Here is a 137,614-nt window from a genome sequence, read left to right on the forward strand (position 1 = left end):
AAACTAAGACTTCGAGTTTATTATGGAGCTAAGTTTGAAGGTGTTTTTTTCCCCAGCGGCTGAGTTCGCTGGTGCCCTGCTTGTTTTGTAAACTATTATAAAAAAATAATTATTTTTTCAGGGAGATGCTGTAAGTTCTCTGCTTTTCATGAATTGCAGCTATCAGAAATGATTATCTTAGTGCCTAAGAGATCTGTCATGTCTGCCCCTTCCCTTAACACTTACAAACATGTATAATGTTGATGAATTTAGATGGTCATTTAAAGGCAAATTGCTTGTCCTACTTTTTCCTTCTTATTGATTGTCATGTAATTAACTGATTCATTTCGTTAATATAATCCAGAGTGTCTGCAACCCACTTAATCAGCAGAGCCTGATCAGAAGACTAGGGTTTAATTAGACTGTGCTAATTGCCCCAATGAAATGATGTTTCCTCTGTCCTGAGCCATTACTTATAGGAGCCAGATTTTTTTTTTCTATTGAGATTTAATTAGGGGCAGAGAGAATAATATTTTGCCTCCTGCCAGAGGAAGGACTTCCGTAAGCAAAGACAAAGCGATTGGGGAGAGCAGTCACACACGGTTAGAGGTGACACAGCCCTTATTAGCTGAGCAATATGATGGTCTGCCCATCCAGTGAGACCAGGTGTGTTTCAGGTTGCGTGGTCCATCCCGTGAGCTCCCAAGCTGGTCCTGGAGCTCACTAGAGCCATACAGGACCTGAGGCAACGTGGTACCATAGTGGGAAGGTCTGGGAAGGACCACGTGCTGCCACAAAAATAATACGAAAACCCTGTTGCCTGTGTCTTATACTCAACCCCTGCCAGCCCCCCTTTAAAGAGAGGAGCTGAAGTGTTTGGGGACTGTGCACACTTCAGAAGATGTTTTCCAAGGGATGCACCTCCACCACCCATCAAGATGGTTTCCTCAAACCCCGGTCTCAGCGTAGAGACCGCCTCTGCTCCCAGCCAGCCTCACTCCTGGCCCTTGGAGGTTGTATAAATCACAAAAATCATACGCAAAGGCCAAACTGTTCTCTGAAGGGAGCCAGCACTTGGTCTCTGCAGAGCTCGGACAGCAGGGAGGGAAGCAATTCCTCTTGCCCTGGAGAAAAACCCATTTGCAGAAAAGTCTTTCTTGGTCATGCAAGCCGATAAGCAAAGATTTTTAAATGTGGTGGAGGGTGCTTGGTAGATTAACTGCTTAGAAAGTAAGTGTGTGTGTGTATATATTATATATTCATATATATTCTTTCAGCTTTCACACCCAGACTGACTATGGTGGGTGCCTCTCTGTAGATCAAAAAAGTGACATGATGGAGGTAGCCATTATAAGAAGATGGGTGCAATCCTATTTATTTCAGTTCTAGTCCTGCAACTGGATTTGCATAAAGGCGTATTTGTACCCATGAGCAGCTCCCTTGAATGCAGCCCCAAAGAATTCCGGTGGCAGTGCTGAGTGAGTGGTGAGGACCCAGCGGGATCGGGGGCTGTCCCCGGTCCATAAGGCTGAGAACTGCCCTTGGATTTGTTCTGCAGCTCTCTGAGTGCTCTGTAAATGTCTGAGCTGGACATGGAAAATTGCAACTGATTGTAAATTTCTTGCAAAAATGGACCTTCAGCAGTGCTAAATCAATTTGTAAAATCAAGCTGAATTTGGGAAGTCATTTCGGCCTCCCCTCGAGAAACGAGGGATGTTTTTGGAAGTGCCAACACAGCTTGACTCTGACGTTTCCTAAAACCAGGCTTTTTAATGTTTGCAGCTTTTGCTGTTGGCTTGCCTGTGCTTATAAAGGTGAACGAGATAAGACTGGCTAATTAGCTTGTAAACAAAATAGAACATTTTGCTTTGCATCACATGAAATATTTTGGGTTGCTGAGTCAGTCTCATGCATGTTTAAAAACATTTTGGCAAAAAAGTTAAATTAGAAGCAAAGGTGGTGCAGGGGGAAAGTACCCCACGGGGACAACCTTCCTCTTGAATGAAGGGCTGGCTCTTGAAAGCAGTCCCATGGAGTGGGAAACGGCTGAAGCACTCAAGTCGCTGATGGTTTTTCTTGGAATGGGGGGGGATATCTCTTTGTAGGTGAGCAATGCTAAACCCAGGTTGGTGGGTGAGCCTGTGCTTCCAGGTACTCTTCAGCCAGTGCCATGAGCCTGAATAGGAATCAGCTGCTTAATATCAAATTAGTGACAGAGACTGTGATTAGACTGCTGGATGTAGCAACAACGTTGAAGGAGAAAGGTCAGGGTTTTGTCTCTGCAGGAGGTTGTTGCATTACCCGGAGGCCACCCCTCTTTCTGCTTCCCCGCTCATCCCGTGTCCTCCTCCTGTCTCTGTGGCACCGGTGCCTTCTCCACCTCACGGCTTTCAAGCCATGGCATGTGGCTCAGCATGGTGCAGAGGTCTTTGCCCTCGAGGGGAGGGCAACTTGATTTCCAACACAGGGCGAGGAGGTATTCAGAGAGGGACGCACCAAACCCGTGAGGAAGGAAGCGGGTGTGCAGCATTTCTGGGGCTCAGAGCTCACTGGAGTAGCAGCTGTGGAGATTTTTCCCTGCTCCTTTTGCCTTTGCTGCTTTAAGGAAATAGGATTTTGTGGGTCTTTTTTTGGTAAATAAACAAGATTAGCAAAGATTTATTTTTTCTCTTCTAACAGTAATAAGGATTAGGTACCACCGGGGCCAAAGGGACAGCAGTCATAAATGAATCAAAAGAAACTGTGAAATCTGGTATGTAATGCGTGATGGCGAAGGGCTCCGAGACCGAAGCGGGCAGCGACTGCCCAGCTGTGCCACCCCGCTGCGAGACACGAGAGTTGTGCCTTCGGGTGTGCTCACCACACAGCGGGGTTCAGGCTGAAGCGGATGCTGTACGGCTACGGCTGCGGTGGAGGGTACCGCCGGGATGGCTGCGTGGGATGTGGGTCAGCCCTGTAGCCACAGCCCTTCGCTGTCGGCCCAGCCGTAAGCGCTCGAGCGCTGTGGCAGCTCAGCAGCCAGACGGCCGGGGGTGGGAAGCGTATCAGCTGCCCGACTCGCATTAGTCTGGGCTCATGACTCAGTTTTCTTTTGGGTGGTATTCGTGCAAATGTGCCAGAAGCAGTGGCAGTGCTGGGATCGTTGCTGCTGAACCTCTGCCTCCATCCAGCGTGCGGTCCGGCTGTGTGTTGAACGGCACCTGACCTCCAGAAAGGAAAAACATTTTTCTCCCTGAAATTAATATTTTTAAAGCACTCAGTGTTTCCTCTCTCAATAAGTGGCTTTGGTGGTAGGGCAGTTGAGCTGTCTCTGACGGTGGTGAAATGGGATCACAGCTCCAGCTGACAGCAACTTGGTATGATCATACTCAGTTTCCCTCTCGTGGTTTGCAAAGGAATTAACTGGAAGGATATTTAACTAATTACCTTCCCAGCTGAATATGGCCAAGCTATGCTGGTACACAGGGGTCTTCATCCTGCAGTCCTGGTCCCTTCAGAGCTTCACCTGAGAAGATCCAGGTGGCACCACTGAATTTTGTTAAAGCTGTAGCTCTGCCCTTCTTATCATGATTACAGATTTTCACCTCTGCTTTTCATTACAGAATGGCTGAAGCTGTTAGACAAGGTCTAAGGTGTCCTTCCATCAGGAGACATTTTCTCACATTATCTCTCCCTCATGCTGTTTTCTGCCTGCTACAAAGGTCACAAGCTCTCTTGGGCAGCACCTGTCCTTATTCCTGCCTGCAAAGAGCTGGATACGAGGCCCCAGTTCCTGCAACGCATTTCTTAAAAGTTTCTGTGGGGAACTGGGGAGGGCCTGTGCTCCACAGCAAAAGGAAGGAGCCCCCCCCAAAAAAGGGGGGCGGGGGGAGTGTAAAAGAAGGGAGATTCCACACATCAGGGCGGTCACTGGAGAGCCACTGCATCCACCAGGGTCTGGGTGGAATAGTGGTCCCACTGAGGTGTGGTGGTGGTTGACACTGAGGGAGTGACATGAGTTCATACCATGGTGGTGACTGGAAAACAAGCTCTGTTTGATTATTTTAGGGGTTTTTTTTACTGTTTTTCTGGCCTAATCCTGTAGAGTCCCTGAGGAAGTTGTCTGGCATCCTCCCTTCTCCCTGCTTCTACTGGAGGGACTCAGCATCCTGCAGAGACTGCAAGGGAAATCACAGGATTATTCCCCATGGTGATTATCCTGTGATCTCTCAGGGCTGTATAAATGGGAACTGATTACAGCTAGAAAAGGAGTAAATTGTGTAATTAGAAAGGGGGAAGAGGGGAGGACTTAACCTCTGCCTGAAGGTACCAGTTTGGAGAGAAGAGTGGAAAACAGAATGCCAAGCGACATCTGCGCTGGGACCAACAGCACCAGAAAGGGCCATCGCTGACCTTGTCCCTGGCTGCTCCTGCTGCCTTGGGGAAGCCCTTCAGTCTTCCCCCCTGGAAAAGAATGAAATATTTCTTTCTGCTCTATTTCTCAGCCAGTTTCTTTGGGAAGAAAGGGGATCTCCCTTGTGCATGTCCACCTTGCCCCAGGCTTGCAGCGTGGTTGGCTTACGAGTGGACTGGCCGTGCTCAGGCGTTAGCATCACCCCAAATTTGGGACTTGTCATGAACGGCTAGAAGAGAAAAGCTGTTGCAGGATGGAGTCCTCAGTGGTTCTGTGTTGGGTGTAAGATGACCAAAATCTTTGTTATTGCTCTACATGGAGCAGGAAAGAGCATTTTACCTCCCCTTCCTCTTAGGGTCTTAGGTCTTCCAGACCTAGCCTGGCCTGAGCCAGAATACATGTCTGTTCCCACTGCAGGCAAAAAAGCATGCAGCAGAATTGCTCTCAAAGCCATGGTGAGGGAGGCTATTAATGCGAATATTATTCATGCCAGGAAAAATAGCCAATTACCTTCCTATAGAACCACTCTCTGCCCAGTGAGCCAGTAATTGCAACATCTAACATTCGCCACCGAGCTCTGAAAGCACTTCAGGAATAAAATACTGACAAATGGATTTGGACTTAAAGACAGGGGAAAAAGTAAAGTTAAGGTACTAGATATTCAGGAGGTGTAAACGGCTGCAGGGAATCTATGCCCACTTACACCTCGCATCCTACAGATGCAAGAATTTGGCTTTGTCTTATATCTACTCTATTGTATGTTCTGTATATGTATGTATAAGATTATATATGTATGTATAACTGTATTAACATCGATGTTTAATAAACTGAATAGAAAAATAGTACGTAACTTGAGGTAGGGATACTGCCAAAGGGGCTTCTTGTGTTTCCTGATGTTTAAGAAGGTCAGCTGTGCAACTGGAAGTGACTGAAGTAAGTTTTTGCATTTAATTTATTTCCCAGGTTTACCAGTGAAACAACCAACAAAGGGGAAATCTATCCTTCCCTTTCTCCTTTTCCTCCTTGGAGGAGGAAGGAAAGACAAAGTCCTTTTAAGAGCTGCAGGGCATTGCACATTGACTCGTTTGCTTTGCTGGACTGCACTGAAGGCTATGTTTCGTTCCCTGCCTGTCCCCAGGTGCTCCACGGACAGTGTCTGGAGATTTGATGAGTTTCCCAAGATCTATTAATGCTGTCAGCTGCTGAGACCTCCTGGAACCCACAGGCGCCGGAGGACGTGCTCCGAGGCCTGGGAGAGGCACATCTTGGTATCGCAAGCTGTGTGGGAATCTCATCATAAGGGTGCCTTTTCTGCCTGCTGATGGAAGAATTAACTGCATGGATCAGAGGACCTGGCTTATTTCAGGGAGCTGTTTGGCGTTTCCCCTGTGTAGCCAGAAGGAGAATTTAGCTTGGGTATCTCCAAAACGCTGTGGGTTTGCAATTTGCAAAAAGTCTGTCCTTTAAATTGCTTGGTGAGCGCCAGCTCTCATTTATCACGTCAGCTGTGATCCATGGAACAGGAACAGCCTTGCTCTTTCCTGAGGACTAGCTCACTCATCTCTTTCAAGGAAAACAAATCGACAGGCAAATTGCTGCCGCTCGAGTTTCCTTTTCACCCTGAACCCCCCCAGACACCCTTTAGGTTGTACCAAAGGGATTGGCTTTTTGTTCTGTGGGTGCACAAACAGACGCTGGTCCATAACCAGGGCTTTAGGGTCAGCCATACTCTGAACAGGTAAGTATGTAAAATAACATAAAATTGTTCAAAAGCGTCGGTCTATTTTGAAACACGACTGTAAAGGGAAGGCACCTCCCTCTCCACAGCTCCCACTCCTCGGTGCCAAGGGCCACCCGCCTGCTTCTGTCACGACACCCCGTAATTTAATTCCCTCTACCAGGAGTCACGACAGCCACGGGGCTCTGCCTTCAGAACCAGCCTCTAACTTGCTTCACTTTAAAGCTCAGGCTCTCGTCCTCCGCACCTCTGCGCGCCCATCTTCCTGACGGCGCCTGATCCGCGGTGCCGGCACTGCACGAGCAGGCCCCGAGGGCCGCCGCCTGCCCCGCTACCGGGGGGCTGCAGGGAGGCCCCTGCCCGTGATCGAGCAACCGGGGCTGGCGGCCCCAGCTGAGGCCCCGTCCCTCCTCGGGCCGCTGACCAGCCCGCCCGTCGGTCTGTCGGTCGGTCGGTCATGTCCCCTCTCCTCCCCCCCTCGGCGGAACCCCGAGCGGATCGATAGGGCTCGGAGCTCGTTTGGCCATGCCTGTTGCCTTGGTGAAGAGGCGGGGCGGAGCCCGCCCAGCGCCTTTCCCGCCTCCAGCCCGGGGCGCGCGAACCGCTGCGCGCGCGGGAGGTTATCGCTCCCCCTCACCCCTTCCCTGTGAGGCGATGGTGAGTGCGGGCCGGGCCGGGCCGGGCTGTGGGGTGCCCCCGGCCCCGCCGTCCCCTCAGTGTTAATGTGTGTGCCCCTCTTCCAGAGAAGGAGCCTGGCCCCCAGCCAGCTGGCCAAGAGGAAGGCGGGCGACGAGGAGGAGGAGGAGGAGGAGGCAGACCGGCATCCCCCGACGGTGAGCGAGGGGCCCCGGGATGTGGCGGCCTCGGCGGGTTGGGGGGACACCCGTGCCCTTCGGTGTCGAGGCCGGCCTCGCCCGGGTGGGGTTAGGGCGGGCTCGGCCCCGTGTGACGCCCGGAGCCTCTCCAGCCGTGGGCCGGGGGATGGGGTGCGGGGTGGCGGCGGACCCGCCGCTGCCCAAGTCAGTCAGTCCCTGGTGCCTGGTCGCAGGTTGTTACCGCCCCCGCCTTCTGGGGAATGAGGGTCAGGTCACCAGTTGGGAGAAAACTCCTGTCTGGGCATCTAGCTGGTGGAAGAACTTCGTTGTGTACAGGTGATGCTTCGTGGTTATGGAAAAAACTATCCCTGGGAGAGCTTCCAAGTGTTTTGTGGGCGGGCTGGTAACTAGGAACAGGTAGATGTTTAAGACAAACCAGATTGTTATGATGCTATGCTTTATGTCATACAGGTCAAAGAATCTCACTTAGTGCTTTCTGTGTCAAATCCCTTTTTCTGTGCCGGCAGGTGGTTAAAACCGTGCCTCAATCTGAAGAGGACTGTGCTAAATCAGGAAACAGATCAATCGCTTGTTTATCTTCATGCCTTGCAATGTGTCTGAAATTTAGGTTTCAGTGTGAGGCCTTTCACCTGCGTAACAACAGATGCTGTGGGAGCCTCTGGGGACTTTCATGTAGTTTGTTCCATGCTATTGACCCTTCCTTTTTTTTCCTTCCGCTTTTTGCAGGGGGTGGGGACAGGACAAATCTTAGCACAGACAAGCCTGCCCTTTCACAGGTTAGCAAGTGGTAGCTGTTTTCTTAACTAGGACAGTATTTTAAACTTCATACAAGTTAAACTTTAGGGCATGGTGACCTTGGTCTCTGCCCTTTGGCAGTGGGGGGTGAATCATGATTGTGTCTGTTTAGAGATACTCAGCTGGCTGGGTGGATTGTCTGTGTGGTTACTGAGCATAACAGTGATGCATCTATCTTCTGGTCTCACCGGATGCCCCTGAGTAGTTTTGTCTTGATTCTGTTTTTCAGACTCGGAAGAGACAGAAGCCTGTCAGTGAGACGGAGAGTGGAGAATGTTACAGGTCACCTTTCCGGAAACCCTTGGCTCAGTTGACCAATAGACCTCACTGCCTGGATAGCAGTCAACATGTAAGTGGGTGTTACTGCTGGCATACCATGGCAGGTGGGTTGCATATGGAGCTCGTTCATCAAGGATGTCCGAATGCCTCCGTGGACTCATGTAATCAGAGGTATTACAGAAGTGCCACACATACACAGAGTCTTTAGGAGACACCTTTTGCGAGCTCCAACCATTTAATGTTGAAGGAGGTGTGGTGGGGGTACTTTCTATAATGGAAACCCTGAATAAGAGAGTTCTCTGGGGTCTAGGTGAAGGACAGTGCGCAGGGATGTGGGTGGCTTTCCACACAGATGGCTCAAGTGCTGTCTGCTTGCCTGGTTCTCTCTGGGTTTCTGCTGCTGGAAACTGGGTGCTGGACTGGCTGGGCGCTCGCTGGTCTGGCGTGGATGTTCCTACAATGGTAACCCAGCTGCTTTACAGGAAATCAATTGCCTGACTGAATTACCAAGGCAGGGGAAAGCAATAGCATTTAAAGAAGTGAATAATGCCAGTGGATTTGGGAAGATGGGAGTTATGAAAAATCAATTTAATGCATTAGAAAACCCAAAGGAAAATAGTTTTGAAAAGCAGAGTTGGTGGGGGGAATTGTGCTGGTTTGTTACTGTCTTCCTTTTGGATATTCTTGAAAACAGTTGGAGTTGAAGCTTGAATAGATTGAATAGAGGGACTCTCAGCACTTGGGAAAATTGAGTTCTCAAAAAATGTCCTGGGCTTGCCTTCTTGAGCAATCTCTGTTTTCAGACTTCTTAAGCATGTTTTCTTTTTGAATTCCTAGGAGGCTTTTATCCGCAGCATTTTGTCCAAACCCTTCAAAGTCCCCATTCCAAATTATAAAGGTAAGATGAGGAGGTTTAAGGATTGTCTGTGTTGACTGACTCGGGTAAAACAGATGATGCTCAGGCCTGTCAAATATATCTGTGGGGATTATTGTTATTTTTTGCACTGATGCGTATGTTCCAGAAATCCTGACTTAATTTTGAAAGAAAAATACTGGCACGTTAGCAAAGTCTTCATATTTCTTCCTAGTGTTTAGTTTGGATAATCCTACATTTCAGAATTGGATTTTGTATTCTTACTGCTATGTATTTGATGTAGTGCCAGAAGATTGTACACCATATCACAAATACAAAAGCAAGATGAATTCCAAGCGATGAAGGTTTACCATCTAAATAATACCCTAATGATACTAACAGACAGAAGGCTGTAGGTGAAAAAGATAGTATGTGCCAGTTTTCTTTCTACTTGGCTTGATGTGTTGAGTCTCAAGGTGATCTTCAAAGCAAAGCAGTATTGAAATTCAAAGCCTCAGCTGGTTTGAATCAGTGAAACACAAGATCTCAGCAACAGACAGACCTGTTCTTGTCCCCTTATTCCCCTTCACCCTCCAGCTGAAAAATTCAAATGCAGATCAATCAGTTTCACTCAAACTTTAGTTATAAAAATATGTCTGTAAGCAGATACTGACTATGAAATGACAAGCCCCAAAAGAGTTTGACAAACTTAGCTTGTGGAAAAGCAGATTTGTCAGGAGGCTAAAACAGAACTGTAACTGGGGAAGCTGCTTTCTGTGACTGTTATCTTCCTCAGGAGATGAGGCTGTTTCATGTGCTCTTTTCTTGGTGTGTACACACTGCTGCCTCAGCTTCTGATACTTGCTTTGCAAGGAGCTTTGGCAAGCAGCAGGCAAATTGACCCTGCTTGACTCTTTCCCAAGTAAAATCAATCCTGGTGGCACAGTTGCCTGAATTTTGATGGGAAAAGGGATTTCTGTGCATGTTCTTTTTATGTTCATCTCCATTCCAAAACTGCAACATCAAAATACAGTACTAGGAAAAGGGACTCATCCTTGGTTTCTGCTTTTCACTGAAATTGGCTCCAAGGCCAAACACCTACTATTGCTCAGCAGAGAGAAGATAATACCCTAGAGTAGGTAATGGCAATATGGTACTAACTATGATACTGTAAAACTTCATCGCTGTTAAAGATCGCTTCCTGACTTTGCATAAAAGACGCAACTCTGGCTAAGTTGGGGCTAGGTAATTCAAAAAGAGGATTTGACTCAGTATATACTATGTATGTGGGAATGTATTTATTGAGCTGCTGAGTTGTACATTTTGGAATCCTGCTTGTCTTTCAAAAAACTAGAACAACCACCTTTGGGTACTAGAAGTAGCTGCGATGCCCAGAGATAGCTGAGGGAGATGCTGTGCCCATTTATGGTTGGATGCCAGTGGCACAGGTCTGGGATGAAGCCGTCAGTCACCGTGCAAGACAGCTTATACTGTTGTGTGCCAGCATATGTGGCATCTGCTGCATCCAGTTGTTCACATTTTGGTGCTCCCAATGTGGTGAGCAGTGCCATTGCTCCATCTTTGCCTCTGCTCCTTCATTGTATTCTTTCCTGTTGCAGAGCTACCTGCTGTGTGCTGGCAGAGTGCTGCCAAACAACTGCCCTGTGTGGGTTTGCTCTCTGCACCAGTTGTGCCTGCATCTCCACTCCAGCACCCAATTAATTCACTGTTCCTAAACTAATCAGACTCTTCTGCAAGGCTACGCTTTCTTCCAGGAAGAAGTTGTTCTTTGAGTTGTGCCTTTGTTTGCTTTCAGGGCCACTGGGCTTGCGTGCACTGGGTATCAAACGGGCAGGGCTGAGGAGTCCACTCCATGACCCTTTTGAGGAAGGAGCTCTGGTTCTGTACGAGCCCCCGCTGCTGAGTGCCCACGACCAGCTGAAAATAGACAAGTGAGTCATCACCTGGCACAAATGCTTCAGCTCTGACCTCCTTGTATGTGTAGGTTTGTGTGCTTTCTTCTCAAATGTGTCTGAGCTGGGGTCTGAACGTCAAGGGAAGTTTGGTTCCAAGTATTCTGCCTCTGAATTGATTCAGGTATGGTAACAATCAAAGAAGAAATGTACCCATGCCAGACTGTTTGTGTTCTTCCACAGGCTGTTTTATCTCCCACTCATCAAAAATTTAAACCTGTTGCAGGGAATGCACACATGGAGAAGCTGCTTAGAAAATCTTACAGCTTAGTCGTTAGTCAGGAAACATCAGCATCTAAGGACAAACAAAGGGAGATGACTGACAGTCAAATGTTAGGCTGCCTAATGTTTTTTATTCTGAAGTAGTTCCTTTTGTGCTGTTGTTATAACTTAAAAGGGCTGTCAGCTGGATCTTTGTGGACAAAGGAGGGGGTTCCTCTCTCCAGTAATGCAGCTACAGTATTGTTATTGAAACAAGAAAATAATAATGACTTTTTAACTGTGTCTCTGAACCACATTCTGCCCTTGTTTTAATCACAGCCCGAATACATGGTTTCACTGATGTTTTAGATTGTAGATCAGGCCCCTGTGACTTCATTCTCAAAACTGAATTAATCCATTTTTCACTTTCTTGTTGGCAGTTGCTTCCCTCATGCCACTGGGGAGTCCTCAGTATAGCAGTGAGATTTAAAAAAAACCTAAACATATGCTGTGCCGAGTTCATTAATCACAGTGTCTTCTTCCTTGACTGCCTCCTGCAGGGACAAAGCACCTGTCCATGTTGTGGTGGATCCTGTCCTCAGCCGTGTTTTACGGCCCCATCAGAGAGAAGTAAGTTTTCCATCAGGACCTGAGGGTATGGCTGGAGGACTTGGTGCTTTTCAAAAAGCTGCAGTTCCTCTGCTGGAATTGTTACCCACCAACTGTGAGGTCTACATAGACCTCACAGACTAACAGTGTGTGACAGCTTAACAGACTCTAGTCTGTTGCAAATGCGAAGTGAAACATTTGTTTTAACCATCCTCTTAGAAGCCTGAATGCTGCAAATATTCTCTGTCCTGTGTTAAGCAATAGGACATGCTGGGAGTATTACAACAGTCCTGTTTGTCCTTAAAAATGTGGAAAGTTACTGCTTTCTTGTGGGTAAGAACTTTCTCTTCTCTTGCCTCTGATCTAGCAGGGTCAGAGCACTCCCAGCCTAAACATGATGCTGCCTAATGCACAGGTGTGTTCTCTGTGGGGTTGTAGGTCAGGTCAGCTGATAGTGGAAACTGGGGAGTTTCTGTGACCATTGTGCACTGGTTGCGCAGGTCTAGGAAAGCACATTGGTTGACGTTTGTGTCACCAATGATACCTTAGGAAAAGACCAGATTCTGCAGGGAGATGGGATCTTGCAGTGTCAGGGCCGAAAGTCCAGCCTTTACTTATATTGAAGTCTGAACATGTAGCTCTGCTGAGTGGAACTCAGTGTAGAAGGTGATGGTATATAGTTGCAATAAATTATGTTGCAGCCCAGTCTTGAGTTGGTCAGGACAGACTGTCCACCACTGTGTTTTGCTGGTCAGCAGGATTAATTGGATCCACAGTCTCTGAGTCAGGAAACACTGAAGCTGTTCTTTCTGGTACTGTGGTTCCCAACACTGTGGAGTAGATTCCTACTTCATTGTGTTTTATTTGGAGGCTACCCTTTGTAGGTGTGAGCTCTCTGTGACCTACGTAGACTTGGAATTCACCAGTGGAGAGTGCTGAAAAACATTTTATGTCGTAAATATGTGCAACATCACAATATCAAAGCAGTGGGCACTAATCTCCAAATATCTAATGTAGGCATCTGGATAGTTTGAAGTTCATCACAGATGCAGTATATTATCATTTAAGCCTAGAGGCAGCACAGATGGAAGCTGTGATTGCTGATCTTGCAGGCTAAGCAGGTCAAGCTGGATGTGTCCCTGTGTGGGAGATCTTCAGATGGCTCCGAGAGCGCTGTAGGCTGCTCCTAGCTTGTACTTTTATCTCAGGTTTGGTACTGAACCTGTGACCCAGTGTGATGCTCATCTCTGGCTACACAGCTGGAGGCACTTTGGTTTTGGGTAAGATACTGCCTGCTGGTGCTTTTGTCAAGTAATGATAGTTATGTTGGTGTCCTATACACACTGTCTTTTTTCACAGCTAGGTGTCTCTGATAAAGCAGTCTCTGTTCTAGTCTAACTAATAAGTCTTTGCCTGCTAAGATTCCTGTGCTGCTTTATTCAGGTGATGCTCCCAGACTGTTGTACAGCTTTGCTCTGTCTTTGTCATGTCTTATGCCCAGTTGCTGGGAGGTTACCCAACTGGAGCCCCAGTGAAAAGCACTCTTTTAGTCAGTAATGTATTTCATAAGTGTTCAACTGGCTTAAGTAAACTTCATTAATCTGTTGTTAAGGGCCTAAGAAAGAAAGAAAAGGACTTGAAAAGTGCAAGAGAAGGTGCTCCATTGACCAGTCCTAAATAGTGGAGCACAGAGGGGTGAATCCGTCCAGGTGTGTTTAGGTTGTGTCCCTCACTCCCTGCTCTGTTGACACAATGCAGGGAGCTTGTACGTTCCCAGGACAGTGCCCCAGTTTTCCCTGACCCTCTATCCTCACATGATAGAAGAACATTTTGCAGAGTCTGTCCCTATTATTTGTCTTGGTGATGTGTCAGAGCCTAATGCAGGGCTTGAGCTCTTCTTCCACCATGTGACATGGGCTATAACCTCAGCCCTGTGCCTTCTCTGAAGCTAAATCCGCTTTGGACCTTGAGTCCCCAGGTGAGTCATTGCACTTCTAGGCAGAAGTGATGAGGGCTGCTGATAGTATTCTGGGAGTTAATCAGGCAGCAGAAACAATTCTGCTCACTCTATGATTCTGTGTTTTTAAAACTACCTAACTGGGTATTGTTAAGATGATTAACCTGTTTGCAGTGATTGATGCAGGTTGGCTGATGGCCTGGGCCTATCTAATGCAGCTAAGGGTAGAAATTTCTGGGAACTCACGTCAGGAAGCTAGTTATAATTGTAAGTTAAAATGTAGTAAGATTTCGTGTATGTTATGAGGTACGTGTTGGCACCAGTAATGTCATTCCAAACTGGATGTGGCTGCATTTTAGCTGTGTCTCAAGTGATTTCCCCCTGTCTCATTAGAACACTGCATGTCCCTAGGGATGTGCTACGCAGATTTGCCGTTGTAGTATCAGTCCTGTGCATTGCGGTAATGCAGCTGTAATGAAGTTGTCATTCTGCTGATGTCCCCATCCTGCTCTGAAAGAACAATTTTTTGGCAGGGAGTGAAATTCCTCTGGGACTGTGTGACAAGCCGGCGGATCCCTGGGAGTCATGGCTGTATCATGGCAGATGAAATGGGCCTGGGCAAAACCCTGCAGTGCATCACACTCATGTGGACACTTCTCCGGCAAAGTCCAGACTGCAAGCCGGAAATTGAGAAAGCCATGGTGGTGTCTCCCTCCAGCCTGGTGAGAAACTGGTACAATGAAGTAGAGAAATGGCTGGGGGGAAGGATCCAGCCGCTGGCCATTGATGGAGGCTCCAAAGAAGAGATTGACCGTAAACTAGGTACAGAAATGTTTGCAAATGGTGCAGTTGGCTGGCTTAGGTCAAAATCTTGCATTGGAAGAAGCCTACAGCAGCTGATGTGAACATCTCTGAGCTGTCATTAGAGCTCTTGGAGACTGATGGAAGTCTCTCCACTAACATGTTTAGATCAGGCCCTTGCATGTTTGGTAATAGTTGATCTTTTGGAATAATCCAAGTCCAGTCATGTGCTTAAGTTAGGGCAGTCCCAGTGCCTCCTCTTTACTCCAGCCAGAAGCCCACTCCAGCCTATGGAAAGGAGTGGGCAGAGGTGGGAGGGTGATAGAAATGGGGACAGTTGTGGAGAAAGGAGCATGGGTACATGTGGGTGGAAAGGATGCTACAGAGTAATTGAAACAGACAGGTTTTCCTAGATTTTTAAGGCAAAAGTTGTGACTACAGAGCTTGAACCCTTTTCTATTAGTCTTCCTCATCCCTCTTTTTTTCCTTTTCCCCCTTTCTTTCTGCAGTTGGCTTTATGAACCAGCGTGGCCTACGAGTGCCTTCACCCATCCTGATCATCTCCTATGAGACCTTCCGACTCCATGCTGAAGCATTACAGAAGGGCAGTGTTGGGCTGGTCATATGTGATGAGGTACAGGGGAATCTTTAAGGAGAATCTGTTCCTGATATTTTCTTGAGATCTGGGCAAAACTGGCTCTGCTTTCTTAAAAGGGGGGAGGGCAGCAGGAAACAAGGTTTAGCTGTGGACAGCACCCTTTCTGGTGTTTGAGAGGCTCTGGGTAACTGGCTTATCCATACTGGGTGAGCCTGAACAGGAGAGGCTGTTTTCAGGAGCTGAGATATGAAGAAAATCCAGGTGGTGGTAACTGTGGCCACTTTGTAGGTCCCTGACAGGGTGGGGGCACCTACCAGGGTCCTCGCAGTGTGAAATATGTAGCAGAAAGGAGATCAACTGCCTGTCTCTGACTCTGAAAGAGGCCTCGCTCTATTGGGATGGTAGCGCCCTGGCTCACTGATCTGGTTTTCATTTGTTCGTGTTTGTCTTTGCTAAAGTGAGAAGTACTTTCTGTTTGGCCTGGCCTCATGTTCTGCCGAGTAATTTTTAACTTGGCTCTGTTTTGAGCAAGAGGTTGGACCGGAGACTCCTGAGGTCTCCCAACCTAAATGATTGTGTGATTCAGCATGCTCTTGTGTGTGGAGTTGGCTGCTGTCAGCCACTTTATCTGGCCACCTTATTCTGTGCTGGGGGATTTTGAAGGGCACTCCTATGGCAGGAGTCTCTTCCGCTCTCTGCTGTCTCCTGCTTGGGGCAGAGGCAGGAGAGCTGGGTGGGAGTTACCTCGTGTACTGCTTGTTCAAGAGGAGGCAGACCTGGCTTTACTCCCTGCTTGCTGACTGCTGGATCTAGCTTTGCCAAGGCTGTGTTGTCAAGCTCTGCTTTCACATGGCTGAAATGGAGTTGTTTTTTCATTTATTGTTCCCTATTTGTGGTTATAGGTGGTGAGAGCCAGAGATGCTCTGAAGGACAAAATAAAACAAATGCCCTCTGCCTCCTTGAAAGGATCAAGCTGGGAGCCTCAGCCACTGGTTGAGGTGTCCTCTGCTGCCAGTTAGAGGGGATTTGATGAATAGCGGTGCCACCTAGTGGTTTGATTTTGTATTTGCTAGAACAGTGCTGAGGAGCTTAAAAAGAGTGAACGTCCTCACAAGTGTAACTCCTATCCACTTTTTATCCACCAAGTCCATGACTGCCACACCTCTTGGTGCCCCTGGGATGGGGCCAGCAGCTAACAATGCTGGGAATGCAGGTCCTTGGCCTTGTGTCTTCTGTATGTTCCCAATAAATACTCAGTTCTGCAGTGGTCTGGCACTTGTGAAAAGCATCTCATCACATATGCTTTATCCTACAGCATAGCACTCAGATACTAATAAAGTTGCTTTTCCCAGGCATCGGAAATGGGGCCTGTATTCAGATTACCCCTGTAAGAGGTGCAGAACCTCTTTTTATTAGTGTGCAAAGGCCTGGCAATCCTGGATATAGGTGGTCTTGAATGGCTTGTGATCTTGAACTTTGGTGATATAATGTTACTGGTCTAGATTTCAGTGCCTAGTGTTGGTAGCTGAAAACATCCCCGTCTTTGAACGGGAAACAGTTCTTATAGTTAGACCATGTCTTGGTTGTTATTTTCATGGTAGGCCCTCTTGCCTGGATGTGACTCGGATGTTCCTGGTCTGGGAAGCTTGTAATGTCATGTTTCCTCGCGTAATGGCTTCAGGTTTCCCACCAGATTCTTGCCTTTGAAAGAAGTCTGTCACAACAGCTGAATACACGTACAACACTTAGTCCACTACCAGGAATGGGAAAAGTGGTGAGATGCCTTGTGGGAGATACAGCCTATCAGTGTTGATGAGGATCTCCAAATTGCTTCCCGTCAGGGCCACTGGCTTTATCAGCTTCATTCCTTTTTTCTTTTTTCAAAGGGCCATAGACTGAAGAACTCTGAAAACCAAACATACCAGGCTCTCAACAGCTTAAATACACCTCGACGAGTCCTTATCTCAGGCACCCCCATTCAGAATGACCTGCTTGAATATTTCAGCCTGGTGCACTTTGTCAATTCAGGCATCCTAGGTAAGAGTTGAATGTGTGAGAGACATGAGGGAGGGGGAAGTTGCTGGCAAGGCCTTTCCTAGTTACCAGTGCCAGCAAAAGCAGCAACCAAGACATTAGTGAGAGAAAAGGTCATGTACAGGTTGGACACTTTCCCTCAGTTTGTATCCAGAAAGTCTAGATGAGGGTCCCGTGTTCTAGAGGCTGTATATCATCAGAGCTCTGTTTCAAGAAGATTGTAATTTAAAGTACACCAGTCTAACAGGTATTTTGGAAGGGGAATTAATTAAGGTAAAATGAATATATGACCCTAAGTATTACATGGCTGATCTTGTGTAGCTATACTGGTCAGCCAAAATGTCCATGTAGGCTAGGAGTTTGTCTACCAATAAGCCCTTGGAGATACTGCAGGAGTTCCTGGGCAGGAAGAGCTAGCTCATAATGGTACTTCCCACAATACTCCCAGGCTATAGCAAATCCAGAAATCTAAGCCAGGAATTATCTCTGTGTAGGAGAGAGGCTCCATGCAGAGGAAGGTTTGACATAACATGTTCTCTGTGTTGAGTACAGAGGCAGCCTGGGAGACAGCTTTTCCCTGCTCTCTCTCCTGTATCCATCTGGCACAGGACATTGAAGTGACTAGTGCAAGGCAGAATGGTGTACCTTGTGGCAGAGTTAGGCAACAAAGCTCGAATTTCTGGCAGTCTGCCATCCCACTTTCAGATAATCTGAGAGAAAGCTGAGGGTGAAGCATTTGGAGTTAAGACTGCTCTTGTTTTTTAAGGCAAAGGAGGCCTGTGAATATGGGGTTAACTTCACCTGAGATAGAAAGAAAAGACTCTGGAGGAGAGATACTGATGAGTGTGAGTTTTCAGGATCAAACACCTTCTATAATTGCTGGTAGCAGACTGAAATATTTGGTCTCTGGCTCTTATGCTCTGCTTATGTCTGCAAGCTCTATTTTCATTTTACAAGTAAAGTAGTCTTTGCATCCTCTCCTGCATCACTGGGTTAGGAGCAGGTCTACTGCTTTCCAGTGTGGAGCAGCTTGGCTTTGTCGAGGTAATTTGTTCTGTCAAGGAATGAAAATAAACCAATCTGTAAGTCATTTCCTTATTGCTGTAACTCGTCACCTGTGTTTGTCTCGGATTGTTTGGCATCCAGTCCAAGCGGCTTCTCATTAATTCTAGTGCATACACAATTCTAGTTAAACACCATCCATCAGGTTCTTAGTCTTACAAGCAGCATTTGGGCCATATTTTTTTCTGTTCAGCTGTTTTGCTCCCAGGATTTCTCAGGGAAAGGATGGGATGGGGTGGTAGATGTTCTACATCTGCTTTTTCCATGTGCTTCAATTTTGGGTAGTTATTACAAGGAGCTGATGTGATTTCCCCTGCCCCCCCTTGTCCTGTACTTTGGGCAAGCCTAGTCTCCCTGTAGTTCCAGTTCGTTCTCTCTGAGATGAGGTTAATACTGTAACTACTGCCAGCAAAGCTGCATGCATGCATGCAGTAGTCATTTTTCCCTCTTTCAGCCTATGACCAGTAATAAGCAAGTGATTACAGATAATTTTGGATCAGGCATACGTAATGCTGCACTGTTGTTTGCAAGGACAAAATCTGAGAGTAAAAGTGTAGCTGGTATGTAAGCAAAAACAGTACATACCTGACTGGACTCAGGTTTAACTAAAATTGTATGACCTTTGGCAGTGCATTGTTGTTGGAGTACAGAACGATTGTCTGTTGTACAGATTTGCCTGCCTTGTTTGAATCTTTCCTGGCTAGAAGGGAAAACAATCACACCGATGGGATGGGTGTTTGTTTTATCTGCTGGGCCCCATGCTTGTGGTGTGATAACTGGGGCTGTGGGGTACTGATCAAAGGTTATTTGGTAGTAGTTGTCACCTTTTCACTTCTGTTTTGTACAGGGACTGCACAGGAATTTAAAAGACATTTTGAAATTCCCATCTTGAAAGGCAGAGACGCGGATGCAAGTGAAGCTGAGCGACACAAAGGAGAAGAGAGGCTTAAAGAGCTGATCAGCATTGTGAACAGGTGAACTTCATCCCTCTTCTTTTTGCAGAGCTTTTGCATAAACCCTTGGTGAACACTCATATCTTTTCAAATTACAGTTGTAGCTGTAATGAATTCTCTTGCCAGTTATGTCTATTCAGCAAGTGACTGTGCAAGTATTTATTGCCTAAGAAATCTACATAGCATGTAGCTTTAGTCTGAAAAATAGCACATTGACGTGGCACAGTTAGCTGCAGTCATCCCCAAGCAAATGTACTCAGATACTGAATCATGATTTGACTCTTATGTTTCTGTTTTCTCCTGGGATCTGAATAGTCAGGCAACATCCTTTTATTTGTGTTAACATAACTACAGTGTAGACTGGGTCATACTTGAGATCCATCCAGGGGTTGGATGTTGAGTGGCAGACAGAAAGAGTATAAGGAATGTCGCTCAGTTCTGCTGTTGATTGCCCAAGTCACAGAAGAGTCCAGCTCACACTGTCATAGCTGTGTTGGATCTGTAGGGGTAATGGGATTAGACTGCTAGTGTCAGAGATGTGACTTTTGATCCCCAAGAAGCACCTCTGTGATGTAAAATACTGTCTTATTTCTCTTTGGTTGATTTTTGGTATTTGTTTAAACCTGGCTTCTTTTCTGTTCATGAATACAACCAATTTACCCGCATCTGCTGGCAATCGCTTGTCTCTCTCTTTAGAACTCTTAGTAGATACTCTTTTGAATTCTTATCATTACTGGTGTCTGTCTTTCTCTCTTTTTTTTTTTTTTTTTTTTTTTTTTAATCTGAGCTTTTGCAACCATCACAAATACAATCCTGCTGTTCATAGTCATGGTAAATCAAATTTCACACTGAGTACAGCTTCTCTATAGAGACAGCCCTGACCTTGACTCCGGGCAGCTTGCAGAAGCCTAAGAGAAAGGAAAGGTTGGGAGAAGAAGAGCATATTCCTTCTTGAGGTGCATTTATTTCTTTTTATAGTTGATGGAAAAGGGGTGTAAAAGCGTGTTCAGGAATGCTTGTGCCTGGCTGTGTTGAGGTCTGTGTCCTTTCCTTTATTGTGCAACAGTCATAATACACAAATAGGGAAGATGAAGTACATAAGTAGTAACAGATGAATTGGTTGAATTTGGTAGCAATTACAAATGAGGCAGTGATGCAAAGATATGTGGAATCATAGGTGTAAGGCTGGAAGGGCCCTGGAGAAGGCATCTAATCCATCTTGCTGTCCCAACGTAGAAGGTGTTAGACCTAAACCATCCCTTACTTAACCCCCACCCAGCACTGAAGACCTTACAAATTCCCCAGGACACCTTTTTCAGGGCATCACTGTCTTTGCAGTTAGAAAATGCTCTTAATGTGTAACATAAATCTTCCTTACCACAGTTTAAGCCTGTTACTTTTCATCCTACTGCTTATGGGTTTGGAGACCAGATTATTTCTTTCTTTAACAGCCTTTGATGGATTTTGGGGCTGTCATATATCCCTGCTGTCTTTCTTCTGTAGGTTGCATAACATCATATTTTCAATGTTTCCTGGCAGAACTGGGTTTCTGCACCTCTTTCTTATTCTGGTTGCTCAGTTCAGCTCTTTTTCTAGTCCATCCCATCTTTTCTACAGTGTGGTAGAACTGCTCCATGGGGCATTTCTATAGCCCCAAAGGATATGCCCTTTGCTGAAATCTTGGGCCAGACAAAGAACCCATCTTGGCTGAGGATGGCTGCTAAGTTATTATGTGGGGAGCTGCCTGCTTGTGCTTTGGGTTATGTCTGTGGTGTGTGGTGATTAAATCCTGTCCTTGTTTACTGTCCATGCCACTGGTCTGTTGTAGCTCATGCTGAGAATGCCATTGGTAGTCTGAGGAAGAGCTGAGTTTCTCTCGTAAGGGACTGGGCTCTGTTAGGTGGAATCATGCCTGATCCTTTCAACTCTCATGAACCAAATTTGGAAGCCTCACAAAGACAGTGGGTTATATTGGGCTCCATAGCATGGGCTGATGGAGCCTCTTAGTGTGGATGGTGGGTGTCTGGCCTTTATCATGTGTTGGACTGTCACAGACTTCTGGAGATAAGGTGTCAGAGGGACTTTCTGTGGAGCTTGTGAGGAATAATAGTGATACAACAGGGTTTTGATGTCATCCAAGCATCTGACCTTAATTTCCCTCCCTGCAGGTGTTTAATCCGAAGAACTTCAGACATCCTGTCCAAATACCTGCCAGTGAAGATCGAGCAGGTGGTCTGCTGCAGGTATCAGAAAGCATGTAATCTGCCTGGGAAACGGGAGGAGCAACAGGAAGGACTGAAAAGTTGCAAAAAGCACTCCAGTGCTTGTGGTGACTGCTTCCCTTTAGGAGTGTGATTGTAGCTGTTGTCAATATGTTGCTTTTCCTCCCGAAGCAGGGGTGGACAAGCTGCAACTGGTGGTTCCGCCAGCCAGCTGGCATGCTCTGGGCAGCTGTGTACAGCAGAGCCCTGGGGCTGTGCAGAGTATCTGCAAGCTTCTCTTCCAGCTCTGGGTTGAGATATCAGTGCTCTACCATCAGCCTTGGAGGCAGTTCTAGGCTGTCCATGCTGTAGCTTTAAAAAAAAAAAAAAAAAAAAAGGAACCCACTGTGTAGATGGAGGACGAAAGACAGGGTTGGTTTGGGGCAGGCTGAGACTGCAAAGCTCTTGTTCTGTTTCAGACTGACACCTCTGCAGGCTGAGCTGTACAAGAACTTCCTGAAGCAAGCCAAGCCAGTGGAAGAGCTGAAGGAGGGCAAAATCAGTGTGTCATCTCTCTCTTCCATCACTTCCTTGAAGAAGCTGTGCAATCGTGAGTAGCTCCACTCATGCAATAGGTTTGGTTTTTGCACTGCTGGTGGGGTTTTTTTGGGTCTCCCTTGTGCACTGCACAGCCTCTGAGCTCTGTTTGTTCTCCAGACCCTGCTCTTATCCATGATAAGTGTGTAGAAGAGGAAGAAGGTTTTATGGGAGTCCTGGACTTGTTCCCTGCCGGCTACAGCACCAAATCTGTGGAGCCCCAGCTTTCAGGTGCTGTGGAACTCAATAGTACAAATGTGCTGCCTAACACAGGCAACCACGAGACTATATTTAGCATCTTATCAAGTCCCCCTCTAAGGACTGGAATTTGGGAACTTCTGCCCTAGCTTTATTCTTTCTTTCTTTTTTTATCCAGGAAAGATGCTGGTTTTGGACTACATCCTTGCTGTTACAAAAAGCACCAGTAATGACAAGGTGGTTTTAGTGTCTAACTACACTCAGACACTGGACCTATTTGAAAAGCTCTGCAGGAGCAGAAGGTTTGTCTTTGGGCTTCATTTATTTAATCTTGAAAGACTGTACTTGCAGCCTACACTGTAAAAGAAACTGGCTATTTTTAAAGTTTCTAACAGCAGGAACTTGTGATCTGTCTTTTACCTCAGATGTTCCTGAATTGGAACTAATGTGGCTTGTGCTTTGGCTACTGGGGTCACTCAGCAGAAAAGCTCTGGCTCTCCGCAAAAGCTCCTAAAGCCCAGGGCCTTGTTACAAGGCTGTTTGTGAAAAGATTTTTCTCTTTCAAGTAGGATGCTCTAAAGGTCTCAGCAGTCTGATTGGAGTAAATGCTGTATATTCTAGGTATTTATATGTTCGGCTGGACGGCACCATGTCCATTAAAAAGAGAGCAAAGATTGTGGAGCGATTCAACAGCCCCTCAGTAAGTAGAACCTGCCACATGTGAGCAGCTCTCCTGCCAGTTCTGAATGCTGTGAGTAAAAGTACAGCTGCCTCTGTAGTTTAATCCAAGCCTGCCTTTTTCCACAGAGCCCTGAGTTTATCTTCATGTTAAGCAGCAAAGCAGGTGGCTGTGGTTTGAATTTAATTGGGGCTAACAGACTGGTTATGTTTGACCCAGACTGGAATCCAGCTAATGATGAGCAGGCCATGGCTCGTGTGTGGCGGGATGGCCAGAAGAAGACATGCTACATCTATCGACTGCTTTCAGTGAGTCCTGCTCCTCTTACCTCCTCAACATGGAATTCTTGGTGCCAACACAAACTGCAGCTGCTGTCATTGGGACCAGAAGGGGAAGAACTCTTCTGTGTCAGTGACCAGAATTGATTGGAACTTAATTGCTTCCTACCCTTAGATGTGTTGCCATGGAAAACCATGAAGGTTCAAGCTGGAGGGTCATTACTGCAGGCCTCTGTTTCTAATGGTGACTGGCTTCTGAGAAATAGAAACAACTGTGGCTTTCCAGATAAGATGCTCCTTTGAAGACATTTAGGCATCAGACTTTAATTTTGTGGGGTGTCTGATGCTGAGGTTGCTGTTTTTCAGTCTGGCTGCAGTTTGTTTTGGTTGGGTGTACATGTACTTAATAAACAGCAAGTACATTCCCAGAATTACAGCAGCTTTTGGAATGGGGCTGCCAGTTAGCAGGTGGGGTAGCTGCTCTGTAAAGGAAAAGCATGAAGGAGACTAGTCTTTTCAGGCTACTGCAACACTTTGTCCACCAGTGCCAGTAGGGATTACTGCTCAGAAATGTCCCCTGTCCGCCCTTGTTCACCTTCACCTCTCATTAGTTCAGACTGTTTTTTTGTTTTGGTTTGGGGTTTTTTTGTAAGCTTGTGTTCCTTGGTCAATTATTATTTTACTTTGACAAAACAGATGTCCTTTGCCCATTTCTTCCTTGTGGTGTTCCTTTTTTTTTTTTTCTCTGACCTGGCTGCACCTGGAAGCAGGGAGCTCCTTTGCTTTTAGAACTAGGAAACCAGTCTGCAAATCATGACTAATCACCCCCCTCCTTTGTATTACATTTATTTACAAAACAGACATTTTGCTTTTAGATTTTTGCCTTAGAAATGTAGCATACTGGGCCTTTCTGCACATCTGTTCTAGAACTAGTCATCTCCCTCCAGACAGCGAGTGTGATTGATCCATGTGTGGGTGAACCAGCAAATACTGCTGATGCTCGTGTCACCCAGGGCTAGCCTTTGTTGCTGTTTTTTGGGAGAGGTTGTGTTTGGTTTTCTTTTTTTTTTTTTTTTTGTCAGGGAGTGGCCGAAGCTGCTCAGCTGCTTTCCCTTCCTCCCTGTCAGCACAACTGGGTGCAGTGTGCGAGCTCCAGCCACAAGTGGCAGCTCCACCTCTTCCTCATCCATATCTCAGTTGGATTCTCTCCTGTAGCCACGGTGAAGGACAAAAGAAGCAGAGTTGGCTTATATCAGCAGCCAAATAGGATGTTGTTGGAGTGCAGCTAGTAAAACTTGCCTGTCATCCGTACTGGTCTGGCAAGGCACTAAATGGTCCTGACAGCTTACTGCTGTTTGATCTGGGACCTTTTCCCAATGTAGTGCTCCTTTAACACTAGTGTCCCAACTATGCTTTATCTCTGACTCTCTCTTCTGTAGACTGGGACCATAGAGGAGAAGATATTCCAACGCCAGACCCACAAGAAGGCCCTCAGCAGTTGTGTGGTGGATGAAGAGCAGGATGTAGAAAGGCACTTCTCACTTGGGGAGCTGAAGGAGCTCTTCACATTGAATGAGACCACCACCAGTGACACACATGACAAGTGAGTATACTGAATGACTAATGGATGGAGTCAGCAAAAAACCCCCACCCCTCCACAGTTTGGTCTACTGTTTCAGGGGTTCCTCAGGCAGCAGGAGGAAACTCAGAGAGAGAGAGAGAGGGCCTCAAGTGTCTCTGCCTCTGAAGCTGTTAACCACCCAGAGATGAGCACTTTGTTGTCTTACAAAAGCTGTGCTGGCTGGACAAGTGAGCCATGTATCTTGATGCTGCCTGTGTTTGGAGGCTATGAAATACTGCAGCTTATGAAAAGAGAGAAATTGATCAGAGCTGTTCAAATTAGTGGAGCCCAACTTGGTCCTTCCTTGCCACTCTCCTCCTGGTGGTCTGTGATCTCCAAATGCTGAGCTGCTTCCACTGCCGGGGCTACTGCATCTGCTAAGAATTTATGAGGCCAACCCAAGTGCTGTTCTGGGGACTAAAAGAATCCTCTTCTCCATTGTCTGCCCTTCTCCCCCACCCCTGCAACTTGTGGCATTGTAGCCACCAGAAAGAGGACAGGGAGTGCAGGAAAATGTTTCACTGTGAAAGTTAAGACTCTTAGTTCAGGCAAGAAGTGAAGAGGATTAGTTTTAAGCTGACTCAAAGCTTAGGTCTGTGTAGGTATCTTGTCTGCATGGCAACAAGCTTTGCTGGCAGGGCTGCTGCTGCTCTTTGTCTCCTTATGCGGCAGCTCGGTAGGGCATCTCCAGAACAGTCTGAGCATAACCTGGTGGCTGTGGTGGGAGTCAGGATGGAGCAGTTTGGAGCATGGTGTGCTGTCTTGAAGTCGGGAAGCCTGATGCAGTGCTAAGAATGTGTTAGCAGTAGGGGTGTTCGCTCGAGATCTGCTCTAAGCAACATCCCTCACCTTTCAAGGGAAACTCCTCCTGAACTTCCTCTGGGTCCTGCTGGACCATTCCCACAGGGCTAAACAGTGGGGGGAGTGCCATTAGAAACAGAACCCCAGGGTTTCCAAAATGTGAGTCATTCCTTATCTGTCACACATGCCAGAAGGTGGTTGTGTGTTTAAATGAAACGTGGTAGTAATTAATCCTGTCTGAAAATCCAGTTGTCAGTGTTGCAGTTGAAGAGGTGTTAATCCAAATGTTACTGGGCTGCATTTTTTAAACAACCCATATGCTAAAGAAGTGGAGGAACCTTGCATTGCCCTTATGCTGGCTCTGTTCCAGGATCAAGTGTCGTCGCTGTGTGAATGGCCACCAGGTACGGCCCCCTCCTGAAGGGTCCGACTGTACCTCTGACCTCTCCCAGTGGAACCACTGTGCCGATAAGCGGGGGCTGCAAGACTCCGTACTGAAGGCTGCGTGGGATGCTGCTGTCACCTTCACCTTTCATCATCACTCCCATGAGGAGCAGCGAGGGATTCCCTAACAAACAGGTTACTGTCCCCTGTGGGGGCAAGGGCAGACTGCTGTGGCAGTCCACCCCACTTTAATCGCTTTCAAGGAAGGGGACAGTTGGTAGCAGTACATGATGGGTGGTTGTGTGGCTGTGGAATGGTTTCCGAGAGGCTGGAAGGCCCCTAGCACTGGTCAGTCTACTGCAACAGCAAGGAGTCCACGGCTTTTTCTCTGCTGTTGTATTGTGTACCTGAAAAACAGCCCTTTGGGAACTGGGAATAACTGGACCTTGTGCGCTTGATCAGATTCAGCACTGGTTCTTGTGCTGTTCGTGTCTGTACCTTCTACTCAGCCAAGTTTTTCTTCAGGTTTAAGTTAAGCCTGCAGTTTTATAGCACTAGATGTGCACAATCGTGTTTTTTTCCTTGACAGCTCTGGCTAACAGCTGCAGATCAGAAACTTGCAGGATCCATTTCTGTTGTGAAATGTGAACCTTGCTGATTACTTGGGAACAAGAGGATTTGTACAACGGAAAAAAGTTTCAGCTTGTATGAACATCTGGCCTGAAAGATCATGCAGGCAGTAGGAAATCAGGCTCTATTAAGGTAACTCCATTTTTAAAACCACTTGCTTTGTTATGGGCAGGATCCCCAGATCTAGCAGAGTGTTTTAATTAGATCACATTACAAGCCAATAATAAAATTCACACTTTGGCACATTATGGGTCTTTATAATAAAAATATAATTAAAATGTTACAAAAGAACAAACTATTCAAAACCTCTGTAAAATGACTGCAGACATCGGAGAGGACCAACATGATTGCAAATAAACAGCAGGCTACTTGGTACATAAAGAATTTTTTTTTTTAATAAAGTAAAATTTTCCAAAGGTAAAAGGTCAAGACTGGGGCCTCTTTTAGCTTGTTTTCTACTGCCTTTAAGCAGAGGGAGGAGTTCATATTTCACAGAATGGTTGAAGTCAAGGTCATATTGTCCAATGCCCCTGCTCAAAAGCAAGGTCACCTACAGCTGGTTGCCAAGGACCACAGCAAGATGGCTTTTGAGTCTCCCCAACGATGGAGATAGATAGTTATTGATGAGAAATTGGCTGTAACAACACCCAGTGAAATAACTGCTTGTCCAGACATCTGCAGGAATTTGGTATCTGTCCCACTTAAAATATTCAAACTAAGAAGATGGTAGAGTTAAATCACCTGCAAATACAGATGTTGACCCACAGGGTCTTGTGTGTCACTTCACTGTGGTACCCCTTCTTCAAATGAATAGAAAATTGACAAGGCCAACTGTATACTGCTTGAACCAGAGGAAGAGAACTCCACCTGGGCTATGAAGTAAGTCTTATTGGCCAGGGACCGAACTGCTTAGTTCAAGCTGATGGGTTTGCTCCTGGGTCCATCACATGACACTGATGTAGTCAGCAAAGGCCTGGGAGGAGTCCCACGAGTCATTGACCACACTGCAGACAGCTTTGAGACGCCGAAGTGCTTCTTGAGCTGTTTCAGCATCCTGGTCCAGCCAATTCTGGAAGAGGCGGAGGTGCGTGAATTGAATCTGTCCCCCTCTCTGCTGGATGTGGCCTTCCAGCTTCTTTGTGAACTCCAGGAGCCCATCAGGTTTGATGCAATTTGAGCTTTCCAGGGAAAGACAGACAAAAAAAAAAAAGTCATTAAGAGTCTAGGCTATAATTTGAGCAGTTTAAATTACTGTTCCTTCTACTAACTGCCAGTGCAGGTACTTGAGGATGTTTCAATGCAAAGTACAACTTTCTTCAGCAAAGTGTGAGTGGTCCTTCAGTTGTGATGAAAAACAAAACTGAAGCACAGTAATATGAAGGGCCAGAAGCTTTTTAAAACTAAGGTGGTAACCACCACCAAGTTAAACTCATTTTCCTGCCCTCCTTACTACTGACTTAAGTAGACCTAGCTGTAGCCTTACACTGTTGCTGGCTGTAAGCTGCTGGCTAAGTAGTGCCAGGAGCACTTCAGTCTCATAGCAGCTGTCAACTGCCTGGACCAAGGGGCCTGGCCCACCCTACAGGTCCCAGTGCAAGCCTCAGCAGCAAGTGATCATTTATCTCTTCCTTCTGAGAAAATCAGGAGAGCATGTGTCAGGCGCTGGTGTTTCTAGAAGATTAAAAGGTCATTTTACCTGCATAGATGTGCAAATAAATAGGAAGTTGCATGCTGGACTTAATTTTGTGAGAGGCACAGTAACAATCAGGATTCAAGGCTGCTGAAGGAGTGGCCATGATTAAATAAATTGTCAAGCCTATGCCCTCTCAGCAACTGAGCCATTATGATGTAAAGCTGGGGAGGGGGGAATCAACCAAAACAGTCAGTATTGCAGAAATGCCACCCTCCATGTGCTTCGTGAAGGTTACTGCCTATCTTTATGGCCATTCAGGCTCAAGACGAGAGCAGCAATTCAGGTTGAAGACCAAAGACGATGAAAGGAATGCAGAGGCATTCACAGGATCTGACAGGGGCAATGACAGCATTCTCTCCCTATTCCAGGGCAGTGGGAACAGAGCCATTCACACTGAGGCCTAAGAATAAATGTACATGGGAACGTTAGTTCTAACCTACAGCACAGGAAGGGCTTGAAGCAGCCTCCCAAGTGAGCAGAAAACCAAAGCTGCTTTTAAGATGGAGCTTGACTCATTTATAAAAGGGACAGTAAGATGCCTCAGAGATGCTGGAGGTCCCTGAGCTTGTATGTGCTCATTGCAGCATTTCTCTAAGCTTTGCCTGGGCACATGTTCCCTTGAGGAAGGAACAAAACCATGCTTAGGCTTCTCCTGCTGTCTGAGCCCAGTTCAGCTCTGGCCCTCCCAAAACAAGAAATTCAGTGTGAGCAGCAGAATACCTGACATCCAGCTGGCAAAGAGAGGAGGAGGAATCTTCAGAGAAAATATCTGCAAGGGCAACCAGCCTGTGATTCCCTAAGAGGGGAGAAATGCAGGTGTTAAGACAGTTCCCAGTTTGTATCTAATTATTTAAATGGCCACATGGCTGGGATAATAGTGCAGAAAGGAGGCTGTAAGCCTGTGCATGCAGCACAAAGGGCTCATCTCTGCACCCTCTGTTTGTCCCCCTTTAGTGGCTTAAAGCAGTTCACCCTGCTGAGCACAGTGTTCAAGGCAATGGAAACATTTGCTGATAGGGCAGTTTGTTTCACTAGAAAAATCCTGGTTTTGTTTGAGACGTCAATATGCAGCTTTGTTTTAAAAATGGCCAATAGCACATGGTTAAACTCAAAACCTCAGAAATTAAGTGTATTTCAGGTGATCCCAAGCTTTCCCATTTCATCTCATTAAAAGAACAAAACCCAGTATTCTGGATTTGCCTGAAGTTCATTTCTCAGACATTCCTGCTTGGCCTGTGATCCAAAAAGCCTATCATTTCTGTAAATTCAGTTCCACTTCTTTGACACAAACCCTTCCTTTACTTATCCCCATCCCTCAAGTGGCTGCCAACAGCTTTTAAGGCATAAAATCCCCAATCTTGGACAAAATCTGTGCCTCTGGACGAGAGGCAGTGCATCTGCTGCTGGATCTGTTCCTGTTAAAGAGTCTGAAGCAGATCAGTGTTCAGTCAAATCTGGAGTCCCACTGATACTTGCTTTTGCTGCAGAGAAAAGCAACTGTAATGCCCATGCAGCACCTGGGCTCTTGGTATATTGCTGAATGTAACTGAAATTCTGCCTTTAAAAAATGAACTCAGCGCTCCTTATTTTGTGAGCTAAATTCACTCTGTTCATGCACATGTTAAGTTCAGCACGGAGGTCACCAGCTAGCAACAGTCGTTAACTCCTACCCTGAAGTTATCTCCAAGAGAACTGGTCTAAGGTCAAGGCCCCATAGCAACATCCACTGTACGCACCAAGGCGATTCCCAGGCAGTTTAAGGCTCTTCAAAGATGAATTTCTTTTCACTGTATTGATTATTTCTGACAAAAACTCAGTAGTAGAGCTTTCAAACAGCCGGCAGAAGGAAAACGTGATTTCTACAGAAGAAATGCATTGACAGTACGTGTTAGTACTCCCTGCGTGCTTCATTATTCCATAATTACATCCTGCAGACAGCTCCAGCCCCTAATCCATATGCAAGAACAAAGCCTCCCCAGCAGTGGGTTGCATACAACAGCACTGCCGCTCTGTCACAGGAAGAGAGCAGAGATCACACCCAGGGAAGTGGCTTTGCCAGCTGACCCAGTTAAAGGCTGATGTGCTCTGCAGGTTAAAAATCTTTGTGTTATAGCCAAGACTATGGACTCTTCTCTGCAGCATACACCAGCTGTGCAGCTGCTCCTTTCTCTGCCCTGCTGGCACAAAGAACCAGACACGTTCCCACTCTGTCAACAGCTACAAATCTGCTTCAGGGACAGTGACATTTGGCTAAACCTTACACATCTGAAGATCACCTCTTAAATGTCAGCCAGCCAAAAGCAGCCACCTGCAGCATCTTTCCAAGCAAGAGCACCCAGGAGATTGCTGTACCTTGCAGGACGGGATCCTGAAGCAAAAGCAGAACTTCTTTCTGGTGCTCAGCCAGGTTCACATCATGAAAGCTCAGTTTCTTCAAATTTGGATTACACTCTGAAAGCAAAACAAGTTTTCAGGTAAAGTACTGTATGTCCTTGGGATAAAAAGACCCTGACCCAACCACTAGCTAACACCGAGAAACTGCGTTGGACTGTGGATATTTTGTGCTGGATTGTGGGTAATTAAAAATGAACAATCCTGCTGTGTAGGATCACTCACACGCTCAGCACAGAAAAGTGGGATGGCTGATAGCCATTTCCTTTTCTCAGGAGACTTCAAGGATGTCCACACTGAAGAAACGGACCCACCTAAGCTGGCTTCGTACTAAAGGATGGAAGATCACAGCAAGGAAGCCACTCTGTGTGTCACAGTGATGCTGAGTACCTTTGAGCGCCTCCAAAAGGAGCCCAAGCTCCTGAGAACCGGGCAGCGTGGCGCTGTCAAGGGACAGCTGCTGGAGGGACTTTGACGCCTTGAGCACTGGCAGCAGGAACGTGGTGTGCAGAGGTTCCCTGGGGAATCGGATCTCCAGCTGCTCCAGGCAGCTCTCTTAAGGGAAGAAAAACAAACAACAATGAAAGAGCTTGGTCTGGAGTGCCCATCTTCAAAGTAGCTAGGTCCTACAGCAAGCAAGAAGTCTGCATGCCTGACAGAACTATCATTTAGGTTGGTAGAAAGTGCCTTATGCAACATGCCCTGCCCCACAGAGCTCTACAACTCAGACCTATGGTAATGTGAATCACTTCAGGCTCATTTCAGGACTCCTGCCAGACCACAGGGCCAGCGATTTCTACGGCATTCTGGCAGTGGAACAACGCTTGAGAAGAGGTCACCCTTTATGCACAAACCACTCAGTGTCTTCCCAGAGCACAGCTCTTCACCGACCCCACTCCTTACTCACTCAGGCTTTGCTTACTGGTTTTCTGGTCATTCAAGGGCTAATAAGGCTGACGAGAGACCTGTGAGCTGAGAATATGCTGCTATAGCTCCCAGACTGTAATCCAGAGGCTTGGGCAGTGCTTTGCCATCACCTGTGGTATTGTGATGATCAAGAGATGCTTTCCCTCCGCTTAAGGGTCTGTCTAAGGCTTAGAGCCTCACAGTCTATAGGATGGTCAAAGCAGAAGCTCCCAACCAATTTACAGATCTGGTGGGATACGCTCCCCACAGGCTGCATGGACAGTCACTGCTAGCAGGTTATGACTGGCCCTGTACAAAGCTGATGTTGCAGCAGGCTGGCATACAGCAGTAAAATGTTTTGTCCGAGACTCAGGCTCCACAGAGCACGTCACAGACTGGAAACAACAAACCAACACCATCTAAATCAGAAAGGTGAGGCTGTAATTGCTTAATTACACATCACTGTGACAGTGTAGAGTTCAAATCTGTGTGCCAAGCTCTTACAGTTTTATCTGCCTGCCACATCCTGGTCATCATTCAGAATAATGATTCCTACCTGGGATTTCTACCTCACTGCAGCTTGGATTCCCCTCTGGCCTGTTCCCCTCCAGCTGGTTTTTGAGGTCGAAGCTGACTGAGAGCGTGTGGAGCTGGGGAAAGGCGCTCAGGATGCAGCGAACAAGCTCCATGCAAGGCATGTGGGAGAAGACGTCGCTCACACGCACCACGCGGAGGTGGCAGTCCGAGTGGCGGGAGAGGGCCCGGAGCCCAGAGAGGATGCAGAAGATGTTAGCACCCAGGCCTGGAACAGCATTTGTACAGAAAGGTGTTAGCTGTGCCTGTACAGACACCAGCGCACACGCAGCTGGAGCTGCACCAACGGCCAAGCAACCTAAGGCAAAGGCTAAACTCACAGATTGCTTTATCCACATGTTCTTAAGCTAGACTGTGTATACGGGAGAGGGAGATCTGGCTCTTCCCTTCGCCCTCTCTGGATGGCATTTAAGCGCAAGGCCAGGGGCTGTTCTGGGGCAGAAGGGCCCCATTCTCTCCCTCAAACAAGTCCTCACGCTCATTAAACATCTCTACCGATGCCATTCTCAGGATTGGGTACCAATACTTTTACAATGCCCATTCCAGTAAAAATAAAATCAGGGTAAACCTGAGCAATAAGTCAGACCATTAGACCAAGGCTGGAAGGAAGCAACCTGTTGACACCACTAACCGTTGTAAGACAGAACCAAGTTTTCTAAAGATACCCAGGAGCTCAGCAGGTTACTCAGAGTCCGACACGTCTCCCCAGTCAAAGGAATGGAGAACAATTCCAGCGTGGACACGCTTCGGAAGCGGTGAGCAGCTTTCAGAGAAAAGATGCCAGCAGATCCTCCTCTTTTCTTACAGCCAGCATGGCCAGTGCACGGAGATCCTGGGGAGGAACTAGTCCAGTTCTCAGCATTTTCTTCCTCTGTGGTGCTGTTTTTGTCAAGTAACCCCGAATTATCCTCTCTAGCAACAGTAAAAACAAAATCATACAGGTCTTCTGTGTCAGCATATGGTCCCCTGCTTCGTCTGAGGCAGCGACGTTTCTTCCCCACTGCAGATTTCAGCCGTCTGCGTGTCTTTCGAAGAACAGGGTAACGGGACAGCTGGTCTGAGACGCAACGAGGAGAAGATCTTCCCTGACTGCTGGTGTGGTCACAGGGCACCTTGCTGCTTGCCTCCTCACATGACTGGTTTTGCAGAGGAGGACTTCTTGGTCTGGAGAGGAGAGAGTTCAGGCAAGTGTCAGCCCCGTATCCATTCACCTCCGCATCAGCCTCCTCCGGGGCCCTGGGGGATCCCTTCTGGTTCTCACCATCGCTCCACTTCCTCTCATCATAACGGCCCCTCTCTGCTCGCTCTTGTGCTGACTCCTGGCTTTGGGCTTTGTCCTCCTCTCTGCAAAGGCCACACGGGCCGCTGTGATACGCGAGGGCGTTTCCCGAGCGCCAAAACCCAGCACTCATGCTCAAAATGAGAACGAGAAGAACTGTGTCGGGAACAGGCCAGGAATACATGGACACTTGGCTGACGGAGCCATGGTGAATCAGCCGGTGAAGAAGTAAAACCAGTGAACGCCTGATGGACTGGTCGGAGGAGAGGAGGTGCTGGAACTTCAGGATCCGCAGGGAGCCAGCCAGGTTTTCGAGCACTTTCTGGTTGTGCTCAGCGGTGAGCTCCACCGCGCCCTGCAGCATGTTGCAGAGGGTAAGCTGAGAAACGTGCGGGGAGCTGTGGAGCAGCGGTGAAAAGTGATGGTCGTTGAGACGCCAGTCAGAGGAAACATCCAAGACACCATGAAGAACATTTGAGAAGAATGTTTCAAGGAACTTCTTCCTCCAACAGGTTATATTCTGCAATTAAACAACAGGGCCGTATTAACAAAAAAGTCAGCCATGATTTTTCTCATTCTTTTTAAGTTAAATTATTGCTAAATGCTAACCTGGCAAATGTAGCATCCAAAAAAAACCTACTGCTAGCACAACTGAGACTACCTTTCTAGTTCTCAACATCCTTCCTCAGTGTATTTGTTGAAAAACTGAGCTACTCCCATTGCTCTCTCTTCATCCTGCTTCTGGCTTCATTTAAACATATTCAGTGGTTTGAAACTAAGCCACATTTTTGCCTATTAAAAACCACATCATCAGGAATCTTCTTCCAGAGCGTCTCTTTATAAGCTGTGATTAAGTTGTCTGTTAATGATTCTTTTGCAATGCTGAATCAATGGATCTGCTTCAGTTTTCCTACGTAAACCCATTCTTCCAAACTCACTGTCTCCTGTATTTTTCTAGTGTTTTCTAAGACATCAGCACATTTTTTTGGCAGCATAGGTGTAAGCATGACATAAGATACTGTTTTTATCCTCCCTTTTCCCCAAAATTACATCTCTAAAGGCAGGATTTATTCTTTCGGCAAACTCACTGTTGTGAGATGGTGTGGCTGTGCAGTACAGTTGCTTTTATGAATCCCGTTTCCCCAAATAATTGTACTACCGGGGTCACGCCTTGGTCCGGAGCTCTATGAACGCTTATAAGCAAGTGCCAGCAACCGCTCGGAGGCAGCCAGTGGCACCGGCAGGCTTAGAAACCGAAACCTCGCGGAAAATGGCAGAAAAGGGGCGCCTGCGTTGTGCCCCTTCTCCCACCGGCAGCGTCCCCTCACCTCCGAGTTGGGCGGCCTGGTTTTCATCACATCGTCCCACAGCTTGCGCCAGATGGGCTGCGTTGAGAGGCCTGGTGGGGAAAAAAAAAAAATCAACCGGGCGCTTTCACCCCTTCTCCCCGTCAGAGCGCCCTGCCCCGGAGCTCGCAGGGGCGCGGGGCAGACCCAGACCCCTGCAGCGCAAGGAGGGTGCTTTGCGGCGAGGAGAAGGAAGACCGCTGCCTCGTAAGGGACGCCGGTTAAAAACCGGCAGGTTTTGTCGGTCCTCAAAAGGAGCAAAGGTACAGCAGGGCTCGCACCCCGGTGTGAGCCCTGCCTGGGCGCGGGATGGGGCTCAAGGTTTTGGACGCAGAGGGGTGTCCAAGCTCTGGGGGTGCCGTGTCCACCCCCCCCCTCCCCAGTAGAGGGGTTCACCCCTCCAGCCCTTCGCCCCTCCAGCCCTTCACCCCTCCAGCCTGGGGCTCCCATTTCCAGCCTGGAGGGGTTTGTCCCCCCCAGCTGAGGGTTCCTCTCTCCAGCCAGGGGTCCCTCCGGTGTGGGGCTCATCTCTCCAGGTCGGGGGCGGGGGGCATCCCCCCCAGTATGTGTGTGTGTGCGTGAGGGGGGGAGGTTGCCCACCCCATCAGTTGCGGGGGTCCCGTCCCTCCCGGCCGGGGGTACCCCCAAGGGTCCGTCGCCGTGCCCGCCGGTGTCACCTGCTCTCCGGGCGGCGCCCTCGGCCCGCTCGAGGCGGAAGACGGTGAGAAGCGGCAGGAGCCCCCGCAGGAGGTGCCCGGGCAGCGCTGCGGAGAGCCAGAGGGAGACGGCGGCAGGGTGCGGGCAGGCCCCAGGCCCCGCGCCCCGCCGCCCCGCGCCGCCCGCGCCTTACCCCAGACGTCCCGCTCCAGGGCCCCCATGCTGCGGCTCACCGCCGCCGCGCTCAGCGCGAACAGGCTGCGCGGCCCCTCCGCCGCCATCGCCCCCTTCACCGCCGCCGCCGCCGCGCCGCCATCTTGGGAAGGGACGCGACCCCTCCCTCCCTCCCTCCCGCGCGCCACTGCTGCCGCCGCCGCCATCTTGGGAGGCGGAGGGAGCGGGCGGCCATGTTGGGGAGGTCGCGTGGAGCGGCGTCCCCTTCCCGCGCGGGGCCGGAGAGGCCGGCAGCGGCAGCCAGGCCGAGCCGGCTCCGAGGTTGCGATCCCCAGGAAGAAGGGCAAAAAGAAGGCAGAGAACGGGGAGGTAGCCATCTTGAGACGGTCACGGCCGCCTTGTTTGGAAGGGAGGTGTCTAGGCCTTGAAGCACCACCCTCCGGGGGAGGCGGTCCCAACGCGCTGCGGGCGCGTTTCCGCTTCCGGGGTGGACAGCGGCCCTTCCGGCGGGTGACCCTGCGGAGTCCTTCTGGGCGGCGGGAGCGGAGGGATGGGGCTGCGCGACAGCGTCGTCCACGCCGGCGAGCCCGAGGTGAGCCGGGCCGCAGCCCCGCGGGACGCGGGCGAGCGGGCCGCCGGTCGGTGGGTTAACGGCTGTGCTTTCTTTTTTTTCCCCAGGAGGAGGAGGAGGAGGAAGAGCTGGTGGTAAGACGGCGAGCGGGACTGGGGCAGGGCCTGTGCCGCCCCTGCCCGGGGAGCTGGCGGGCCTCGGTGGCGGCGGGGGAGGCCCGTAGCCTCTGCGGCCACCCGCGGCTCCCAGGGGTAGATGCCCGGTGCCTTTCAGCGGCGACAAGGAAAATGGCAGGGGCTTGGACCCCCGTCGCCGCTCTGTGCTGGCGATCCAGAGCTTAGCGGGGAGGCAGCTTGAATCCGGGCTTCGATGTGGGAGGATGGATCTCTCTTAAAGCGATGGGTCTTGGGGCGGGGGGAACGGCGTTTCGGGGTCTCCCCGTTCTCACCGCAGCCCCGCATCTGCAGGATCCTTTAACCACGATCCGGGAGCACTGCGAGCAGACGGAGAAATGCGTGAAGGCGCGGGAGCGGCTGGAGCTGTGTGACGCGCGGGTGTCCTCCAGGTCCCAGACAGAAGAGCAGTGCACAGAGGAGCTTTTTGACTTCCTGCACGCCAGGGACCACTGTGTAAGTGCAGCACCCGTGGATGCAACCTGCCTGCTGGTGCTGGGAGCAGAGCTGCCTTTAGCTGCGCTTCTGAGAGTGCAGACAGCTCACGTAGCTGTTCAGTCACAGTGAGCTCGGAAGAACTGCGAGCCTTGATGCTTTTTCTTGCTAAATGTTTGGTTCCTCCTTGTTACAACAGTTCCAGCTGGAATTCGGTAGGTTATTAAAGAATGAAATAAGTCAAACGCATTGTTTCTGCCCTGCAAATGACACTCTGCTCTCTTAGTGTTGTATTTGCCCTTTTAAAGTTAAACCTTCTTAACCTGAGCTGAAACTTTGTAAGAAATCTCAGCTTGTTAGTTTTCTTGAGTGACTTGTTGCAAGGCGATGAGAAGAGCGGAGGGCTGTGGGGCCGTGTGCGTTAGTGGCCCAGAAAACCAAGAGGCGGCTGGTAACACCCTGCTGATTTCCAGCCCTAAACTATGAGCTACTGAGTGCTTTGTCTCTTCTTTTCAGGTTGCTCACAAACTCTTTAAGAACCTGAAGTGAAGGCGGGCGTGATTGTCCATCTGCTTCCACAGCGCGTGCTGGCGGTTTCTGGACTCACAGAACTGCTTCCCGCCTGTTCATTCTCCACGCCAAGTGTAAACGAAACGGCTTCCTGGCAGCGACTGAGCGTCAGTGTGTCGCTGCGGCTGTTTTCGTGGAAGATGTGCAGCTACGCAACAAAAGTGTTGATGTTCTGTAATTTTCCATATTAAACATTCAGAGTTCCCATGGAAATACCCTCAGTTTATTTACTAGTTCTTGCACTGGGTTATGATGAAATTAGTGGGTATCAGAGCCCAGTTTGGGGGGGGGGGAACTTTTCCTCACTTGTGGGAATGTCCTTTCTGTGCAGCGACTGGAGCCCAATCCCATAGGTCAGAATTTGTCAGGTGGAGCCACAAAGATTCTTTCCAAGCCCCACAAGACCGATATTGTTTGTGCAGTGAGTTCTGACTCAAACTAAAGGGAGTGACCCTTTTCTAGGAGAGAAGTCTGTCAGTCCGTCCGTCTGTCCCCCTTGAGAGAGGACCGTCAGCTCTCCCTCACTGTCACCTACTGCTGCCAGAAGGCCTCCCGGCCGCGGTCAGCTTCGAGTCCTTGCCGCCGGTGGGCAGGGGACGGTTCTGCCTGCCCAGACCCCGAACGGTCACCGGGGGGAACGAAATCCCCCCGGGGTGGGTCACCAGCCCCTTCTGCTGCCCCGGTGCAGCCCAGCGGGCGGGTCAGGGTCACGCTCTGCCCGTTTTTCTTCCCGGTAGGATGTTTTAGGAGCAGGGCGGGGAGCGGTGCCGGTCCCGCCCCGGAAGGCGGCGGCGGAGCGGGGATGATGGCGGCGCTGGGGGCGGGCGGCGGGCGGGCGGCGGCAGCGCTGCTGCTGCGGCGGCGGGGGCCGGCGGGGCTGGGAGCGGGGCCGCGCCGGTACCGCTACAAGGAGAAGTGGGTGAGCGTGAGCCGGAGCCGGTCCCTGCCCTGCGGCCGCCCGTCCCCGCCGCGGGGGCTGCCCGGGACACCCGAACCCCCCCCCCCCCCCCCGCCAAGCTCCTCCACTGCACTGCGTCGCACCCCCTCTTTTCTCCCCGCTAACCCTTTTTGCACCCCTCTGATCTCCCCGTTTCACTCCCTTGCGCCTCTCGTTGCACCCTATAGCATCCCATTACGCCCCCGTTACACCACTCTGTACCCAGCCGTTCCCCAAATTGCGTGCCCGCCCCGTGCCCCCAGCTCCATTCAGCCATTCCCGGTCCTGAACCCCCCCCCACGGGACCACCAGCCCCTTGGGTGTCGGGGGCACAGTCGCTTTCTGGGGCTGCAGAAAAGGCCCCGGGGACTTTGGCAGCACAGAACCCGGCGCTGGATTCTCCTGGAAAAACGTTGAGGCTGGGGAGGGGACACTGGGATGTCGAGGTATTTTGTCGTTTAACATCTCTGATACCAATTTTTTTCCCCCAAGGCTGCCACGGCCCCCCGCATCCCGCCCACGCGGCTGGCCCTGCACCACTTCGATGTGAACTACAGCCTGCAGCTGAAGGACCTGTGGCCCTCTGTCCGCGCCAGCCTGCTCTGCGAGCAGAAGTACGGTGCCCTCCTCAACAACTTCTCTCCTGTCGACCACGTCACCCAAGAGCTGGAGCTGCTGAATGCCACCGATTTTGTTTCCGAAGCCCCCAAAAAGGCACTGCGATCGCAGCGGGGTGCAGCTGCAGAGGAAGCGGGGAGAGGGGAAAGCAGGTCCCAGGAGGGGTCTGGCGAGGGCAGGACAGCGATGCAGGCAGAGACGATGACACAGGCAGAGACGTCACCACCGCTTCGACCCTCCATCCGCTCCAACATCAAGTGTTACACCTTCCCCAGGGGCGACATCACGCGCTTTCGCCCTGCACGGTGAGACATCCCTGGGACAGACCGCCCGCTGTCATTGCCAGCCTCGGGGGCTGCATGTGTGTGAGCACCTGTTGCTTCTGTACGTCCCCATCCTCACTTCCAACTGCTGATTTCTTTTCCCCTTGCACGTTTGCTTTTTTTTACACAAACTGGTGATTTCCAGGCCGGATGCTCTGGGGCTCCTCGACTATTATCTCATGGACGCGGCATCTCTCCTGCCCGTCCTGGCGCTCAACGTGCAGCCGGATGACTTTGTCCTCGACCTTTGTGCGGCTCCGGGTGGCAAGACTCTGGCTCTGCTGCAGACTGGGATTTGTGGTAAGTGGAGGTGGGTGTTCCTTGTCCCCGTGCGTAAAAGAGGGCTGAAAGAGTGTGCTGTGCCCATTAATGTCTGACCGTTAATCATTTCTGGTTAGAAGAGTTGGGAATCAGGTGTGTTTTTGCAAGAGTGACATTCCCAGTGTGCCTGTTTTGTCCTTTCAGGGCATCTGGCAGCCAACGACGTCTCCATTTCCCGGACAAAGAGGCTGTACCAGATTCTCCATAGCTATGTTCCCAAAGTAATCAGGGAGACCGTGAGTGTCACGTCCTGCGACGGAAGGGACTGGGGGCAGCTGCAAGGCAGCACTTTCCATAAGGTAGGTGATTGGGAACCGGTGAAGATAAACCCATCTAGTTCACTTTCCTCCTGTTTCAGAGGAAGAGAGCAGCTTATCCTACAGTATAATCGTGTAGTCTTAAATGTGGAGAAAGAGAGAAGACTAAGCCACATACGGAGTAGTATTTCCTCCTGCTCTACCCTTCCTGCAGGATCTGGTGCATATGGGCATCCGGAGTTGTATCTTCATTTACCTGTGTAATACCCCTTAAAAGTCCTGTGCTGATCCATCACTTAGAAGGGGCTAAATGTGAAGATTAGATAATTCTTTTTTCTCAGCCGTGTCCAGCCACGGGAGCTGGGTTTGTTACTCCGGGAGGCGTCACTGCAGGAGCTCTGGCCGTGCGTGGTTGCAGCCATAGGTGCTGCAGTAACGCCTACCAGGAAGACGCACAGGGTAGAAACGTTAAATGGGGACATGTGTGAAAGCGTGATGCTATCCGCCATTTCTGTGTCTGTTTGCACATTCCCGAAACGCAAAAGCAGCCAGACGAGTTACAGTTCAGTGCGGGTGCACGCCTGCGCTCGGGCAGCATCAGCTAGGCGAGGTACCGAGAGCTGCTTGGTGCGTGGCAAGGGTGGAGGAGTTGGGCAAGGGGCAGGTTGCATGAGGAGACTCGCTGAGCTTGACCTGGGCCCAGGACTGACGCAGGACCTTTGCTGCTGCAGGTCCTGGTGGATGTGCCCTGCACGACGGACAGGCACTCTGTCATGGAGGAGGAGAACAACATCTTCCACAAGAGGCGAACGAAGGAGCGTCAGATGTTGCCCATGCTGCAGCTGCAGCTGCTGATGTGAGTGAGCTCGATGCTGTGTTTTGGTGTCATTTGTGTTACGGTAGCAGCTCTCCGTGGCCAGCACCAAAACCTCTTCTTACTTTACGTGTCCCTGACTGGGAAATGTGGAAACCACATGTAGTTTTCTGGACTGGCAATAGTTGAACACATCAAATCGTAGTAAGTGTAAGAAGGTGCCAATGTTCTCGGTCAGATCAAATGTCCTTACTGTCCCCAGCAGTAGCCACAGGAGGTAGGGAGGACAGTCTCAGGAACAGGATGGGTATAGTGTTGTCCTTTTGTGTGATGATCTCCCCGGTCCTGGCGGTGGAGGATTCCTGAGTGTCCACATCTCCCAGCACATGGGAGGACATGGCGCTTCGTCACCCCATTTCACTGGGAAGGCTGGATGGGCTGGCTGCGAGCTGGGGCAATAAGGAAACAGATTAGACAGTCCCATGGCAGCGCTTGAACTGCAAGAGCCTGTTCCCCTGTACGTACTCGTATCCCATTCCCTTGGAGGTGAGTGCAGGATTACTCCTTCCAGCTGCTCTCCAGTAACGTCTCTCCCACGTTAAGTACTTTATCAGTCTGAGCGCTTATTTGACCCATATTGCCCTGGTCTAAAACAGTCCTCAAGCTGCAGTGACACAGGGAGACTGCTGAGCCTGTGGAGTTCAAGATTTGTCTCTCACCTCCTGAGTTACGTGCTGGCTTCCCAGTTTTGGTGGGTGGGAATGCTGGTGTGTCACGCAGTCCTCTTCTTCCCGTGACAGTGTGTGTGTTTAACTTGCCTGCAGGGCTGGGATCCTCGCTACCAAGCCGGGAGGAGAGGTGGTGTATTCTACGTGCTCCCTCTCCCCGCTGCAGAATGAGTACGTGATCGAGAGAGCAGTAGAAATTGCAGAAACCCAGTTTAACATCAGTATCCATGTTGAGGACTTGAGCCACTTTCGGACACTCTTCCAGGACACGTTTTCCTTCTTCTTGGATTGCCGACTGGGGGAGCTTGTTCTGCCTCACCTCACAGCCAACTTTGGACCTATGTATTTCTGCAAATTACGTCGGATGTAGAAGGGTTGACAGACTGTGTCTGTTGGCTGTCAGGAAATACCCCAAATTTCCAGGGAAAGCAAACTAACTGCTTTATATTTATTTTTCTTTTTAAAATGTCCCAAAGGAAGCCTGCTTTTTTTTACGGCAGACATAGAGAATAAATGAGAAGGACCTGCTGTGGAGTCTCCTGAATATTTATCTGTTTGAGACTGAGGTGTTTAATCTAGGAAGGAGAGAGAGGTCTTATCAGAGGGAGCAATTTATCCATCCGTCTCAGGATGGGGTAAATGGCCCTGTGTGGATGCTGCTCTCTCCCTCCCATCTGACTGCTTTGATCCTACGTGAGCAGGTTTGGGTTAACGAACACCATCTGGGGATCTCAGCCTTTCTGTCCCAGATCTCACCATCTGCATAATTGAGTTGCATCTGTCTCTGCTTATCTCCTACCTTCAGAAAGAGCAGCCTGACATCCTGAAATAAGAGGTTCCTAAGAATGCCCCTGCTGTGAGGTTGGAAACGTGCTTGCGATGCTCGAGCTCTGGTGGTGGAAAGAGCTTGGTGCTGTGGAAAGGCCGGTGGCTGTTGCCCTCCCTCACGGACAGGAAAGCTGTGGTTGAGAGGGAAGGTGTGAACACTCCCATGCTGGGTGCCGTTTAATGTCCAGTGGGAAGGTGGTTGTATGATTTTGAGCAGTGACTGTGCATTCATATAATCATAGCCATCAGTAAAGCATTACTGGAGTTCATGATGAGTTGCTTAACAGCTATATTTTTATTTTTGTGAGCAAAATACAGTGATGGGGAGGGTAGACATGGCTGTATTCCTTACAGGGCAGCCCATTGTTACATCCATATGAAGTTACTCCAGTGCCAGCAAGAAAATACTATTGAGCTTTTGTAATCCTTTTCTCTCAGCATCACCCTGCTGCTTCTGCAAGAGGGCAGCATAGATGAAAATGAGGGTGAACCCCCATCCATGTCCATACTTCCAGGAAGGTGCAGTTCATAGATTTAGCATCATTTGAACCCAGCTTAAGCCAATGCTGCCCTCTGCGTGGCATCTTGGTTCCTTACAGGATCTGTGCTTATTGGCAAGGAGGAGGGTCAGGAAATGGCTTTTCCTTCCTCCTTCCCTCCTCGCTGTAATCTCTGCACTGCCAGTTGCAAAAGAGAAGTCGTGCAGCGCTGTCCGTTTCGCCTTGCCTCTGGCCCTGCGAGCGTGGGACTGCGGAGGCTATGCCGCTCTCTTCTCGCGGCCGAGGGTCTCCACCTCCTTCATGAACCGGAGGCACAGCTCCTCCCGCCACGGCAAGGCCACGCACTGCACGGCCACGGGCAGCCCCACGGCTCCTGCCACGGCCTGCAGCGGGGGCATAAAAGTGGTGAGGGGTTACCTGGGGGGGGCTCAGACCTCCAGCAGCTTTTGGAAACTTGGTTTAGGCACGTGGCTCGTCCCAGAGAGTGGGGAAGTTGGAGGCTGAGCCCTGCCGTTCAAGCGGCGTTAGCGTGCTGGGGCAGAGGGAAGGCTCTTGCTGTTCTCGTGATAGAAATGGTTGCCAAATCTTGGGCAGCGTGTTTAAACACACACCCTTCCAGCCCGCTCTGCTTGGAGCTGTCTTGCAGCCAGATCCCTTTTCCTTCAGCATCCTCATTCCTGATCCATGCTCCGCTGACAGCCTGGGCCTGGTGAAGGCATCATGGAGCAGGAGGAAAGTAGAGTGCTGTGCTGTGGGCTGTGGCTGTCACAAAAACCTACTCAAAGAAGCCTTGCTGCATGGCTCCTTTCTGATTTCAGCCTATAATCCAGCCTGGGGGTGCACCCCCAGTCCCCCCAAAGCTTAGTGACTTATGTTTTTTTGGGGCTTGGGAGAAAAGGGATTTGCAAGGCGTATATAAAGAAGAGGTGATTTTTTTGCACTGTGCCCGTATTGCTGGAGACATTTAGGAGCCCCTGATTTCAGTGAAACTATTACTTGAACATGCATCAGCAGTGTCTGCTCCACCACTTTCCATGTTGCATACCTGTTTCAGCGTCCGGTCCCAGGGGTCATCACAGTATCCTTGGTAAAGCTTTAGCTCTTCCTCATCAGCTTCTGTCACTGTGCTGACGGGCACAACCCCAGCGGGGAAGTTCAAGACGTTGTACAGCATCGTGGAGGAGATGGCAGCTGAGAGAAGCACAAGAGAGAACGCAGGTAGTCACAGCCTCCCGTCTTCCTTCAAACTTGCACATTACATGTTCACTGAAGCCCCTGAGAACCAGCTGCTGCTGGGAGGAGAGATTGCACAGGGCTGGCTATCTGCAGGTCCAAGTTCTACTGCAAGAAACAACTGCCACCAGATCACTTCATCCATGTGTCTGTCTCAGTCTGCTCAGGTAGCCTTATGCTAGTTATTTTTCCTTCCTAATGCCCATAAAATGCTTAGGTGGGTGGTGAAGCTCCACGGTAGTGGCTGTTTCTATCCAGTCTCAACCACTGTGGTCCTCTGCCCTCCCGGGAAGGTCCCGGACTCACTTACTGAGGAGTTTCCCGGCGTATCCCGTGGTGAAGGCAGGCCCCAGGACAGGGCACAGCACAACGTCCAGCCGGAGTTCCCTCCACCGGGCGATGAACTCGGTGCGGTACGCCTTGGGGAGGAGAGGGGAGATGACATGGAGGCCACATCCATGCCTGGAGCATCTCGGCTTCTCCGGGGTATGCACCAGGCTCTGGCATGGCCAAGGAGGCAGCAGCAGGCAGCCGTGCTTGAGGGAAGAGGCAGGGGAGTGTGTGTCTGCCTCCACAGCACGTGGCCAGGAATTGGAAAGGTCCCTCTTTAGCCATCCCCACTCCCAGGACAGCCTTCGTTGTGCTGGGACCGTCGAACGTGGGCATTTGGGCATGAGCACTGTGGGCAACTGGTAAAGTCCTGGCTGGGTTGAGCCAAAAGCCCACCTACCCCATTTCTATGTCTCTTTTGTGCCTTTTCCTCTATCTTGTCTCTTCCCCAGCACGCCTTGCAGAACCCCTTTCCTAACTGATGACCCTCCGACCTGGCACTTGCCATAAAGCCTCGACTTGTAGCATGATGCCAGAGAGAAAAGTCCTCAAAACATACCTCTATTTCATGGTGATGATTCCACATCTCCTTCACTGACCTGCAAGTGGAAATCATAGCAACATTTTTAAGCTTTAAGAGGAGGAGGAATTGCTTAAGTAATTCTCCAGATTGATAAGCCCTGGTGATTTTAGCAATTTCTTAAAACAATACATCTTTCACAATTTGGCCAAAGGTTCCTTTGGTATTTGGCCAAGCAATTAAGCAACAAATGTCTGGAAGTGGTAGAGAAAAGATTTCTCTTGTGAGCCTGGATTTCGTACTCATCTCCACTGTCCTGGTTTCAGCTGGGATAAGAGTTAATTGTCTTCCTGGTAGCTGGTATAGTGCTGTGTTTTTGACTTAGGTATGAGAAGAACGTTGATAACACAATGATGTTTTCAGTTGTTGCTAAGTAATGTTTAGTCTAAAGTCAAGGATTTTTCAGCTTCTGATGTCCTGCCAGCAAGAAGGCTGGAGGGGCACAAGAAGCTGGGAGGGGACACAGCCAGGGCAGCTGACCCAAACTGGCCAAAGGGGTATTCCATACCGTGTGATGTCACGCCCAGTATATAAACTGGGGGGAGTGGGGGGGGGGGGATCACCGCTCGGGGACTAACTGGGTGTTGGGTCGGTGGGTAGTGAGCAATTGCATTGTGCATCACTTGGATATTCCAATCTTTTTATTATTGTCATTTTATTAGTGTTATCATGATTAGTTTCTTCTTTTCTGTTCTATTAAACCGTTCTTATCTCAACCCACGAGTTCTACTTTTTTTTTCCTATTCTCTCCTCTATCCCGCTGGGTGTGGGGGGAAGTGAGTGAGCAGCTGTGTGGTGCTTAGCTGCTGGCTGGGGTTAAACCACGACACCACCACAGGCTTCCTGTATGACCTTATCCATCCAATTCCCTCAATCCTTTCAGGATAACACCAGGGGCAGTGCAACACTGAGGAGGTGTGTTCCTAAAGGCTGAAGCCATGTCCAGGATGGAGAGACAGCCCCTGCAGAGAGCAGGTCAGAACCTGTTGTGAGTCCAGTCCCTCCCCACCATGGACACTTAGAGGACCATTCATTTACATGGACATCCCTGGGGACGATGCCTTCTTACCTCATTCCGCCTAAGGCGCTCAGATAGTCAGCCAGGCGGGGAAACTGGAAAGGCAAGAGGTTCTTGTTAGGGACATGACACAGGGGTGCAGTAGTTTGTGCCATCCTGGGAAACCCCCGGTCCTATCCTGCCTCCATCCCTGGGGATGCTGCAGTGAGGGTGAAAGATAATGATTAAAAACGCTCCTCATGGTTCTGAATTTACTTTGCTTTCAACTTCTGGTTGTTGGTACCCAATGTGTTTCTTACAGCCCAATATTTCCTGCTCACAGAGGAATGCACTGACTTGAACCAAGTCACCTTTCATCATTTTTGATAAATCAAACATTTTTTAGCTTGGCATCTCACAGAAATAAGACCTCTACAAGCACTTTGATCGCCTCTCACTCACTGCTGCCTTTTTGATCCTGTCAGCTGAGAACAACCCAACCGGAGAGGCAGAGAAAATGGAGGATGGAGGAAAGAAGCCCTACAGAAGGATGCTCAGCTGGTGAAAGAGCTACAGTGAGGGCCAGCCCTTAGTAATCACTAGCAGTCCCCATGAAGTTGTGACCTTGGGGAGGCCTCCAACATGGGGATAGAGCTTCAACCTGGAGTCCTTCTGCTGCAGTAATCCCAATGCATGAATTGGTAGGCAAGTGGGCACTGCTAGGTCTAGCATTTGAAGAAACGCTTGCAGTGGGCTCTGCATTAATCTTTTAGAGCTCTTGGCTGGTCCTTCTCATTTCCCTTTGCACTGGATAAATCCCAGCAGGGATCTAGAAAAGACCTTCCAAAATGGTAGCATGTGCCTTGGCCTGAAATCCCAGTGTTTCTAGTTAAAGGTGTCCCTCAATACCATCACGCTTTCAAGCATCTCAAGGCCTTGGTGAGCCTGAGGCCTCTGCTTTGAGCCCGAGGCCAGGGACTCACCAGAGGTTTAAGAATCAGAGCCAGCAGCTTCTTCCCCAGCCTCGGGATCTTGCAGGAATTCACCTGTGATTTCAAGCTTGGATCTACAATACCTCCTGTGCTGAGAGATAACAAGAGGAGGGCATCATGCCAGAGAAGCTGTTTGCCCTTCCCAGAAACCTGAGTGTCTCCCGTTTGGAGATGGGCTCGTTTTGCCCATGCGTTGTGCTCCCGGGCGAGGGGATGGAGGTGTTTTACACCGCTGCTGCCCGCGGGCTCCTACTTACAACAAGTCCAACCAAGCACGGCCTCCGTCAGCAAAAAATGTCTTCAAAAACAGTTCAGTCATGACATAGTGGATCCGTGGTGGAGAAAAGGGCACCAGCTGCACCAGAACACAAGATTATGTGGCAGCCTGTGGATGTGAATTATTTCCAAGGCTTGACTGTGGATACACTTCAAAGGCAGAGCAGCACCTCCCCGGGCTCCACACGCCAGCAGAGGTCCCGGTTCAACACTTTACCAGCCCAGGCATCTCCCCATGGGATCATGCCTCCCTGATGGCTGTTTGGCTCAGCTCTGAGATCTCTCCAGAGCTGTTGCCTCCTGCATCCCGCTCCAGGCAGCCACAGAGCCAGAAACCGCACTAGTTTCCTGCCTGTCCCAGCAGAATCAACGCCTGCTCAGACACGGACTCGCTTTGCTATGAAGAGCATCACTAGCATGTTTCCACAGGGAGAGAAAGGTGTTTCGCATCCCATGTCCCACGGTCCTTTTCTCTCAGCGGTCCAGGAAGGACAGTAGTCTCCATGGACATCGGGGAGAAAGGAGAAAAACACCTCTCAGAGCCCTGCTGGGGAACAACAGACCTAGAAAACGCCGGGGCAGCCTTCCAGAGTCAAATGCAGCACTCCATGGATGCTGCTCTCTGGTGCGGACCACAGCCACCAGATCAGAGATGGATTCGTTACACCCCTGGCCCCTTGAAGGTACAAACTTGCTAATTGCTAGCACTGTTCCCCCATGAGATGCACTGCTACCTCAGGAAGGCGTGTGTCTGCATTGTGTACGTGGCTGTAGTAACTGAATAGTAACTGAATCCCGTATCTCTGGTAGGTCATTTATCCCCCAGCGGGGCTTGGGGGCTATGTCTGGTTTCTGAAGGGTGATTTCAGCAGTGAGGAGCAAAGCTGGGGACACTTTGGGGAGAAGAGCGCAGGGTGGTTGTGCTCACCTGGTGCCCAGCTGCCTGCAGAGCCTCCCGCGTTTCCCGCACCGCTCGCCGCGCGCAGGGGGGCAGTGGGAAGTAGCCGTCGGTGTCGTAGTACCCGACCCGCAGGCGAGCAGAGCTGGAGTACACCTGCAGCAAAGAGCCACCGGTTAAGCATTTCCAACCCTGCCGGGAGTAGGACCGCCCCCACGCTGAAGCCCACCGCAGGAGGGGACAAAAGGTCCAGATGTTAGGGAGTAAGTAGTTTTGTGGTTTGCTGCTTATAGTTTCCATAGGTTACCCTTTCCAAAAGTCTGCCCTGGCCTTTTTCTCCAGCCTCCCCTTCGTCTCTCCCTTCAAGACCTGTAGATTCAACCATTGCTACAAAGGGTGGAGGTGGAAAAATCTGAAGTTCGTCTGCTGCAGAGGGAAAGGAAATGCCCTCAGTCAAGAGATTTGCTGCAGGAGTTTTTGATCCTGTCTCATCTTTTGCTTTTTGCTCCTAGTGTTGCCTTCCTCCTCACCCTTTGCTGGGGTCTCTCAGTCTGATAAGCTATACGCCAGCTGAGAAGGCAGAAAGGATAACTACTTATTAATCTATTTTTTTCTAGTAATTATGAATTGTGCCCTGAAAGAGAGCTAGCAAGTTATGGAAACTGGTACTGTAAAGATACCTGGACCCTTAAAGAATGCATAGGTTGAGCGTGCAGCACCCTCAAAAGAACCAGGGCTTGCTGAATTAAGGACTCACGTCCTCATCGAAGGGCATGGGGGGCACGGTGGGGTCCAGCTGGAACATCTCCTGACAGAGCAGCGCCTTCATGCACAGGGCCAGGCTGTCCACATCTCTCGCCATCGGCCCCAGCACCCAAGGAACTGGAGTGGGACAAGAGCAAACATCCACGTTAAGCAAATGGGTGCACCAAAACACTGGTCCACCCCTCTGCATGGCCACGTTGGCTGCAAGGGATGGTCAGGCAATGAGGTGGAATGTTTCAGATGTACTCCAGGCGGATCTTGGTTGTCTCAGGCTTTCCTCAGGCCTAGAGGAGGACATAGGACTCTTCACAGCATACAGAGAAAAGCAATTAAAAATTCATGTACCTGCCAGGATCCCACTGACTGAGCCACTCACTCCAGACAGACTGTGAGAAAAGAAAAAGAAGTATATTGTCATTTCAGTAATGGTGAGATATTCCCGATACATTTGAATAGCATAGTGTCTTCACATAGGGTCTTCAGTTCAGGAGCCAAACCAGAAGAAAATTATTAAAAGTATTTGATTTGAGTTATGTGAAACAGAAAATTTTGGTCAAAATGAAAAAAAAACCTAAACCCCCACAAATCTTAATTTTTGTTTAACCAAAAATGTTCCATTTTGGCATTATTTAACCACTTCAGACCCTTTTTCCTTTTAACTCCAGGCCAGATTTACAATGAAAACATGGCCATTTCCCCACAAAACCTAACAATGCTGCTTCCTGAGAGAGGTTTTGAGCAAAGCAAGCCAGCCTTTAAGAAACTTCCCCCCCCCCCCAAGCACTCACTGCGTACCTTGCCCCTTGTGCTGAGTTTGACAATTAGCAGCCTTCTTGCAGGGTGGGAAGGGCAGACCCCAGCACCCACCTGAGCCTTTCGGCCGTGGGTTTGAGCCCGCAGAGCCCGCAGAAGCTGGATGGCAGGCGGATGCTGCCACCGACGTCCGAACCGATGCCCAGGATGGAGCCTCCCCCTGCGATCAGAGCTCCCTCCCCTCCCGAGGAGCCCCCAGGGCTCTTCTGGTGGTTGAGAGGGTTCAAGGTCTGGCCGAAGATGGGATTGCTGCAGTCGTAGCTGGGGAAAAGAAAACCAGCAAGCGGGCTGTCAGGAACAGCCTAATGCTGTTGGCTCTCCCTTGCAGTGAGCTTATGTGGCGTAGCCAACCCCATACTTTCATCCCCTAAATCCCTTGGGACATGGCTCATTCCCATGAGCTTTCACTCTCCCTCCCATACACAAGTGCACTTGATTTCTCTTTTCTCATGGTAGGTTTTTTTCCTCTTAATCTTGTCTGAAAGCTATTATCAGTTGAACTGAGATTGTTGGCAGCTGATGGAAGAGGGACTTGTCCAGGCAACATCTCAGGAGGCAGGAAGGAGCCTGTCCCGGGACCTACAGGCTGGGTTTAACTTCAGGAGCACAACCAGAGGGAAGATTTCTAATGATGTATATTACTTGAAGAGGGATTGCGGCACGTTGGTCATTGCAAATGGGATGGCCCCTTGACTCTTCAAAACCTTGACTAGGACGCTGTCCTCCTGCACCGGAGTGTCCAGGCATTGCACAAGCCCACAGGTTGACAGGTGACCCTGCAGAGAGGAGAAGTGACAACGGACATGGTCAGCGCAGTTCCTCGGCAGTTTTGGAAGGATGATCTGGTGTCCCCTTCGGGGGGGGGGGGAAGGGGGGGGGTTGGAGGCAGGGGGCTACTAACCCAATCCCTTGCAAGCCCTTGCATGAAGGGCCAAAGACTCCCTCTCCTTCCATCTTTGGCAGAGGGTTGCCAAGCACTCACATGGTTCAGGCTTCTCCTGAAGCTGTCCTTGCTCTTTCCCATGCTATTTCTCTCCCCTGACCCAGATGCAACTCCATAGGTGCGCTAGCTGAGGATCAAACCCAGTGTCCTGCTGTCCAAGTGAAGCCACCAGTGGATGTTCAGGAAGGGAATATACATCCCAAGCAAATACAGCGTGATCCTTTTTCAGTTAGCCTTGGTGTCTGGGGCTTGCTTTGGGCTTAGAGCCCTCTTAACTGTGTTGGTAAGTCAACATGGAGGAGACTGCCTAACAAATTCAGCTCAGGATTGTGTGGCCAATCCTCATTAGTGCTTGTCTGTGAGGGGGTCCCTGGTGTGCCTCATGCACAGGCTCCTTCCTAAGGGGTACAGTGGCCAGGCTACAGCACAACACGAATTCGAGGTTAATGGTTCCTGCTACTAATGACTTTCTAGAAGCTGAGCCATGTTCTTACCCGTGATACTGCAAACCTCTGAGTAGAAGCCTGAGTTATGGCCCAAACAACCATGTAGCCCAGCCTGTGCTGTCTCACATATCAGAGAAGAAATCATTTGGGTGTATAACTATTCACCCCTTGGTTTTTTGCTGATGGAGGCTCCTAACTGCCAGGGTTGCAGCTCCAACGAGATGTGGGGCCACAGCCTCAGACCCAGCCAGGCTTCCCATGGTGTAAGCAGGGAGGGATCAGGCCCCTTCCCCATTCTCTGTGTCCCACCACTTCACCACCCAGCCCAGCTCACGATGCGACACTTCATGGGCGCAAAGGGAAGCACCTTGTGGCTGATGTGATCCTTGATGCTGACAGGGATGCCATAGAGCAGCCCTTTCTCCTTCTGCCGTTGTATTTCCTGGAGCTGCTCCTCACACTCTGGGATAAAATGTCGCAAGCAGTTTGTCTGCTGGGTCACTTCCAGGGCCTTTGCCGAACACATGGAGGAATAGGTATTAGTTAAGAACAGCATCACTACACAGCTGCATTTGGTAGCTACCTGGATCTTCAAAGCAAGGGCTAGTGGCTTGGCATGAATGGTAACTCCCTCCCCAGAGCATCCCAGCTCAAGCCATCTCAAAGGACTGTCCAGTGATGGGTCTGACCCAGGAGATGGAGACATCCTTGCCTTTTCATATCTTTCTCTTGATATCTGCTATATTAAAGACTTGCCGTAATCACCAGCTCCAACAAGTCTTCTCAGCCACCAGCCCACACACCACGGCATGGAGAACACAAATGATTTGCCCATCACACTGCAGACAGGCACTCACCTTCTCTAAGTAGGTGTAGAGGACAGTCCTGGGGGACAGAGACCCTTCCCGCAGTTTCTCAGTGAGTTCCAGCAGGGACAGGGACAGGATGGCATCTGTCTGGACACTGGGGACCTGCAAGGGAAAGATGAAGTGGATGCCAGGACAGCAGCTTCAGTTACCCTTTGGCTCAGAGGGTATTTAAGTTTTGCCAACATTATCAACAGAGCTTGCTGAAAAGGTGGACCCTGCATGTGGGTGTTCAGACATTGAGCTGCTGAATGTTTCATCCTGAATTTGGATGTCACAAACATGATGCAAACACAGGAGCCCAGCTATATCTGAAGGTGTAGAAGAGCTTCATGCCTCCAGTGCAGCAGAGGGCAAGGCAATGCCTCACATCAGAGCCTTCCTCCTGGCACTGTGGGACTTACCCACTGACCAAGAGTTAATCTCAGCTAAGCAAACACCAGCCTGGGCAGAAGGTACCAAAGTCCTTGCACACAAGTCTGAGGCTGGTCCTTTACCTCTCAGAATGGGTACAGGCAGTATGAGTCAGCCCGGTCTGAAGACAAACATCTAATAGCTCAAGCCCAGCAAACTGCAAAGTCAGTAGGGACTCACAGGTGGGTAAGGTCTACTCAGGTGAAGACGACTGGCATTTTTCAGTGCCACCAGCTTTTTTTTAAGGTTTTATATCGTATTTATAGATATATATATATATTTAGGAAAAAAGGTTGTAAAAATATGTACCACTTGTACCTGGTATGCTTTATCTCCAGGTACGTTACCTGTGTAAACATGAGCTGGTTTCACCAGTACCTACTCGGAAGCAAATGGAGTAGGAAGGAAAGGTGGTTAGAAATCAGTGTTGCAGTAGGAATTCAGGGCCACATCCATGCTGGTTGGGTGCCTGCCTCATTCATTCCCATGTTGTGTCCTGGTTGCTCCCAGGGGACGCCGAATGCCCTGTGCTTCATTAGTGTTAAGTTAGTTAGGCCAAGCATCTTCTGGGCAGCCTGCTGGGCCGGGAGATCTCACTTGCTGGGAATCCTAGTGAAAGATCTTTTGAAGACTCTCCAAGAGCCATCCAGAAGCCAGGTTTTAGAGACAAAGATATAGGGGTATGGACAGACGTGTAGCATTAGGAAGAGGAAGAAGCTTTCTTGCTTCTACCCATAGAGGCAAAAGACATTTCTAGATCCTGAAAGAACTGGGTTTTGGATCAATTAAGGTCCAGTGCTTCATCACCTGTGCTGTCCAAAACATCTTCCCAGTGAGAAATTCACATCTTCCTGGCTGTAGACTCCCACCGCACCTCATCCAGCTTGAGGAGAGCAGTGATCTCCCTTCCTCCCAAGGCAGCCTTTCCTCTTGTTGAGGGCTGCTGGCACATCTCCCCTGCACTCCTCGTTATAAAAGCTATGGAGGCATGAGCTGGAAGGAGGAGCTGAAGAACAACATCAGCAGACACCCCAGCGGGACTCAGACCCCCCAGAAGGACGGGTTACCTGCTCCCTGAACTGCTGGACAGCCTTTGCCATTTTCTTCACACCCTCATCCCGGGTCCTCCGAACCTCTTCCATTTTCTTCTGGATCTGCCTTTTGCCCAGCCATTTCCAGACCACCACAGCTGCTGCCGAGCTGCCGAGCAGGGCAAGGGCGGCAGAAGGATCCACCTCCCTCTCTGGAAGGAGCTGTCTCAGCTGTTGCTGGATCATAACGTGGCCTTCTGGTCTCCAGGGATGGAGTGAGAAAGAAAAGCAAGGCAGGAGCAGGAGACCTTCCCTGCCTCCCCAGACCTGTCCCTCCTCCCAGCACCGCTGCCTCGGGTCAGCAAATAGTTTGTAAGTCCAAAGCTGACCACTGCAAAGCTGCCTTCAGTGGAGCGTGCAGTGGAGAATGATTGACCGTGAAATGGAAAAGGTGAAGTGTGGCCAGTGAACCTTGGGGTGTCGAGTTTATAGGGGCTTTCTGGACTGCGGGAAGTTCTCCGCTGGGGAGGAAGGGCTGCGGGATCAGCTGAACAAAAGAAGCAAGGAAATGGCTGCTCTCCTATTTCCTGTGTCGCCTGAGAAGGCAACGGGAGAAGGGGAAAAAACAGCTTGAAATCACAAGACTTCCCTGCACGGGGATGGGAAATGGCATGATGAGAAGATGCATAGCTGTGGGGTACCCACTCGCTCACCAAATCCCTTAGCCTATGCCGCTCCCATGGTGGCCAGAGGCTGTTTCAGGCGGCCTGTGGGATAGGGCTCAGCCCTGCCGTGACGCCTGCGTGCGCCAGAAGGAGAGGCTGTTCCACCCCATGACTGAGCACGCTGGTATTGCCTTAGGAGTGGAAAATCCCACAGGGTTGCAGGCCAGAAGCAAACTATTTCCAACAAACATTGGGACAGCTAGTATCGGAGGTCTTTCCAGCACAGATGCCTCTCACTACAACCACGCACCGAGCTGAAGGCGACAACCCAGCCAACATCAGCCCCAAAAGAAACACCACGGTCTGCCTGTGATCTTCTCTGCTCGTTTTGGATGGGGGGATCCTCCTATGGGTCCCACCTTGAAAAAGGTTTTGGGGCAGCTAGATTGTACATTACAAAACTTTGCAAGGTTGCAGTTGACGGCCAGAGGCCCAGAACCTGATCCTGCTGCAACAGAGTGTGGAACTGGATATGGAAAGGAAGGTGAAGAGCCTGCTCCCATCAGGGCTAGGTAGTCCTCTAATGTGTGATTTTCATCCATTGTCACATCCATTCTTAGCAGTTATTAGAGCTCACTGTTGTTTTTTGTAACAATTTGTGTCACTAGGCAACGTTCTTCTCCTTGTTCTTAACTAGGGAAATTTATGAAGGACTCTGAAAATTGGTTTTGGCATCCTCTAAGAAACAGTCTGGAGCTGGCAGCAATTAGCTGCATGGTAACAAATGAAGCTGGCCTTTTACTGTGTTCCCTTTCAGTGGCACCCTTGCTCGGAGGATGCTCCCCAGCTAAGGCGCCGCCGGCTTTATGAGAGCAGCGGCACGGGGACATGCCTGCAGCCCCTCCAGCTCCCGCTCCTGCCCCACGGTGCTGGCTGCAGCAGGTGCCTCTGGAAGGTGCGTGTGACCAGGGTCAGCACGCAGCGATACCCAGCCGTCTCCCAGCCTCCAGGAATCCGTGCAGGGGCTTCCCGAGGCAGAGGTGGGCTCTTTGCCAACGTGACAGCAACATAACCTCTACGATGGGCTGAGCGGACGTGGGAGGTTTTTTCCCTGTGCTGGGAAGTGTCAGGGCATTGGCTTCCCACATCCGCCTGTGCACTGAGACATGTGCTCCCATCCTGCCCTTTAGACACTTAGCAAATGTTTAACGGAGCCAGAGCCAGCTGTGTCCGGACCGACTTGGCGTTTCAAAGGGCAGATTTATCAGCAGGTGCGGCTGCTTCTCCGGATGGCCGGATGCTGCTGAGGAAGCCCCTTTCCCTGTCAATGGGTGAGCATCTCCACCTCCTTCGTGAACCAGAGGCATGGCTACTCCTGCCACGGCAAGGCCGCACGCTGCACGGCTATGGGCAGCCCCACGGCTCCCTGCAGCGGGGACACGGGCAGGGGGTGTGACTGGAGGGAGTGAGGGTTGAATCCACCCTCAGGACCGGGAGGGTTTCAAAATCCAAGCTTGTTTTGCACCCTCCAAGTAGATCTGCTGAGGTACTCCGAGAGCCATAGGAAATTAAAGAGTGCCTGCCAGGAAGGGGAGCAGCTACACAGGGGCAGACGGGTTGGGTCAAAGTGGGGGGCTTTGAGTGCCCCACACCTAAGCAAAGGGGAGCAAAGGATGCTTGGGGGAAAAATCTGCCAAGAAAGAGACCACTGTCCCCATGGGGAAGCTGAGGCAAGGGAAGCAAATGGTGTCCCAAGTCAAATCTCAAGTCCATAGCAGAGGATACAGACCCTTCACTCCTCCACATTGCACTGGTGCGCGCTAAACAGCCAAGGCCAAGTGCAACGTTTTTACAATGTTTTTCTCACCTGAATCTATCCAGGTCCAAGGTCAAACTCAACTCCTTCGCTTTGCACCATCACAGAAAAAAGGCAGACCAACTCAGACAGTCCACTCCTGTCCCCAGCAAGAGCTGCACTGTCTTTGCTTGCAAAAGCAAACCTGCACTGACTTACTGTCATTCACACTCCATGCAACACCTTCAGCTCTCAAGCAGGCTGGGTTCTGACAGAAATTTTCTATAACTAAACTGTCTACACTCTAAATTGGTAATAATTACTTTTAAGTCAGCTTTGACTCCATTTGGATTAAAATGACAAAGAATAAATCCTGACAGTTGTATCTCATCTTCATGTTTTTGGAACCAAACACTCGGATGCGGTTTTTCAAAACAATTTACAAAATTAGGTATGTTAACTACGCTGCTCTGAAAGAATTTTAAGGACATTTCACAAAACGCTGAAATCACAGTGAAATGGGCTGGTCCCCTCTGGAGAAGTTGTTCCAGTTGGCTCAGAAGGCTGAATAAATATTTTCTGGGAGGTCTCCAGTTTCTGACTCATTTCTGGAATATCTGTTGGAAGCATGAGACTTTCCTCAATTCCAGTCCAACTTCACCAACACTCACAGAACATAACAACTGGTAAGAAACTTGCCACTACTTAATCTGCACCTTTCCAACAACCAAGAACATCAGTTGAGAGGTGAGTGTCTGTTTCTATCAACCATTTTTTTTGTGTGACTCAGCCAGGACCCTGTTGGCTCTCCCTGAATAAACTGGAATAGGATGGGGAGAGAAACCTCCCATACCGATCCTCACACCTCTGACAGCGGGGCTGCTTTCTCTCCTGACCATCCCTACATCTTTCCCACTTTCGTGGGTATTGTGCTATTTTCCTTGGGCGTTTTCATAGCCAAGTGGGTTGTATGGATCCTACTTACAACTTCTCCAGCAAAGTAGAGCCACCACCAGCAAAGATGCTGCAGAAAGCTGTTCCAGGAGCATTCCTACTTCTTCCGTCATGCCTGGTGCCTTGCACAGGTCTGTTCTCACCGAGCGACAGCAGAGACTTCAGCGCCTTGTTGGTGAAAGACTGGGATGTTCCCAGCTGCCCCATCGCTGGGCACAAAGCTTACAGCAGGTAGTTGGTCTTTTCACTGGTGTCATCACAGGCAAGCAGTGGGGAAGCCAGGTGATTTGAGTGCCAAGTAGGAGAACAGTAACAGAAAAAAAAAAAAAAAAAAAAAAAAAAAGAGCAGGTGAGACCATGCTTGGAAAGATGAGGACCTGTGCAGCTAACAGCTGTTTCAGAGTGAAAGATGTACCAACCCTAATTCTTGCTTTTCTGTGTTTCAAGGGTGAGCCTTGCTCTGTATGTCAAGGTGTTTCATTTCACCTATTTTTTTAAACATTTGCTTACAGCTAGTTCAACTACCTTCTCCCCTGAAAGTTGTTTTAAATGAATGTCTGGGATCCTGGGGATGTTCGTGTCTCTAATGCCCTCTGCCACTTTCTGTTACACCAGGGAGCTCTGTTTGCTTTGGGTACTGTAGGAGGCCAACTGACCTGTCCTAACAACTCATGTTCTGCTGATATCAGTTCTTCTAGGAGTTTTATTTGCACCTGATGTTGTGACTACGCAAAGTCTAACCTGCAAACTAAAGAAAAAACCCTGCAAAATAAAGTAAAACCAAGTAAAAAAGCTGGATTGTCCGATGACTCAATCTCTCAACCTTGCTCGGTTACTTATCTGGCTGTAGAATGAAATAGTTATTGGACTCCTTTGGTCCAGCATTAACTCTCATTCCTTTCTTTTGTTTTTTTGACTCAGTTTAACAAAGAAGGACAATTTGGACAGAGATGAGATTTTTGCTGACTGTTTTTAAACAGCATTAATTGCCAGTTTATTGAAACCGTGGTTCACAGTCTGTAGGTCGCTATCTACTTTGCTTTGTGCATCAGGTAGAAGGTGGCTGGATAAAGGAATTTAAAGTCATCATAGTGAAGGCAGGTTCCCAGAAATCACACATTTCTCTTCATGCTGTGGGCAAGTGTCTCCACCTCCTTCATGAAGCGAAGGCACAGGTCCTCCTGCCGTGGCAAAGCCACGCATTGGATGGCGACCTGCAGCCCTGCAGCTCCTTCCACAGCCTGCACAAATTAAGCATGGTGCTGAGTCAGAGCACCAGAGCACCTGGGGAGGCACAAGAGGGAACGCTGCCTTTTGACATTATAGGAAAAGAAGACAAAGGAAGACGTGCAAGGGGACAGTTGTCGGGCTGATATACACCAGCCTAGCTGCACCACAGGCAGGGTAGTAACAAGGTGTATGCAAACTGCATTACTAAACAAGCTCCCACTCTCATCGGGAGATGTAGACAAGCCTTGGGACAATGTGCCAGAGGTGTTACTCTGCCAGTCATAACCTTCTGCTAAGAGTTAAGCTCTTTCCATGCTGACGTCTTTCAGCCTCTTATGCCAAGGGTCTCTGTAGTGCCCTTGGTAATGCTTCAGTTCTTCCTCAGCTCTTGTGGCTGTGCTGACTGGCACCACCCCGGCAGGGAAGTTTATGACATTGTATAAATTGGTATAGGAGGTTGCAGCTGGAAAAGATCACACAAAGCATGCAAAATGGCAAAATTTAGTGTGCGGGGCCAGCAATGACTTTTGGATGACAACTTGGGTTGCAGGAATTGTAGACTGGAGTTGCAGGACCTAAAAAGACCTTGGAGAGGTTTGAGGGCCACATAGCTGCTGAGACCAGAGACACATGCCTTCACCTGTCAGTCAGGTGGAGGTTAGATCTGCTCTGGGAGAGACAGATACAGGTATTTGATCTGATTCAGAGTCTGCATCTATGTTTCCCATACCCCAGGGAAAAATCCCAGCTATCTTTTCAAGATATTCCAGATGTCCAGTTCTGTAACATCATCTTGGGGATTTTGGATCCCAAAGGGCCATTGCTAGAGAGATGGAGGACCCTGACTGTTTGCTGGAAGCTATAAAAAAATTGCCTTTTTCTGCAAGTCATGGGCAATGAGCCTTTCTGCTATTTGCAAAGTCTTGGGAAATGTAAGATGGCCACATTCAGAAGACCCTGGCCTTGTACTAAGGTCTACCTCCCCTCTCACAACTATCCTCACAGCCACCCTCTGCTGCAAGAGTAGTTCTTGGGCTTTCTACAGGACAGACAATGCAGGGGAAACTCACCCATGAATGACTGGGACAGATGTGCCACTAATTGCTGTCCCATAATAATCCAAACACCTACAGATGAGGTGGGAGCATGAGAAGACCCACCCAGAGGAGACCTCTCCTTTGCTTTCTTCCCCAGAGGGAAGACCAAGCACCACACATGGTTTGGGGAATGTCCAAGAGACCAAAATATCTTGCTCCAGCTCTGCCCACAAACACCACCATGGATGCATCCAGAGACACCTCAATGGAGATCACCAGATAGCTTCCCAGCATAGCCATGGTTAAAGACTGGCCCCAGCGCAGGACAAAGAATCACTTCCAGCCTTAGCTTCCTCCATTTAGCAATGAATTCAGTGCGGTAAACCTAGAAGGCAAGAGAGGAGATGACAAACAATGTCTGTTGGACAGCAGTGGCGGATGAATGCCTACAGCATGGGAAAAGGAGGAAAAAAACCTTCCTGGATACAACTGAGAAATCAAATAAAATCTGAGCTGTGCTTTGAAAGAGCCAATGAATTTTGTTCTTCCACCCTTAGGTTTCTTGTCAGAATACCATGTGCTGCCCAGACCTAGACATTAATGCTACGTAGGCATTTCAGAGTTGATTTCTTCAAGTATTAACCCAGTCCTGCTTATGAACAGTTTTGCCTTTGAATTTTTTTGAATGGAGATCGGTAATAGTTTGAAGAGTTATGTCTAGCTGACTAAAATGTCAAATTTATTAAAAGCTTTGGTTATTTTGGTAGAAGAATCTAGAAGACGTGAGTTCAAAATATTTCCATGAAACCTTCTTTCATTCTGCATCAGGATACAGGTAATAAAAAGCAGCAGCAAGAGACAGCTAGGTGAGCCCGAGGTCTTCCCCCCACAATAGAGGAGGCACAGCTTCAGGGTTGTACTGTAGATCCAAGAGAGTTCTAGATTTGCAGTCTGGTTTACCACAGCTTTGCTGAACATCAGGCAACGAATGAATCCATCCTCAAAGAGCTGGTCCACTTTGTCTTAGTAAATAGACATGGGTGGACCACAGTATGGCTGCTTCTGCCCCTGATTGCAGGGGCACATTTGTCCCATGGTCCAGCCCCTGTTCCGCACAACTCTCTCACTCCCAAGTTTTCTGTACAAATCCAAGTTTTCTTCCACATCTCTCACAAAAGCCACAGCCACGAGGCTATTTTTTAGTCTGACCTCAATTTCCATCTGCAGTCTGAGATCCTTCCTGCTGAAAGTTCAACAAATGAAATGGGTTTCCAGGAAATACAGTCAGTGTAGCTAACCTGATTGTTTTTCTGAGAGAAAAGCTGGTCACTAGCCAAAAGTTTTGAATCAGCTCTTGTTTGCAGTAGATGAAAAAATGTTAATATGGTTTCACTGAAGAAAAACAATTCAAAATATCTCTGAGGCCAACAAACCTTTTTAAGAGTTTTCTTTTGGGTTGCTTTTTTTTGCGGGGGGGGGGGGGGGGGAGGAATCTGTTTTCACCTAAAAAAAAAACCCCAAACCCATTTCCTTCCAAACACTCCTATCAGCCCACTGAGCAGCCAGGTTTGTAGGAGTTTTTCCTCTGCCCTATAATCTGTCAGACCTGCTGCAAGTGAGCATGCACATCTGTTGTGAATGAGTGGTTTGGGCTGCTTAAAGAATCACTGTAAAGGGTATTAGCAAAAGTGATTTAATAGGAGTTTATAAAAAGTGCAACTTCACAAAGTTCAATGGCAAGGTTCACTCTATTACTTAATACATGGATGAAGCGTACAAAGGAAAATCAAGTTAAAATCAAACTAGATGATTTATACAGAGCACAAAGACGCAAAAGGGTCAGGGACACCCTCCAGCTGAGTCATGCAGTTCAGAGAAGACCCCCTTGCTTTCTGAACTCCTGGTGGAGCTTAGGGGCAGCTAGGTCCAATCTTCATCTCAGACTTGGGCAACTGTTTATGTCTAACGGAAGGAATACAAAGAATAAGGAAGACCTTCCCGTTGAGTCATGAGGTTCAGAGAAGACCCCCTTGCTTTCTAAACTGCTGATGGAGCTTAGGTGTGGCTGGATCCACTCCTAGTCCCAGACTTAGTCAACGGTTTATGTTTTAAGGGAGTATATGTGTGTAGGAGCAGTCTAAGGTTCATTCACAGTTTAAGGCAAATCACAAGATTTAGCAACACTTAATCATTGACTAATTTAACATTTACAAAGTGATTCAATAGAATTTACTACAATCACAACAGTGACTTAATTATAGATTCTAAATGGCAATATTTGTACTATACTTGTTATCGGATACCTAGGTCAATTCACACACGCACGCATGCAGACACAAAGAGACAGATAGATAGATAGATATATATATATAAACAGAGGTATACCTGTTAAAAATTCCCCTTGAGTTCAGTGAAATATTCACATCAAATGTCTTGGCATTTCTCAGTGGGCGAAGGGTTGAGCCTCAAGGAGTGAAGGGTATCAGCCCAGGTCCCGTTGTCAGCTTTTGGCGACAGTCCTCTGATTTTTTCACAAGCTGGAGAGTTCACGAGCTCTGAGAGGCGCCCCATTCAGAGGGAGATGCTCGTTGCAGCCCGCTGCGGTCCAGGGGAGCTCAAAGGGCCTCACTTAGGACCGCTGTTTATAGGTTTGCAAGATGATTGGCTTTGGTCAGTGTATTTCCATTCTGGCCATAATTCTTGTCAGGTAATTCTGGCACCCTCCAAGGTGGGCCATGATCCAGGCAGCAGGATTTTCAGGTACGGTTAGGGAGTGCCTAATCATCCTAACTCACTGTACTGTAGCCAGGATAAGAAAGCACCACATTGTCCCAACTCACTGCACAAGAACACAATGTTGGCAGGTCCTGACATCGCAACGTGGCTGAGGGGTGGGGTGGGGGGTGCTGCACCACCACAACGCCCGTCGAGTGACTGGCACTGGTGGAAGCTGCGTGGTGCAGGCTAGGGGCATGTTTCTTCTCGGGAAGGGTTGCGAGGGTGTCCCAGGGAACGCAGATCCTGCCTTGCGGGAGGACACCGAAACAGCTCAGCTTCTTCAGCCTTGCAGAACACCAGCTGAAAGGGGATACAATTTCTCTCTATAAATAGATCAAGGACAGGGGAGGCAGTGGAAAATACCAGAGGGGAGAGGTGTTATTTAAGCTCAAGGACAGGAATAAAATGAGGATAAACTGGAAGTGAATGAACGGCACAGGAAATATGAAGGTTTCCAACCATCAGAGCAGGGAGGAGAGGAGCTGGCCAATAAAAACAAATGCAAGCATGAAATTCAACTGGTTTTAAAGAGGAATCTGATCAGTTTGTGGGCAGCACTGGTCTCAGTTGTCCAGGAGAATGCTTCCTGTCCTATGCTCCTGATCCCAAATGAGTTCATTTGAAATCAACCTAAGCCAAACAGTTACAACCACAATTTTTGACTCCTAAGGCCTCTGCTTGATAGTTCAAGCATGGTCTTGGCTCATAACAATAGCATCTAGTGACTGACATGAAGGATTTGCACCAAGAGACAGAAGGAAGAAAAAACAAAGCCTCATTTTTAGTGGCTGTTCTTATGCTATTTCTGCTTAGAAAATGCAAAGGATAATATTTCTTCCCTATCTTCCAGTAAGTAGAGACCGCCACATGAACATGTATTACCTTGAGTCCTTAGCACTTCTCGCAAAGCTTGACTTTCAAAGAAAAGCCTAGCTGCTTTATTTCCACATGATCCATTTCCAACTCCGAATACATCACAGAGCTCAAAGCAATTGCTTAGAAACTTTAGGAATCTCTCACTATATTTAGTAAGGAAAAAAAAAAAAAAAAAAAATCACATTACCGCCACTGCTCCATGCTGATCGCAGAGGTTTTTTGCAGACCTGGAAAGGTGGCAGAATTAATCAGCTTTGGGACTGTGGCAACAGAAAACAATTAACAAAATGCACAGACAGCCCATTGTTGTGGAAACAGCATGACCCTTCTGGGAACAAGTCATAATATCACCCAGCTGAGTCCACTGGGTTCACACGTGCTTACAGGTACATCAAAAGAACTTATGTTAAAAGCATGGCACCATGTCTAGGTGCCAGAGCACCTAGACAAAGATCATGGCAGGCTTCTAAATTCATTTTCTCCCAGCTTGGTGTGTCTCTGTCTCTCTTGGAGGGGCAGGTACTTCACACCACACCGTACCTGCATGTGGAGACCTGTCCATTAACTTGGCACGTGATGCTCTGGGTACCAGAATCCACCTGATGGGGGAAGTAGCCCATATCTCTCTGTTCAGATCTCCATGGAGATATCCTAGCCCTGCCATGATGAGGATTCTTGAGTTCTTAAAATAATCTCTGGCTGCATAGCCCTGGTGGTGCTAAACCCAGGTGGTGCTTAGGCATCACATACTCATCTGGCTCAGCCTCTCCTGCATAGCCCCGTGACAGCGGTTTGCACAGTGAGCTGGCACCTACCTGCAAGAACCGGTGGACACATCTGTGTGCATCCCCTTTCTCTAGAGCTACTTCAGTGCATCTGACGCCACTCCACAGAGAACACTGGGATCCCAAGCGATCTGTGGGTACTTTCAGAGGGAAGAGAAAAACTTAAGATTAGTCAAGAAGAACGCAGCTGAAATAGCTGGCTACCATGTGATTGCATTTTGGGCACACTTCTTGTCCTAGCAGAGGTGGCTCTGAAGAACAGGTATGGTTTCCAGTGAAGTAGTTTTACTCCCACATTAATTTATATATTTAATCACAACAACCCATGCCAGTAAGGCTCTAGACCACACTGCTAGCCCTGGAGAGCATCTTCTGGATGCGGGAATGCTGTTTAGACCCTTGCCACTCTCTTGGAGCTCATTGCTGGATGAGCTGTATGGCTCATGGGTTCCTGAGAACGAATCGTATTTCAACCTCCCCATGCAAAACTCCCAAAAAAGGCTGTCAGAACCACTTGATAAGTTCAGCCTGGGTTTAGGGACTAAGTGTATTTAAGTGTATTTCACTATTAAGCCCATCAGGCACTTAACATGAAGCAGCAAAGCACTCCCAGCGGGGAGCAGCCTACCTCCCTGCACACGGAAACTTCCCCACCTTGCAGATTTCCTATAACACAGACAAGACATGTCTACACATTTACTATGGGTTTCAAAATAATAGCCAAGGTCCTTTTCACCGGAGCAGGAAGCCTGTAAGTATTGAACTGGGATTTCAGGTTAGGATCCATGATGTCTCCTTTAAAATCCCTCTGGTGAACAGTTCATCTGCCACATAATCAGTCTTGGGTGGTGCAACGGGGACAAGCTGCAAGAAAACCATCCCTGTTCAAGAGGCAACAAAGATGAATGATGCACAGAGCCCTTTGTGAACCTCTCTGCCTCACTAGTGCGGTGAGTGGGAAGTGGTGAGAAGCTTAGGCCCTCCTTGCTGCTGTAGGACAGCAAGACCCCATTTTCAAAGGAATCTGGGTTAGCAGCATGTGCCCACTGTCCTTTCCCATCTCCAAGGCATCAACACAAGTTGTGACCTGGCACAGGCTCCACTCCTCCAGACGTTAGAGAGGAATTTTTAGAGGCTTCAAAACACCAAGTATTTTTAATAAATTTGCATCATTGGAACAGCTCCCATATAGAAATCCCCATTGGTGGAACCACAGAATAATTTAGGCTAGAAGAGGTCCCTGGGGGCTCAACTGCTCCAACCTCCTTCCCACTTACCCACCAAGAAATCTGTAAACTGCATTTAACAGCTGAGGAATCATGGAAACTATCATGAGTTTGATATTTATGGGAACACCAAATATGATGGAAAAAACACTGCTTTAGAAAAGGAGAGACTTGGAGATATCTGAAGGCGATTCTCCTGTTTGCTAGGCCAGGAATATAAGCAAGATCACTTCAGTTTGGGAAACAAACTGTTGCATTTGCCTTCCTCTTCATGATACTTGCAGCAGGGAGGGATGGTCCCTGTTTTATGGGCAGCAAAAGTGGAGACGGGAAATGACTTGTCCAAACTCTGTAAGGAGCAGGATAACAGCTCCAGGCAACCACAGACATGAAAACCCACCAAATGCCCTGCATCCTGGAGAAGGTTTCTTTTCTGCTGGATGGCCCATTTCATGCTGGGCGACAGCTGAAAGAAGTGGTCTTCTTCATAATACCCAGTCCAAAATGGCTTTGAACTGGTGTAAACCAGTGAGATGAGGAGCCATCACTTGCATGCGTAAGACGTACAAAATTGGACCATTCCCAGGGCTCAGGGAGGCAGCAACTGAGGTCTCCTGGGTTGGAGAAATGATGGGAGCAATAGGGCTGGTGGAAAGCAGTGTTGTCCAGAAGATAGGTTGGCAGCAGTGGTCCTTGGTATGGTCTTTCTGACACCACCTTCTGCCATGTGAACGTGTCCCAGCTTTGAGATAGCAGGTGTGATAGTACTTGTACAGACCACGTGCCTGGGATGCCTGGCTACAGGCAGAGTTCAGGGGCTGTTCCTCTAGGGTAAGCAACTGGTCTATATTGTCTGGGTGTCAGGGACAACTGGAGGTTCCTTGGATCCTAGGGCCTGAGCCAGAAAGACATGATCAGATGGTAGAAGCAAAGAGCTAATGGCAAAAGGGCAATAATTTCTTAGGTCAGTGACTGTTAAATCAGGCTCTGTAATTATAGGTGTGAGGGGTGAATTCTTCTGATCAGGAGAAATCAGCTCCTTTAGGGACTGGGCCAGGATGGAGCCAACAAGCTTGTTCTGGATGTCGCTGGGAAGGGAAGGGGTCAGCATCCAGCAGCTCTCATCAAGGCAAGGCAAGAGGGGCCTGACAACCCTGCTGCGCGGCTGCTTCTGGTGGTTGCTCTTGCTGGCTGCCCTCTGTTCAGAACGACACTTGCTTCCCTGGGTCCTTCACTGTCTTGAGACATGAAACCAGATAAGAATCTCCCAAGATCTTGCTGGGCAAATGGAGACATGGGATTGCCTTTGAGCTTCACCTCCTCATCAAAGGAGGGGGGGTGGGCAGGGCATGGTGGGATCCAGCCAGAACATCTCCTCACGGAGCAGCGCATGCAGAAGGCCAGGCTGTCCGTGTCTCTCGCCATCGGCTCCAGCATCCCTGTCACTGCAAGCATGAAGGTCCTATCACTGCAGGCAGATGGGCTGGTGCTGTCTCATAGTTACTGGTAGGGACCCAGCATGGAAGAGTTTCAGTCAGGCCAGGGAAGAGGAATGGGGAACTAGCGTAATGTGCAAGAAGTGACCAAGGAGGTCCAGCAGGGACAATCTGTAAGTCTCAGAGCAGAGGTGACCTAACGAGGCTGACCTTCTGGGCCAGGCTTCTTCAGGCACAAGGCCTGCTCAAGAGGAGCGAGGACTGCAGCCCTCCTGCCAACAGCAATACCGCTTGGCAGCAGCTGAAGCCAGCACAGTCTCCTGGAAGCATCTCCAGTGAAACACCCCAGGCCTTTGGGATGCGCATCTCACATTTCTCACTGCTACACATTGCAGTGCCTGAACGGGTATTGCTTCAGTTCTGCTCAGATTCAGCTAACACCTACCACCATCCAGAACAGAATAAATGGTGCAAAAAGGTAATAGCACAAGGCAGGCCCTGGTCTAATAGATCACTGGTTTTGACTGGCCATGAGACACATAATTGAGCAAGCACATTTGCTGGCATTTCAGCAGCAGGAGGAGATGTGAGAAGCAAATGTTTGTCAGTAATAACATGTCATCTGGATGGATTTACCTGATTTCATTCCTATGGTAGGAGAAACCACACCCAGTTTGCTAGGAACATAATGGGAGAAGCAGATTAGCAGCAGCTCTCGCTGTAAGGCAGGTCACCATGCTGAGTTGCAGCCTTCCCATTTGCCCCCAGCCAACATCTAGGAGGGCAAAAAGTCCTGCAAAGATTTGACCCTTTCTAGGCTAGGAAGAATTCCATGGTCTGTAAGCTGCTAGGGGCTAGGGACAGTTTTTATCATCTCCTTTCCCTGGTGCATCTAATTCCTTATCCATGAGCAAACCACCTCTGATAAACAGAAAACTCTTACAAGCAAAGCAAGGGCTGGAAAACATCTGAAAAGGAGATGATCCTGTAGTATTTGCTTTCAGCTTCCTGGCCAGGGCTATTAAAAATTAAACAAGTCTTTGCTGTATTAACAGATGGTGGGCATCACATGTCATTAATAGAGCCCTTAGCCCTAGCTGACACAAGGAAACAGGCAGGTTAGGGTGCTAACTTAAGCCTGGAGGAAACCATGGACGTTATTGCGAAGTTTGATGCACTGTGGAGGACGCTTTACAGCCACCACGGCGAGTGGAAGAAGACAGATGCTGGGATGTACCTGATCCTGTTGCCTGTGGGTTTGAGCCCACACAGCCTGCAGAAGCTGGATGGCAGGCAGATGCTGCCAACTACATCCCACCCGATGGCCAGGATGGAGCCTCCCACTGCGATCAGAGCTCCCTCCCCTCCCAAGAAGCCTCCGGGGCTCTTCTGGTGGTTGAGAGGGTTCAGCATCTGCCAAAGATGAGGTTGCTGCAGTCATAGTTGGGGAGAAGATCAGCAGGTGAGTGAGGTACTTCTGTCTGCAAACCATAAATACAGGGCACAGAGCATCTGTGCAGGGATAAGTATGGAATTAATCCCAGCAGGTAGAATCAGCATGAAGTAGATTTGTTGGGACAGCTGAATTTAGGGAGAAAGAGGCATCAAATATAAAAGAAATAATTTCAGATTGAAATGAGGAGGCAATTAACTCAATGTGCATGGTTAGCTTGGACAAAGGTGGGAGTTTGTGCATGCGGGCCCACCCTCTCTCAGATAGCAAGAGTCACATGTCATAGCATTTTCATGAAGATGAACACGCGATTACTTTATCATCATCTGTTGGATGTTGCTTTTAATGAAGGGGATTGCCCCCTGGATTTTTGGAACCTGGATGGTGACACTGTCTTTCTTCCTTCACTTGGCCGAGAAACTTCACCATCACTCCAGAGGAGATGTGGCCCTTGGGGATGGGAAGCAAAGCTCTTTAGGTACCAGGAAAGATGCTGTTTGGAGCAGGTTTGATGGTCCCACAATATTTGGTCCATCTTGGCCTCTTCCCAGCCTCAGGCCAAGAGACAGGGGAATTAGGGATGTACCCTGCAGTTAATGTGATCCTCGATGCTAATAGGAATGCCATAAGAGCAGCCCCTTCTTCTTCAGTTTCTGGAGCTTATCATCACAGCCATGAATGAAGTCTATCATGCAGTTCACCTCCCGAGTCACCTCCAAAGCCTCTCCAGAACAGAGAAGACAGATAAATGATGAGAAGGAAGGAAACAGTATTTAAATTGAGTTTTCAAGCTGAAAATTCAATCTCCTCAAACCTCCAGCATTCATTATTCAGACCTTACCTATAAACTTTAGATGTTTCTTGCTGGGATAGTTTTCTGCCCTGGATCTCCGTCCTACATATTTGCCCATAAACCACCATTCAGACATCACAGTATTGACAAATTGTAATCCCCAGCGTTGCCGGTTCTTTCAGCAAATGACCTGTTTTTATATTTGAAAGTCCCCACTGCAGAAGAGTCCTGCAGCATCTATCCCACGCTGGAAGTATCACTCACTTTGCCTGTGTAGGAGCAGAGGACAATTCCTGGGGACAGGGACCCCTCCTTCAGCTTCTCCACCAGCTCCACCATCATCAGCGAGAAGATGTGCAGTCTGAGTGCCTGCATTCTGCAAAGGGTAGGAAATTGGGTACAGAGGGAAGAAAAAGACAGAAAAGGCTGGTGTTGAGGCTGCAAATACCCAGTTTTAATATCTGCCCAGGAATGACCTAGAATGGAGAATTTTAGGAAACATTCCCTGTGGAAATGCAGACCTCCCACATAGCACTGCGTGTACTGGAATGGGGAATTTGCTGAGTCTTAGTTCATAAAAACAGATCCAAAACAGGCAGAAAACTGCTTCTTGACTGGGGAGTTGCATGAACCTGTAAGAGAGGTTTGACCTGTCTCTGTTTACTCTCCTGCGGGCCTTCACCCTCCTTCTAACTCATAGGCATTGTGTTGAATAGCAGTTCAACCAGCTAAAGTTTTACAGAATTTATCATTAACGTGGGGGAAAAAAATGTGTAGGCTGTTTGCAAACTCCTCCCCCAAAAAAGAATAGCAGTAGGTATTTATTATGGATTTAAGACAAATCCCAAATCCAAGGACCTGACCTCCTAAAATCCAGGTGCTTCTTTACTTGGGCATGGGCAGGAAGAAATGGCTTTTGGTCATCGATGTGCAGATGTTGGTGGGACATGAGGCCCTCCCCATACTTTGAGGATGATGGGGCAGGGAGGTCCCTCTGGAGGGGCAGAGGTAAGGAGGATGGGAGAGGAAAGGCTTCACAGTAGGGACAGATGAGGAGAAAAGGGCATAGGGACGTCTGGGGTGGTGATCCAATTCAGTAGGTCCCCAACTCCGATCCATCTTTCATCCTCAGGATTCCCTCAACAGGTCTGTATTAAGAAATACTTCCTTTACAGTCTTTATAGGAGTCTTTTTTGTGATAATGGAGGGTGGTGACCCTCAGAAAAATTGGTGATGATCCAAAACATGCACACGCCCTAACCACCATTCAAAGAGGGATTGATCAGCACTCCCCCATTTCTTTGGTTACCCAAAATACAATCCCTTCTTCCCACACTCACTTTCCCCCCAAATTACCTCTTGCTTAAACCTGTGAGCTGCCTTCTCCATTTGCTCCAGGGACACATCCCGTTTCCTCCTCGCCTCCTCCATCTTCTGCTGGATCTGCCTATGTCCCAGCCATTTCAGTAGTACAACGGCTGCAGCTGAACTGCAGAGCAGAGCTGAGAGGGTGCAAGGGCCTCCCAGTGATGGATCTATGACCTGCCACAGTCAATCTTGGGTTATGATTTCTCTCTCAGTCCTTCCTGGTTTGGTCCAGATATGGACACCTGGGTCTCCCACCTTCTCCTAAGGAGGGCTAATGAATGCAAACTATGCGATTGCCTGCTGTGCAAGATCAGCTCTGAAGCAGAGTCACATTAACAAACTCCAAGAGTGGACTTTTTAGACCATGGACTTTGCAAGGGTCTGCCTGCTGGAGAAGCGTTGTGGGTTGGGCTGCAAAACAGTGCGCTCAGCTCACACTGGGTTTGGGGGGGTGTCCCCCAAGGCTGTGTCTCCCCAAGCCACTGGCTGCTGCTGTACCTGGCTACGCACAGGGGACAGAGCTGATTAACAAAGCTGAAAGTCTGCAAAACCCAGATCGGGCTATCCCTACTATACCCATGTCTAATAATTAATTAGCACTTAAGCCTATTAACTAGAGGTGCTCAGCCATCATCTCTGTCCCTCAGGCAGCAGCACGTGCAGCCCTCTGAGCCTGGGACAACGTTGCTGTTTGTTCTGGGGAACCTGGTGCAGGGGGTGAAATTGCACCTATTGGAGAAGAGGGAGCTCAGGAGAACCAAGAGTATGAAGGTGCAAGAAGGACACAGTGACTCTGGAGAGGCGGTGTGGAAGGAGCTATCTGAAGATGCCCTCAAGGAGCATGACTGCTCTGTGTCATTTTCAAGCCAAGCCCTTTTGAAAAGTATTTTGGCAACCCAAATCAGGGGGTGAGCACTTTTGGGAAATCCTCTCTGAGGGACCCAGTATCCTATCTGCTCTCCAGTTTCTAAGCCATCTTCCAGCCAGCACAAGGCAAAGGAGCTGAACTATGCAGCCTTGCCAGCCCCAGGAGCTGCCCCTTGCCACGGGTGCTCCCCACCCATGAGACTGTCCCCAAGAGTACAGAAAGGAAGGGCTGCAAAATCAAACTTCTCTCAAATGTCAAGGGTCTGCAAACCTACAGGGAAGGAACAGGAGATGTCTCTGACAATTCATTGCCAAGATGCAAGGCAGCATTGCCATATCTGGAGAGATGCTGGCTCTGCTCCAAGAAGTCGGGTAGCAGAGCTTGTAAGGAGGCTGCAACCAGGGTAATCATTGCTCTCTGGTGGAGGCGTCTTGTTTGGGGACCAAAAGCCAGTGACCGTGCTGCTATCGTGTTACCTTGCCCGTTACAGACACGTCCCGCGGGATTATTCCTGTGGCAGCAGGGAGGGAGCTTGGGGAAGAAGCAAGACCTTGTAGAGAAATTAGCTGCTGACTGGAAAGGCAAGGAGGATCCTCCCTGTTCAGCCAGGACAGAGAGCAAAAAGAGCCAAACAACTCAATGTGGATGTCACCAACCTCTCCCCACCGACTGTGAGGATGTGGTCTTCATTGCCCCATCCTAGCCTTAAGCTTCAGTGCTGCCATTCACACGGACCTCCCTCTGTCCAGGCTGGGCTGGAAGCAGCCTGCAGCTGGCCCTTTTTGGCAACCACAAGTCCCCAAAGCCACACAGCAGCTTTGGCCCTGCCTGGTGCACTGTCCCGTGGCAGTGGGCACGGCTCGCTGAAGGTCCTCGCTCAGGTCTTCCAGTGAAGTTCAGGTCCACTGGTGTCTCTGTAGTTTGGAGTCCTGCACCTTGCCCAGCTCCATGCCAGGGAGAAAGCAGTTAAATTAACAGAGCAATGCAGTGCTTGGCTCTCGCGGAGTGACAAGCTCCTCCAGGCTTGAATTTTAAAATGCAAACAGATAAACCCTGTCCAGCATTTTCTGTGTGGGCAGGGAGCACCTGCAACTGGTGAAACCCCCCACCCAAGCTCTTCTGTGGCTTGGCTTTACATAGCATTCAGTCCTGGAATGTCTGGAGCTCCCTCCCTCCTTTTTTCAAAGCCTGCTGATAAAGAATCAGGGTCCTGGGGGCTGCTTTCTCCTAGGCTGGGAAAAACCTCTCTGCCCAGCCCTTGAAAAGACCCCATGCTTTTGCATAACTCTGGTTTAGACAACAATAATACATTAAAAAACCCAAACTTAAATCCTGCCAGAGCTTTGTTACAATCCACTTGTGACATTGCTGCATTGGGAAAAATGCTTTTGCATTGCGATATCTCTTTCTGGAACACCCTTAACCTACCGGGAGCAGCCGGGGCTGCCAATCCCGGTGTCAGCAGCTGCCAGCGGCCGTGAACCCCCCCTGGAAAACCTGGCATGGCCCCCTCTGCCAAACAGGAGGAGAGGGTGTGCAGGGCAGGCTGTCCAGCTGGCCGTCTGGCCCTGGCACGCTGCTTTATACATGCAATACCGTGAGCTGAAGCACTTTGCATCTCTGCTCTGGGGAAAGCAGGAGGAGATGTCTGAATGAGATGGGAGTTAACGATCACTCCAGATTTCCCCTCCACGGCGTGCAGGGTGCCAGCAGCCCTGTGCTGTGTGGAGCCGTCCAGCTCCCTCCCTGCTTGCCAGAGCCTGCAGGCAGGCTCAGCTTTGACCTTGGATTGCTGGTCTGTGGCAGGGAGAAGACTGGATTTCATCCTCAGGGAGCTGACAATGGAGGGGAAAATCCCTTTTCCTACAGCACTCCAAGCAGGAATCTGAACGTCTTGGACGAAACCAGTCCCATGGCTCAGTTTCCCCATTTGTAAGAGAAAGATCATGTTCTTGCACTTCCCTTGGGGGTGTTGAAAGGGTTATTAAAATCCACCCCAAACCCCCACACAAACACAGACCTGAAACAACAGACTTTCTGATAACAAAAAATACTGTATTAGGACAATGATTGGAAGTGCTCCACCACTGCGGAGCTCACCTCGCTTTCCCCTTGCACCCCAAAGCCAGCAGCCAGACCAGCCATCACCGCATCCTCGTGGAGGGGAACACGAGTCCTGCAGGCGAGTCAGACCAAAGGATGGCCTGTGCCGATGTTAGCTGGGATCCTGCTCCGGGCAAACGCGCAGGACTCAGACGAACCTGTTTTTCTTCAAGACGAGGGTCTCCACCTCCTTCATGAACCGGAGGCACAGCTCCTCCTGCCACGGCAAGGCCACGCACTGCACGGCCACGGGCAGCCCCACGCTGCCGCGAAAAGCCTGTGGCACAAACAGAGGGGGAGAGGGCAGGGGGGTGTCCAGGGGAAGGGATGGGGACGCTCGCGCCCCTGGAGAACCTGGTGCCACTCACCTTCGCCAGGGTCCGGTCCCACCAGTCCCGAAAGTACCCCTGGTAGCCCTTCAGCTCCTCCTCATCCTCATCCGTCACCATCGTGACGGGGACCACGCCGACAGGGAAGTCCAAGGCGTTGTAGAGCACCGTGTAGCTGACCGCCACTGGGGGAGAGGGGGAGCTCACAGCACCAGCCCGCAGCAGGGAAAGCCTTCGCCCCCCTCCGCATAAGCAAGCTTCCAGCTAACGGGGCGCTTGCACTGGGAATTCAAGGGCTGCGGGATGGAAACCTGCCCCTCGGGTCCCACACGCACCGGGGGGGTTTGTCCTGGGTGTACCCCACGGGCTGGGGCTGCAGCTGCCCCAAGAGCCGAGCTCTTCCCACCGCTGGCCAGTGCCGTGGGGCTGTGAGGGGAGGAGGAGGAATGCTTCTCATTGACACTGGTGGAGTGCCACAGCAGGGGCACGCTGGAGGCAAAGGTGTCCCCCCACCGCTGGCAGTCCTACCTGAGAGCTTCCCAGGGTAGCCGATGCCGAAAGCTGGACCCAGCATGGGACAAAGCATGACATCCAGATTCAGCTTTTTCCACTGGGCAATGAACTGGTGGCAAAACTCCTGAGGAGGAAACGCACTAGTGGTCAGTGGGATGGATGTACTGTCCCATGGCTGCTGGCTGATGCTCTCCTTGGGTGCCCAGCCAGGCTCTCGACCCTTCCCCAGGAGCAGCCATCAGGCTACATCAGGCCTGATCCCGCTAAAACCCAGCAACCCTTGGCTGCTTGGTCAACAGCCCTCCCAGTGTACGAAGCACCCTCCCCTCTGCTAAAACTGGAGGTGGGGAAAGATTGAGTGTGGGGGCACATGGCAACCTGGAAAAGGGGCACGGGTCTTGAGGAAACCAGAATGGAAATAGAGGCAAGTCTGCTGCAGCTGATGGCCTACATTTTCAAGTGTAGGAGTGAAAAATTCAGGTCTGATTCAGGATCATGAATGCGTCTACATATCATCCTAATCTTTAAATGTGTTGAGAACTTGCACATCCAAGTGAGATCTGTTGAAGAGTGATGTATGTTCCTACCCCACATCACCAGTGACTTGATCATCTAACTCTGGCGGGTACTGAATCTACCTCTTCCCAAAGAGAAATAAAACAAAAATTATCTAACCCTAAATTGCAATACTTTACCTCAATTTCATGATGAAGACTCCAGACTTCATCCACTGTGCTGAAAAAGGAAACAAAACCAAAGAAAGGCATCAAGAGCTCATGCAAAGAGCAGCTTTAGGGGCAGAGAAGATGGACACAGGTTAGATGCAGCCAAGGGAAGAGAGGACTTTGGCAAAGTCTTGGCTTTCCTCTGAAGGGCTGGGGGTCTTATTTCTGCTTCTGCCCATGATGGAGGGATGAAGACTAAAGGCAGATTGGTGCAGTGCTGCTTTGGCCTGACAAGTGCCCAGCCCTGTTACTGCTGCTGTGCTCAGGAGGTGGAAGCCCAGGCACAATTCCTCAAAGGCCAGGCTGTGTGAGGTGGACTGACCCTTTGATGGGGGGACAGACGTACTGCCTTGGAGGCACAGCACAAAATACAACCTTTCTGCTATGGGATTGGAGTCCTTTCTCACCACTAACTGCCCAACACTGATATCACAGCAAGGAAGAGCAAGCCTCCTTCCCTGTGCATTAACTTTCCCTCTGTCTTACAGGGTGCCTACCTCATGGTATGACAGATGCATTAACCAGTGCTGAAGGCAACATTATATTTCATTCCCACAAGCTTCATCCAGTTCCTAAGCAAGAGGCTGTGAACCCTTGCTCTCATTCCCACCCTCAGTACTAGAACAGTTTGCCAAACCCTGCAGGGTTATGGTGTTGACATAAACTGCTCTGTTTGCTCCCACCCTTGTGTTTTCTGCCTTGTGTTTGCTCAGATGCATGCAGCTGGGGCAGTATCCCTAATGTAGCAAACACTGCTGCCCTCCAAAAGAGAAACCCAGATCTTCACACATTTGCTCAGGCTCAGATTTACTCACTTTGCTGTCATACTTCTTACGATATTTGAAAATCGAGGCACCTGAGAAGTAAAAAAAAAAAAAAAAAAAAAAAGGAAAATAATCTACATTAATCCCAGCCCTGTCCTCCAAGACAGCTCCATCACAAATACAAGCTGTTGACTCAGTGCTCAGGAAGGACTCGTGGGTTCTCCCCAAAGTGGGGAGAGGAGGAACAGAAATAGCATCACTCCAGCTTGGAGATGTGTCTAAGCACAGCCAGGAAGCAATGCCTAGAGACTTCTCTATGATGAAGACTTACTGCAATGGGAGACAAGTTCTTCACCACCTACTGCTTAACTCCATCTATGCTAGAAAGAAATGGACCTTACGAAGGGTTTGGCAATCCAGGAGAGGACAGTTTTTAGCCAGTTTGGTGACTTCGCCAACCAGAAGAACAGCCCCACACTTTTGTCCAGCTCCCCTTTGCTGAAAGAGAAAAGGGGGTTTGGCTGAGCAGTGTCGGGAAGCAATCACAGTAGATCAGCTTTCAGAAGGCCAACCCCTCTGAACAGCATATCTAAGTGACAAAAAGAGGTTTGCTCCATTCCTCTGGGCTCCTCTGATTCTCACAGTATTTATAGGATATCAGCACCCAGTTTCCTTTCATCTGTCAAGACTGGTAACAATCCCAAAGAAAGCCAAGGTTCAGCTGAATTGCTTGATGGTAAGCTTCCCAGTAAATCCCAGTGCATATTAGCCACTATCTATATCCAGTAGATCTGCTACCTGTATCTGGACGCTAGCCAGACCCCAGGGAGGATTTTCATAGAAAGGTGCTGATCCCATCAAACTGTTCCAGGCTATACTTACAATTTCTTGAGAAGGGAGGTGCCCCCATCTGCAAATATTCCCCCGAAGCAGAAGTTAAAGACCACGTAGTCCACATTTGTGAGTTCGAAGGGCACCAGCTGGAAGGAAAATGGAAGAGGAGTCAGTGGCACAAGCAAGCTGTGTGGGAGAAGCCATTGAGGGCTCTCAGTGGGCTGAGCTGGGCTGAGGATTTCCCGAGAAGCCCTCAGGAAAGCCTCCAGCATCTGAGGCCATGAGGGCCTCTCCATCCCATCCATCCTTCCCTGAAAACACCATTTTCCCTTTGAGCAACAAACAGATGAGTCAAGAGATACAGGATGGGCTTGGCCCCCTGAAGTCCAAGCAGGCACAAAGGTCCCTCCAAAACTGGCAGTGGGTGACAGAGAGCATGAGTCTCTGCTTCCCACTTCACTCCCAGTTCTTTTGCAAGGGTACAGGGGAGGTGTGCAGCCACGACCGTGCCTCACGCACAGGAGATGGCTCGCTGAAATGGCAAAGAGGATGAAGGAGACAACCTCTGCTCAGCACCCCAGAAACCTGAGACCCTAGGAACAGGTCTGGGTCAATATGGGACTGCTTGGCTATAAAAGATCTGCCATCTGCAACTACCTATCTATTTTCTCCTTAGGTTCTTGTTTCCAGATACAAAAACAGGAGGTGGCTTTCCATGCAACATGCAGTAGATCTGTGGAACTGCTTGCCAAAGGATATGATACAGAAGAGGTAAAATTTGCTTGAGAATAGACTAAACAAGTACTTGGACAACAGCTCGTCACAGCCACTGAAGAGAGGTGGTCCATCAGGCTCAGGAAACACGCTGACCTGACAGTAATCATACACCATCACGACTGTAAGCTCCCTCCGGGCACTGCCTCAGGACCCTGGTTGTACAGCACCCAGCACAATGTGGATCTCAGCCAGGGTGTGAGGAAATGCACCCACACTACAGACAAGTCATACTGCAGTGTGTCTACTCCCCAGCATGTGTTATGGATTGGGGTGGGCTCCCTTTTGTGTTCACCAGCACCTAAACAGCACTGAGACCCTGCCAAGAGGGGAAATCAAGTTGCAATATAAAGAATTTATCTTTTCCAGAAGCAGCTATCTACTTTCATCAAATCTGTGGCAAGCCGAGTGGATTCCAGGCCCCCTTTCCTTGCCAAATTTGCTTGATGTTCACCCAAGGGTCCCAAAGACACGGTAGGAAGGAAGAATAGACGCAGCATGACTATCGGGTTCACGCAACATCCTACCGTGTGGCCAGCATCCTCCAACAGCTCCTTCGTCTCCCGAACGGCACGTCTCATGGCAGGGCTTGGCATGGTGAAGAAATCGGTTTCATAGTAGCCTATGCGGAGGGGCTGCGTGCTGGAGTACACCTGCAGAGCAAGGGAGAGTGCCAGCGGGAAGGATGTCAGCAGCGTCAGGAGCCGTCAGTACACCCACGCCGCAGGGGGAGTCTGGAAAACAGCACTTCTCTCGCCCACGTGCCCACCCACAGGTCCCGGAGGGCTCCCGTGAGCCACTGGTGTTTTCAGCCTGAGCAATGGCAGCTCTTCTCAGAGACCTTCGCCCCCTTTGAGGTCCTTTACCTCTTCATTGAAGGGAAGGGGGGGCACTGTGCTGTCCAGGCTGAACATGTCCTCGCACAGGAGTGCCCGCATGCACAGTGCCAGGCTCTCCACGTCTTTTGCCATCGGCCCCACTGCTGTGACCACTGGAAGAGACCAGAAGACAGAATTCATGGCTAGGGGTCTTTCAAGGGCATGTCCTGCAAAAGCAGGACCTCTTGGCATCGTTTTGACTTAGTCTAGTCTTGGCAACAGTTCCTCTTTGAGAATTGGGCTGGGGATGCCTACAGGTGTCTTCCCATCAGCAGGCCCATCATTATGGACCCAGACTTGTTATCCATCAATATGTGCCCTGATGTCTCCATTTCTTGATTTACAAGATTAAACAAAAAGTTTTGTTGATCACAACACAAGGACAGCTTAAGACACACCCTTTGACTGCTAATCACACCTCCCATGAAGCCGTGGCAGACAACACAGCAACCTGGGGGTTACAGGGTGTGTTGAGGTTTACGTGTTACACAAACTGCTCCCCTCGGCTCACGCATATTCCAGTTTTTCAGGAATCACAGTATGGGAGTGGCTCTGTGAAAAAGTCCCTGAAAGGGAACCTGCTTCTCTCTCTGAACGTGTTGGAGAAGGTCCCCCATAACCAGCTGAGGGTCCTTCTCACCCCTGCCCTACTGCCCTCCCTGGGGGACAACCATCAATTCCTACCTGCCTTCTGCCCAAGGACACCACAAGTTATTCCTTTTTTACTGTGAAGAAAAGAGACACACAAAATACAGCAGCTGAGTAGTTTTCATTGAAGGGAAAAGCTTTAAGCAGTAGCAAGTGGTAATGAAAACACTGCCCTCCCTTTGCAGATGCAGAGGTTGGCAGAAGGGCCAAGGGGAAGCCCAAGAGAGATGCTACGCCAGAATGGTTTATGCCCTGTCAGTCAGGAACAGCCACCCCCTTAGCATGCAGGTGGAGAGGTTTCCCCATCTCTCTTCTGGGGGAAACAACGCTTCCCTCCATACAGGCCCCAGAAAATGTCCGGGCAGGAGGGAGAAACAAGCCCTTTGCAGTTCCTCCCAAGTTTCCCCTTGCCCACAGCAGTAGGAGCATCCCGGCACAGCGGTCGGTAGGGTGGTGGGTGAGTCTCACCAGAGACATCACTGCATTACTTGCAGTACCTGAGTCTGTTCCCGGTGGGTTTGAGTGTACAGATCCCACAGAAGGCAGCGGGGAAACGCAGGCTCCCTCCTACATCTGTCCCAAAGCCCAAGATGGATCCACCTCCTCCAACAAGTGCCCCTTCTCCACCAGAGGAGCCTCCAGGGGTTCTGGTGTAGAGCAGAGGGTTGAACGTCTGACCAAAGATTAAGTTCTTGCAGTCATAGCTAAAGAGAGAGAGGGAGATTGCAAATGAGAAGAATGTAGATACCTGCTGATGTGGACCCCAGTCACTACAAAAAGACCTTCAGAAGGTAATCAGATAATTCACTAGTTGTCACATTGACATCACTTGGTCCGAGGGAGCTTCCCAAAGCTCCCATGAAGACCATCAGCCTTTTCACGGTGGTCCCATGTCCTGGATTCACTGCCAGCTAATTTCAGTGTCATCAAGCCTTCCCCAGGCAGACCCTCTGGCAGCACAAATACATCAAGCCTCCTGGAAAGCCTCCCCGTTCAGGTAGTCCTGAGTGCCACAGGACATCCAAAGCAGCCCACCTGCAGCAGGTCCAGGCCCCTCCATGCTGGGGGGACATTGCTGAGCCCCTGCTTGGGAACAGGCCAAATGCCAACTGCAGCAATATTTGAATGTCGGAGTCCCCCAGGAACTGGTGCAAAATCCGATAATCTCTGGGGCAACCTCTTTCTGTGGCTTTTTTTTTTTTTTTTTTAAACATGGTCAGTCATTGCCGTGTCACCTTAAGGAAGGCATTTCATATGGCTTGGGCAATAGTCATGCACGGAGGAGCTTTGCCAGAGTTCACTTGTCGGTACACAGAGACAGCAGCAGGGTGGCTGTCTGACAGAGCGCACCTGACCTCGCACCATATCAATGACATCAAGCATGCTCTTGCCAGATACAGCAGGAGGTTTGGGGACAGGATAATTTAAGGTCATTAGCTTAACTAGCTAATGAGCTTCCCCTGCCATGGATATGTGTTTGCACTGTATAGTTAACAGCACCATGCCTAAGGGGTTAATAAAAAAAAAAAAAAGTGATTTAAAAACACCCAGCACAGGAAAGAAGGGCAGCGATTTCTCTCCTCTTCTCCTTTTTTTCCATTTGGAACTAGAGTTAATTTTCATCCTTAGTGTAAATGTCCTTACTTTTTAAAGTAAAACTTCAAGACACTAAGAATGGGGACCAGGTGTTGTTATTTAAAAAGAAGTGGGAAATGAGAATTAGACTTGATAGAAACCCTCACTTGGGACGAGGGAGGGAGGACTGCTGCCACACCGAGGAAATGGAGCACCCACCTACCTGATGAGGGACACAGGAACGTTGGTTTTGACAAACGGAATTGCCCCCTGTCTCCTGAGCACCTGCACCACCACGCTGTCCTCTGCTGCGGGTTTATTGAGGTTTTTTATAAACCCTAACGTGGAATCATGACCCTGGGAACACAAGACAACGAGGTTTCCAAATGGAGGATGGAAATTCCCCCTACCCCTGTGTTTTTATATATTTTTATATATATAAGCACGTGCATGCACCTCCAACAACCCATCCATCACCCACACATCGCATAGTATATTGGTAGTAAATCTGACCAGCCTTCTCCATTGGCTTATATGGGAGATGGGCAGCAAACCCCATCACCTGCCAGGGCAGGCCATCCCACATCAGCTATGACAAAGTCAAGCCAGATGCTGAAGTCAAACCTCCCCCTGCCACGAAAGTTCAAACCACAGGGATGTCAGGACACCCACAGTATCACGCTGGCAGTACCTGGCAGTCGATGGAGTCTTTGATGCTGACAGGCACCCCATAGAGCAAACCCAGCTTCCCCGTCCGCTTCGCTTTCCGGAGCTGGGTCTCGCTTTCCTGCAGATACTCCGTGATGCAGTTGGTTTCTGTGGCGATTTGGAGGGCCTCGGGGAAAGCAGGCAAAGCCCACAGGTGAGACACGGCTTGCAGTGTTGCACAACGGCCTTCTGTTTTGCAAGGAACACCTGCCTCTTCTCCCTTTTCCACCTCCCCATCTGGACAACCGGTATCGGGGCAGCCCTTTCTGTTCCTTTCCAAGACGTTTTCATGCCAAACTCCAAAATATTGTCTGGACACAGGGGGGCCATAGCACCAGCTGGTGCGTGATGAAGAGAGGCACTTAGGCCAGCAGAATACCAAAGGCTATTCTCTTGATTGAGCTTCTGGGGTGGCATAAAATGATAACCCCAAAGTGGGAACCCAGGAGGCAATCAGGGCATTATGGCAAAATGCCCTGAGAATGAAAGCGGACACCGAGCATTTGAGGTTTACCAATGCATTTGGAGGTAGAGGGGAGACAACAGCAGCACTCTGCGACTTCCCTATAGCTACACCTGCCCCTGGGAAGGTATGGGCCCCCCTAGGATGGTATGGGGTCTCCAGATGCTGAGCTTGCTGCTCTCTTTTGCTCCAAACCAAGCTGAGAGCCACGGCAGCCAGATGCCCAGCTCTCCCTTCGCTCACAGAAAAGCACAGATGGGCCCAGCACTAACCAGCAAGCAATGACAGCTCATCAGCACTTGAACCTTGTGCTGGGTTTCTCCCCCAAAAAAGCCAGCCCCACTGTGGGTGAGATGCTGCCCCGCCACCCTTGCTCCTCACCTTGCCCACGTAGGCATAGAAGACATGCTCCAGAGGGAGGGAGCCATCCCGGAGTTTCTTGGAGAGCTCCGGCAAAGGCAGAGAGAGGATGGAAATCATGTTCACGGAAGGATGCTACGGAAAAGGTTGAACAGGCAATGACACACCTCTGCCCCAGCTGCTGGGCTCCTCCTGTCCCCTTGGTGCCCACTGTAACCCATCCAAAAAATATCTGCCATTTAGTGGCCAAATGCAATATCTGCCTCAAGACTGCAATCCTGCTCCTACCCGATACCAGTGAGCATGGCGTGAAACCAGCAGGGCCAGCAGTAATCCAGGCTTTCTAAAGCCTTTTCTTCCTGGCCAGACCGGTCTCACCAAGCACCTGCTGCTTAAGACAAAGCCTTTCACGCAGCCTTGTTCAGACAGGTCTTGGCCAGGCCTGGGGGAACTGCTCGGTGCAATGTTCTCTGCTGAATTACAGTGGGAATTGGCGGCACGGTTATAGACATCACTCCAGCAAGAAACGAAAGCGGACCCGGCACCAGCTCTTCTCCTGGCATCGCCAAGATATCCCACAGGGAAGCAGGCAAACCAGGGAGCCCCTTGGCTGACAGCAGACAGGGCATTTTTGGGTCAGCAGAGATTTCCTCGCCACCTACTGAATACCACGAAAAAAGCGTGAAACCTCATCCTCCAAGCTGGACTCTGAACCCAAGCGAGTCCGCTCCAAGTCCAGGTCAGGCAGTCTGACGGGATCACGGGGTGCACGGTGCCGCCGAGCCGGATTTCTGGGCACCGCGCCCCGGCACCGGCGGCTTCGCGTCCCATCCCTGCGGGCAGCGTCCTCGGGCAGCGCGGCTGCACTTCGGCCTCTGCTGACAACGCGCTGCCTCTCGCCTTTTCCGACCGCCTGCTCGGCAGCCGGGCTGAGCCTCCTACCGCGGCGGAAGAGGCCGGGAAGCTTTCAGACGAGGGGCCGGGATTTTTCCTCTTCTCGCCGCCGGTGACTGTTTGCTGGCGCCTGCGCCGCTGCCCGTTATCCCCCGCTGCACCGGCTGCCCCAGGAAGCGTTTCCTCCCCACCCTGCTACAGAGGGGATCGCTGCATTGCCGGGGGGGGGGGGGGGGGGGTGTGTGTGCACGCACACGTAGATTTAGGAAGGGAAAAAAAGAAAACGAAATCCCCGCAGCTCCGTATTAGGAGCTGGAATGCCGTCTCGCAACCGGGCAAGCTCTGCGGGCGCAGCCTTGCAGGGAGACCCCCCCCCCCCCCCCCCCAGCCCGCAGGGAGGGCTGCACGACCGCTGTCCCCGGGGCTATATGCTAAGGGGAAGGGGCCGGGGTGAGGAGCCACCGCCTGGGCGGACGGAGGCGGCTTGCCCATCCGCAGCCTCTCCCCGCCCCGGTGGGTGAAGGAGGGGAGAAGCGCGGCTTATTGCACCCACCTGCTCCCGAAAGCACCGCACAGCCATCTCCATCTGCACCAAGCTCCGCTCCTGCCTCTGCCGAGCCTCCTTCACCTTCTTCCAGAGCCCCCTTCGCCACCGCCATCGCAGCAGCAGCAGCAGGAGGCTGGCGGCCGAGCAGCAGAGCAGGGCGGGCAGGGGGACCCGCATGGCGGGGCTGGCTGAACGACCGACAGACACAGACAGACAGACAGACCGGCCGGCCGGGCGCCCCGCTGCCTCCCGCTGCCTCCCCGCTCCCGGCCGGGTCCAAGGGCACCCGCTCGCCGATGGGGAGGTGGGGAAGAGGGAGGCAAAACCTGGGGAGGATTCCCGAGCGGGAGGGGGTTGGGTTCAGCTGGAAAAGGATTTCACCGGCTTGCTGCTTTGCGAGCAGCTGCACGGGTGGGGAGGAGGAGATTTGGGAGCAGGAAAGGCTCCTGGATGGAAACTCACCCCTCCCTCTGCTGGGTGGTCTCCCTCTGATAAGGTTTATTTATTTTGCCGTCCCCCACCTGAGGCTTTGATCTCCCGAAATTTTTCAGCCTCTCTGGGGATAGTCTTGGCTAGGAGCATCAAGGAAGCGGCGGGGGGGGGAGTCCCAACGATACCCGGCTCCTTTGCGTTTCCTGACCGAGCAGCTGTGTGGGAAAAAGAAACAATAAATGTCCCAGCCTGTGCCCAGTAGAGTCCACTTCATCACTGGCAGAGCATGGGCGTGCCTGTGCTTTGCTAAGTGCTGCAACTTCCAACATAGAAACCTGGCGTCCCTGCTCAGGCAGCGGAGTGTTTGCTGTGGCCTTGCTCTCACTTCCGAGGGAAACTCCAAAATAATCTGTCAGCAGCCCAACGTGAGGTCTGTCCTTAAAAAACCTTCACCACTTGCAAAAGTTCATCAGCAAATGTTTCAAGCTATCCAGTTTAGATGCTGCCCATAAGTTTGTGGAAAACCTGTTGGGCAGGGTTTGGGATGTCTTCTCCTTCCCCCTGCGTCCCAGCAAGATGAGCTGTGCCTAAGGCACCCCCGGGCAGATGCTGAGCTAGAAAATGCGATGGACTTACTTACCCCAGATCTGATTTTACTGGTGTTATTGCTCAGGCCGCTGGCTTTACTTCAACCTTCAAGCCATCAGAGCTATTCTGGCAGCACCCGAGCGGCTTGTGCCAGAGCCTGGCTCCTCTAGAGGGAAATGCTGTGCTGTACGTACACAGCGTCCTGGGACTGAGACTGTGTTTGCTGGAGGGTGTTGAAGCCTCGGAAATATTCAGCCCACAATGAACTTGTGGCCTACGGCTTCTTGCTGTGTATTTGAGGATGAGCTCCCTGTTATCTGGGTCAAGGAAATTACATGCAAGAACGGCCCTTTTTTCCCCACCATTTTGTTGTTTTTTTTTTTTCCTCCCCCCCTACCTTTCAGACTGTGGGGCTCAGAGGATTATACAGTAATGCGAGCTTCCAAGGGCACTGCAGTCCCATGCATGCAGACTATTCAGGGCACAAGAAACTGCAAGGGGACAGGGTTGGTGGGGGTGCCCTTGCCGTGAGCCAGGAGGCTGGAATCAGCTCAAGGTTGGTGAGAGCTGATGCTGTGATCCCAATCTCCTCCTTCCTTCTTTCTCATGCTGGAGGCTTCACGCTCTCCTCAGCTGCACTGATCTCACCCCATGGCAGCACAATGCCAAAATAGGGCTGTTTCCCTGCAGGCTGTAAAACCAGGCGCACCTGAAGTCTTTTAACAAGAGAACAAGAAAGGTGGTGAACTTGGAGAAACAGAAGTTAAAAACTAGTTCTGGTGGAAGACAAAATTACTTCTCCAACCCTCTTCCCCCTAGTTTAAACCCTGGTTAAAACCTCTCATGCAGGAACAATTTTCAACTTCTGCAATTCAGCTTGTCAAAGGGAAGAAAAAAAAATACAAGCTTTATGGCTGGAGCACCTGTGCCTCCAGGAGCTGCTGCCAGAAACCCCCTTCTCCTCTCTCCCAGGCGAGTGTATGGGGGTGAATCAATGGGGTTGAGGATCAGGCAGGACAGTGGCAAGATTTGGATCTCTGCTGGGGCCGGTCAGCTCCAGGAAGCTAAGCCAGGGCATGGGAAACCCCAAAATGCAGCGGGTCTCTGCTGTGACCCAGCTGCCAGCAGAGATGGGACAAGGCAGAGGATGGGGGTCTCCAGCATAGGTGGGTGGTGGCTGGGGACACCCCATCCAGCAGGATGTGCCTGGGACAACCTAAGAGGGGTAAAATGGGTCTGGCCTTGCTCCCCGCGGGCTGGGGTGGGGGGCTAACTGCTGGCTTGTGGGGCAAGTGATGCCCCGATGTCCTCTTGGGACACTGGTGTGTCCTTGCCAGATGAGGAAGTGGAGCTTTTCTGCTGTTACGTCCGTAGGGCTGCTCATACGCTGCAGCAAAGGGAGCTTGAATCCTGGGGTGCTGGGAACGAGGACGGATCCTGCCCCTGCACCTCCTCCACTGCCTGGCAGGGCTGGAGCCTGCGGCTAAGGGAGGGAGAAAGGATCATCTGGATCCATTGCCCACACCCCTCCCTGTGTCCACAGAGCTGTGGCTGGGTGGGTACCACCACACCCCAGAGATGCTGTAACCCTGTGGTTACCAAAGGAGGGGCAGAAAGGCGTCATCTTCTTCTAACTGTGACACATCACACACGATCAGCTGGACTGGATCAGGCTGAAGGACCGGCTAACCCCTGTTCATCTGACACCAGAGCAGACGCCAAGAGCATGGCAAACACACAGCAATGTTTTCCTTAATGCTGTCTCCTGGCACCCAGAGGGCTGTGGCTTCCCAAGCCAGATGTTAGGTTTCAGTGACTAATAGCTGTGTGCTCATACAGATATTTCTGCTGTGAAGGAATCTGATTCTGGCACTCATGGCATCCTGCAGAAGCGACATCCACAGTTTATCTACGTACTATAGGAAAGCGACATCTCCTGTTTGCTGCACTCAGCTGATTTTATTTGCTGCCCCTTATTTCAGAAGAGGCAATAAGAAATTCTTTGCTGTTCACCCAGGAATTTATACACTTCTGTTCTTCCATGACACCCTACTGCTTTTAGACCGTTTCCCAGAGGTTAACAGCTTGCCCCTGCCACCAGCTGCTAGTCGCCTCCTTCCCGGGGTTTGGCCCTCTGAAAGAAGATCCAAGCTTCATTTACAACAGCCAACGGTCCCTCTTGCTAAATTTCTTCTCTCCTTGTAGGTTCCCAACACTCGAGTGGGATTCGTCAACATGATCCGCAAGAAGGTGAAGCAGCTCCTCTCAGAGCTGGAGTTTAACCCCTGCAAGAAAGTTGTCCAGCAGCTCAGGCAAGAGGTAGTGTCACGCGGGAGTGATTCCTTTTGCCCCTGCAAGAAAATTGCATGTCTCAACCAAGTTGTTCACTCAGTGACACGTTTGTTATTCACTCTGTAGTCACCGCTGCCCGTAGAAGATGCTTGTCCTCCTCACTGATTGTGCTCCAGTGGGAGGACTGGTTCCTCCCAAATCTGCTTCAAGCTGGAGTACCTGAGTTACTGTAAGCAGATTGAACGCACGGTTTGTGCCAGCTTTGTGGACTCTGTTGTGAAGCAGATTAGGGAATGCTCCCCTATTTTCTCCACCAGGAGAGCGGAGGAGGAGCTGACCTGGAAGAGGACCATGACTTGCATGTGCAACTTGCACTTGCACAAGCTCTCTTGTTCCTTGTGTACCTCGCAGCTATCGCATGGCAGCTTGACGGAGAGTAAGGGAAAGTTGAAGAGGTCACAGCAGTGGGGTCCCCAGAATGGGGAGGACCCTTTGGAAGATCCCTAAGATTGCTGAAGACACCTTAAGCAAGTAGTTTCAGGCTTTGAAAACCTCATTTCTATACAAATGGGGGAGCAGGGACTCATTTCTAGTAGTGCATGTGTTACAGCATCTTAAATCCAAACAGCTTTGCATTTCATGTGAACATTAAAAAATAAGAAATTTTAAAAAAGAGAGAGAAAGAAAATTTAAGTGGCTAAAATTATTCCTGTAGTTGTTTTTTTACACAGCTGAATGAAGATAATTGTATTGGCAATTGTGAGTGATTACAGTATTATCTGCCATCAAAAAAGTTATTTTTTTGAATGCTAAAGAAATTAATGATACATAAAACTGTGCTTAGATTGAGTGCATTCATCAGCAGAAATGCCTCATGCTGGCACTGCTACACTGTAATTACTTCAGCCGTTCAGAGGAAGAGAGCAGGAGATAGGGGGCTATTGTGGATACCGCCAAAGATTTACATACATTTACACGCTGAGCTGCTCTGGTGCTCAGAGAGGGGGGAGCAGAGCCAGAGCAGCAAAGCTGCTGAGGGGGGGGGGACGAGTTTTGCCCCTTTTTCTTTATTGTGCATTACAGAGCAAAGAATGAGGGGTCATCTCTGTGTTTAAAACTTTACAGGGTGAAGCCAGTATGGAGAAGATGGTTAAATGCTCCTCAGAATAGCAAGTGATGAGCCTAGGCTTTACAGGATGCTGCCTCATGGTGTGTTGAATTGATAAAACCATTCCTGGGGTCACAGGCAGTGATTGCCCAGCCCTGGGAGACTGATGGGTTTGCTGGGAACCGTAGAGGTGGTGTCCCCAAGAGACATCTGCTCGTACCCTGCGCTTCAAGCGAGCCCATCGTGCTGCCACATCAGTGAGGCTGGGAGCACGGGTACATCTCAGCAGGGATGGGGTGAGGAGATCTAGAAGAAATGCTCCCCAGCTTGCTCCATACCTTGTGGCCCTTCAGCAAGGAGATATTGGGGGGTGGTTTTTTACAGACTGGGGCAGTGCAGGAAAGGCTGTTGCAAAGGTTGTGAGCAATCTGTGCAGAGCAGCAGGATGCTTACCATGATGCAAAGGATTTGGAGGGACTTTTAAAAGAAGGGTGATGGGCCGAAGCCCCTTTATGGAGCCCCCGGACGCCCTCCAGTGATGGACCCATGCCCCGCTCAAGCAGGGAATCATAAAACCTTCCACGATCTCCATCTTCTTGTGCATAGCTGCCTTCTGAGCTGTATCGTGAGCTAAATTAATAAAGAAAGAGGAGCACAGCCCCTTTCCAGCCCATGGGGGAGCACCGGGCCAGGCCCCGTGTGCGTCTCCAGCTGCTCCCACAGAACATCGCTGCTGGATGCGCTTGGCCTTTCGGGTGTGAGCCACCAGAGAGCAGGATTGAGCTGCTGGCCTGGCAGGAATCTCCTTCTCGGAGGCTTTTGCGCCCTAAACCCCTGCACTGTATACCCTGTACTTGCAAGGAGTGTTGAACGAAGCAGAAAGCCCTTTTCTGGCTCTTTGGGTGATGGGACAGCCCGAGCTTTTGTGGGGAGCAGTGCTTTGATTTCAGACGGTTTAAAGTGCTCTTATAAAATGAGGGGAGATTTGCTGTTGGTCCATCTGGGCCGGGTTGGTTTTGCTAAGGAGGATGGCCCAGCAGGGCTTGATTCTGCAAACCGTCAGTGCTCAAGAGACCCGAAGCTCTGCTGCTGCCGCGATTTGTTGCGGTGGCCAGGACCATGCACCTTCAGCTGAGCAAAGGCACCTCCACCTTCTCTAACTGCATATCGCAGAGAAGGGGAAACAATATTATTTGTGTCTGAAGCCCCACAGGCCAAGTTTTGAGGCTAACAGGGGCAGCTCCAAGTTTAATCCTGACGGTCTTCATCCAAAGTGATGTTATTCGATAGCTTGGGATCAAGATTTAAGTGGGGTCCTGAGTCATAACAGGGGCCTGAGCCCTTGTGCGTCTCTGATGTGACTGGGCTGAATCCAGACCTCCTTGGCCACTGGTAATGTGGTTTACCTTGCTTGGAAAAAAGCACACAAACCCTGCTTTTCTTTTTTTTTTTTTTTTTTTTTTGAGAGAGAGAGCGAGCCCTGTTTTCTGAACAGGCCAGGAGAGGGAGACAGACAGCCAGTTACTGCATGGCCCAAATTTCCAGCTCTCCCTATTTGCTGTGGGATGGGAGCAAACACACTTAAATATACACACTGACTTTCCCAGAGAGAAGGTTTGCTCTGTGCAGGCCCCCGCGTGACCCGCAATTTACATTTACACATGCAGGATGGGCATCGGGCGGGAGGGGAAACTGAGGCACAGAGCAGGCCCATGCCTTGGTGGAACCGGTTGGTGGCATCCTTCTTCTTGAGGACTTCCTGGGGCCTACTGCAGGCTGTGATTGCGCTGTGTCAGTCGGTGTAAACATCCCTGTGATCTGGAGTGGGTCCGCCAGGAGGGCTATGGGAGGCCATTTTAGCATCATCGCAGATGTCACCGCGTAGGGTCACACAACTCACACAACACCGATATACCTCCTGCCCCGTCCACGCCGAGTGTCTGTGCAGCATCTTGCACAACCAGCAGCTGGTCCCTGGTTCAGACCCCCCCCGATGGAGAAGCGCTGGGGACCCCCACCTGTGGGCAAGCTGTCGTTGGCGAGCTCACCCCAGCATTGTGGAGGTACGAGGGGCATGAAAGTGCACAGGCGGTGGCGGGGGGGCCCTCCCCTCCCTCCCCTCCCTCCCTCCTGTATGTCATCTTCCCGGAGCGATCGGAAAGCTGCAAAGCATCACGGCCCGTGCTCGCAGCAAACAAGTCGATGGATTGATCGGTCCCTCCCGCCGCCCATGTTTTCCCTCCCCCTCTCATCTCTCCTGGGCCAGCACTACCGAAGGACTGGTGAGATCACCCCTGTGTTGAAAAGAAATAAATAAATAACCAAATAAAAATGCTGACGTGGAGAAGTCAATCAGCTTTGTGTGGCCTTGTAATATCTCATTTTATCCGCGCCACGCTTTATTAAATTCTCATAAACCTGTCAATGAGGACAGATACCATTTCAGTTTACCCCATTAGTTCTACACAATGACATCGGGGGAGAGGAAGACGGGGAGGTGGGGGGGAGGCACTCGGCGCGGAGAAAAGAGGAATGAATTTAAAGAAAGAAAAAAAGAGAAAACCAGAGCCAAACTCGGCTTCGTGACAATAATGTAATAACATCGGCGACCAGGGAAAGTAATTGAATTAAGTGGCTTTTGTTAATGGTTTTAAGATTTAGAAATGTAAATAACAGTTAGGACTCTTTAATGGGACTCTGGTTTTAGGTAACTGCAGCCCTGAGAATGAGAAATGCTTTGCTGCTTAATATGATGTCAGATAGTTTTGTTACTCCTCCGGTTTCATGCCTGCAAAGCATATTTTGCAGTTTTAAAGCCGGGTGTGTTTATCATCTTTCCTTTCTAACTTCAGATGGAGCTTAATTCGGGAGTATTTGCATGAACCCTTCTTAGCCAGTCCCTATCACTTATTTGCACCGCCAGGAATAAAGTATTATTTCTCCCGAGCTGCTTTGGAGAACTTCCTGACTGCAGGGTTACTCTGCTCTGAAGCCTCCTGTCTATTTACATGTTCATTAAAGGCAGGCGGCAGCGGGTGCTCTCTGCGGCAGGGCCGGACTCGGCTCCCGGGAGTAACGCCGTTGGGAGCAGTGATGTTACACCGGGCTTAGGCCAGTGGGGATGGGGAATCCAGCCGACAGGTAGGATGAGCCAGGCGATTTAGAAATGACTTTCATGGGAACTCGTTCTGCTTAAAATATTATTGGATTTTCATTTAGGAACCTATCAAAGTGCAAGAATAAAGTCTGAGCTGCCTAACCCACATAGGTCTAAACAAACAGGCCTCCCTTCTGCTCTGCGATCTGACGGCTCGCGGATTGGAAAGGGTCCTTCGTTAAGGCACGGGCTGAGTCTCAGGGAAACCCACTGTGCCAGGCAGAATAGGGGGCTTTGCATTTATTCGGGCTGAAAATCTCCCCCGTTGCAGGGTGAAGGCGGATGCCTGCCCTGGCGCTCCCCAGACTGTGCCGCGGGGATGATGTCTTCCCCGCTTGTCCCCTTAACTCTGCCCGCCGCTGTGTGGGCAGCAGCCGCACAGGCACCTGCAGCTCCTCTCCTTCAGTGCAAGGAGGCAAAAGCTCTCCGACGGCTTTTGCTCCAGCCCAAAAGCAAGTGAGCAGCTCTGCATACACTGGGTCGCTCTAACACCTCCCGGGGGGAGCTGCCGTCTGGTTTGCTTCACCCGTAACCTGCGGTGATCTCTGCTATTGAATGGCTTCAGCTCCGCCTGTGTGGCTGGAGAGCCTGCCTCATGGCTGCAAGCTCTGCTTTCCATCCAGTGGGATCTCAGGACACTACACAGCCTCAAAAGCCTTCCCCCATCATCTTCATAAGCCTTCCCCCATCACCTTCATAAACCTTCTCCCATCACCTTCATAAACCTTCTCCCATCATCTTCATAAGCCTTCCCCCATCACCTTCATAAACCTTCTCCCATCACCTTCATAAGCCTTCCTCCATCACATTCAAAACCTTTCTCCCATCATTTTCATAAGCCTTCCCCCATCACCTTCATAGGCTTGGCTGGAAAGAGAGCCTAAAAGTCCCAAGCCCAAGCTAAACCTGACCCAGCTCACGTGGACAAAGGAGAGAGTTGTCAGATTGTGAATGCAAAAATAAACGGTTCAAGTTACACATTTCCCCCAGGGGGTTTCTTAAGTAGATTGTTTGCAAAAAAAAAAAGAAATAGTTCAGTTCCTCCTGGAGAATTTGAGAAGAGGTTTCTCACTGCTGTCCATTTGCTGTATTGCTGTACTTTAAGTGAAACTGGGGTAGAACAGAGGAGTTTGTTTCTTCCCTTATGTAAAAATAAAATAACAACGAGAATAATATTGCAATTAAAACAACAAATCTTTCAATATTCTCCCTGCATGAGAAAAGAAAACCCAACCACCCTATTAATGATCAAATTCTTAAAAACAGCCCCTGACTTAGCAATTTCCCTCTGACAGGTCGCTTTTTTCTGACCATGCCGCCGTGGCACTGACCGTGGCAGAGGGAGAGGCAGCTGCAGGCTGGGCTCCTGCCCTGGGCTCTCCTGTGGGTGCTGCAGCATCCTGTGGGGTGCTGGGTCCCAGCACAGCCCCTTTCCCGGGGAGGTTGTAATGCAAACAGGATCGGTGGCTTTCCCTCCTCTGCAAACAAGACGGGGACAGATGATTGGAAATTTGGGGACTCGGTGTTTTCTGTGCTTCACCGTTTCCCAGCAGAGGTGGGCTGCAGGCTCAGCACCTGCCTCTCTTCCACTGGGTCCCAGTGGGATCCCACTGGGATGCTGCTGTGTCCTCGAGCAGGACTACAGATTTTTTCTCCCTAAGCCAGATTCCTGCTGTCCTGTGTCCGTCCAGGCAACAAGTGACCTGCGTCGGAGAAGAAGAGCCGGGGACCTGGGAGAGGGCCCATGTCCCCCTCTGCCTCCGGCAACGTGAGGGGCCACCCTGGCTCCCTGCTTGGAGGGAAGGGACAGCTTCCACTGTAGTCCATGAGTCCATGGCCCTGCTCTGCAAGTCAGGGAGCTCAGCAATGCAGCAAGATAGCAGCTGGAAAGAGATTTACACAGCCCCATAGACAGGTAAGAACTGTTTAATGCTTGGAGAGCCATTAAATAATTTGCCGTGATAAGACCCAGGCGATGCTATTTTCTGCAGATAAAAAGCAGGTTATTTTTCATTAGCTGCAAAAAGGCTGTTGGTGGCGGTGAAACTTGCCACTGGGTCTGTAGCTCGACACAGCACGAGCAGATACAAGCAATATCCTAAAAATAATTGAAATCCACTGAGGGCTGTGTTGAACTGCTTTTTTTAAGTGCATCAGGTGAAACAACAAAGGGATGGGGTGACCCTGATTCAGGAAACGGTGCTGATGGATGGGGAGGCACATATGCATTGAATGGGAGATGCGAGCATGCTGGAGCCGCTCCCAATCTGCCAAAACTGCGTGTGGGCAGGAGCCTGGCTCTGGCTGCAGCATTTTGTCCAATCAAGAATGAATTGCAGGTTTTTTAGTAAGACCATCCTGGGATTGTCTTCACTGACAAGCTCCCAGCTCAGCCAGGAACCTGTTAGAAGCAGACAAGAGAAGAACAGCACTATGAGCCACAGAAATCAGACTCCAGACGATTTACATGGAGCATGAGGAGCACCAGAAGGACAGCCAGCCCAGAAAATGAGATTATAAACTATCATCCCCTGTTACATGCTGGGACGTGGCTACAGGGTGGCCCTCTGCCATCACTCGGGGAGGCAGCCGTGGTCTAGTGGTGAAAGCAGAAGGCTTTCGTCTCCTCTGATTGGAAAATCCCCCATCCTGAGGAGCATCTGAGAATACATTTGGTTTCTGCCTTCCCTCCTGCAGCCCTTTCCTGACCTGTGTGCAGTGCCTGACACCTTTAGAGGCCACAGGAACATCCTAACTGGTCACTGCTGCGTCTTGCTGTCCCCATGCCATGGTCTGAAGATGTTTGCGAAGTCAATGCAGGAGTGGCAGTCTGGTGGACTGAGATGGTGGAAGAGAAGAAGCCCTTCCTCCAACTGGCCAGGTCCTATGGAGTGTAGAGCCTAAGGTGGACCCACTCCTGCAGTTGAGCTAACAGCTCTGGGGCTGGTGGTATCTGCAGGGCATCGCTCTGAAGTAGTTTAAACATTGCCTCTTTTGGGGAAAGGAGAGGAGACAAGAACCTGGAAAGAGGGTACAGGAACCCTGATGTGGATGCACCAAGCTGTCTAAACTGATTTAGGGTTCAGGCAAGGCCAGTGTTGCATCTGAGCCAAGAAAATCCAAAATAGCCCATCTGCTCACCTAAGTGTGAAACCTGCTGGTAGAGGCTTGGACGTTTAAAGTTCTTCACCTCTGCGATGTGAACTGATAGGAGGGGAAAAGAAGCACTAAAAGGAGTCCTCAGAAGAGTCAGAGCCTGGTGCTTAATCTGCGCTGGCATGGAGGTGGTTAATAAGATAATCTCTGGGCCCTGTAACACAAAGAGAAAGTGAGTTTTCTGATCCATAAAGGATCAGTCTGCAGGAAGCCCCATCAGATTCCTCAGCGTGAAATTACACCACAGCAGGGGGGTACAGTCCTGCTACTGTACAACATTAAAGAGATGAATTAGGAGTTGACATTCATGTGCTTAATATGCCTATTCCTGGCATTATCCCACAAGGACCAGTCACCGCCAAGGACTTACGGTCACCGGGTCTAGGAAGGTATTTAGGGTTGCTCATTTGCCTGCTTCCAGAGCCAGGCTATCTGGCTTCCCCATCTAATCTCTCAGCATTAGGAGCAGGGGGGAGCGCAGCCCAGCTCTTCTATCTCGCAGCAATCTGGACCGGTGAATAAACAACCGGGTGCACCCTTGTTGTTCGAATAAATCACAACGATCCTCTAGACTGGTGAGTGTTGCACGAGGGAAAAAACATGATGCACATAAAATCATGACTTGGTCCTCAAGAGGCTGAGAAAGGGGGAGAGAGCCAACCCTGAAAGTATGTCTCTCGGATAGTTGCTGCTAACAAAAAATAAATATTTACTGGAAAGGAAGGCCTCAGCAGATCTATATTAGAAATTATTTGAACTGGGTTAGCCTCTCCAGTGTTAAACTCATTGGAGGTGTGCCTTGGACAAACGTGGGCACTCCGAGCTACTTTACTGAACAGGCTTTGCCAAGAAGCCAGAGCCTTTCCAAGCCCAGGTCTGGGCTGTGCGAAAATTCCCGCCTGTTTGAACTCTGAGCCAGGGCAGAGTGCTTTTGGTTTGCTTTTCATCCATGAAAAAATTTTTTGAGAACAAAATTTTAGGGGGAGGGGAGAATCTGCTCCAAATTCTGGAAGAAATAAAAAGGAAAATGTTGGCTATGAGGCCAAATAGTTCTCTTTTTAAGCTGATCATTTTCCAAGAGAAAATCCAAATTTTTTTCAGAAAGTAGCTGTCCTGCAGGAAATTCCTGATTTCACGGGTGTGCCGCACTTCTGGCAAGAGCACTTGTGATCAGACTGATTGAAAAGCTGTTTAATTGGAACTGTTTTAAGAACAAACTAAAATTTGGCAAGGTTAATGGGGGGAAGCATGGACAGGCCCAGGAGAAATAAATGAGAAGCAGAGTGCTCCCAGAAGCTGATTTTGCAATGGTCTGGCATGGAGAAAGGACGAGAGCCTCCCCGGCACGAGGACGTCCTTGTGGTTGTGATCACATTGTGCGGCACATGGGCGCTTTGCAGCCCACAAATCCCGCTCCTCCGACTCTCCTCTTCAACTGTTTTCCCTGGGGAAAGGGGAGCGGGAATATGGTGGGATCCTGGGACTCATCCAGACATGGAAGTGGTGCTCAGTCTGAACATACTGAGCATGACCATGCAGGATCAGTCCTGAACCTGGTCATACAAAAGCATCTCTTGTGTTGGACTCAGTGGATGCCCAAATTTGTAACCCATTTCTACAGCATTTTGAATACAGACACATTCTTGCCTGCCCTGCTTGAGAAGGGATATAGCAGAGAGCTCGCTAGACAAATTCATGGAAAAAAGGTGAATTGGGCCTCTAAGACACAAAGCTGTGGTATCGATCTGGGGACTGTACCACCATGCCCCTTTTCTGGCTTGTCCTGCTCCCTGTTGAGCTCATGGTAACCCATGGGGGTGGAGATGAGGATTTCTACAGGCTCTTTTTCCCTTAAGCACAGACTTTGTGGGAATATTTTTCTACTTAAATGTAAATCAGAGCTAACATTGGCATGAGTGAAATCAAATAACAATTTATACCCAGATATCTTTACTCTTTTCCATGTGATGGAAGTTTTGGTGCTGGGCTCATACATCCTGACATCAAGCCAGGCATGGAGGTGCTTCTTGGACATATTGAGCAGTCTCTGGTGAATGCAGTTGCCATCAGGTAAGCAACAAATAGAGTTAATGGTTGAGGTAGCTGAATACCCCATCTCTATGGATAGGATGTGCTCCCCCCAGTTGTTTTCTCTGCCTAGAGGCACCGTCTAGGCAAGTGATGTGTGGTCACCACCCCATCTCCTAAATCTTCAACAAACTAGTCCTCAAGTCCAAATAAACACTTTCAGGATGCAACCAGAAAGGAGATTTGGATGCTGAAAACTGCCCAACATTTTGGTTGTCCCATTGTCCAGACAAGGTAGACAGAAAGTTTTCCCAAACCCACTCTGTTGATTTAAAATAAATCCCAAGAAAAACATCCCTAAGTAAACCAATGTGTGGAGGCTGAAGGAGCACTTTCACACCTGAATGATAAATCCCCATTCTTCAAGAGAGTGACAATTTTTTTTTAGTGTGCTTGGCTTTTGTCTCCTATGAAATTAGAAGTCTCCCACTGAGGGTTGGGTTTCATGTCTGGGTCACAGTTTCTACAGAAAGGAATTTTCATTATGGTCTTGGAAACACTTAAGCCTCCCTGTGCAACTGATCTAGCTGAGCTTTTCATAACCAGCAGGACCATGGATGCCATCAGCAATCAGGGGTGAAATCTCAAGCAATCCGAGAAGGAGATATGAGCCTTAGGATGAGACAGGATCTCATAGTGAGATTAACATGGGCTGTGAGGGTAATTAACCACAGTAACTGTTTGCTGAAGGTGTGGTGGGGGTTTTCTCCTTGTTGGCAGACTTTAGACTGGAGGATGGATTCCCTGTTTCAAGGGGGAGTTAATTCACCAAAGCCCTTTGCCTTGTGATGTGCAGGGTGACAGACTAGATTATGAAGCTGGAACAGAGGTTGGGGACCAGTGTAGCAATAGTTGAGTCCTCAGGCCACACAAAGTGTGAGAAGTAAATAACTATTCCCAACATATCAAATGACGTGGGAGAGTGTATCCCAAAGAGGTATGAGACCTAGGAACTCCTCACAGGCCATAAAACCCCAGACATACTCTGATCAGCAAAATTCAAAGAATATATTTCTAAGCCTGGGTCTTGCCCTGTTTCCTGAGGACATGGTGAAGGGACTAGTTCCTGCACTATAACAGCACTTTATGTAGTTAAAGCAGGCATATATCTGAAACTCCATTTGCTTTTCTCTCTCCAGGTTACACAACATCAGTAGTCTTCATTTTTCTTTCTGGATGCTGTTTTCCAGTTATTATTTTTCTCTGGACTCTCTCCAGCTAACACACATCTTTCTTGAAGTGGTGCTCAAAACCAGACATGTTTTTCCATCTCAGGTCTAACCAGAGATGCGTAGAGAGAAGATGCATCCCCATGTCCTGTGAGCTCTATCAGGGTTGTCAATGGTTGTAAAAGTACCTCATGGGTATCGTAGGACTTAAATCAAGCAGTTACACCAAAAATCTGTGACAGCAGTTGTGTAGGCTGAAAATGGCACACTCTTTTGTGATTTTTTCCCTCTTGTTGAATGTGATGAAAATGTGGAATGTGCCTTGTCCCCCCACGCAGCTTTCTCTGCATAGGCGAGATGCCCAAACCTCAAAATTAGTAAAAAGAAAGCAAAGTAACTGTTGTAAGGTGGACCTCTTCATCAGTGTGCTTCAAAGGTTTTCTGCATTGAATAAAACAAGTTTTGACATACAATTGCAAGAGAAAAGAGCTGTAAAGACGCTACCATAGCTCATACCCTGATAATGGGTGATGATCCATTGCAATCCAGCTGGGCTCTTGAGGTTTGGGGTAAGTCTGACGAGCTGTGAATCTAGAGCATCAATGAACATACAAGGATATTCAGCCTCCTTTAACAAACAGGAAAACTGGAACCAAGAATGTGAAGCCTTTTCTCCAAACCACATGTAATGGGGCAGTGGAGACAACAGCAGCGAGACAGGCATCTTTGACTTGCTCAAGGTCAAGGCTGCCCTGTTTCTTAACTGAAAGTTAATCATTTAGCATGGGTGGTGGGAGCTCTATTTTTAGTTCTCTCTATTCTTTTATAGCTGATCAGATTTTCACCTCCTAGAAGCTGCTACACACTCTCACAGTGCCCTTTTTGCAATGGCTTTTTTTCAGAATAAAACTGCTTTTTAAACATTTGGCAACTGAGGAGCATGCTTGGGTGGTGCTGGGGCATCTCTGGGCTCTGCAGACCCACCTCCTGTCTGGAGCAATGATGTTGCCAGCACCAGGTCAGGCTGGCCTTGGCTGTGTTTACCCAAGTTTTTAAATTCTCCAGGGATGGAGACCCCCCACCTCTGGTGTCCTGTCCCGGGGCTGTACCACCGTCGCTGTCAGGAATTCCTAATGTTCAGTCCAAATCTCCCAAGCTGCAAGTGGTGGCTTTTGTCCGTTGTCATACCATCGTCTTATACAAGAAAAGTCTGGCTCCATCATCTTTGTGCCCTTCTTGGAGCAGCTGTCAGCTGCAGCCGCTAGAAAGGGCTAGGAAGAAAGTGTTGATGGAGCTAGTGTGAACGCAACTGTGAACCAGAGCCAGCGTGAAAGATGGTGATCCTGGGAGAGTTAGCAAGGGGATGCTTTTGCTGTGCTAGGGATACCTTAGCTCTCTCAATTATCTGCACTCTCCTTAATGACCCAATTTTCTGTGCCTTGTTGTAAGGCAGTTCCTCTTGAATCACAGTATTTAGAGCAATAATTTGGGTTGGAAGGGGTCTTTGGAGGACATCTGGTCCATACCTTGCCTTGGTCATGCTAGACAGCATGCGAAGTTGGGGTTGGTAGGAGCTCATCCTTCTTCATCAGCTGTACAGTAAGCAGAAGGCAGGTCCCTGGTTTCTAGACGACTGAAGTGAGACAGGATGGAGAGACTGGCTTTGTCCTCAGTCCCACCTTTTCCTCAGCCCCGAAGGTGTAGCACATGGTGCTGTTTTAATTACACAGCAGAGGAAGCTCACAGTTGTGTGACAAATATGAATGCTTCTCATGGGCTCAGCTGGAGGCTCCTTCCATGCAGGAGTTGGTAACCTATGTTGGGAAGCTCTTCAGGGCAGACCATGGGATTTATGTGTCTCCGAGTGCTGAAGACTCCTGCTTCTGATGGGAATTACTGGGAGCTTCCAAATTATGTTCACTCATTTAATTTCTACAGCAGATTTCTTGCGTGCTGCTAGGCAAGTCCCTTGGTGTCTCATCGTTTCTGCTTCCTACCAGGAAAATGTCCTCTCCTTCTCCCACCTCCATCTTCACCGTTTAGGTGATGCACCTCTCTGAGGAAAGGGTTACAAAGATGTGTATTAGCTGGAGGGAATCCAGAGAAAAATGAGAATAACTAGAAAATACACAACAGCTATGTACAGCGCTTTGCACCGCCGGGCTCTCATCCTCCTGAGGAAAAAAAAAGCCTCAAGCAGGATAAAAAATAAATACTAAAAATAGCATGCTGCTGAGCAGGTTTGTGGGGCCGCTCTGCGGAGAGCCAGCGAGGCAGCCCTTAGGAATGCAAGCAGAAAAGGACGCAGGGCAAGGGGAGAGACAGCCCTTTCCACCGGCCCCCACCTGCCCCTCTTTCCCCCACTGTGTGAACCTACTGTAGATTTCTTGAATTTCCCTTTGATGTTTATCTCCCCCCAGTAATTCTATTTGGGGGATTTGCTAAAGCGACGGTTAGAAGAATACAGCCTGGAATAGGGCGGCCGAAGGGCGAAAGAATGTTAGAAACAGGATTAAGATCATATTCTACAAGCGGTTGTCAGCCACTGAATAGGGCTAAAGTTTCTTATCGGGCCGGGGTGCCAGAATGCCTTTGGATTCTTCTCCCCTCTTTCCCTCCCCTCCGCACAGGGCTTTCAGTGTGGCAGGGAAAGCATAATCATCGCCCTGAATGGGGAGGTGGGCTCCTGCAAGCTTCGCCCCACGGTGCGGAGGCTGGGAGAGGGGGTCAGGGGATTGCTGCGGGTGTCGTGGGCAGGCAGCCCAGTTGCTTGGGAAAAATTAAAAAAAAAAGGCAATGGTGGTTAATGCTGAAGTGGCTGGAGGATTTTAAGGCGCAAACCTCTATATTAAGAGGACAGGATTCCCTTTTGAATGTCCCAAGCTCAGTTTCTTGATTTTTTTTTAATTTTTTTTTTTTTTTTTTTTTTGCATGGGATTCCATGGCTTTCACTAGGCATTTTAGTTGTTGTTTTTTCTTTTTCTCCTTCTTTTTTTTAGGTGGGATTGGCATCCTGGTGGGAACTTAATTGGAAATATTTGGGGCTTGCTTCTGAATGTTCCAGATGATAGGAAACAGAAGTTCCAGAAAAGTAGAAGTATTTGGAAATAAGGAGCGAAGAAAAAGAAAGTGTGTTTTGAAAACAAACAGAGGCAAAAAATGCTTGGGAAAGAGAATAAATTTTGGAAACTTTTGAAGCTACTTTCATATAAAACAAAAATACAAACACACTGACCTTGCCTGGGCAAAGGAATCAAGTAGTATTAAATTCCCCTGTGTGCTCATTTCAGAAGGCTAAAGGGTATACAGGCTTTTCATGTTTCCACCTGTAAGATGCTTTTGTCTTCTTTACAGGTTAGGACCTTATAATAGAGAAGATTTTGAAGGGGTCAGTGTCCTCATCTTTCCCAATCTGCGACACAACAGATGGACCCATGTGAGTCCTCTCAGATGTGTATGTTCCAGTAGGAAAGAAGTGTTTCTAGTAAGATGTTCAGATTCATTTAGGGAAATCTGGGTTTCGTTTGACTAACGTATTTAGACTATGTAGGCGTGGAATGTTTTTCACTTGTTCTGCACAAAGCAGACAGAAATCTTGCCATCATTTCTGGTTTGTGTTGGAAAAGGAAGTCTTGCAGGTAATATCATTTCTGGGCTGATCAACATAGCTGGGGAAAGGAACAAATTAGCTTTCTGGATCATGACTACATGTAGCTACTCTATAATGAGGGATTGCATTTCTCTGTAGCCCTTGCCTGATTTAAAGTATCAGGGAAATCTTTGTCAAGAGACCCGTTGATGAGCAAGAGCTCAGCAGAAGCAGTAGAAATCTAGCAAGAGGAACTATTTCCCCAGAATTTTCAATATTTGGGGAGTGAGGGGGGGTGAAAGCCAAAGGGGGTAAAACCCAGCTCCTGGAGGACTGTGAATATGAAAGCATCTCTGCTTTTAAATGAGCTTCTCCCTTGTGGTTTACAGAAATTTGACAGCCGAATACTGAAGTCAGAGAGTCCTTTATCTACATGACAAAATCTCATTAATTATTTTAGGGACTTGAGAGTAACTTCCTTGATGCTTTTGGTTGGCAATACTGTGAAACTTGAGTGAAATGGGGACTGAATGACATTACCATGTCCAAAAGCAATGAGGTTGAGGGAAGTTAAATAGCCAACACAAAATGATGTAAAATAAATTAGATTTTTTAAATTCTTCCGTTTTTCATAGTCCTTAACAAATAATGCTTTCAAGTCAAACTACAAGGCTACGTTCTGTAGTTCTTATTGATTTCAGTTGGAACTTTGCCTAAATAAAATGTGTCAGCTTTTTTTTGACTCTTTAAATCCATCATTCCTTGCTATTACTCCTAGACTTTGTCACGTCGCTCCCTGCTACAATCAGCCGTTGTTGCATGAGTGCAATCTACTTGTACGCCCTAAGAGCTCCTGCCCCCAGAGGCTGACAAACTGCTGTATTTCACACTTAGAACTCACACTTGCAGTAGTCCTCAGTAATGGAAAGTACCGGAATATGAAAAATCGCTCCTCGTGCAAGGCGAGTGCAAGGAGACAGGGTTACGGGAGCAGAAAGGAGCATCACAAGGGCTGTTTGGGCAAAAGATGCTCTGTGGTTCAACGTCCACATGTATCGCTCACATATTCCTTCTCCCATTCTGCTCCTGGGTCAGTGTTTTTTATGTAACTCAAAGGTTTATACAAATGAAAACATGATGAATAGATTATGCTGGTTAAAGACAGTGTTGTTAGCTTCCTCTCGCATTTGGGGACTCAGAGCACCTTCAAAGCCATGTCAAGAAATTGCAGTAACTCCATCGAGGTGAGCCAGGGTAGGGAATCACCTTAATGCTCCTTCCCCAGCAAACTGCTCCCCAAGGACGTGCCCGAGGGCAGCGAGCCTGCTCCTTCCCTTTGGTTTGCATTTGCCTGTGGTTGTACCAGCTTTTCCTGAACACCCACTGCCGAGTGTAACTGGGAGATGTTGGGGACAGCTTTCTGAGGAATTTGCCAGGAGAGCCGACACAACTTTTGGAAGCCAATTGAATGCAAAGCAGGATTAGACCTGGCTCCTTAATACTCATAACCCCCATGTTGCAGCAATGCCTCCACCTTGTGCAGGGCAGCTTCATGTCCAGTCCCACCCTGAGACTTAAGCAGATAAAGCGATATCAAGCATTTATTCCATAAGACCTAATAATCTGTGTCATCTGTTTGGCCCTTTTAATTGCCTTTCTTTTTTTAACCAAGGTTGAGATATCATAAAACAAGGGATGGTACCTTTGGAAGAGGAGAAACCTCTTCAAGAATCACTTGGAGATGGGCAGTTACTCCAAATCTATAAAACAGAAGAAGGTCAGTGAGAAATTTGCTTCTACCTCATAAATTTATGATGCAACTGTCTGCCATTAGCTCCTGGTTGGTTTGGCACTGCCAGTATGGAGCAAAGTGCTCTTCATTGCATCGCTCAAAGTCACTGCTAGATTCATCCAAGTAGAAACCCAAATACTGATTTTTTTCCCCATGATGCTGGCCTGTACCGTGGCCTTCCAGGCTAAGGCTGGTGAGCTCGGTGGTGGCTACCAGCGGCAGCAAACAGCTCGCCAGCACTGGGTGACAGTCAGGGTGACAGCTGGGAGCCTGCGAAGGGGACAGGCAACTCTAAACACATGCTTAAACACGGCGCTATTTGCCCAATAATCAGTAACATCGAGAGGGCGACATTAAACAAAATAATAAATTGTGTGCTGGGCTTCAAATTGGATCCCTTTTTTTATTTGATTTTGCTAGGATTTATTCCATTTGACAAACCATGCTGTTTAGAATACAATAGTGGCATAATCACAGCCCGGGGCCCTCATTCTTCAAGATAATGGGATACTTATTCATCTAAGGCAGGTACAAGTCTGTCCTTGGCTTTCATTTTACAAGATTACTTGTATTTCTGTCTCGTTTGCAATAGGTGATATCTGTCAGAAAGCAATTTTCACCCAATTTGGGGTTCTTAATATTTTGTCTTTAAACTCCTTTGTTGTTGATTTTTCCTTCCCCCCACCGCTTGACACGCATTTGGCAAGCAACCTGCAGACAAGCTGCTTTTTTTTCCCTTTTTAAACAAATAAATAAATAAATAGCATCCCTGGCCCTGTTTACATAGCTTGACAATTTATTAGTTAAGCGTGACAGCACAGGAATTTTTCAATGTACAAGACGTCCTGGCTGGTGTGTGTTCCACTTCATCCTCAAGAAAAAGAGAGTCTGCGCTCGCTTTTGTTCAGCCTGACAGTCTGAAAGTTCAGCAGATAGGAGCCCCTTGTCCCCCCAGAGATGATCCAAAAAGCGGTGTTTTAAAGGCCAACTGGAAGGGCTGAGCTGAGGTCCCGATTCAGGCTTCGAGGGCTTAACTTCAACATTTTTTTCAAGTAAAGGTGAATGAAAAGCAGGGTAATTTTTTTGCAGGAGTGCAGTGATTTTTTCAGGTAATGTTGGGAAATGAAAAGAAAAAAAAATTAGTCCACTAGCAAGGTTCTGCTTAGTGCTAAAAAGAAACATTTGTTTTTCCATTTAAAGATGAAGTGAAATGGGGAAAAACCTGTGATAAACTGTTTGGACCTAAAAAGCATTTAGATAAAATTTTAGCTATTTGGGATTTCAGCCCTTCCAGATTCCTTACGTGAAAAGCTCTTCTCATTTCCCTGCTTTCCCATTTCCCCTTGCTTACCCCTGCAGCCCTCTCTGCTGCTTTTGGGTATCCCAGGTTAATTTGCCCTTGAATTTCGATTCTGAAAATGCAACAGCTCCATCTCAGTTGATGCTTTTCTTTTCTTTCCCCTCTTCCCCTTCATCCTTGCTGAAAGCTGCAGGAACGTGGGTAGGTGTGAAGCCCCCTCCCAGCCCCGATTCTTGTGCTGAGACCTGATGGAGTCGTGACACATTCCTGCAGGTCACACAGCCCTGCAGACATCCTGGGAGGTGGAGGGACTTAAAAATGCAGGTGGAAGCAAAGCAAACAAACAAAATTGGGGAAATGGGGCTGAAATCAAAAGCACATCTCTCGTCTCTCTTTGTTTAAGCCGGTTAGAGGAGCTCTGTGCAAAGAGGAATTACTCTGAGGCGACTCAGACACCTTTCTTTTCTCTGTGGGTGTCTCTGAAAGCAAAACTAATTCACTTCTTTTGCTCCATCAGGTCTGCTCTCCATTGTTCCTCACTAATGTAATTTTTTTTTGTCTTACTTCAGAAACATTCCTGCCTGAGTAATCGTCTCCAGCACGGAGAGCGAGGAAAGGAAATTAAGACGTTAGGGAGGGTTTGAGACATCTCTCATGTTTCAGAGTGGATCAGAAGGCTTTTTTTTCCTTTAAGGTGCCTGTTACGGGGAGGTGAGGCAAACATGTTGGATGGCTTAGCTGGCTGGAGAGGGCTGGGGTGGAGTGGGGCTGGTCTTCAGGAAGCGGTGATGCTTCTCTCTTCTTTTGACACAGCAATGAATATGTCCTTAATTCCACATGCGGGTCCGTCTACAGCAGATAATCTCTCAGGGGAAGAGTTTCATCTTTGGTGGTCTCCACAGGGCAATCACAAGAACTTTTTACTAGATGGTTCCCAATTTTACTTGGGGAAGGGAGGAGGCTGGACTACGGGAGGTGTCAGATGAGATCTTTTTTTGGAGACATGAGGCAAAACTGAAGCTGACAGATAACTTTTGAGTAGTTTTTTTGCCTTCAACAACCGCAAGCTGAAGGGAGCTGAGCCACTTCCACCGGGCGAGTGATTTATCTTGTTATAGGAAAGTTCATTTTTTAACCAAAGAATGAGACTGTACACATGAAAATCCATCAGCAAAGGATTTTCCAGGGATACACAGTGGATTTCAGTTTTTCCCATGTGTTTCCCAGTGCAGCTGTGGAGACCTGCATGGAGATTTTGAGCCAGCTTCAGAACTGCTTTGTTTTTCTCTGCTCCTTTTCATGGCATCCTTGGAGACATGGTCTCCTGTCCCCAACAGCCACCCTGGTCACGGCCACCAAACTGCTGAGATGGACCACTTGGCTTAACTCACAGAGCCTTTGTGGTGCTTGTGACCTATTAATTGACTCCATAAGAAAGAAATAATGGGGAAATTAGCATAAACATTGCACTTGAGATCGAACAGTGCTTGCAGCTGCCTTTGCAGTAAGGGGTGGTGTAAAGTTTACTGTGCAAAAATGATAGCTCCAAAGTCAGTCTGGGAGTAGCAGGTGCCTCACCTGAGCTTCCTGATGGTGATGTGACTCCATGGGCCACCCCATGGGCATCTTTTCATAGGGAAGAAATCCTCCAGTCAGATCCCATCCCCATGTCCAATACCATGTAACTTTTAGCCTCCCAATGTCCTGTGGAAAGGAGTTCCCCCAACTAATGATGCACACTGTAAATGGGACATCCTTGGTTTTCTTTGCAGTTGATGGAGTGACCTTGGGTTTGTTCATTCAGCTGGGTCTAGTCAGGTAAGCCTAGTGTAGGTGAGATGCAGTCCTACCACTTCTGCACTTGGACACTGTCCTGCAAAAGGCAAAGGATCGGCTGCAGTCTGACAGTGGGGAGGCTGGGCTTCATCCCACCGGGAAGTCACGCTTGCCTGGGAATGCTGGACTGACTGTACCTGGCGGTGGGAGAGACCAGAGGAACGGAGCTGAAGAATTTCCCAGGGCTGAGCAAAAAGCCAACCTTCATCCAAAAAGGGCTTACAAATCCTGAAGACACCAAGTAAAATGTAAGCAAAAGTCTCAAGTGATATTTGGGCAAAAGTTGCAGATATTTAAGTCACTTAGGCATTATTAATATTTGCTTTGTCAAAGGAGAGATAGGTTTCTCTGACATGTGCCTTGCAGCAGGTTAAAATAAAAGACCAGCATGGTCCCTTCTGGACTTGCAGCTCCTGAAAACAGCGCCAGCCCCAGTGTGTAATAGGATCTTCACTGCTATTCCGGGGCTTGAATAACATTATGGTGACTTTGCATAGATTTTTGCCCTTAATGCAAATAGGGAAATGATTTTCTAATCGGGTAAGATAAGGCTGAAACATGATAGATAGAGTTGGTCTTGTTAATGAAATACAAAGAAGTAGCCTGTAGCTCCACAAACTATTCTTTAAAATAATGCAATGTTAAAAAAAAATTAGTTTCTCTGGCTAACAGTGATGTGAGAAAGCCTTGATGCAAATCTTTGTAATGAGTGCATTTCGATGAGCATTTGAAAAATATATATGTATTTATTTGCATTGATATGTTTATATGGCTTTACATATCAACTTAGTCAGGAAAAATTGAATAAAATGTCTCAGGTCTGGGAAATGAGAAGAGATTATGAAAAGCAGATTTAATATAGCACCGTTTTTTGATGTTTGTGGCACATTTCATCATATTGCCAGAGACACCCAATTACACAGCTTGCAGAGTAATCAGCAAATGGGGGATCCGAAGGAGAATATTAACTGTGGTCTTTTTTTTCCCCTTCCTCCTCCTCCTTCTTTAGCAAATATTATGTTATGCTTTATGGAAATGGATCAAAATGCCACATGTGCATTTAATACTGAGCTCTGGAGCTCTTTCAAATCTTATTTTTCCCCTCACATTGTATTTTTCTGGAACAAACCTCCTGATAACTTTAGGACATGGTCTTTAAAGCCAAAAACATCACCTTAAACTTCCTGCAAGTTTGGGTTCCAGTTTTAGCAGGTGGTTGACTTTACCTCATTGACCTTGTGTGAGGGGGAAAATCAGGTCTTATTGTGAATTGCAGATAACCACGTGCAAGGACGTGATCATAGGTCATCCGATCATTTCCTCTTGGTGGAGGCAGGAATTGTCCAAGCTATTTGGTGGCCTTGAAGGTCACAGACACTCCTTACCCACAGGGTTTTTAATATTCAAAGCAAACCTGTTACTGCAGTGAAAAAGGAGATCTAGTGATTAATATTCCCCTTATTGTGGAAAAAAATAGCAATGGTTGCATTGTAGGACAATTGTGGCTGGCTGATATTTTGGCTGCATGTGATCAAACAGTCCTCGAAGGCACTGACTGAACCGGGTCAAAAAAACTGGAACAAAAAGTATTGCAGGCAGGGGTGTTCCCAGGCTCTGCCCATATTCCCACTGTTCCTGCCTCTCCGCTTGGTTTAAGAGAAAGTCACTTTTCTTGAGAATGTCAGAAAAGTTATTAATCATTATTACAAATGCACTCACTTTTCCTTCTTGATGACTTTTCCCCTACTGTGTTGTTTCCTCTGCAATGTTTCTACAGTTGAGAAAAGAAACTAGGAAGTTATATTGGTGGGGGATGACATTCTGAAATTGAGTAATTTGATTCTTTTTTAAGAGCTTCATTATCAGACGACTTCAGGAAAATCTTAATAAATTCAGAAAAATATTTTTTTCTTACCAGCTTCATCAGGCAGCAAATTAGGCCTGTAGCCAAGATGGAAAGCCCTTGACATCACTAGGAACTTCTTGCCCAAAGAGAAGTTTCGCCATCTAGGTAATGCTCAAACCAACCCTGAGGGAGCAGCACGGTAGAGCAACAAGCTTCACTGCCATCTTCTTGAGCACAGCCCACCACGGCTAGACCTAGACAAGGGGACAGGTCTTCCACCAAAAGAACAGAAACATGCCCCAAATTGCATGAAAACCCAATCATTTGAGAATGGTCCAATTTATCCTGCACCGCTGTCTTTAAAGACAAACTCTCTAGTCAGGTCTTTCCCATCATCCCCTCATCAGACATGACTTTGTCTCCTGGCTTGTGCTGGAAGATGATGAGAGAGCAGACCCCTTGTGCTTGCCTTGCATGAGGTGCTGCAGCAATTGTTTCGGTGTCAAAGGCACAAAAAGCAGCCAAAGGGGGCTTTTCACCTCCCACCCCAGCTGGAGACAGTGACCCCAACAGCAAGAAGCTGATGTTCTGCACCTTTTTCTTGTGCAGACTTTTCTGTGTGGTCCCAGCCTCCCCCAGCTGAGAGGCAATGGCACTCGCCACCGTGGGCAGGGACGCGGTGGGGCCAGGCAGGGGAGCATGGGTTTCGGTGTGGGCACCGTTACCTGACCCACACTCCGTGTCCAGGTTTTCTGCACTAGAAAATGCCTCGCAGCCCACCAGTGACACGACTCAGGTACGAAACAGGTGAGCCCACTTGCATTTACACCCCTGCCGATCGGCTCAGGTAGTTGTTAATGAAGGATTCGCAAAATAAATTTTCCTTGATTTTTTTTTTTCTTTTTTATTAGCGGAGTATGAAAACAGGCAATAATTTTACAGAAAGCAGGACTGGCACAATTGGTACATAGCATCATGCTGCAGCTTTTTGGAAATGAATATAAACTCTTTTTTTTTTTCTTCTTTTACCTACCAGAATAAATAAATATGATACACATTTGAGTTCCTCGATAGTGAATTCTAAAGCACAAGGTCTTACACTACAGCTCAATTTTACAGCGATCTGTACAGTATATTACTTTGATTTCCTTTTTGTTGTTTAAAAGCCTTTGTTCCTTTGCAAGATAGGTTTGACACACAAACACGGTTACACTTTGGGGCTAACTGTACGCCTTGGGTCAGAAGCTGGGAAAAAAATATAAATTGATTGCCTCCTGGCATGAGAAAATAAACCAAAAAGTTATTTTCCATTGCACAGACACGTCTGAAGTTCTGCTGTATGAGATGGCCCTGCTCAATTGCCAGGGCAGTTAGAAAAGGCTTTGGCCATTTGTAGGGCACCAGATGCACTATGTAACTTGCTATGGGTTTAACGTGTGTCTTTCTTAGAGAGCTTTTGCAGAGGGCTTTTAGCTTGAGGCCCAGACTATTAAAAAAAAATAATTGTATGTTTTTGTTAGTATATGACAAATCTTATATTCTTTACAAATTAATTTGGGGGCTAAATTTTGTCCTTAGCTGTGGCCTTGCTCCGCTGAAATCGGTGCAATTATTCCACTATGGCATCACAGCAGCGATGAGGGTCTTACTTTACATAGTGTCTGGGTCTTACTTTACAAGTCACAGCAGGTTCCTCTGAAACCAGTAAGACTACATGACCTGGGACATGTCCTGAACTTTGTACAAGGTCCTGAGGCCATGCTCAACGTTGGCGTTAATGAGAGCCTTCATTAATGAGAGACACCTGTACACAGAGGAGGTGACGTTAGCATCTCAGCTTTTGCATCTTTTCCCCAGGCAGCCTGAGAAAGCAGGGGACAACACGGATGCTGCTATCTGTGCAGCTGGGAACGAAACAGCGCATCTGCAAAGTCCGTGGAAAACAGAGGACGTTAATCATTACTGGGCTGTTTTGTAACATGGTGGGAAAGTTGCACACACACATCAGAGCAGGGGATTTTCTTGTTTGTTTGATCTTGCTTTGCTGGAAATTTGTTTGTTTGGGTTTTGGTTTTTTTGTTGTTTATTGTACCAACCTTTTCTTATCCCTCTGCTATGGATTTGGATTGAGAGCAGACCTACTCAGAGAAATAGCTTATTTTCACTCGATAGAAAACACAGGAGATGTATTGTGTTGCTCTGGAACAGATCGTAAAAAATCAGCAAGGGGCACATGGAGGGGTAAGGAGGGAGGAAAAGAAAAATCAACACAGCTTGTAAAAACCAGCAGGAAAGTTCTGTAATTGACTTTTTTCAAGCTTAATTGAGTTATGTTTCATAGCTACTGTAATTAAACTAATAGAATACGTTGGATTTGAATTTGCATTTCCTTTCTACAGAGGTTTATTTAATCCTTTACGTATGAACTCTTCAGAAGTGTCCTTAAACTTCTCAAAATTGTCGTGTCAATGGAAGTACCACACATGGCACACAGGGACAGAAATAGCTCCAGTTCCCTCTTCTGTGTCCACTCACTGTGGTGTTTCTTCAGCAAAGATGAGCATCTCTTTGACTGGCTGCGGTGGCAACAGAAACCTAGAGCTGGTTAAATTTCTTCACATGGTGAAATACCTAAATGAGAAATGAGATGTGAGGGGATCTGCTTGTTGATGGTTATTTTCGTGGATAGGAGTGTTTTTGTGTTTCCTACATGGCAGATGATGATTTTTGGTGGGGGAAATACAGGCAAAACTTCTCTCTCTCTGTATTCCCATATTCACCATCAAGGATATTTCCACTTGTTAGCCAAAAAGAAAAAAGAACCAAAAAGGGAAAAAAGACATTCCCTTTCTGCCTCCCAGCATCGTTACTGGATCTTTTCTCACTGGTAGTATTTAGTATTTCTCCTGCACTGTTTAAATATCTCCTTTATTTTATTAATACTTAGCAGACTTGTCTTGCAGCGTAAAAGAAATTTAAACTGCAAACTCTTACCCTGAATATTGTGACCTGTTTTCTCCTGGGCCCTGATCCTGCAAGGACCATAGCTAAAACCTTTAAAAATTCAGTAAGTAGGGTTTGGAGCCACAGCTGGTTCACCAAGGAGAGGCAACGTAAGCAAAGCCATAGGAAGGGAAAAGAACAGCAGAAGAAATCTCCAGGTACAAAACCTGTTTCAAAATAGAAATTTGGGAGATTTTTTTCCCAGTCTCTCCACCACTGTTTTTAAAGGACTGGGCGTATCCTTTTCCCAGCCTCGGTGCCACGCTGTGCATTTATTTGGCATTCCTTTCATGCATTAAAAAAATCAACTGGATCACCTGCATTACAAAACTCAAAATGTTGCTTCTCTTTTTACATTTATCTCTCTGCGGCTAAAACTGTACCAGGGATGCCCTGCCCCAGCACCAGGTTGGCGTAGCACCCAGAGAAGATAGATAGCTTTTTTTTTCCCCATAATAGTTTTTCTGTCTGATGAGGCAGGATCTCCAGGTTACACTCCAGGCATTTTATGCCTGTGGTGGAAGAATCTGTGTTATATCCAACTGCAATGTTTGTTAAAACACATCAGATGTCTCCTGGACAGTGAGGGGAGGGGAACCTCATTCCATTTTGTTTCTGAGACTCCACCAACAACCTCATTTTCCTAAATAGCTGGGGCTGGTGGAAGGAAAGGGAACAAGCAGACCTCACATCACAAATCAGGGGAGATGTGCAGTAGTTCTTCCCACCTGAAAGAATGTTCAGGTTTGTAAAGTTCAAAGAGGAATGATGCAGAATGACTCCCTTCAGTCTTCCCACTACATACATAGGCTTGGATTGGATGGGGAGTTCTCCCTGTGGTTTTTTGTTTGTTTGGTTGGTTTTTTTTGTCAGAAAAAGCCCAAAAGCCCAGAGGCATTAAAACAATATGCAGGACAGTCAGTTTTGACAGATAATTCATTATTAAACTTTTGCAAGTTGGGAGCCTAAATTCTTGCTTTTTTGCATTTCCAAATCAATTTTGGCTTTATGTGTCAACTTACTCCCATCATGGGTGTTTAACTTTGACCTTAAGAAGATAAACCCCAAACTTGCCATAAAATACTTCAGGGGCTCATATATATTTAAGGCAATATATTTTTTCTTTTGTTTATTTTTAAATTTTAGCTATTTTTATCCTGATTCAGAACGGGAGAAATAATCTCCACGTAAGAAATGTTCGCATGCTCTAGTCCAGGACCAGCTGCACCAGGTCAGCTTCTGTACCACACAGAGGCAGATGAGGATGATACTGAACAGACATCCCTAGGGACTGATGGAGATCCTGATCTCTCCTCTCCCAATTTGCTTTCTGAGCTGTGCTGGCCTCGTCCTGATGTCCGTGGTTTTAATGGCGTGCTAGATGCTCCGTCTGGGAAGTTCCCCGTAGCCGCTCCAAGCCTGCTGTGAGGATGTCAGCGATACCACAGGGCACGAAGGGGTCAGGCACCAGGGTCGGTCGAGACGTGTGAAGACGGTGAATGTTAAAATGAATTTTTGCACCAAGGCACGGGGAAGAGTTTCCCTCCGTGGCTCAGTGGGGAAGGTCTCGTCTCCCTCCAGAGGATCACGGCAAATCTAGTGCTGGCTCAAGCAAGCTTATCTCCTGCGCTCCCTGTCCCCGCCTTGCAGAAGCAGGGCATAAATCCACGTGTTTTGACCTTCCTGTGGCGGATGCTGTGGTATCCATCGTGACCTACGGGAAGGCTCTATCTGCCCTGATGCGAGCTGACATCGCCCATTCCAGCCCCGTGGTACCCGGGCAGAGAAGAGATGCCCGTCTTACCTGGGATGGGACAAGAGTGAATACGACCCTCTGTTCTCTGCCTGAAACACTCACTGACATGAGTTGCAGTTTCATGGGCATCTTTTATGACTTAAAGAAGAGTTGAAGTCCAGATCTGGTCTCACTGCCAATTACCACCCTTGTTTGCTTCATCAGGTCAGTCTACGCTGGCACCAGGGAACAACATCAGAAGGGGCGTTAATTAAATTCACAGTTGCTCTGCTCTGGCAAAGAAACTCCATATCCTACAAATGCACTGATCTTAGTGTGAGGCATTAAAAATAAAGATTAATATAGCTTTTTGAGGAAGGAAGAGGAGAAAAATTAAAGCTTTGTCCTGGTGTCGCTGGTTTGGGTGACAGGCTACAAAAAATGGAAGCTGGGACTTTCAAAGGATCTTTTTGGAGACAGTAAATGTTCTTTGGTGGTTTTAATTTAATCAAACTCCTTTGAAAGCGGCAGCCAAAAATCTGCTTCCTATGAATACCTTTGTTTTTGGCAATGTGGAGAATTCTGACGGTCACAGGGGCTGATTTGACAAAGTCAGGAGAACTAAAGCAGGAGAGAAAACCCCCAAACTGAAGTGTTTGGCACAACAGAAACATTTAAGGAAGATGCTCCGTTTTCCTTGGAAGCTGGTGCAGTTGATGAGCTGCCCCCTCCGGAGGTCCGCTCTTGCTATAACTTTATGAGGGATAACACACCATTTTCCATCAAACTTGGCTATTCTTACGTCTCTATTTGCAGGAGCTGTTAGATGCTTTTTCAAGAGGCATTAGCAGAGTTGAAAACACTCTTTCCCCCCATGTTTAAAGAGGTAATTTGACCCCTGGTTTCTGCCCCGGTATGAAGCAAGGTGGGAGCGAGTGGGGCCACAGGCTATGGATCTACACTTCATGGTTAAATCAAGTATGGACCAGCTGATCATCTGCAGTGAATTAGCACAGATCTGCCCTGTGTGTTAGTGGCAGACCCGGCTGACAACCTTGGGATTCAAACATAGCACCTGCCACAGAGTCAGTCTGGATTTTTTGGTCCTAGGCAATATTAGAGATTAGATCTGGATATCATCCATCCCTAATGCTCAGGATAACAGCAGTGGGTTCAAAGGATTTATTTGGTTTGGCAAAAAAACCCCGTGGTTTGAGTTGGCAGAAACATTTCTTCTCAACAAGGAAAACCACCCTAGGCTGAATGATGGGTCATTCCAATGAAACGAGGCTGAAACTGTTCCCTGAAATAATTTTGAAGCTGGTGAATTTTGGTTACTTGCAAAGCCTGCATTTTTGGCAAGTTCATCTATGCCCCCTCAGCTCCAGCAAATACAAAGAGACTATAAAGCCCCTGCTTATCACCTGCTTTGCCTCCAGCATTTCAGCATTTTTCATTTGTTACATTTTCGCTTGCTAACCAGTTTCTGAAGCTGCAGGGCTTGAGGGTAGAATTTGGTGATCAGAGCTTTTTTCTAGACACAGCTTGCATTAATCAAGTTTTTGTCAAAGAACCATATAATTCATGGTGTATGAACACACCAGGAGTTCATACAAAGTTTTTATTATTCTCTATTGTCAAAGTTAGACCAAAATGCTCTCCAAAAAGAAAACCCCATAATTTGTAAATAGAGGAGTTTACACTTCACTGAAGATCAAAGAGGAAACAATCTAGATCAAAAATAATCCTGTGAATTTGGCTTTCATTTTTCTCCCCAGCCAGCAGCATTAGGCGAATATTTTGTCCTCTGTCTTTGAACAAGTGCTATTAAAAAGTAAACGAAAAATGCTTGCCTTATAGGAAGTGCTTAAACAGGAAATTCACCTTCACGTCATTTCCCAGCTGTTTATAAAATTAGCTTTAGCAGAGAAGGGGGAAGTGGAGCAGTGAAGTGCACAATCGTTTCTCTTCGTCATAAACACCTTTAGGATGCTGACCCACGAAGAGCAACTAGCTACAAGCTGAGGTCAGGAGGATGGCTGATTTGTAACTTGGATACTAGCTACTAAAATTGAGAAGGAAGGGGGTATAAAAGCAAAAGAGGTCACAGTTCTGTAACACTGACAGTAACACACAGGTGATGGGTGCTGTCAACATTATAAACTATATACAAGACGAAGCAGGACTCTTTCTTTTCCCAAAGAACGCAACAACAACAAAAAAAGATGTATATAACACAGTTGGCACATTATCGCGGGGATGAGGAAAGGGGGCTTCTCCTGAACGTTACAGGCTTAACTCATGGCAGTCCAGAGGACAGTTCATCTGTCTAAACACACATCCTCTCCCCCTTCCTCCTTAAATATTTAGTGAAGACGAGGCCAGTAGCAATGTCTGATGCAATCTCGGTGCTAATAAGACGTTAATAAATGCAAAGTTTTCCCTGAAAGGGAGCACCTTACTCCAGGAAGAGATGAGGGTGGGTGGGCGTTCAAGGAGTGACATGTCTAGTGCCAACCTCTGGTGCATCTTCTCATGGGCAATGCTAGCTCGTCTGGCAGTCAGTTGGGTAGGGTGTCAAGCCCAAGGGATGCCGCATGCTGCTTTGCCCGGAGCCTTAGGTTCTCAATACTCGTCGTTTTACTGTTCAGGCTTGGAAGGGAGCTGGAGGCCTGCAGGATGGGTGAGGACCAGACCTGCTGAGCGTGGGAGAGCGACTGGTAATACGACTGACAGTGCAGAGAGCTCAGCGGCGCCATGTTGACGTTCATGCCCAAGTAGGGCATGGCAGACGGTGTCCCCATTTCGAAGGAGGAGTAATGGACCAAGTTGTTGGTGGCAGCCATGTGCTGGCGGAATTGCTCCTGCAGGCGGAAGAGGCTCAGGGGTGAGGAGGAGTAGGAGTGAGTCTGAGCCAGGCCACTGCTGGATGAAGGCGTCACAGTTGCGCTGATTGGGGACTCTGTAGCAGGAGAGAAAAGGGGATGGGGTTTATTTCTACAGGCTGGATGCAGGTGCTGATCCACACCCCAGTAGGGTTTGGACTGCAGCACGGGCTTCTCTCTTGCATCAGGAGGGCAAACGAGAGGGGTTGTGTTAGCTCAGGAGAGCTAAACCTGTCTGTTCCTTACTTAGCACCTTACAGCGTAGAAATGGGGCTGACCTCTTTGCTGTGACTTTCCTGCTGCCACTGGGCACTGTTCTCCCCAAGCTCTAACCTGAGCAGAAGGTATTTGCTCTTTCTGTGCTCCTGCTACAATAGACATCATGCCCTCTGTGGGTCCCGTTTAGTGCCGGGGGACAAGAAGACAAATCTGGGCAGCCTACGTGCAAGCACCCATGCCCACAGGGAATAAGGGACTATACCCAACCACTAGCATCCCCCTTGGAAATGCCAGCTCCTGACACCAACCCCCATCAACATGCTGCCCCTCACCTGCTTTTGGGCTCGCTCTCTTGCAGTTCAAAACCTTGCTGTCCACACCAGGGCTCTTGTCCACTTTAGCCTCGTCCAAGGTGCTCTTAAACTCCTCCTCTCTGTCGGTCTGGTCCTCGGGCGCTGACTCGCTGGCCGACTGCTCTGACAGGGTTAGGTTGAGGTCTGCGCCCACCTCGCTTGGGAGACTCTGGACTTTCTCGGTGTCCGGGGTGGTGGCCTGGGTCTCCAGCACGGGCGGCTCCGTCTTCCCCTCGCTGTGGCTCCCTTCACAGTCCTTCTGCTTCTGCAGCTGCTCCTTCTGCAGGCTACGCTGTTTCTTCCGGAATTTGGCTCTCCGGTTCTTGAACCAAACCTTCAAGGTCACAAACAGCAAGGGGGAAAACTGTTGAGAATCCTGCTTAGTGCCAAATTCTGCATCATTCAGCCTGGGAACTTCAAGGGAACCCCAAGCAATGAAGTACTGCAAGCCCACTGTGTCCAAATGTTTTCAGTGCTTCTACCAATAGCACAACAAATATATTTTTAAAAATTTCCAGCCTTCTTGTTGATTCTTTAAGCCATTCCACTGGCATTGTTTTTTTGGTTTTTTTGTTGGTTTTTTTTTTTTTCTAAATTGGTCAGGCAGTTTCATCCAACCAGAATGGCTTATAGCTGAGTCTGATGACATTACACTGGTTTACAGGACAGTGCTCTTTTAGTTTCTAAAACCATTCGGATATAAGTGTACCAAAACTATGATGACAACACTCAAAATAAGTCATTAGAGGCATAGGCTGTTATCTGGGAACTGAATTTAAGGGAGGAGAAGAGAATCCGTATTTTTTTAACCTAAATCAGTAGAGATGGATTGGAAGAAATATATTTGCAAACCTTGTTAGTGGTGTTTGGCTAGTTAGATGACAAAACAAAAATTTTGAAGATCAAAATGTCTTGACATTTATATAAAAGAATTATTTTTTTCTACTACTTATCCACTTCACATTGAAGAACATGCTATTTTGTCTTTTAAGGCCCAGCAATGCAAGAACCTCCCCACCAGCAGGTTATGAAGCATGTTGCACTAGTTGAAACTGAAAGAACCCAAAACACCAAAACCAAACCTTGGCCTGAGATGTTACAAATATTGACACTAGTGGAAAAGAGCAGCTGGAATTACTTGGGTTTCTGCTCTTCTGAGAAAGCCAGAAAAGCCTTACAAATAAATAAATAAGTAGACTTCTGTTAATGTTTCTAAAATTTCCCCCAGAGAAATGTGAAAGAACAAATGAAAACCAGTGTACGCTTCAGACAATCCTAAATTTAAAAAATGTGCATGTGGATTAAGAATTTCTTTAGCAGATGTGTGACTTCAGATGATTTTATTCCGACCCCGCCTTTGACAATTTTACTGCCCCCAAATCTTTGATTACACTGGAAGAATCTTGAAAGGTCAAGGGAGCTGTCAACCCTCTTGGAACCCCACTACATTCTTTTAAACATCCCCACTCACAAACCCACAAAATATCAGTACCTGGACTCTGGCTTCAGGTAGGTTTGTGCACATAGCCAGCCGCTCTCTCATCACCACATCTGGGTAGTGAGTCTTCTGGAAGGTCTTCTCCAGCGCCTCCAGCTGTTGGGCGGTGAAGGCTGTGCGACTTCGCCTTTGTTTGCGGTGCTGGGATCCATAACGTGCCTCCAAAATGATGTCTTGAAATGTACAGCCGTTGGAAGACAAGAAAAGTGGCCAATTTAATTATTGGAATTTGTATGCTGACAGTTGAATAAAGCACTTGGTAACACCAGACGAACCTACAAAAAGTTTTTTTCATGGCTCTAGATCTAATAAAACACATACACACATTTTCCTGGTTAATTGAGGTGTCCAAGGAGATAAAACCTCTGAGTAGAAAGCCTGTTCTGAGGAGGGAACATCTTTCTATGACAGCTGTGGAAACTGTTGAGACTCCACTGCTAAATTTGGTTGAAATAAGCCAATCTGCTTCAACGTCAGTGGGGTAGGACATGCAGATGCCCAGACCCAACATGGCATAAGCCTCTTTCATTAAGAAACTCAGTTAAAAGCAAGGTGAGGAGATTCACCCTTGTAATAAGGAGAGCGGCCCAACATTATGTGTCGTTCTCCTTGAAGCCAAAGGCAGAGCTTCAGTAGGCTTCAACGCTGCCATGATGTGCTGCCCTGATCGGTGGGAAGAGTCTGTGCAGCTCGAACACAGCTGCCTCTAGCTCATTTTGTCGGCTGCAGCTGTACTGGAAGACATGCATCTTCCCAGAAACCAGGCTGAGCTGGCTCTTCTTTAGTGTCTCGTATGTAGTTCTCTCTAGTCTTCAAGGCATGATATTGGAGTGCTGTTCTGGGCCCCAGTTCAGGGAAGCACTTAAGCTCGTGTGCTTATGTGTGTTTAGCTTGAAACCCTGTGCTTTACTGAGCATGGGCTCTCTCCAGCATCTGGGGTGGAAACACCAGCCAGGACCATGTCCAGACCCACTGAGTGCAAGCCCAGAGCTCATGTGCTGAGCTCTTCTCAGTAGAGGAGCTGCTCACAAGGCCTGACTTTGCAAACTGTGCTTGCAAAATTAAGAGCAGAGAAGAAATTCAGACTGGGGAAAATCTGAGGCCAACAGTAAAGGGCTTATTATTTTACCAGAGGCGTTATTATTGCACAACAGTTAGTGGGAGTAGAAAGATCTTAAATCAATGAAAATTAGTTACTTTAAAATGAAAAAAAAAAAAAAAAAACAACACCAACCCTTATTATGCAAGCTGGGACATGCTGTGCTACAGCATTGGAATGAAATAGTCTGGCAAGAGGTTTGCTCTCAAAGAGGAAATGCAGAAAGAGCAGTGTCTGGTATCATTTTTAATTCAGTTAAGAATGTGACTTCCAGTAGAAGGGAGGAATGAACACACTAGAAAACAACAGGGAGAAAAGTCGGCATTATCAGTGCATGGAGCCAGATGAAGGCTCTTGCTCCTGTTTATTTGTGCTTTTGTCACGAGCATCGTGGAATGAATCTAAACAATAAAACAAAACCTGCTGTCAGGCCAGCCCCAGAACCACACAGCCAGGTTCCAAATACATTGGCTAATGAGCGTAGCAAATCAGCTTTGCACTGCTCAAACATTCCTCTTCCAAACTTCCAGCTGTTTCATTCTAGGTCAGCATTTTCAGCACCTTTCTGGGTGATTGCCAAAGCCATGTGGTTTTGGCAACCTGGAAGAGACGTGATCAGGCTAAAGGTCTTTGGCCAAATACAATATAGTGTTGGTTGCATACAAGAGACTTTTGTGTTCGAGGTATCGGAGCTCCTCGGGGAGTTAAAATGCTGGTAATAGCTGCCACTTTGGAGGCAAAGAGACCGTCCTTGATGCATTCAGACACAGCTCACAGTGCCGCCGGGCGAGGAGAAGGGATGTTCTGGGACAAGAAATAGAAGCTACCCCAAAATGTTTTACAAAGCTAACATTTGTGTTTCAAGTACAAGAAATCAGGAGAAAGGACACTGGTTAAACACCCTACCTGCAGGCTGGAATATTCCCGAATTTCTAGAGTAGAGGTTAGACCTACCAGCTCCCCGGAGGCGGCAGCTCATAGATTAAGTTTGGCCACTCCAACGAGAGCCAACCAGCAATTATTTTAATGTTTTAACTATGTTTTCAGGCTTTGCGCAAGAAGGAGAATATAAATTGCAGGTGAGGCTTTGCAGTTACAATCAGAAACCTCTGTTTTCTGACTTAAGGTCATTTGCTTTTGTGCTGCTTTATTCTGACTGTCCCTGGAAGGCAAATGAGATCTATAACCTACACTGAAAGATATTCAGAAGTAACAGAATGTGAAGCAACTGCAAAGGAACCAGCTTGTAGGTATATAATGCCTACCTTGCCAATGATAAGCAGACAAGGGGACCGTGGGATTTAATTTGGAAAGTCTTCCAGGTGGGTTATTAATTTTAAAGATAAGAGGTCAGAAAACCAATTGAATCTCCCAATCAAGAATACGAGAATAGGTTTTTTACTCTTTTTTTTTAATCTCCCTCTACTTTTACCCTAGTTAGGGTCAAAGACGTTAAGTCCTCCATGCTCTACTGTAAAAGATAGAGGTGATCAGAAAAATCGTTCAAGAGATCCTTGCATCTAGGAAAGGGGCACCTTGAGACCTAAGGTCTGCAAGGCATATTGCAGAGCTCAGGAGCATCTGCTCCCATCTGACCACCTACACACTGAAGGGGTGAGGGAAGGAGGGGATGGACGACCAGGACAAGGAAAGTGCCCACCTATCATCACTGCAGCCCAGCAGTAGAGCCAGGATTAGAGTCCAGGTCTCCTTGATCCCGCTTTGGTTCTTTTTCAATGAGGACAGTGACTCCCAGCACTGCCCTGTGGCCCCCAGAGATTCCACAGGCCACAGTGAGTGGTCTGAGGAACTATGTTAAGGAGGTCACTGCTAGCAGCTGGATAAGGGAACATTGCTGGCATGAAGGTTTGAGAGTCAACTGTGGTTCACTGATCCAAAGAGTCCATGACCTTTACCACCATGCCTTTGTGGACTACGCACCCAGGAGGACCATCCTGAAACGTCTGCATCCTTATTTTGGCTTAAGCCCATGTCTCTTAAATTTAGCCCACTAAAGTTGTCTGGATAGATAATTTTTTCCACCTCCTCTAGGCTGGAAGGAGTCACTCCACTTTTTTTTTTCCTTTAATATCAGACAACTAGAAAGCTATCTTAAAGCAGATGCGTAATTTTCAGACAGTCGGGGAAGATCATTCCATTCTGGGAGGGTCTCTAGAATCACATCTATGGTAACTTTTTGCTTTAGTTTCAGTATACTGGTTGTCAGGTCTGCTCTTCTGTACTGCATCCAAGCCCTGATCAAAATGGTGATGTTGCAGCTGTCGATCATTTGCATTGCAGTAGCCTTTGATGATCTCAGCCAGATCTGGGTGTTTTGTGGTAGGCTGAAATGTAGAACAGATATATGTGCCCTACCATACCAAATATTCTCAGGTGTCCATCAATTATTTTTGAACAATTCCCCCCTAACAAATCACAAAATACTATCTGGACTTTGCATTTCCTCCTAATGACAGTATCGATAAAGTGCTGTTATCATGTTATTCATGGCTGAACACAGAAAAACAGATCAGGTGCTCTGGAGCAGTGCCTCCTGCCCCACTGTCTGACCATCAACAATGCTGTGTAAATAGCACTCTCTGGGTAAAGTCACACGTGACTTTCTTTGAGCCTAAAAAAGCTCTTTTATGGAAGGCAAAATACAAAGGCAACAGAGAGGGAGCCAGCAGGACCTGCAAGAAAGCATCACCCAAGCCAAGGTCTAGGATCCCCAAGAAGAAATAGGTCAAGGTGAGACCCAAAGAAGATCCAAATGAAGATCATTTTTCAGAGAGAAAGAGTGTTTGGTAAGACAAAAAATGGAAAATAGTTGCAAGAAGGGGCAACATGGAAGAACAAGCTATGGCCTCGGATGGAAGGAGATGGCTGCTAGGGGATGCACGTCAGTGGGGGAATCCAATTCTCTGTGTGCTCATGTTCATCGTGCTGTTTTTTACTAACAAGAAAGTAAAATTTTCTGCTTTTTTTTTGTTCACTTGTTAGAACATACTTCCGTGTCTTTTTAATTCTCTCTTTTCAATCCCCCACAGTGGGGCTGCGTCCCTTCTCAGCCCCAGGCTCCCCAGCCATCGGAGGCCAGTCTGCAGCAAGGTGCAGCGGTCCACTGGCGACAAACACCGGAGGCCACGTGTCACCTGCAGAGCTCGGCCACACGGCCAGTATTCAGGAGCACACCACGCCACTCGGCTATGTCGCGCTCCAACTCCCAAAGAGTTTCACTCGGTGCAAGCAACAAGGGTTTTTTTCCCAGGGAACGGCAAAAGCCGTGAGTTGTTCTTACCAGCCAGTCTCTCTGCCAGGGTGAGGGCATGCACCGAGGGCCTGTAGTCGGGGGCATGCTGGGCTTGCTGAGCTGCCTGCTGATGGAGGTTGTACATGGCGCTCAGCGAGTTCATGGCGTGGAGGGAGTAACCGTTCACTCCATAGTGCTGCATGGTGACATAAACCTGAAAAACAGCAGCCGGAGGAGAGAGGTGCTTAGGAACGTGCTATTCCAGCGTCCTGGAGTCTCAGCAGAGCTTTGGAAATGCTGAGCTCAAACTTAAACTGCTGTGTGCGAGGCTCACGTCCAGCCTCCCAACTCCAACAGGTTCTGGGACAGGAATCAAAATACCTCCTGTAGACCTAAAGCACCAGCGAAACCAGTCTGGCTTCCAAGTTTAGAGACCGGCATCTGACTATATTCCACTCATGATATGCTGAGCAAAAGATGAGAAAAGATTTTTTTTTACATACCGTAATAAAATTTATCTTATTATTGTGACTTTTAATGAACGGACCCAGTTCTATCCCAGGACTAGCTGGGATTTTGTCCCTATCATTGCCTACATTGGGCTGTTCTGTAATCCCATTGCTATAACGTCAAATAATCTTTCTTATGAGTGAATCTACTCATGCGTAATTTGTTTCCATTCATTTTTCTTAAGGTTCTTCCTAACAAAACACAAATGACACAGGAAAAAAAAAAAAAAAAAGGCACGTGGTGTAAAAGAAAATAAATCTGTGGTGTAATAGGACCAAAAATGTTATGGCTAAAGAGGGAATTAAGGTTTGCAATAAATACTGACATTTCATAGCTCAATAGCAAGGAAATTATTTCAAAAAACTAATGGCTTTTTTTTCTACTGTGGGCTCTGCATGAAACTTCAAGCTGTTTTTCCTTACAGACCATCTGTAAAACTGAGCTAATATTGATCCCAAAACCTGAGTAATGCTTCATTCACTCCTGTTATAAATGACGGAGGGCCTCCAGGATACCATTTTTGTAGTTTGTAAGACATCGGAAAGGAAGTTGTGAAACATTTGCTACACAAGAAAATTTTTAAAACATCAGCAAGTCATCGTCTGGAAAGTCAGTGCAATGAATGAACGTGCAGAGAAAGAGGTCCAGCTGGACTAACTTAAGGAAAGCAGACAGGTTATCTAGGCAAACTCTTAGAAAACAGTTTGATTACTGGAGGGAGGTGGTTCAAATCCCATGATTTTAGGAGAAACCTGATGCATTGAACAGCAAAAATTTGCATGAACAATTATCTGTTGTTTTTTCTGTACTGAGGAAAGACCTTCATTTTTGCCTGTAGAGGTTTTATACCATGGAGGACAGACTCTCGGTGAAGAGGGAGGAATGGAAACGAGTTGCTCCCACCACCCCTCCTGCTATGAATTCCCATTTTCTCCCAAACCACCTTCATGTAGGAAGCACAAACATGGAGTGACTTTGTTTAACATCCAGACACCAAGCTGTAGTTCCTGGGAAAAGCAGCTGAATTTTGTACTGTAGGGTCTGGCAATGACCTAGGGCATCTTGTGCTTCACCCCCGTAAGCACCTCTCCATCGTGGCACCCAGGAACGGAGGAGGGAAGCCATGCAGCGGGAATTTGGTCAAACACTCTGCCAGCTCAGGGATGGTCCTTGTTGCTCTGGGGTGGGTTTTTTTGCCTAAGAGATTTTGTGTCATGAGTGTGAGTGCTGCCTTTGGGACTGTCTTCTCCAAGAGGCTGCAGTAATTATAAACCAACAATTTGGGAACCTAGCACTCAGCCTCATTCCTCTTTCCCCAAGTCCCTTCTGCTCTGCCACCACACCGTTTAAGTGCCAAGAGCGCTAGCGAAGGGTGACAGATCCAGGTGTGGTTACACCACAAAGATGTGATGCACACCCTGATACCACCACCTTCACCTGCTTTGTGTCTCCCTGTTCACCCACTCTGGATTCACTCCCCAATTCTTTAGTTTTAGACTCAAAAAAAGATCAGTGGCTATCCAGCACCTAGACAGACTCATAGAATCACAGAATATCTCAAGTTGGAAGGGACCCACACCCCACCTCACTCTGTGCAATGACAGCCACAACCTTATGGCCCACGGAGAACGTTACTGGTCACGTCCTTTCCTACCACATCCTATGTGAGAGTATAAGAAAAAACAAAACCTGCCTCCTACTTCAAAGTACAGACAGACAATTTTTATATGAATAGCTGATTTATTGAAAAATGCATTTAAGGGTGCCTGAGACAGATTTTGTAGCTAGTTCTGGAAAGCAGGGGAAAATCAGATCTGTTTTGTTTTATGGTATCCAGGCAATCACTTTTGAATTCATTTTCAAAATGTCTCATTTCAAAATTTACCCCAGTTTTTAGAAAAGCAAAGACAACCCCAAAACAAAATAATAACCTTCATCTATATCCCATTAAGGTTTTATTCACTCTAACAGAGAGAAAGCCAATGCTATTCTAAGCTGAACTGCTGTGAAAATGGATATTTTTGGTTCAAATGCTGACCTAAACACAAGAATGCCATAGCTCTGCTCTAGTCAAGCTTAAGGAAGACCTAAGAAATGCCAAAATTGTTTGCTGGTTCTCTGATGAAGGGGAGGGACTTCACATGACAACAGATTTTTGGCATTTGTATTTTCCCCACGATGGGTTCACAGCAAAATTATAGCAGGGATGTTGCTTTGCTGGACTGCGCAGCTTTGCTGCTGGTGGCACATGCTAAGGGACAGGAGCATGTCCCAGTGACGTGTGCCATTGATGTGGCCACAGAGGACATCTCCCATCACCTGGGGGAAGACCTGCAGGTCCCCGACCCAACCACTACCTTGAACGGTTCCAGCGGTGTCTGTGCCGCAGCCGCAGCCCATCCTTGGCACAGTTCGGTTCCAAAAAGCGGCAGCGCTCAGCCCGTCCCCATCATCAGCGAGACCGCCGCAGTCGGCTGGAGAGTCGTTCGCTGCTTCGCTCTCACAGTCCAAGAGAAGGACTGGCTTTTCTGGGCAACGCGGGCAGCGACACAGAGGTTTGCAACTTCATTTTGCCTCCTCCCTTCCCACCCCGTCACTTGTGAACCGGCTGGCTGGTTCCACCAGCTTTGGCCAGCAGCATGGAGGTCTCAAAGCTTATTAAGTTCCTGCGTGTTTCGTGAAAACCATTTGAGGACACAGAACCTATTAACTGCCCTGGGCTGCTGCCAGACCTCTGTCCTTAACAGACACTGGAGAATCCACACCAGGGCTCAGCCTTGCCGGGAGATATGTGGGAGGCCAAGTGTTTTTGACTCCCAACTCACAGAAACGCCTGTTTCTTTTCTAATCCCCCTGCATGATTTTGGTTGTGTACCAAGCTGGCACATTAAGGGAAAAATGAAGAGGGAGAGAAGGGGAATTTTTCCCATACTATACAGTCTTTTGAGGACACTGCCAATGATGTTGTGACTGGAGCCCAGTGTTTCCACTGAAACACTTGCTCCAGGAAGATTTCAGTTTATTTGATTGTTAAAAGATGCTTTTGTGTGTACATGTGTGTCTGAACAAACTCTTCTGGGTGGCCTAGAAGAAAGTGCATCAAATAAAAAGTAAAGAAAATAAAAAGTGGGAGACTTAATAACGATGGACTCGGGACAGGAGTCACTACCCATCACAGCTTTAGTGATAACTGCCCGGCGCGCTGTGGTGCAGATGACAGGCAGAACTTGCTACTCACTTGTGCAGCAAATGTATCATCCCAGATTCAGTACAAAAAATGAGGGAATTTACTGAGCGAGACTGTTCAGCCTGGTAAGCAAAGTTAACTGAGACCACAAACAGCTCCTGTTTAACTGTCAGCTCCGAGCACACTCCAACCCCAATAAATTAAATATTTAAAAGACATCATGCAGCAATTTTTTTTAATGGAGAAAGCCATTCATCAAGCCACCGCTGTGTTTCACAAGCTGTCGAATAGTGCTTACACTGGTTAAAATAATCTTTATATTTCATTAAGCAACCAAATAAGCTGATCCCTTCCCACTGGCTGTATAGATGGTTTTAATTTTCAAAATCTGCAAATGCATCTTTTATGTCTCTGGGTGGCTGGAGGGCCTCAGGAACAGCCGCAGCCAGGAGGAAGATGAGAGCGAAGTTTGAGCTCCTCCTTTGTGGAAGGGTATGGGCTCGAGCAGTTGTCAATACAGCTGGGAGGGTAACGTACAGTCCATCCTGGAAGAAAGGGGTGCCTCACCCTGATTTTGTGCATCAGATACGGTTGGAGAGTTGGGAGCGGTGGAGAAAGGAGATGGGAGCTGAGGAAAGGTGCAGGAAAACAATAGGTGAGAGGAAAATTTCTCTCTAGGGTGAGGGTAGCCTAGGTCTGCCCCTGCCCAGAGCGTGGGGGCTGATCCTGCAGCATTTGCTCAGCACCGGGGAGCGGGTGCCTCCGTGCGGTGCCTGGGGCTGGTACCTCCTGGGCCGGGTGGTTTCCTTCTGCACGGCCGCTCAGGGCCACGTCGGTGACTCTCCCGTCCCCGACATCAAAAGACTTGCTCTCTGCCAGCCACCTACATTTCGCAGCAGCGGGCTGTCAGGTCTCCACGCCGTGCCCTGTGCCGGACCCTGCCGGGGCTGCCGCTCCTTCTGCCTTTGCAATCCTGGCGTTACTACCTCAGTCCCAAAAACTCTCCTATGGCTTTTACCTCTCTCAAGTTTTCATTATGGAAGTCGCACGGATGCTGTGCCCATTTTTCTTCCCAAGCCTGCAGATCCCTCGGGCTGCAGGGACTGTGTCCTGCCAGGATCTGGCCTCACAGAGAGGACCAGCGGTTCCCCTTAGCTTTAACTGCTGCTGGCTATGAGAAACCCGGGTTTCTCCTTCCTCTGCATTGCTTAGAGGCCTGGCGATGTAGGTCTCTGCCCGACCCAGACTAATTCAGAGAGCAGACCTCTCTTTATTCAGCTGCAGCTGTTCAATCTGATGCAAAAAATTTTGCATGTTTACCAGTCGGGAACGGGAACCCCGTTATCCTGGAGCAGAGCTACATTGCTCCAGCCGCAGCGTGGCTCCCATCCACCCCTTCCCAACACTGGCCTCAAAAAACTCAGGTTCCCATAAAGTCATATAGCACAAGAGTGGCGCAATTTATTGTACACCACTTAACAGCATAGCATATAGGGGAAATTTGGCCCTGGGCTTTAATATTATCAACTTTGGCTTCTCAACTTTTGTAAAAGGCTTTAAGTTTCCCTATTTAACTGGTAACTAATTTTGTATCCAGGCACATAATTCTGTCCTGAGACAAGATGTGAAGAGGCGAGAACCACACATTTCCTTGCCAGGTGAAAACTCCTGTTCCTAGTGGCTTGTGTTTGTGTGGAATTGAAGCAGATCTGGGAACAATAAAACATCTTTTAAAAATGAGATATTGACATTTTCTGAAAAGTGCCTTGTAGCAAAACATCCATATTTTCCCTTCTATCAGGAGAAAAAAAAACCCAAAACCAAAACAAAACCCAACAAACCACAAACCCCACCCTGGAGCTGCACTGACTGCACCCAACAATTTGAGATCAGGGACATTTTCTGTTTGTTCCTCTCCTCATTTCACTCCCTTACTCCCCCCATCAAAACATCATCAGTCTGTACCTGGCTTCACCTGCTACTCACACACAAGGCCTTTAACAAAAATACAGAACTGACAAAAGTCATTAAGGGAGAAACGTATCGATCCCTGCAGCCTGCATACTCAAGTGTCACTTGTGCTGGCCTCAGAGCTTGTGTCAACGCTGGAGAGCTTGTCCCCGTGCTGAGCTGTCCTGAATAAGGACATCCAGGGCAGCTCCCTGTGCCAATGCTGCTCTGGAGGAAAGGGATTTTAAACCAAGACAGTGGTTTTGCTCAAGTGCGTTATTCTGGAGTAACACACCTCCTTTCCCCCCAAATCTAAACTGAGTCAAGATGGAGGAATTTTCTTCAATAGCTTATTCTGGCCAGTTTTCTGAGGTAGAAGTAAAAAACCGCCTAAGACAAGACATTAGCCCTTCTCAGGCAAACGCTGTTGGGTGAGATGAGTTTGAGGCTGAATGTAGGACTCGAAGCTTTGCAGAGGCTTTGGACCATTTTCTCTTTTCCCTTCAGCTGGTCCCTCCAAATACTGAGTCATCCCAATCTCAAAAAAGTACTGAGACTAAATTCACTGACCTACACAAGATGCTCAGGTGCCATCATGAAGAATGGGATAATGAGACCTATGAGTTAAAAAGAGTAAGTTTATCCTAGAGAAGTCAGGAAGAGGATACCAGAGCCTGCTTTTGACTAATGGGCACCATGGGGTGTTACATTATCCTTTCATTAAATCTCTCCAGAAATTGGGAGGGTTGGTGATGGTGGTGGGGTGTATGAGGCCTCCTTTATGTAGGAAATAAACTGTACTAAAAAAATTACATCTGGACTTTGGCAACTCATGGCAGAAGTGAATTTCAAGACCATAGTTCGTTACTGGTAAGGAGAGATTCGCCAGAGATGCGCTTGAAGTTTGGAAGAGCTCAGCACTGCCTCAGCTCTGTGCCCTGATGCAAGACACAGCTTGAACATGGGAAAAGCATCAGGGGGAAAAAAAAAAAAAAATCGTAAAAGGAAAGTCTGGTGCTGTGGTCTGGTATTCGGGGTTCCTGCAGATGACAGAAAAAAATAGGAGCAGCCCTGTCAGGTCAAAAGCAAAGTTGCGGTCCTCCAGCCCGAGTGCCTGCTCAGGCGATACAAATCTCTACTCGTGTTTATGCAAAGTACAGGAACCCGTTGTTCATTACTAACAGGGAATAACAGCAAATAGTTTGTGCTAACAATGTCCCCCTTATTACTGCTGGCAATAAACACCATCGAAAATAAAATCACAACAAAATATTCCCCCCCCCGCCCCTTCCCTGGAGCTGTTCTGCTTTATGATTTTATGCTTTGAGTCCTTATTCAGAAACACTTTAAATCAGCAAGATAAATAATGAATCTCTGTCTCTGCTTATCTGACACTCTAGGAAAATAGGCTCACTCTATATATAGACATCGGTTTTATATGTATTTGGTACTAAATAAATTACATACCTGGGGGTTCTGGATAAATGATCCTTGCAAGAGGTTTTCTTCAATCTTTTTTTTTTTTATATCCCTAAATCTTTAAGATATATAAAGGTCCAAAATCACACAAGATAATAACCAACATGTTATAAATCAGTTCTGTTCCTCACATGAGATTGCTGAATGTCTAAGGAAACAATCTCACCTTTCTAGTGGATGAAATATAAATAATTTGAAATACTGCAACACATCATATTTTCTCATTCAAACGTCAAAGTCCGAGAGCAACATGCACCATAAAAATAGGTTTCCACAGGACTTTTCTTATAACTGAAATAAAGGAATTGAGAACAGTTCTCAAAAAAAATCAAAATTCCCCATTTCTGATCTTCCTGCAATATTTTGACACCTATGTAAATCCCTGGATTTAAATGCAGTTAATTTCTTAGTGCAGAGTGAGATCTTAATTAGACCTAGTCTAGTTGAACAAGTCGCAACCCACCAAAAGCAAAACCTGACTGGTTACACCAATTCTTGCAGCTCACATTCAGCTACTACTACCGACCTTGGTATAAATGAAAGAGATCTTTTTCTTAAAACCAGGAGGTTTGCTAGCAGCTGAAATTTGGAAATACTTCCACTTAGGAACAGCGTCACCGTTTTTGGGTAGACCTTGTCAAATAATTGCCTCTGTCGGAGCTGTGTTGCTGAGGAGCACAGCAACTGGATTCATAATGCTCATTTATTTGTAGCAGAAGCATAATAGGATGTGAGAAGGTTTGTGAGTTTTATAAAACAAACCTCAGAGCATCCTGCTTGAGATGGGGAAGTTTTATTGTAGTGGTCTACAAACTCAGACACCAGGTCGCAAGCGGCTGAGGTAACAGGTCCTGGCTGACAGAGGTAACTCACATCAGTTGCTGTGATTTTTAGTTAAGGCTTTTGGCAAATCATCATTCCCCCCTGCCCCAAAGCCCCAGATAACAGCACCAAGTGATTGATTAGACAGTTCCTGGCAAAAGACTGTCCAGCATCTCTGTTTGCAGAGGCACGCTTCGAAGAGCAGGCTCACAAAATCTGAAATAAAATAAAAGACACCCTCATAGTCTTTGCTTTTGAGCCAGTTTTAAGGGTTGGAGCCCAGTGGTTCGCAGTGGAGACCCAGGATTGGGACCACTAAACATCACCGTGGTGCTAAATTTCTTGCTTGCAGTAATTTACACATGACGATCAGTGCTTACGGATCAAATCAGTATAAACGCACCTCCCTTCTCCCCTTTGGAGCAACGCTCAACCCTCAGTAAAGGCTCTTGTAATCTATATTGAAACAGAAGCATTTTCCTGGGTAAATAAGAAAAGCTCTTAATATGAACATTACTTTGGCTCTAGTTTCAGGATCTCATTCTGCTTCCAGCTCGGTCAACAGCAAAAAACATCACGCATTTTAGATTTCTTATGATTAATATTGCAACGGAAACTGAACCCTGCAGCCCAGACTGACCCCGAGGTGTTTGAGTACCTACAACCCGGCTCTGCCGGCGTTGCTGCTGCACGCTCCACGTTTGTGGATGTGAAACGCAGCAGCATCCTGCTGCAGCCAGGCTCTCACGTACCTGCGCTGCCTGTCTGTTCTCACGTCTCGAGACCTGATGGCACGTCTGCCTCCAGACTGGTCCTGACTTCAGCACTTGGAGTAACCTTAAAGTGCTGTGCAATCAAACTACTGACTTCGTAAACAGCTTAAAGTGTTTAACTTAGGTGTTTATATGCAAAAAAAATAAATAATAAAAAAAAAAAAATAGTACTTTCCCCCCCCTTGGCCCTTCCAAAACAAGCATGTTTCTGGCTTAGTTGTATTTGCATGCGGTTTGTCTGGCTCAGCCCTTCCTCTCACTTTCACAAAAATGCCTTTGCTTGAGAAGCATCATTTCGTTTGCCTTAATGCTGGCAAAGGGAATTTTCCAAACCAGATGATGGGAAAGGTCCAGACTTCCCAAACTGGGCTTCTTCAGGGCTGCTGGCAGCATGAGGGGCGGCTCACTGCCTGCTCTCTGCCCCCAAAACAGTTTTGCCTGCAGCGTATTTGACTGCAGATCGCTTGCATGAGCAAACTGACTGGCTTGAAGGCAGCTCCTTGGAGCTGCTGGTGGGGGTTCAGGAATTTCCACTGTCCCTGAAAGGTAAAGCAATATCCTGGATGATTTTACCCATAACATGGTCTTGTTAACAAGACAAGGATCTACAGTTCTGTGTCAAAATATGGTTTTAAGCCTGCGACATTTAGGGGCCAGGACCCTTCTCTGTCCTGAGCACCACAACCATGACGCTGATCTTACAGTCGAGCCCTGAGCCCTAACAAGAGAGATCAGTCACTGCAAGAAGCACTGGCAGAAGACGGCCCTGACAGATAAGCTTTGTAAAGATTTGCTCAGGCAGTTAAAGACATTCCCAGTTCCTCTCCTGCTGCTCTCAGGTGCTGCCAGCCAGCCTGGCAGCTGGGCTGGCAGAAGGAAACGCGTGCTTGCTCCGGGTGCTCCCAGTGCAATGCCTGAGCCGAGATGCTGAGCTCCAGGAGCAGCGCCTGGGATGAGGCATGGAGGGAGGGTAATTTCTCCACCCACCATCACTATTCATCACGTAAATGTAAGTTGGAGCCATAAGTTCTGGGCGTTAAGCTGAGAGCAGTTAGGTACGCGCACGAGGAGGAGAGCGCAACACGTCTTTGCGGTTTGTGCCGCGTCGTTGGAGTTTGACCCACTTGGCACAAAATTACTTTCCTAGGTGCTCTTTCAGCTGGTTAGCTGAAAAGCTGCAAGGCTGTGACACCAAGTGCAATTTTGCTTGAAGCTGATTTTGGAGAGGTCTAAAGAACAAGCAAGTTTTGAAGGAGACAGAAACTGAGAGCCTGAACCCAGATGTTTCTGCAAGTACAGCTGGACCCTGGGTCTACCCCTGCAGATGGTGCTTATAACACTCAAAACTACAATCACAAAAGACACGGTGGCAATTGCTTCTGCTCAGACTAAGATCAGCTATAAGACAAAATGACAGACAAGTCTTACCTTAGTAAAAAAAAAAAAATAAATCCTGAAAGGCAGCTCCAGAAAGCCATGCAATTGTGGGGCACTTTTAATACCTTAAAAGAATAAACCAAAAGTTTTACGTTTTCCTTCTTTACAAGTGATAACACTAGTTTTCTTCCTACCACTAAAAAAAGCTATTTGAGTTCAATGACTTTTAGAAGGAGGCGCTGGGGCGGGGGGAAGACTTGTGCCACCTTAAAACAGGGCCACAAACTGGAGTTAGCAGCAGAGGCGCCAGGGGCTGGGGAGCACTGCCGGTGCATGTAAGGCTTTATTTCCCGTAAGCATTTGGATCCATACACTGAATTAAGTGCAGTTGCCAAAGTAAGCAATATATTTTGGCCACCAGCAGGTGATCTGTGCTGTAAAGAGCTGTACACTGCAAAGCAGGCAGAGCAGCTAAACGTCCGCTGGGTTTTGTGGGGAGATGTGCAGTCCTTCAGCAGAAGCATGTTTACCCGGCTTGGGCTAACACACACCAAGAGCGTGCAGAGCTGCTGCCTGCTCGCTCCACGCCAGCGCTCGGTACGGTTGGCAACAAACGACTGAAGACGTGAGGTTTCTGCAGCTCCCTTGGTAGAAGCACTTTCTACCCCCCGAGATCCATCAGCTTGCATCCCCCAGCCCAACTGTTTCTCTTTTTTTGGAGGATCCTAGTGGAGGTCCCAAGCGTCACGCCCCCATAACCCATACTTCAAGCTTTAACATCTGGACAGCTTAAAGCAGCATTTCTCATGTATGTTTGCTCTAGCCACACAGAGGCTGCAATTGGTCCTGAAAGAGTTGTGCCAGCAGCTACCAGGAAGAAATCACATTTGTATCGTGGCCCACCCACAACTCCTGGCTGTAAACACCCATTTGCCACCATTTGGAGAACTGCTGGTCGCTCCCGATTCCAGCCCTGCTCCCAGCCCTCCCTCAGAGCCTCTCTCCTTCCCAGGAGCTATATCTGCACCAGACATGCTTTAGAAAACATAAGGAGTCTGATCCAAAACCTGATGAAGTCAAAAGGGAAAAAAATTAAAATAATTCAGTTTCAGTAGCTTTTGGATGGAACAGACTGGCAGAAAAAGACCCAGGTTTTGGCTAACCCCAGTGCACCATGAATTAATTCCTGGATATTTAGCTGCATTTCAGAATTCTCCACCCTCTTCACAACAAGCATATTTTGATGGACATTCCCCCAAAGTAGGTTAGTTTATCAGTAGTTGCACAGGGTTGGAAAATTTGGGCTTTATTGAATCCATGTTCTTCAGCATTTTCCCTACTTCTGTGTTTTTGCCAAAAGCAGCGAAGTAGCTATAAACATTTCTGTTCGGACATGAGCGGTGGAAATCAGCACTGAACCTTTTGAAAGGGTTCAGACCTGACTGACATTTGTCAGTGCCTCAGCAGAAGCATTTCCATCTTGATGAGCTGAATTTTGGGATGACCCTGAAAAAACACAGAAAGAATAACTGGTGTCTTAGAAAACATGGGCTACTTCTAGCTAAAGGGTTTACCCATAGCTTCACCAGCAAAACCAGTAGGCAGCCACATCACAAGAACTTGGTGCTGGACCATCTCTGCAGCACCTTTGTTTTCGCAGGGCTGGTTGTGATGATGACAGAAGGGAGAGAAATTCTGTTCACACCAGCTTCTTTTCATCCGATTCCCCTCTTCCTCAGCAAAGCATTCTCTTGAAGGATAAAGACACTGGGAACAAAACCCACTGCAGTCACTCCCTCTACAACTATATTGTGCTAAAACTTGCCTGGCCAGCCTGCCCTTCTCTCTGACCTGTGGGAAGCTCCTCTGGGTCTGGCTCTGTTGCTTTGATGCAGGTAGCGACCCCGGCACTAAGGAGAAGCAACATCTGCGCCGGTTCTGCGGAACAGAGCTGCGTCTTCCGAGATGGCAATAATATCACTGCAGGAGCCTGCTGATTTGTGTGAGCCTGAGAAGACCATCCCATTTAGACATCAAGATGTCTTTAAATTAGCAGGGAAAGCTGGAAAGCCAATATAAACTGGCTTTCTGTGTGCTGACACGATTTTTGGATGTATTTTTGCATTGAGTACGTTGGTGTAATTTAATACAACCTCTCATCAGCCATGGGGTAACTCAGAATTGAAGTCACTCTTACCCTTTCAGGAATTTTCTGCCCTTACAGTTCTTAGTTAGAATGGAAAAACTGAACTTAGAAACACAATCTGAAAGCCAAAGGGTTGTAGGTCCAAGTCTCTCCAGCTGGGGCAAACGAGGAACTGGGATTGACTTGCATCGACTTACTCACGGGTGAAAAGTGAGCATGGAAGGGAAAAGCTAACCAGTCGAAGTGCCAGTTCTGAGATGTGGTTAAGAGAAACACGGAGCAGTGAGAAACTCCAGACTCACTCTGTGCTCCCCGCGCAGTGGGGACCATGGACCAGGGAGGGTGTAAAATCTCTCCTCTTCAGGGTAAGCCCCATCCTGCTCTCCCTAGGACAGGCAGGGCAGGGGGACAGCCTCGTCTGGGCTGGGGCACCCCTTGGGGGTCAGCCTTTGCCCCCCCATGGAGGACACGATTTACACCCTGTGGGTGGATGAGGAACCCAGCACCCACTGGGGACGTGGGACAACCCGGCTGCTTCGGGTCAGCTGCTGTCCACGGCTTGGAAACTCAGAAAGGGGAGGAAAAAGCAGCAGGGATTGCTGGAAAAGCTGGGGATGGGGGGGGGTGCTGGAGGTTACCCCCGCAGCCCACCTCTCTGAGCCCTGGCCAGGCCGGGAAGCGGCCAGCAGCCCCCTCCAGCCCCGGGACCTCCCGGTCCCCGCCAGCTAAGAGCAGATTTTGCTCTTCATTTGCTTTGTGCTCCATGCAGAGGTGAGAGGAGAGGGGGAGAGAGGAAGGAAAAAAAAAAACAAACCAACCACCAAACCCTCCAGCCCTGCCTTTGGGGAAGCGGGAGGCTAACTTCAGACAAAACTGTTATCCATTAACATCCAATTATCACTTGGTCCAAGCCATTAATTATAAATCAGCCTCCTAATTGGGATAATTAGCTCTCTGCTACTTAATGTAGTATGACTGATGCGTTTGGAAAGAAGGTAATCAGTCCATTTGTTTAGCGTTAGGCGAACAAATCCAACTCTCATGGTTTAATTTCAGCCTTAGCCTCCCCCCCCCGGCCCCCCGTCAGCATTAAAAGCTCTTTGCAGCCCCATTAATTGTTTGGGAATCACGGTGGGGATGGGCACACGCAGCTCCGCGGGGCTTTCTGGAGGGCAGCCCCCAGGCCGGGGATGAGACCGGCCCCGCCGCTTGCCCACCTCTCGGCCCGGGATGGGAGGGGGGGGAATTGCTGGGGTTTTGGGGAGGGGGTTAATTAAAGGGGACGGGTCTGAACCCGAGCGCGACCCACAGGTGCGGTCGCTCCGGAGGAAGCGAGGGGCTCCGCACCCCCCCACCCCCCCCCACGGCCGGGCCTTACTTTTGGAAACCATTTCGGGGAGAGCGGAAAAAACTTTCCTTCTTCCTTTTTAATTTTTTTTTTTTTCGCTCCTTTCCCCCACTTCCCCTGGATGTCTCATTAATGCCGGCTGCTCGGCGAGCCGCCGATAGCTGCGGGACATGATTAGATATTTATTACTGTCATTTACATGGAAAACTTGAGCTAACCAAGTGGAACTGGAGGGGGCCGCCGGAGGGAACGGGATGGGGCGGAGCGGGGGGTTTGGGGGGGGGGGGGGGAAGATTTCTTTTTCCCCGGCGCTGGAAGCGGAGCCGGAGTGCGGGACACAGCCGGAGCCCGGCCGGCTGGAGCGGCGGGTGCGGGGGGAATCCCGCAGAGCCCCCCCCTCCACCGCCACCGGGAACGGGGGTTTTGGGCCGAGCATTCCCCGGGGCCCCGGCTTTGGTGCCGCTTCGCTCCGCCTGCCTTTCGTTTCGAAAGGGATCGGGCAGCGCTCGGTGCGCCCATCCCACCGGGAACCGGGGGATGTTGCCCCCTCCCTCCTTTCCGCTGCCGGGCTCGCCGTGGCGACCCTCGGGGACGCTAAGGACTCGGCCCGGGATGCGCTGACCCCTGCCCCCCCCCCCCCCCCCCCCACCAGCCGCCCGAGGTCCGTGCCTGGAAATAAATGGAAAATTGCAGCCGGGGAAAGCCGCCGGGCACCGGAGGGCTCCGTGTGGAGCGTTTCTTGCCCCTTCTCCCCCCCAAAAAGGGGCAGCTACGGCAAGTTTCGCAGTCAAACCCTATCTGCCTCGGAGGAGAAACTTCCCCGAGGGCCTTGCTTTGGGCTAGAGGAGCCCATGTCGTCCCCCCAAGGCAGGACACCCCCCCGCAGGGAGGTCACCCTCGTCCTCTCCTTGCCCCCTGCAAGGGGGACGGGTCCCCGGTGCCCCGAGCAGCCGGCACCGAGCGGGGACACGGACTTTTTTTCCGCTCAAGTGCTGGCTGCGGCGGAGCGCGACCCGCCCCCCCCCGCTTCCCTATCTGTTATCCCATGGCCCGAGGGGCGACTCTGGCGGAGATGTATGAGATCTCTCGCGGTAAAAATATGCATGCTGATCCCCATTTGGTTAGCCCTATAATGGAGGTGTAAATAGGTTTCGACTGCGAAGCCCTTAATTTATCAAGCGAGCCTGGCAGCGCAGGTCCGGGATTTATATACCTCTTAAAGTAAGGGGGGGGGGGGGGCACAGACCGGTCCCCCAGCTCCTTGCAGGCGGGTCCCCGTCCGTTTTGCCGTCTAACCTCGCAAAGGGGGGGTGATTTTCCCTAGAGACGTTTCCTAGCGCTGCCGGAGTCTTGCCTTTCCTTGCCGTCCCCTCCGCGCTCAACTTCCAGCCGTATCAGAAAAAAAGCCAGCCCCAGAGCCGCCCCCCGAAGCGGGGCCATCGCCCGGCCTCCCCCTCTCTCCCGGCCCCGCTCGGGGTGGTTTCTGCCCCCGGCGAACTCTCACCGGGCTGCGCGGCTTATTAAAACATCATTATGTAAATAGGGGGGAAAGTTGCGCTTTCCCTCCCTCGGAGCCCGGCAGACGGAGGGATGCGCATCCCCCACCTTCCCCTGAGCCGGGTTGCACCCCTCTCTTCCCCGCCAGCTGCTTAAACCCACACCGGAGCTGGCCCACGGTCCCAGCCCACGCCGCGTTTCGTGTGAGCGAGGCCCTGAACTAGTAGTTGCGGTTTTGCCTTTTTTTTTTTTTTTTTTTTTTTTTTTGAGGAAGCGTAGTATACTCCAAATAAAGCAAAAAAAGAGAGACAGGAGGGGATGAGACTTGCGCTGGAGTCCGGGCTGGGCTTCCCCTCTTCCGCGGTGCGCGCATCCCTGCCGGCGGCTCCTCCGCCGGGCGCGGAGTCCCCCACGGGGAAATTCCCCCTCCTCGCAAACAAGCCCCAAACTCGCCTTATTTCCCCCCCCCTCCCCAACCCACCCTGAGCCGCGCTGCCTGGGGAGGGGGGTGTGTGTGTGTGTGTGTGTGAGTATTGGGGGGGGGGGGGGGGGGGGGTGTCTTACCTGGGGCGGCGGCGCAGCCTCTCCGCCCGCCGTGGGAGCGGTGACACGCGTGGGAGCGCGGCCCGCGGGCGCGGCGCTGCGCCCCGGCCCGCCCTACTCCATCCGCCCGCGCTGCCTGCGCGCTGCCTCCGCGCCCGGCGGAGCTGCCATCTACCGGGAGGCAGCATTGAAGAAGGATTTTTAAAAGGAGCTTCATAGCGACCCGGGAGCTACCCAGCGAGATTTTCAATGGTCCTCCACCCTGTCAATCAAAACGGGGCTGCTGATACACCCCCACACCCCACCCCACATCCCCCCCCCCAACACTTCTTACCAGTCATTTACTCCAAGCCGAGGTGTAAACGCCTAATTAAATCCCTGGGAGCCGATGGGATGCCGGTGGAGGGAGGAGGGCTAGACCTAGGGCCGGGGGGGGTGATGGGGTCCGTAAGGCATAGGGGAGGGAAGCCATGCCCCCCCCCCCCCCGCGACCCCCCCTGCTTAGCACTACTCTGGAGCAGACCCTGAAGTTTCTCTCTTCCCCCGATGGCCCCTGTGTGGAGGTGCTAGTGGGGGATCGTCTCCCAGCGTTAATTACAGAGCCGCCGCGGCCCCCCACCCTCCTCCTGGCCCCCTCTCTGTCCCAGCGTAGCCTGCTGCACCCCTCGGCTGCTCTTTAAAACGGGGGGGACGGGACACCGAAAGATAAAATTAGGAATAATGGAAGGAACCCAGCGGAGCTGCGGGGCGGCGGGTCCGCAGCCCGCCCCGTCGGGAAAGCTCCGCTCCGGCAGCCGGGAGCACACGGGCGGTTCTGCCAGTGCCGGGGGGGGGGACACAGGGAGGCAGAGAGGGGAAAAGCGGACAAGCAGGGGAGGCCACGGGGCTTCGGCGAAGAAGGAACGACCGGTTAACGCACCCCCCCGCTTTTTAATTTTTTTTTTATACTTTCCCCCGAAATATTTTTTTTTTCGGGATGTAAAAGGAGGAAAACTAGCTTTTCCTTTTCTTTTCTTTCTTTCTCTCTCTGCGGGATTTTCGCAGGTACCTTCCCGT

The 137,614-nt window shown here is 48.8% G+C and overlaps 7 protein-coding genes and 1 pseudogene across 15 annotated transcripts; 3 read left to right on the forward strand and 5 right to left on the reverse strand.

Moving 5' to 3' along the window:
- Positions 1-6,663: 6,663 nt before the first annotated feature.
- Positions 6,664-30,931, forward strand: RAD54L (RAD54 like). Of its 4 annotated transcripts, none has more exons than XR_005933706.1 (19): positions 6,664-6,767; positions 6,854-6,943; positions 7,971-8,090; positions 8,858-8,918; positions 10,690-10,825; positions 11,608-11,677; positions 14,147-14,435; positions 14,924-15,048; positions 16,899-17,049; positions 18,956-19,082; positions 21,230-21,304; positions 21,742-21,872; positions 21,980-22,090; positions 22,236-22,359; positions 22,679-22,757; positions 22,865-23,044; positions 24,454-24,617; positions 25,807-26,582; positions 30,810-30,931. XR_005933706.1 is itself a non-coding variant. In XM_030032769.1 (19 exons), the coding sequence occupies exons 1-18, from the start codon at positions 6,765-6,767 to the stop codon at positions 26,006-26,008; spliced, it is 2,238 nt and encodes a 745-aa protein (XP_029888629.1). In that variant the 5' UTR covers positions 6,664-6,764; the 3' UTR covers positions 26,009-26,015; positions 30,078-30,186. The 4 variants fall into 4 exon arrangements, 2 of the variants coding, with proteins under 2 accessions (XP_029888629.1, XP_029888626.1); XR_005933705.1 differs by lacking the exon at positions 30,810-30,931 and adding an exon at positions 30,078-30,186; XM_030032769.1 differs by lacking the exon at positions 30,810-30,931 and adding an exon at positions 30,078-30,186 and having other exon boundaries at positions 25,807-26,015.
- On the reverse strand, positions 26,824-35,648 carry LRRC41 (leucine rich repeat containing 41). 4 transcript variants are annotated; one of them, XM_030032764.2, is made up of 10 exons: positions 35,510-35,648; positions 35,337-35,423; positions 34,642-34,712; positions 32,666-33,833; positions 31,997-32,242; positions 30,925-31,089; positions 30,496-30,594; positions 29,880-30,002; positions 28,864-28,939; positions 26,824-27,628 (listed from the first exon to the last, which is right to left on the reverse strand). In XM_030032764.2, the coding sequence occupies exons 1-10, from the start codon at positions 35,595-35,597 to the stop codon at positions 27,394-27,396; spliced, it is 2,358 nt and encodes a 785-aa protein (XP_029888624.1). In that variant the 5' UTR covers positions 35,598-35,648; the 3' UTR covers positions 26,824-27,393. The 4 variants fall into 4 exon arrangements, 3 of the variants coding, with proteins under 3 accessions (XP_029888624.1, XP_029888625.1, XP_040983845.1); XM_030032765.2 differs by lacking the exon at positions 31,997-32,242 and having other exon boundaries at positions 35,510-35,645; XM_041127911.1 differs by lacking the exon at positions 26,824-27,628 and having other exon boundaries at positions 29,814-30,002; positions 35,510-35,645.
- A 302-nt stretch (positions 35,649-35,950) lies between these two features.
- Positions 35,951-37,452, forward strand: LOC115349634 (cytochrome b-c1 complex subunit 6, mitochondrial). 2 transcript variants are annotated; one of them, XM_030034166.2, is made up of 4 exons: positions 35,951-36,082; positions 36,169-36,195; positions 36,529-36,690; positions 37,186-37,452. In XM_030034166.2, the coding sequence occupies exons 1-4, from the start codon at positions 36,041-36,043 to the stop codon at positions 37,216-37,218; spliced, it is 264 nt and encodes an 87-aa protein (XP_029890026.1). In that variant the 5' UTR covers positions 35,951-36,040; the 3' UTR covers positions 37,219-37,452. The 2 variants fall into 2 exon arrangements, with proteins under 2 accessions (XP_029890026.1, XP_029890027.1); XM_030034167.2 differs by having other exon boundaries at positions 35,972-36,082; positions 36,175-36,195.
- A 592-nt stretch (positions 37,453-38,044) lies between these two features.
- On the forward strand, positions 38,045-41,765 carry NSUN4 (NOP2/Sun RNA methyltransferase 4). Its single transcript, XM_030032561.1, has 6 exons — positions 38,045-38,158; positions 38,669-39,099; positions 39,263-39,417; positions 39,583-39,737; positions 40,427-40,551; positions 41,334-41,765. The coding sequence occupies exons 1-6, from the start codon at positions 38,045-38,047 to the stop codon at positions 41,605-41,607; spliced, it is 1,254 nt and encodes a 417-aa protein (XP_029888421.1). The 3' UTR covers positions 41,608-41,765.
- Positions 41,766-42,337: 572 nt separating this feature from the next.
- Positions 42,338-53,713, reverse strand: LOC115348969 (vitamin D3 hydroxylase-associated protein-like). The gene is made up of 15 exons (XM_030032558.2): positions 53,186-53,713; positions 51,696-51,809; positions 51,206-51,349; positions 50,092-50,225; positions 49,504-49,710; positions 48,982-49,022; positions 48,629-48,753; positions 47,902-48,027; positions 46,955-47,052; positions 46,689-46,788; positions 45,778-45,821; positions 44,688-44,727; positions 44,109-44,217; positions 43,611-43,756; positions 42,338-42,948 (listed from the first exon to the last, which is right to left on the reverse strand). The coding sequence occupies exons 1-15, from the start codon at positions 53,393-53,395 to the stop codon at positions 42,823-42,825; spliced, it is 1,764 nt and encodes a 587-aa protein (XP_029888418.1). The 5' UTR covers positions 53,396-53,713; the 3' UTR covers positions 42,338-42,822.
- A 3,824-nt stretch (positions 53,714-57,537) lies between these two features.
- Positions 57,538-71,917, reverse strand: LOC115349642 (annotated as a pseudogene).
- Positions 71,918-72,447: 530 nt separating this feature from the next.
- LOC115348970 (fatty-acid amide hydrolase 1-like) lies at positions 72,448-83,042 on the reverse strand. The gene is made up of 15 exons (XM_030032560.2): positions 82,535-83,042; positions 81,109-81,222; positions 80,248-80,391; positions 79,780-79,913; positions 78,479-78,685; positions 78,018-78,058; positions 77,322-77,446; positions 76,983-77,108; positions 75,730-75,827; positions 75,249-75,345; positions 74,899-74,939; positions 74,054-74,093; positions 73,374-73,482; positions 72,885-73,030; positions 72,448-72,793 (listed from the first exon to the last, which is right to left on the reverse strand). The coding sequence occupies exons 1-15, from the start codon at positions 82,703-82,705 to the stop codon at positions 72,665-72,667; spliced, it is 1,722 nt and encodes a 573-aa protein (XP_029888420.1). The 5' UTR covers positions 82,706-83,042; the 3' UTR covers positions 72,448-72,664.
- Positions 83,043-111,741: 28,699 nt separating this feature from the next.
- DMBX1 (diencephalon/mesencephalon homeobox 1) lies at positions 111,742-136,677 on the reverse strand. Of its 2 annotated transcripts, XM_030034247.1 has the most exons (5): positions 136,580-136,677; positions 120,975-121,140; positions 116,569-116,747; positions 115,056-115,410; positions 111,742-114,581 (listed from the first exon to the last, which is right to left on the reverse strand). In XM_030034247.1, exons 2-5 carry the CDS (start codon positions 121,126-121,128, stop codon positions 114,181-114,183), a joined length of 1,089 nt encoding a protein of 362 aa, XP_029890107.1. In that variant the 5' UTR covers positions 121,129-121,140; positions 136,580-136,677; the 3' UTR covers positions 111,742-114,180. The 2 variants fall into 2 exon arrangements, with proteins under 2 accessions (XP_029890107.1, XP_029890108.1); XM_030034248.1 differs by lacking the exons at positions 120,975-121,140; positions 136,580-136,677 and adding an exon at positions 119,334-119,425.
- Positions 136,678-137,614: the final 937 nt, after the last annotated feature.

Source organism: Aquila chrysaetos, chromosome 12, assembly GCF_900496995.4.
Source record: "Aquila chrysaetos chrysaetos chromosome 12, bAquChr1.4, whole genome shotgun sequence".
Lineage (NCBI taxonomy): Eukaryota > Metazoa > Chordata > Aves > Accipitriformes > Accipitridae > Aquila > Aquila chrysaetos.

What these genes read in the sequence shown, in the direction of transcription:
- RAD54L (XM_030032769.1), top strand. An exon ending in TACGGCCCCATCAGAGAGAA is followed by an intron (nt 11,678 to 14,146) that starts GTAAGTTTTCCA and finishes ATTTTTTGGCAG; the next exon opens with GGAGTGAAATTCCTCTGGGA. An exon ending in ACCAGTGACACACATGACAA is followed by an intron (nt 24,618 to 25,806) that starts GTGAGTATACTG and finishes GCTCTGTTCCAG; the next exon opens with GATCAAGTGTCGTCGCTGTG.
- LRRC41 (XM_030032764.2), bottom strand. Translation starts at nt 35,597, where the DNA reads ATGGCGGCGGAGGGGCCGCGCAGCCTGTTCGCGCTGAGCGCGGCGGCG. An exon ending in GGGCGCCGCCCGGAGAGCAG is followed by an intron (nt 34,713 to 35,336) that starts GTGACACCGGCG and finishes TTTCCCCACCAG; the next exon opens with GCCTCTCAACGCAGCCCATC. An exon ending in CCAGGCCGCCCAACTCGGAG is followed by an intron (nt 33,834 to 34,641) that starts GTGAGGGGACGC and finishes GTTTAATTGCAG; the next exon opens with AATATAACCTGTTGGAGGAA.
- LOC115349634 (XM_030034166.2), top strand. Translation starts at nt 36,041, where the DNA reads ATGGGGCTGCGCGACAGCGTCGTCCACGCCGGCGAGCCCGAG. An exon ending in TCCACGCCGGCGAGCCCGAG is followed by an intron (nt 36,083 to 36,168) that starts GTGAGCCGGGCC and finishes TTTTTTCCCCAG; the next exon opens with GAGGAGGAGGAGGAGGAAGA. An exon ending in AGGAGGAGGAAGAGCTGGTG is followed by an intron (nt 36,196 to 36,528) that starts GTAAGACGGCGA and finishes CCGCATCTGCAG; the next exon opens with GATCCTTTAACCACGATCCG.
- NSUN4 (XM_030032561.1), top strand. Translation starts at nt 38,045, where the DNA reads ATGGCGGCGCTGGGGGCGGGCGGCGGGCGGGCGGCGGCAGCGCTGCTG. An exon ending in ACCGCTACAAGGAGAAGTGG is followed by an intron (nt 38,159 to 38,668) that starts GTGAGCGTGAGC and finishes TTTTCCCCCAAG; the next exon opens with GCTGCCACGGCCCCCCGCAT. An exon ending in AAGGCAGCACTTTCCATAAG is followed by an intron (nt 39,738 to 40,426) that starts GTAGGTGATTGG and finishes TTGCTGCTGCAG; the next exon opens with GTCCTGGTGGATGTGCCCTG.
- LOC115348969 (XM_030032558.2), bottom strand. Translation starts at nt 53,395, where the DNA reads ATGATCCAGCAACAGCTGAGACAGCTCCTTCCAGAGAGGGAGGTGGAT. An exon ending in TCCAGCAGTTCAGGGAGCAG is followed by an intron (nt 51,810 to 53,185) that starts GTAACCCGTCCT and finishes TTTCCCTTGCAG; the next exon opens with GTCCCCAGTGTCCAGACAGA. An exon ending in TGCAGGCAGCTGGGCACCAG is followed by an intron (nt 47,053 to 47,901) that starts GTGAGCACAACC and finishes GTTCTGGTGCAG; the next exon opens with CTGGTGCCCTTTTCTCCACC.
- LOC115348970 (XM_030032560.2), bottom strand. Translation starts at nt 82,705, where the DNA reads ATGCGGGTCCCCCTGCCCGCCCTGCTCTGCTGCTCGGCCGCCAGCCTC. An exon ending in TGGAGGATGCTGGCCACACG is followed by an intron (nt 75,828 to 76,982) that starts GTAGGATGTTGC and finishes TTTTCCTTCCAG; the next exon opens with CTGGTGCCCTTCGAACTCAC. An exon ending in ACCTCCCTTCTCAAGAAATT is followed by an intron (nt 75,346 to 75,729) that starts GTAAGTATAGCC and finishes TTTCTCTTTCAG; the next exon opens with CAAAGGGGAGCTGGACAAAA.
- DMBX1 (XM_030034247.1), bottom strand. Translation starts at nt 121,128, where the DNA reads ATGCAGCACTATGGAGTGAACGGTTACTCCCTCCACGCCATGAACTCG. An exon ending in CCTGGCAGAGAGACTGGCTG is followed by an intron (nt 116,748 to 120,974) that starts GTAAGAACAACT and finishes GTACATTTCAAG; the next exon opens with ACATCATTTTGGAGGCACGT. An exon ending in GAGAGCGAGCCCAAAAGCAG is followed by an intron (nt 114,582 to 115,055) that starts GTGAGGGGCAGC and finishes CTCCTGCTACAG; the next exon opens with AGTCCCCAATCAGCGCAACT.